The 141,896-nt window shown below is 36.7% G+C and overlaps 27 protein-coding genes across 27 annotated transcripts; 16 read left to right on the top strand and 11 right to left on the bottom strand.

Moving 5' to 3' along the window:
• Window positions 1–5,600: 5,600 nt before the first annotated feature.
• Window positions 5,601–6,472, bottom strand: GCK72_022566 (uncharacterized protein; the record flags this gene model as incomplete). Its single annotated transcript, XM_053734902.1, has 3 exons — window positions 5,601–5,735; window positions 5,816–5,993; window positions 6,048–6,472. 3 exons carry the CDS (start codon window positions 6,470–6,472, stop codon window positions 5,601–5,603), a joined length of 738 nt encoding a protein of 245 aa, XP_053578468.1.
• A 4,782-nt stretch (window positions 6,473–11,254) lies between these two features.
• GCK72_022565 (uncharacterized protein) lies at window positions 11,255–15,038 on the top strand (the record flags this gene model as incomplete). Its single annotated transcript, XM_053734901.1, has 6 exons — window positions 11,255–11,344; window positions 13,348–13,553; window positions 13,602–13,695; window positions 13,740–13,979; window positions 14,620–14,770; window positions 14,818–15,038. The coding sequence occupies 6 exons, from the start codon at window positions 11,255–11,257 to the stop codon at window positions 15,036–15,038; spliced, it is 1,002 nt and encodes a 333-aa protein (XP_053578467.1).
• A 4,079-nt stretch (window positions 15,039–19,117) lies between these two features.
• Window positions 19,118–19,708, top strand: GCK72_022564 (uncharacterized protein; the record flags this gene model as incomplete). Its single annotated transcript, XM_053734900.1, has 3 exons — window positions 19,118–19,216; window positions 19,264–19,611; window positions 19,655–19,708. The coding sequence occupies 3 exons, from the start codon at window positions 19,118–19,120 to the stop codon at window positions 19,706–19,708; spliced, it is 501 nt and encodes a 166-aa protein (XP_053578466.1).
• Window positions 19,709–20,518: 810 nt separating this feature from the next.
• Window positions 20,519–21,177, bottom strand: GCK72_022563 (uncharacterized protein; the record flags this gene model as incomplete). Its single annotated transcript, XM_003096620.2, has 4 exons — window positions 20,519–20,585; window positions 20,638–20,741; window positions 20,787–20,898; window positions 21,035–21,177. 4 exons carry the CDS (start codon window positions 21,175–21,177, stop codon window positions 20,519–20,521), a joined length of 426 nt encoding a protein of 141 aa, XP_003096668.1.
• Window positions 21,178–24,998: 3,821 nt separating this feature from the next.
• Window positions 24,999–25,247, bottom strand: GCK72_022562 (uncharacterized protein; the record flags this gene model as incomplete). Its single annotated transcript, XM_053734899.1, has 1 exon — window positions 24,999–25,247. One exon carries the CDS (start codon window positions 25,245–25,247, stop codon window positions 24,999–25,001), a length of 249 nt encoding a protein of 82 aa, XP_053578465.1.
• A 4,312-nt stretch (window positions 25,248–29,559) lies between these two features.
• GCK72_022561 (uncharacterized protein) lies at window positions 29,560–35,226 on the bottom strand (the record flags this gene model as incomplete). The annotated part of the gene is made up of 9 exons (XM_053734898.1): window positions 29,560–29,823; window positions 29,878–30,089; window positions 31,237–31,410; window positions 31,503–31,607; window positions 31,692–31,805; window positions 33,276–33,366; window positions 34,219–34,275; window positions 34,326–35,063; window positions 35,119–35,226. 9 exons carry the CDS (start codon window positions 35,224–35,226, stop codon window positions 29,560–29,562), a joined length of 1,863 nt encoding a protein of 620 aa, XP_053578464.1.
• A 2,553-nt stretch (window positions 35,227–37,779) lies between these two features.
• Window positions 37,780–40,485, bottom strand: GCK72_022560 (uncharacterized protein; the record flags this gene model as incomplete). Its single annotated transcript, XM_003096599.2, has 5 exons — window positions 37,780–38,055; window positions 38,753–38,815; window positions 38,866–39,717; window positions 40,079–40,301; window positions 40,424–40,485. The coding sequence occupies 5 exons, from the start codon at window positions 40,483–40,485 to the stop codon at window positions 37,780–37,782; spliced, it is 1,476 nt and encodes a 491-aa protein (XP_003096647.2).
• Window positions 40,486–62,971: 22,486 nt separating this feature from the next.
• Window positions 62,972–63,516, top strand: GCK72_022559 (uncharacterized protein; the record flags this gene model as incomplete). The annotated part of the gene is made up of 2 exons (XM_003092166.2): window positions 62,972–63,151; window positions 63,196–63,516. The coding sequence occupies 2 exons, from the start codon at window positions 62,972–62,974 to the stop codon at window positions 63,514–63,516; spliced, it is 501 nt and encodes a 166-aa protein (XP_003092214.2).
• A 3,636-nt stretch (window positions 63,517–67,152) lies between these two features.
• Window positions 67,153–67,555, bottom strand: GCK72_022558 (uncharacterized protein; the record flags this gene model as incomplete). Its single annotated transcript, XM_003096590.2, has 2 exons — window positions 67,153–67,350; window positions 67,400–67,555. The coding sequence occupies 2 exons, from the start codon at window positions 67,553–67,555 to the stop codon at window positions 67,153–67,155; spliced, it is 354 nt and encodes a 117-aa protein (XP_003096638.2).
• A 2,827-nt stretch (window positions 67,556–70,382) lies between these two features.
• Window positions 70,383–70,673, top strand: GCK72_022557 (uncharacterized protein; the record flags this gene model as incomplete). Its single annotated transcript, XM_003096605.2, has 1 exon — window positions 70,383–70,673. The coding sequence occupies one exon, from the start codon at window positions 70,383–70,385 to the stop codon at window positions 70,671–70,673; it is 291 nt and encodes a 96-aa protein (XP_003096653.2).
• Window positions 70,674–72,750: 2,077 nt separating this feature from the next.
• On the top strand, window positions 72,751–73,519 carry GCK72_022556 (uncharacterized protein; the record flags this gene model as incomplete). Its single annotated transcript, XM_053734897.1, has 2 exons — window positions 72,751–73,263; window positions 73,484–73,519. The coding sequence occupies 2 exons, from the start codon at window positions 72,751–72,753 to the stop codon at window positions 73,517–73,519; spliced, it is 549 nt and encodes a 182-aa protein (XP_053578463.1).
• Window positions 73,520–74,543: 1,024 nt separating this feature from the next.
• On the bottom strand, window positions 74,544–76,612 carry GCK72_022555 (uncharacterized protein; the record flags this gene model as incomplete). The annotated part of the gene is made up of 7 exons (XM_003096630.2): window positions 74,544–74,711; window positions 74,761–75,069; window positions 75,115–75,327; window positions 75,378–75,473; window positions 76,119–76,346; window positions 76,403–76,501; window positions 76,547–76,612. The coding sequence occupies 7 exons, from the start codon at window positions 76,610–76,612 to the stop codon at window positions 74,544–74,546; spliced, it is 1,179 nt and encodes a 392-aa protein (XP_003096678.2).
• A 1,997-nt stretch (window positions 76,613–78,609) lies between these two features.
• Window positions 78,610–79,720, bottom strand: GCK72_022554 (uncharacterized protein; the record flags this gene model as incomplete). Its single annotated transcript, XM_003096633.2, has 3 exons — window positions 78,610–78,777; window positions 78,830–79,132; window positions 79,694–79,720. The coding sequence occupies 3 exons, from the start codon at window positions 79,718–79,720 to the stop codon at window positions 78,610–78,612; spliced, it is 498 nt and encodes a 165-aa protein (XP_003096681.2).
• A 2,583-nt stretch (window positions 79,721–82,303) lies between these two features.
• GCK72_022553 (uncharacterized protein) lies at window positions 82,304–83,420 on the top strand (the record flags this gene model as incomplete). Its single annotated transcript, XM_003096609.2, has 3 exons — window positions 82,304–82,320; window positions 82,367–83,212; window positions 83,285–83,420. 3 exons carry the CDS (start codon window positions 82,304–82,306, stop codon window positions 83,418–83,420), a joined length of 999 nt encoding a protein of 332 aa, XP_003096657.2.
• A 1,123-nt stretch (window positions 83,421–84,543) lies between these two features.
• Window positions 84,544–85,151, bottom strand: GCK72_022552 (uncharacterized protein; the record flags this gene model as incomplete). Its single annotated transcript, XM_003096606.2, has 4 exons — window positions 84,544–84,664; window positions 84,714–84,817; window positions 84,866–84,977; window positions 85,027–85,151. The coding sequence occupies 4 exons, from the start codon at window positions 85,149–85,151 to the stop codon at window positions 84,544–84,546; spliced, it is 462 nt and encodes a 153-aa protein (XP_003096654.2).
• A 2,781-nt stretch (window positions 85,152–87,932) lies between these two features.
• GCK72_022551 (uncharacterized protein) lies at window positions 87,933–89,049 on the top strand (the record flags this gene model as incomplete). Its single annotated transcript, XM_003096641.2, has 4 exons — window positions 87,933–88,096; window positions 88,148–88,250; window positions 88,685–88,791; window positions 88,842–89,049. 4 exons carry the CDS (start codon window positions 87,933–87,935, stop codon window positions 89,047–89,049), a joined length of 582 nt encoding a protein of 193 aa, XP_003096689.2.
• Window positions 89,050–98,045: 8,996 nt separating this feature from the next.
• GCK72_022550 (uncharacterized protein) lies at window positions 98,046–99,641 on the top strand (the record flags this gene model as incomplete). Its single annotated transcript, XM_053734896.1, has 3 exons — window positions 98,046–98,210; window positions 99,341–99,413; window positions 99,466–99,641. The coding sequence occupies 3 exons, from the start codon at window positions 98,046–98,048 to the stop codon at window positions 99,639–99,641; spliced, it is 414 nt and encodes a 137-aa protein (XP_053578462.1).
• A 3,097-nt stretch (window positions 99,642–102,738) lies between these two features.
• On the bottom strand, window positions 102,739–103,437 carry GCK72_022549 (uncharacterized protein; the record flags this gene model as incomplete). The annotated part of the gene is made up of 2 exons (XM_003096637.2): window positions 102,739–102,994; window positions 103,247–103,437. 2 exons carry the CDS (start codon window positions 103,435–103,437, stop codon window positions 102,739–102,741), a joined length of 447 nt encoding a protein of 148 aa, XP_003096685.2.
• A 2,500-nt stretch (window positions 103,438–105,937) lies between these two features.
• GCK72_022548 (uncharacterized protein) lies at window positions 105,938–106,734 on the top strand (the record flags this gene model as incomplete). The annotated part of the gene is made up of 4 exons (XM_003096618.2): window positions 105,938–106,140; window positions 106,191–106,299; window positions 106,350–106,450; window positions 106,512–106,734. The coding sequence occupies 4 exons, from the start codon at window positions 105,938–105,940 to the stop codon at window positions 106,732–106,734; spliced, it is 636 nt and encodes a 211-aa protein (XP_003096666.2).
• Window positions 106,735–114,736: 8,002 nt separating this feature from the next.
• Window positions 114,737–114,946, top strand: GCK72_022547 (uncharacterized protein; the record flags this gene model as incomplete). The annotated part of the gene is made up of 1 exon (XM_053734895.1): window positions 114,737–114,946. One exon carries the CDS (start codon window positions 114,737–114,739, stop codon window positions 114,944–114,946), a length of 210 nt encoding a protein of 69 aa, XP_053578461.1.
• Window positions 114,947–115,162: 216 nt separating this feature from the next.
• GCK72_022546 (uncharacterized protein) lies at window positions 115,163–117,928 on the top strand (the record flags this gene model as incomplete). The annotated part of the gene is made up of 7 exons (XM_053734894.1): window positions 115,163–115,297; window positions 115,500–115,620; window positions 115,932–116,198; window positions 116,547–116,649; window positions 116,735–116,957; window positions 117,557–117,630; window positions 117,682–117,928. The coding sequence occupies 7 exons, from the start codon at window positions 115,163–115,165 to the stop codon at window positions 117,926–117,928; spliced, it is 1,170 nt and encodes a 389-aa protein (XP_053578460.1).
• Window positions 117,929–118,015: 87 nt separating this feature from the next.
• Window positions 118,016–118,397, top strand: GCK72_022545 (uncharacterized protein; the record flags this gene model as incomplete). The annotated part of the gene is made up of 2 exons (XM_053734893.1): window positions 118,016–118,234; window positions 118,290–118,397. 2 exons carry the CDS (start codon window positions 118,016–118,018, stop codon window positions 118,395–118,397), a joined length of 327 nt encoding a protein of 108 aa, XP_053578459.1.
• Window positions 118,398–120,759: 2,362 nt separating this feature from the next.
• GCK72_022544 (uncharacterized protein) lies at window positions 120,760–121,332 on the top strand (the record flags this gene model as incomplete). The annotated part of the gene is made up of 4 exons (XM_003096607.2): window positions 120,760–120,905; window positions 120,954–121,053; window positions 121,103–121,206; window positions 121,251–121,332. The coding sequence occupies 4 exons, from the start codon at window positions 120,760–120,762 to the stop codon at window positions 121,330–121,332; spliced, it is 432 nt and encodes a 143-aa protein (XP_003096655.2).
• A 1,063-nt stretch (window positions 121,333–122,395) lies between these two features.
• GCK72_022543 (uncharacterized protein) lies at window positions 122,396–122,953 on the top strand (the record flags this gene model as incomplete). The annotated part of the gene is made up of 1 exon (XM_003096586.2): window positions 122,396–122,953. One exon carries the CDS (start codon window positions 122,396–122,398, stop codon window positions 122,951–122,953), a length of 558 nt encoding a protein of 185 aa, XP_003096634.2.
• A 2,447-nt stretch (window positions 122,954–125,400) lies between these two features.
• Window positions 125,401–125,841, top strand: GCK72_022542 (uncharacterized protein; the record flags this gene model as incomplete). The annotated part of the gene is made up of 1 exon (XM_003096589.2): window positions 125,401–125,841. The coding sequence occupies one exon, from the start codon at window positions 125,401–125,403 to the stop codon at window positions 125,839–125,841; it is 441 nt and encodes a 146-aa protein (XP_003096637.2).
• A 2,310-nt stretch (window positions 125,842–128,151) lies between these two features.
• On the bottom strand, window positions 128,152–130,796 carry GCK72_022541 (uncharacterized protein; the record flags this gene model as incomplete). Its single annotated transcript, XM_053734892.1, has 8 exons — window positions 128,152–128,545; window positions 128,591–128,691; window positions 128,792–128,903; window positions 128,948–129,144; window positions 129,844–129,937; window positions 129,986–130,041; window positions 130,089–130,157; window positions 130,728–130,796. The coding sequence occupies 8 exons, from the start codon at window positions 130,794–130,796 to the stop codon at window positions 128,152–128,154; spliced, it is 1,092 nt and encodes a 363-aa protein (XP_053578458.1).
• A 5,248-nt stretch (window positions 130,797–136,044) lies between these two features.
• GCK72_022540 (uncharacterized protein) lies at window positions 136,045–137,133 on the top strand (the record flags this gene model as incomplete). The annotated part of the gene is made up of 2 exons (XM_053734891.1): window positions 136,045–136,101; window positions 136,984–137,133. The coding sequence occupies 2 exons, from the start codon at window positions 136,045–136,047 to the stop codon at window positions 137,131–137,133; spliced, it is 207 nt and encodes a 68-aa protein (XP_053578457.1).
• Window positions 137,134–141,896: the final 4,763 nt, after the last annotated feature.

The raw sequence follows: 141,896 nt of genomic DNA, 5'->3' as shown, positions 1-141,896 counted from the left end.
TGTGGTAAAAAAATGTCAGTCAGCAAGTCATAATATTTCACAACCGGGATATCACTCACATGTGTATTGTACAACAGGGAATAGCTATATTTGTGTAAAACAGTGCATCCAATAATCTACAGACACCCCCCTACAATAAAGATTCCGAGAAAATGCGTTATGATCTGAAAAAAACTGTGAATGCAGTTCGATTCAAAATCTTTGAAAACCCCTACAAACAAATTTCTAGAAAAAAAGACCTTTTTCTGAGCACGTGACCTCAAAAAACACTTTTTTGGCCGTCCAAAAATGATAAGACAACCCCCATTTTTTTCTTTTTTTCACGCAAATGTATGAAATGGCTCTAAAACATTATTTATTATTCAAAAAAAAAAACAACGCTCAATTCAATAACTGGTCTCTTCTCCATTGTTCTGAATAAATTCATTCATCCTATCTTTCATGCTTCCAACGATACTTGCGGTTTATAGTTGAAAATGATCAACTTTGTGACTGTGACACGACAGTCTCACAATATTGATTGTTCATGGACTATACAGATCACAAGTAGAGCTTTATTTTTGTAGTTGACAACTTTCTTGTACGGGCACATTCTAAAAAATTATCAATCGTCTAAGTGATTGTTCGCAATTGTTGCCCTATTTCAGTGCTAAAAGGAGAACTTTTTGAGCTGTTCACATAAACTGCCTGTAATTTCTTAGGATGTGCCCGTACAAAAAAGTTGTCAACTACAAAAATAAAGCTCTACTTGTGATCTGTACTTTTCAAATCACATCCCATTTTCTTGCAATCTGCATTTTAGGAAAGGGCGTCTTAAGATTATTGGACGCACTGTTCGCCAAGTCCAGAACTGAACAGAAGTCAAACTGAGAAGCGTAATTCATGCGTTTTTTGATGAAGTATTCCGTCTCACAATTATTTTCCTCCTAGCTTGTTTATTTACATTTGAAACCCACCCGGAGCTATACTATTTTGGGGTTGCTGCGACCTCTCGAGGTAACATTGAGGGCGAAACACCTGTCATCTTTCCCCTTTTTCCAGTTCATCTAGAAACACATGTGAACACACAGAGTGCACCGCAATGTTTGAATCAACCTTTTGCGGCACCACGGGTGTATTTAATTGGAGAAGAACGGAGAACGTTGTTACGTGTGCAAATCTCTTAATTGCTGGTAGCGCAGCATTTTTCACCAGCTGTTTGATATCATATCTGTTCAACACTGGGCAACCTAGCTTATTATCCGATTCAAATTCTGTTGAATATTTATTAACAGAGAAAAAGGAAAATGTAGTAAACGTAATGCTTTAAAACAAGTGAAGTCAATAATAAGCCTGAAACACTTTTAAAGTCGGCGCAAGACCGAACCACGTGAATAATCGCTGAAGGTTACAATGAACTATCGGTTATGTAGCACTTTTGAAGTCGAAAACAATTTTGAAGTCGAAAGCAATCAAAGTTTTGCAGCTCTTAAACACCGCGGACCTGAACAAGCTACTGAAAACCGGGATTCTACAATAATGCATTTATAATCAATAACTAAAAAGTTTTATCTAGAGTTACTGCTATCCAAAAGGTGCGCATTTGTTCGGTCATCCCTAGCAAGTTACATGTCGAAAAAGTAATCTCCCTAGAAGAAGAAATGAGGAAAGAGAGTATAACAAACGCATTCGTGACATTGCTAAGTGAATCGCGAGAACTTCGTCTTCTGACTTCTGAATCTCTTGTTTTTTCTGTTTGTCTCAATTTTCTAATCAACCATCTTATCTTTTACTCTCCTACACACCTCATATAATCCCTAATCTGCATATAATGTGTTGATCAATAAAATTCTTGTTGAACTTCAAACATAATTTTGTTGATTGATCGATATTTGTCGTTGGCTGGGGGTTGTGGGTCGGGGGTGGAAATTTATCAATCTTGAGCTCAAAACTGAGAAATTTAAAGTGATTCATAACTATTGTTCTGCAATTACATTTACGTATAACTGAATGTGACAATTTATTATTTATTTTTATAGCGGCGCAGACAAGTTTCAGTTTTTGTCTTTCTTAAACTTTTTTGGTGGATATTGAGTTAGTTAGGCGTCATCAGTTAAATAAAATGTTAGAAACAACCGATAAACATTGAGATTTTGAACATCAAAGTAATTAACACAAAAAAACCATCATTAGGAAGACAACATATGAACAATTCCTGGAATTCTTAAAGATTTCGGTGTTTTTTGTTAGTATTTTTCAAAACTTCACAAATCACAGCACCGCGACTCGGTTACTGTATTTTCCCATCATCCTGTGTCTCAATCAGATCAAGTTTCTGTTTCATCAAGTATTTTTTCATTTTTTCACTTAGGACACAATAATTTTATATAACGGATTATTGTTGTGCCTTTCCGTGTCATGTGAGCTGCTTTCCTGGCATTAAGATTAGATGATTATAGTTTAGTCAGCCTACGACCAAAAAGGAAAATAGGGCAGAGCATGTGAGCTTAGCACCTGACAAGAAAAAGGCGGAGTCTCAAAAAGAAAAAATAATTTTTCACGCGCGAAGTTATTCATTCTGGTTTTTTTGGTTTCTTCTGTGAAGAACCAAAATATAATTGCAATATCATGTAATATTACGCATCATATTTTAATCACTACTACTCATTTCATATTTATTAATCCTCATCTAATCATCCAACCCAGTTTTTCTTGACGCTTTGTGCTAGTGTCTTGAAAATCAGAAATGTATCGGTGTGATTATTTTTGAATTCTAATTTATATTATTTTTATTCATTCTTCTGTTTGATCGGGATAAGAAGGTTTGTGCATATTTTGTGATGCATTCCATTTTCATCATACTTTTTCCAGAGATTGGTGTTGTTTTTCAAATGGGTATAAAAGCCGCACTTGACATCGCGACATAATGTTGCTCTCAATTTTGATAATATTACTCTTATAAAGTAATTATAATTTTTTTAATCTCTCCAAATAATTAGTATTTAATTTTTTAATAAAATATTTTTATGTATTATAGTAGTAATAATAAATAAGTATATTTAGTTATCTTTGTGTTATGAAGTTGTTCACACACTAAAAACTGGAATAACATGGGCCGTGTGAAACATTTGTCAACTACAAAAATGCATACTTGTTAACCGGGTCGAAACGGGCCTCGCGTCAAAATGAATATTATGAGCTGAAAAATATACCAAAATGTAGATCTCTACGAGTTTTATGTCCGTGACCTACTACGGGCCGGATAGCTATTTGTTAAAATGCCGCGGGCCGGGAAAAAGTGCGAAAAAACGCGAAAATGGCCAAAAAAGCCATTCTAGCCCGGCCCGCGGCACATTGACAATAGCCATCCGGCCCGTAGTAGGTCACAGACATCGAACTCGTCGAGATCTACATTTTTGTATATTTTTCAGCACATAATATTCATTTTGACGCGAGTTACGACCCGTGTGGGCCCGTTTCGGCCCGGTTGACAAGTATGCAAAAATGAAGCCACTTATTCAATTGGTGTGATGGGAACGCTATCTTGGAAGATAAAATGACAGAAAACCAAAAAAATGACTATATTTTAAAATAATAACAACATCTTCAAAATTTCCTTAAAGTGCAGTAGGAACTCCAAAAAAATTTTAATATATTTTATCTAAAAATCAAATTTTGGTCAAGATAAATTTTACTTGTACATAAGCCATGTCTGTATTCAGAAAAAATTTCAAAATTTCCACAAAATAGTTCATGCCTCGGTTTTTCTCCCTGCAAAGAAATCGCTCACTTTCGCTCACTTTCGCTCACTTTACTTTTTTTTTCTCTCTCATCGTCTCAATCCTTCCACTATCGTTTCCAAGGAAGCGGAGACCCCTTTCTACGTCTCTCCGCCCTCCCACACTATTTCTCCACTCCTCTTATAAAAAGAGCTCTCCCTCATCATTGGAGTTGTTACGTATTCTCCTTTCGTTTCTTTCGTTCCTCTTGGCCTCTCGGCATGCGAGGGGCCGTAGGCATATTTCAGCGCACACACCGACCACACGAAATGGATAGGACCTCTTTCCCTCTTCGTTCTTGGCAAATGACGTTTCTCTCCTCTTCTTCGCTCTCCGACGGCCGCTCTTGACACCTGCACCTCTTTCTCGCCTACTATCTCTTCTGTTGCCAAGAGGCTTCGAGAAGTGAGGAGCAGTTGAATTAAGAGAGGGGCGACGCTCTCACCTGCAGCCCGGCACTGCCAGGCACGTCTCCTGCTTCTCTGTTTCTCACTGCTTTGATAAGGATGTGTTAGAACGAGAGAGTGGCATGCGAAATCTTTTTCGTCTTTTAGTAGGAGTAGAGAGACTGATCTTCGGTGGCTACTAGACTCTGTCATATGTGGTTTTTGTGAAAAGAAAAGAGAGAAAATGAAAAACGGAAAAATGTGATGCGATTCGGAAAAAACACGAGAGAGAAAGAAAATTTGAACGGAATGCATTGGCAGTGAGGTGGAAGTAACTGGAACATCACAAGGCAAAAAAACGGTACCATTTTGAAAACGGTACACAATTAAGTGATTCCGAGGAATAAATGGACATGTTTACCTATAAGAAATATTTCTAGGGACTTCAACTTTATCAAAAATTGAATTGTCTGGGTTGAAACGAAAACAACGAGGTGGACAATTAACAATTAATTGATTACAGAAAAAGAATTGGAATCATTCGAAAACTCTTAAAGTTCTTTTTGTCCATAATTGTCAAGGCACGATGTGACCATTTTCGACTATTTCTCAGAATTTCTTCCAATTGTGACTGATAGTCGAAAAATTGACTTTTTCGCGAAAAAAATCAAAAAAATTCAAAAAAATTCAAAAAAATTGAAAAATTTGACTTTAAAATATTTTTTTTGACAATTTGCCCGGGCCTTGCCAACTATGTTGTTTTTAGATTCAATTGGAGAGGATTCCAATTTTCCTGCAATCTGAATGCGTATGATCGTGTTTGAATAGTCAAGATGTTGAAAAATTACTTTTCAATAAAATTATCCTAGATTTCTTTGATCTTTCTGCTGCCTCACTATTAACATTATTACATCTGAAAATCACGATTTTGAAAAAAAAAATTTGAATTTTTTCACTCATAAAGTTTTAGTTTCCAACTGAAATTAACTCACTTAACGTTCAATTCAAACTTGCGATTTATCATTGTTTTATTATCAAAAGGCAGGAAAAAGTGGGTAAAGTATAGAAACTAAAGTTTTTTTAGTGAGAAATTAAGAAAAATGAAGAAAATTGTTTTCCAATGCCTGCAAAAAATTTTTCTCGCATTTTTGCCAACTCGACCGTTTTTAGGATGAGTTATAGCATTTTAGCCAAACATACCACTTTGGACTTCTGGAGCTGCAGCACGGTGGCTTGTTTCAGCCTGGGTTATTGTAGGTGAGCAAAGGTGCGAAGCTTGAATTTTTCTAGGAAATCATAGAAGCCCAATATGTTCTGTTTAGTTTAAAGAATTTTTATTATAGTTTTTCACATAGTTCCAAAAAAAACTTTATTTTTATAGTTAGTCCAATCGAGCCTTCTTTGTCGGTGTCCGAATGAGTTTTGGTTGGCGTTGACGTCGACTGGTTGGGCTTCTTCACATATCTCCTCGAAATGCTGAGCACTTGATCTTCTTTCCCTTGGTCAGCATCATTTTTTCCTCTGCACTGCTCCAGCCTTCATTCTTCCAGAGCATTTGGCGCTTTGATGAATTGGGTTGCTGCATTTCTTTCTGAAAGTATGAAAATTTCAAATCAGTATATGAAACAATTAACTTATCTTTAGTTTCCAAGTGATCGTTTTGTAAATAACAGGAAATTCTCCTCTCGATTTGAACTTCGCTACTGCATCTTCCCATAGTTTTTTTTCCTCTTCCTTCCTGGGCATTTTAAAGTATTTTGTGGTTAAATGAACCACTTTGTTCAATGGAACAATGGATTCTTTTTTGTTCGGGTAGTCGTCCCACTTTCTTGTGATTCCCAGCCAGAAACTGAAAAAGATAATGTATTTTCCTTTTTTTCTACGATTCAAGGCTATAACTTACTGGAAATTAACCTTGGCGAGAACTGGACTGTTCAATCGAATGACTCCGTTCTCACGGCATATATCACATTGGTTCTTGTCAGCCATTTCTTTGTCGATCCTCTTGACAAACACGCTATTCTGATGGTAGACGCTTGAGCACTTTTTGCATTTATTCAATTCGTCCTCTTCGTCTAACTCTCCACAATAGTGACAGTGTGTGATGTCACAGGCAAACTTCTTCATCTTTCTCGGAGCCTTCGGTTCGGTTTGCTCGAAATGCGTCGGGCACTCGATCATACTTCCCTTCATCGTCTCGCTCTTCCAGAGTACGTTCCACTCTTTCTTTGCCGTAATAAGCTGATTGTCTATTTCCACTTTTATTGCAACTATAGCACCAATGTAGTGGGCACAACAGCTTGTTTTGGCATTCTGGGAGTGCTGCATACTGGAAGAAGAACTCCCTGTCGTTGTAGTTCTAAAAAGAGAAAACGTTTTGCAATTTTGTTTTTTATACAGTGCCTGCCAAACAATTTTACATTTTAGCAGTTGGAAAAGTCAAATTTTGAGAAAATGACTCGGTGTGTTAAAACTGGCTGTGGGAATAATATTTATTGAAGATAAAATATAGGCGCTCGCCTCGGCTTTTATACTGACCAGAGGCGGAGCTTAAACATAAATGTGTGGGTGGAGGAATTTAATATCATTCTTATATATAAAAGACAATTGGGCGTTGTCTGTTTGTCTGAGGCGATGTCCGCAACGGTTTTGGAAAGAGAAGAGAAACTAAGCCTGCGGGCAAAACCTAACTAGAGTGCTTTGGACACGACCGCCGCTTTAGACCACTCGGCCAAGCGGGCACATTTGAAAAAGGGTTGCCACGTGAATGAGAAGAGGCCAGCCGGCTTAACCGCCGAAGGCGGAGAAGACAGGCTGGTTAATAATAAAAAAGATAGAATGATTCAAGGCTCAATCTTATGAATCATCTGATTGGGGGAGCGGGAAAGAGAAAGAGGAAAAGTGGGAGAGTGTAAAGTACAATCGAGCACACTCCCGGCTTTCAGAAAGAAAAAATTAGAGAAAGTTACAGTTAACAAAGTTTAAATTATGTTGTTACTGTAGCCGTCCATTCGACGAAGTTGGCGTGGTTGACTGACGTCCACATGTTTTCGTTTGTCCTGGCGGCATCCTTGAATTGGAAGTCTCTCTGTGTAGAGAGAGGCTCCCGGCGAGCAGAAGTGGTTGCTGTGCGTCTCCTTTATTTCTCTGACCTTGTTGGTTACAGAGCGTTATCCGAAGCGTTCTACTTTCTGCTTTGCAATGCGGTGGTAGTGTTGGGACGATATTGGTGTCCGCAACAGGTGTTTCCATCAATGGACGTCGTTGTCCTGTTGATGAGTGAATGATGTTCTTCTGGAAGAAGCGAACTGTGTGTTCCGTCTTCTTCGTTGGTCTTGATTGTCGTCCAATTCGTGGAGCGGGAGCGACAAAATCTTTCAAATGTCCCGTTTTCGATTGCGAGACTGGTGTCAAAATGCTCGAGGATCTGCGGATGTCCAAGCAGCGTAATGACGAAAGGTGAAGTTTGAAGATGCATCGGAGGTGCATCTTCCTTCTGGTTGTTTAGTTCCTCCTGGAACCACAACCCGCGTGATCTTCCTTAACTGAACCATCCTACGTCTTCTTCGGAATACTAGTACAGCTAAGCCCACAGCCAGTGCCTGCCACGCGGGACTTAGGCCGCACCGAGTCGAAACCCACGATGCACCATAAATTAAAACTGGCTGTGGGAATAATATTTATTGAAGATAAAATATAGGCGCTCGCCTCGGCTTTTATACTGACCAGAGGCGGAGCTTAAACATAAATGTGTGGGTGGAGGAATTTAATATCATTCTTATATATAAAATACAATTGGGCGTTGTCTGTCTGTCTGAGGCGATGTCCGCAACGGTTTTGGAAAGAGAAGAGAAACTAAGCCTGCGGGCAAAACCTAACTAGAGTGCTTTGGACACGACCGCCGCTTTAGACCACTCGGCCAAGCGGGCACATTTGAAAAAGGGTTGCCACGTGAATGAGAAGAGGCCAGCCGGCTTAACCGCCGAAGGCGGGGAAGACAGGCTGGTTAATAATAAAAAAGATAGAATGATTCAAGGCTCAATCTTATGAATCATCTGATTGGGGGAGCGGGAAAGAGAAAGAGGAAAAGTGGGAGAGTGTAAAGTACAATCGAGCACACTCGGTAGCCCTGATTGACCCACAAACACAAATTTTGAATGAACTATACAGAATAAAAGAAGAACTTTATTTTTGTAGCTGACCTTTTTTTGTACGACCATTCACTAGCAAGTTACAGGCCTCAGAACATATTAATTTCTCAAATCAACAATCTTCAGTGCAAAAAAATGCAGTTTTTGACCGGCTTTTTTGAATTGACCGCAAGTTTCTAGAGAGTGGCCGTACAAATATAATGACCACTCTTGCTCTGACTCAAACCAAAATGTTTACTTGAGAAAAAAGAACCTCGACCTAATGATAAGTACCGGTCCAAGAGATACGGACTTTGATTGTTTTCAGTTGAAAGTGTCCAATTTTGAGAGTGTCTCATCGTAATACTGATCGACGCACAATAAAATATTTGTATGAACTGTAGAGATCAAAAGTGAAACTGCATTTTGGTAGTTGACAACTTTTTTGTGCGAACACTCCCTAGAGAGTTATGGTCATTTTAAGATTACAGCTCCAAAACCGCACTAATTTGCACTTAAATTGGTCAATTTGAGAGAGAAATTACTTTGTCAATATGTAACTTACGAGGATGTCTTCGTAAAAAGAAGTTGACAACTATAACAATGCAGTAATACTTTTGAAATCTAAAGTCCATACAACATTTTCATTGTGGGACAATCAAGGATACGAGAGATACTCTCAAAGTTGTTAATTTTCAATTAAAAACAATTCAAATTTATATACTTTTGGACCAAAAGTTTTAACCGACACTGTATCTAAAGTACTGTAAATTTCAAGAAACTCACTTTGATACATTCCGAATAGAATCGACTCATACAAGCTGTCTTCTCCTTTCCATTTTGGAATCCTTCACAAGAAAGAAGCTTGGCTCCCCCTCTCTTGCAAATAATGCACATTTTGCACTGAGTTTTGTCGAAAGTCGCCTCTAGCTTCTGATCATCATCAGGCCCAACCACTTTGGTATGCAGGTTGAAGCGATATCGAGCGGAGGTGTATTCTGAAATAAAGTGGTGTTCTCAGAACGAATTACTTTCGGTTTTCACATTTTCTTAATTACCAGCCGACTCATACTACGAACACAGCACAAATAAACACATGAGTCAAATAGTAATAATAGTCATACTTGTCAAAAATCGGGCCGGCCAGGACCGTCGGCCAGGATTCAAAAATGTGTACTCATTTTGTAAAACAATTTCCTGAAATTTTTCGAAAACTTAGAGTAAAAATGCTTAAATTATCATACATATTTACCTTTTTATTGAATTTTGAATTTTTAATCGAAAAATTTTTTTTTCAAAAAATTTCCAAAAAAAACATCAAATTTTCAAAAATGTTTCAAACGGGCCGAGCGGGCCGGGCTACGGGCCGGGCCGATTTTTTTTCTGATTTTGGCCCGGCCCGTGACAAGTATGATAATAGTAAAGATTTTCACTAACAACAATACAAACATGTGATTTATGATGTGTGATAGAAGGCTTTCTGTGCAATTTTTAAAGGTTTGTCACTAGTACGGAAGACAGGGACTAATTTCTAGTTTTTACCACAGACTATGAAGGGCAAGAAGATATTACAAAATCTAATAAGTGGGTGTCACAAGTTGAATATGTGGAAAACTTATTATCCGTCTTGTTCCATGCCAGAATTAACATTTCAAAACTAAAAACAGGTTTCTCCTTTTGTGCAAACTAAAAGCAATTACAGTAAGAAACGTTTTTAGAACTACGAACTCTGCAAATAGCTTACCTCCACAACATTCAAAAAACTGGGTCATAAAATGTATTCAAATAAAATCAGGAAGAAATTTTTCGGCCATCATACAGTTGTTAGCCTTAGCGTAGTAACTGACTACATTCATATTCGAGATGTATCCTCTCTACAATGGGCGGACCGTTCCGCCCATCTAGTCTATTGACGCAATCAATTTTTTCTGTTGCTCTCATTTACGATCTCTCTCATCACGCAACAGTCACGCAACACAAAAATCTTTTGTTCAAAAAATTGCGCCATCCATGATTATGACGCAAATTAAAGAACGACCGTGGACTCAGCCACCTGCCTCTCCCTCCCTTCCCCTTCCCCACTCTGTGTGTTGGCGAACATTTGTGGTCATGTGCCTTTACTTCCCTTGATGTGTGAATATTCATGACACGTGAAAATATGATTAATGTATATTCTTAGTTTTAAACCCAACCGTCACAAATCACTGCAAAAAAATATGGACATTCAAATACCGACAGTAATGTGATTCGATTCCGGTCGAAACAAACAAAACCAATGTCATGTTTTTCTAAAAAATATGACAAAGCAGAATCGACAGAACTTGCGAATGCACAAAAACAGGAACAATACGGCCTATAATTCCTATTTTATATATTGCCAAACAAACCAAAACAAAAGTGTTGTCATGAAGAGTCTCCGCTAGATTCGTCATGCGAATCGTAACTTTTTCAGATTATTACATAGTTCACATATTGAGTTGCGTGAAACAAAACACTGCGTCTGTCTTTCTTCTAGAAGGCAAACAAAACGAACAGCAATAGAAACTTGACAGTGAAATGGAAAAAGGTAATTACTAACAAAGAAATCTTGATTGCCGTGTGATACGCTTGAAAAGAGTATAAGGAAATTTCTGAGTTTAAAGAAAAATGCATAAATCGATGAGCCTAAACATGTTTTCAAAGTTCACAGAGAAACTTTGGTAAACGGGGAAGTTAGAGAACCAAGGTCGTAGTTATTTAGAAATTCCAAAAACAATGAGCTTTTTTGAGTTATTGTTTGTATTTCGAACTGTATGTCTTAAGTCTCGTTAATCAGGAAAAGAAAGTGATCAACAGGAAAACGGAAAATTGTTTTTCAATAAGAAACCTCTTATACGTGGCAAAATGACATCTGTCTTTTACCCATGTCCTTCGCCACATTAACAGACCCTGTCCTCCAGAAAGTGTAATCGTCTTATTTTCACGTCACGTGGCAACACGGATGGCCTACTGGATAACAACCGGGGCTGGAGTTGAAGCGACTCGCGGCTCGATTCCCCAGCGTCGCGAGTTACCACAGGACCGTGTCGTCGTAGTTTGTTTTTTGTTTTTTCTTTCTTTTTATTAACATGGTTCTTTGGTTTTTATGCAGGACATCCGATAAAATTGGGAAATTGGAAACATTCAGTGAAATTAATTTTCAAATTAAGCTGTTATCTCCATCCTCATAGAACAGGTTTTTTTTCTAGAAATACAGCACTGGCCATAAAGAATGCGACACTTGCCATTTTAAAATTATCCTTGATTTCTCGAATCTCTCTGTTGTCCTGCCCACCGAATTGTTGTTGGGATCATCGCTCTCTCCTTTCATTATCAAAATTCAATATCAACAATTGAAAATCACGGTTTTGAGAAAACTTTTTTTGAACTTTTTTAACCCATAAAACTTTAGTTTCCAACTTTTACTCAGTTTTTCATGTTATTTGATTATGAAACAATTGTGATTATCTTTTAAAAAAACGGCATAAATTGTGTTTTTCACTTAAATTTCAACTCACACTTGCGATTTGCCATTGTTTTATTATCAAAAAACATGAAAAATTGGGTAACAGTCAAAAACTAAAGTTATATAAATGAAAAAAACTCAAAGCATTTTTGACCGTTTTACGATTAGTTATAACAATTTAGCCAAACATACTATTTTCGACTTCCGGAGCTGCAGCACGGTGGTCTAGATCCGCAGAAGCATTTTAATATTACAAAAAAAGTTTATTCAAAACGGACTTATTTCAGCTGACATTGAGATACACATGAAAGTATAGAAGTGTACTCACGTATGACCGCTACTGTAGTTATATAACGTATTCTCTGTCAGACTCAAGCAACGAGTGCCATAGGAACATATTCTTATATTATCATGTACCGGCCCCTGGGTTACTGTAGGTGAGCAAAGATGCAAAACTTAAATTTTTTTTTTGAAGTCGTAGAAGCACAATTTTTTAAATGTTTAAAAACATTTATTATAGTTGTCGTAGAAGCACAATTTTTTAAAGTTTAAAAACATTTATTATAGTTTTTTTGATGAAATTAGTTTACGTTAGGTCGCTTATGAATGATCCACCCGTGCTGGATCTGGTGGATTTGCCACATTTTCAAAGTCTCACAGCGGTTTTTCCATTCCAGCCTTTCTTCTTCACTCAGCTGTGCCCAAGCACCATCTAAAAAAAATTGTATTATTAATGACATTCTTATGACATGTTGAGTGTTAAAGGGTGTTAACTCTTCTTAAACACAAACGAACATTAAGAACCCAACTGATAACAAATTATTGAGAGGCATCACTTCCGTCACGTTTTATTCTAATGTTATCGCGTCGAAAAAAATGAAAACCTCTAAAAAAAGCCAAACCAAAAAACGATAATAAGAAGTTAGTAATTTTAACAGAACAAAATAACATTAAAACACAAAATTATTAATAATTTGGTAGTGAAAAGAAGTCGTGTTACCCGAAGACAACATGATACTTACCAATAGCTGTACTTTCTGCATGATTACTTTCTCTATGATTTGTGGAACACTGTATTAGTACTGTATTGACAGCCAATTGTCCATTTGTAATAAAGGAGTTCAGGACCATTTACTTCACGATTTTTCAGAAGTTGCCAAATTATTTTGCCTTTTATTTTAAATACCGCGGTGATCAGAACGTATTTCCTATTAATAGAATGTCTTAATTGAAAAGAACATAAAACCTTAAATTGTCTATTTAAAACTCTCAGGCAGTCAAATATTTTTTACAATACCTTTCTCGACTTCATTTCCAATTTTTACTTGTCGCTCCTTTTCATCAAGCGTTTTACGAGTGGAAAGAAAAATCATGAGGGCTCTTCGCTGATAACAATCAAGTGTTTTACGCAGACTTATTTCAGTCATTCATATTCAATTCTATCACCCTCCCTTCCCAACTAATATTTATTATAAAATCAATATATAGTTCAGAAAACATTAGTTTTGTTAGAAAATATTATTGTTTAAATTAGGATCTAGTCCTAGAAAAAAAATGTTTCAGATTACAGTTATACGTTCTCCTAACAGAATGAAACAAATTTAGGTTCTTCTGCCGCATGTATTCCTCATCAGAACAACACCGTTTTGTACGCCTATTCGACGGATATCGACTATGATACATATAAACTTGGTGCTTATATTATGGTTTATTATGCTTATGTGTATACAACAATGGCAAATGTTCGATTCGATACAAAACAGGAAGAGGAAATTGAGTATCACTCGGACACTGAGTAAGTTTGGTTTTTGTTTTTGCTGCTCTATTAGACATTTTGATTCAGAAGTTTCAATGCTTCTCTGCGGTCTCACGCGCCTGATCCATCACTTGGTTATGGAAACAAAACAAATGGGAGTAATTTGTACAATGTGTTGAAGGTTTGAACTGTTCTCCTTCACATCTTATTCAAAAAGTATTTCAGAAGTTTCTCAATAACGGAAAGGTTTCATTATGCGGAGCCCAAGTGTATATAGCGGTGAAACGGTATCCAGATGAATCTGCTGTATCTGACATTATTTTCCAACTACGAGTAAATAATGTGATGGTGCACATTGCTGTCGACAGTATCCCATCAGGTGGTTCCGATTCTACCTCACTATACGACATGTCATTTCAAACCAATGGAATATGTCTGTTCGCTAGCAAAAGTGATCTTTCGAATGTGAGTTTTAAAAAAAGTGCTAATTAGAATATAAATTTAATTATTCTGCAAAAGTTATTTACAGTACCAAACAAATAGCTATCAATGTTTGCCGTTTTCAGTTGATTTTGCCCAACTTTGAGAGTGTGTCATGGTAATTCTGATTGACCCATCAAAATAGATAGCTAATAAATCATAGAGATCAAAATTAGAGCTGCATTTTTGAAGTTGACAACTTTTTTGTACGAGCTCTCTCTAGAGAGTTATGGTCATTTTAAGACGGCAGCTCAAAAATCGCACTATTCGGCACTGAAATTGGTCGCTTTAAAGGAAAAACTACTTTGTCGATACGTAACTTGCTAGGGAGTGCTCGTACAAAAAAGTTGAAAACTACAAAAATGAAGCTCTACTTTTGATCTCCATGATTTATTAGTAATCTACTTGATGGGTCAATCAGAATTACCATGCCACACTCTCAAAGTTGGGCAGTTTCCACTGAAAACGGCAAAAATTGATAGCTTTTCGTCCGGTACTGTATAAGGAAAGTCTTTCTGCAGTTCCCAATAGTACCATCTTGATGATTACGTTCCTTTAAAACAGAGGACCAAAGCATTTTTGGTGGTGATCGCCACTGCATTCTCTTTTTATCTAACAATTTCAGGCTTTTTACTACGTGACCGGAATACTCTACACACCTTACCAATTTATTGCTCAAAACTTTGTGGTTTCTGAATCGGGTAGAATCGAACTACCATTCAAAACACCGGGTTATGCAGACTTGTGTTCAGTTGTAATAACTGTTCAAAACCATAGTAGGGCTAGTTTCCAAGGTAAACTACATCACTCACAATGTTTGCAGCACGTCACAATTTATTTGTTTCAATGAATTATACAATTGAAAGTACTGATGGCTTTGTTGTTCTGAAATTTCCAAGTAACCATTCGTACCCTCTTTATGGAACTGCACAAACAGATTATTTTTATTTCAACTCGTCCCTTTCATACAAATGGACAATCGACTACCATTATAACACCGATGAACCACAAATAATTGAATGCAGAATGTACCGACGATTGTGAGTTTTTTCAAAAACTTTTACTATTTCATAATTCTAATATTTCAGTTATCATGACTTCCTTTCACTCCCAGATTTCTGATGATCAGTTCATTGTTTTTTGCAGTTTATATCACTGGTTTCCAGATTAAATATTTTTGTATTCTTCATCATTTTTTCGAAAATCTTACTCATGAAAGTTTCCTCTTTATTAACTCATAACCATACTTGTCAAAAATCGGGCCGGGCCGAAATTTCTCTTGGCCCGGCCCGGCCCGGCGGCCCGGATTCAAAAATGGGTACACATTTTTACCAATTTTTTTTTTGAAATTTTTCGAAAAAAAACAGTAAAAATGCTTAAATTATCATTACATATTCACATTTTGATTCAATTTTAAATGTTCATTCGAAAACTATACTTTTTTCAAAAAATTTCAAAAAATTTCCAAAAAAAGTTCAAAAACTCAAAATGTTTTGAAAAAATGTTTCAAAACGGGCCGAGCGGGCCGGGCCGGGCCACGGGCCGGGCCGGGCCGGGCCGGGCCGAGATTTTTCCTGATTTCGGCCCGGCCCGGCCCGGCCCGGCCCGGCCCGTGACAAGTATGCTCATAACAAGTTATCTTTATTAACTCATAACAAGTTATCCATCCTTTAAAAAAACACTTCCATCAATCCAGCATGCCCTGGTCGTCCGGGAGGTCCCAGGACACCCGGTGGTCCATCATTCCATGAGCTGTAAAAAAAACATAAATTTGTTAATCTACAAACACAACCTACGTATGATTTGAATTTAATTAGGTTTTTCGAATCATCTGAAACTTACCATCACAAATGTATACTTATTCTACAGTGGAAAGTGCACTTTTCTTATTTGTCCACGTCAACATCCACGTTTAGAGCTCGTGATCCAAAAGTTTTTCCCAGATGATGTTTTTGACAGACGAATCCAATTCTTTAATCAGTTTCACAATAATGTTCCTCTGCGTCAACAAACTCAATTTCAGAGGTTATACTTGTGCATTGTAGTTATTTTATGTTAAAAACTACTAGATAAATCAACACAACTTCGCAATTATCAAATGAAACCAGGATTACCTACACAACTGCCCAGTTAGCAGTTCTTTCCACAACGCTCCAATATGCCCTATATGGTTGTTAATAACCGCGTTTAAAGCTTGAAAATGCACGAAATATCTATTTTTCAATGGAAAAAGTCAGGGAATTCGAGAAAACTGGACAATCAACTGCCCCCAATTAGAATTCCTAAAACAATCAGCAGTGCTCCAAGCTGTATCTTCTGACTAGCTTGAATCTCAACTCCTCAATTTGTTTGGTGATGCGCTTTCCCGGTGTTCGAATTTTCTTTTTCTCTTCATTACTGTAAAAAAAACCAATGACCAAAATGCCCCCGTCCTGAAAACACGACAGTCATGTGCCATTATTCAGAGGCCTTTTTTCTTGTTCATCTTTCCTCAGCTTTGATTATGTTCTTCTGGCGTAAATGTACAATACACAACACTTCTCTATGTGGCAAATGTTTAGCATAATGAATGGTAGACCACATACACAATAATGAAAATATATGTAACACATCCTTGATTTTTGCTGGTTTGTTGTTTTGTTGTTCTTTGTTCACGTTTTCTATAAATCTTCTGAACTAATGTAAGATTTTTGAATATTCATTTGTCATCACTAACGTTTTTTCGAACATCTACTATGAAATATCAGTTTGTTCATGTTCTAATTCTCTACATCTTTTTGTCTCTATCACCACAATGCCCCGCCTTGGGCAACACAACCTCTTTGTGTCATTCATTCAGTAGCCAATGGTTAGCGGATCTTTCCGATTTTCTCAGCTTTAATTTTATTTATTCTCATAAGCCTATGAATGCTGGAAATGCAAATAAGTCCTCATCGTTTTCTGTTAATTGATGCTTCTATTTTTCCTGTAATTATGGTACTTCTGCGTACTAAATTCAGAAATCTACCAAAAAGTAGGCAACTATTTCTAAATCAGAAAAATCGCGTTGTTAAGCAATTTCTAATAATTATGGCACTTGAAAAACTGTAATAATTGTCTTATTTCTTAACATCGACTTGTTATCGTTATCTTTTCTACTCTACTTCTCTTTTTCTCCATATTCTAATTTCTCATTGTGTTGCCACGTAGCCAAATAAATTATACATATACCTCATCAATATTCTTTGTTTGCACTTGTTCTCTTTTCCTTTTCGTTTTCCTCTTTTAGTTGGAACTATGGGTACTTTATGGTTTAACGGGTGTTTATTTAATTAACGGGTGTTTATATAATAGACGGGTGTTTTGAGAATTAACGGGTTCAATACCAAAATCTAAGAATAAACGGGTGTTTATAAATCATTTTTTCAGCAGTTTTCAAGTTTCCTGTTCATTCGCTGGTTTACCATTTTTTGCTATTTTCTACCGTTTTACATGCATACTTTCAATTATTTTGTACGCAATCACTGGTAATAACATCCTAGTATCGCACACTCAAAAAGGATGAAGGGTTGTTACTCAATACGCAGTACTGTAAGTGTGGAAACATTTTTAACACAGCATTTTTGATTAGAGGAGGATATCCGCAATTTTTTAAATGAAGAAGGGATACTTGTGATGCCTTAAGTTTTTGGGGATCCGGAGCATATGAGGAGTCTTCGTTGAAAACGATCAGTTGAGCCACGGTTGCAATCATGATTGGGCAGAGCGGCAGTTGAGTTATTGTCCGAGCGAGCAAGAGCGGTTGAACTGACGATTTTGTTTCCTTTATGCGGCAAACTGAGGACGATCGTTATCTTGAGGCCTGCACAATCAGAGGATAGAACCACGCAAGTAGTGGACAAAAGTTGTTGAGTATTTCCTCCGAATGGTAAAAGGTCATGTATCACGCATTGAACTTATTGCTAAACTTTTCAAAGCCACTTTCGTTATATATTTTCGAATTTATAGAACCCATAGAGTTGTGAGGCTGGTTAATCAAGGTCGTAAATCGATGGCTAATTAATTCCACGACAAATAGACTATTACCAGTGATTGCATACAAATTAATTGAAAGTATGCATGTAAAACGGTAGAAAATAGCAAAAAATGATAAACCAGTGAATTAACATAAAACTTGAAAACTGCTGAAAAAATGATTTATAAACACCCGTTTATTCTTAGATTTTGGTATTGCACCCGTTAATTCTCAAAACACCCGTCTATTATATAAACACCCGTTAATTAAATAAACACCCGTTAAACCATAAAGTACCGAAATATGTTCAGTTTCTGATTTTTTGCTTAATTCTCCTTTCTATTGATCAAGTGACTGTACTTATCTCAGAAATCGGTTCAAAACAATTATTTCACAACATCAATTTGTTATTTTCTCAATGATCATTCCAACAATCAAAATGTATTTCCTCTTTTAACACCATAATCATGTGTCATATATTCAGTATCAATCCCAACTATCTTCTGGTTTTTTCCAACGTTTTCATTCTGAATCCCATTCATTCTTTGCAAACATAGAATTGCTCCGAAAGCTTGAAATATGAAGGACTCAATTATATTTTTCCGTCATTAGAATTTCCTTATTCCCGTTATCAATAACTCTTGTTACAAAATTTTTTGAATCAGTCCTCCAACTTTGTTATAATATTGAAAGCTACGATTCCATGAACTGAAATAATTTCACAACACAATTGCATCATCTTTCCAGTGTTGTCATAGTTTCTACGCTTTGCTGAATCCCAATTTTTGAAAATCAAAAAAAAGTTAAGAATCTCTATTCATTCATGAAGCATACAATAAAATACTAGTATATTTCATCCGATATCTCATATTTTACTCCATTTCTATGAATTCACATCATTCTACCACAATCTTGTTCTTGACGGTAAGGAAAGAGATTAATGACGATGGTGGAACTCCGGGAAATCCGTTCAAAACAATTATTTCGCAACGTCTATTTGTTATTTTTTCAATGATCATTTTCAATGACCATTTCAATTATCATAATGCTTTGCCCCTGTACCAATTTTTGTCCGGAATCATTGCTCAAACCACAACAATTTATTTTTTCAGGAAACACCAATTTCAAAATGGTTTTGCTTAGAAACGCCAGCCGTCGCTCCCGTGCTCCAAGACCAATTTCCAATGTTTTCACGATGTTCACACAGGAACAGATTCAAGAGTTCAAGGTAATAATCTGAAAAATATATTTCTAAAACTATTTTCGCGATTTCAGGAGGCATTCAACATGATTGATCAGAATCGTGACGGACTAATCGACCAAAACGATTTGAAGGACATTTTCGCTTCCCTGGGCAAAGATGTTTCGGAGGAGATCATCAACTCCATGATCAACGAAGGTCACAACAACCAACCTATCAACTTTACAATGTTCTTGACTCTTTTCGGTGAGAAAATGATGGGAACCGACCCAGAAGACGTCATTCTCGACGCCTTCAAATGCTTCGACGAACATGGATCAGGCAAGCTGGATGTTCACCAATTCAAGGAGGTACTCATGACAATGGGAGACAAAATGTCTAAGGAGGAAGTGGAGGAACTCCTTAGAGATGTTCCTATTAAGGTTGGGGAAAAATCTTTTATTTAAGAATAGTGTTGTGTTACAGAAAGGAAAAATCGACTACGTCCAGTTTTCCCAGATGCTCAAACATGGAGAGTAGAAGGAGGAGAAGCCGTAGGCCAGATGTGAAATTTGAATTTAATTTTTTAATATAATTTCGTCACGTAAATCATATTTCGACTGTTCCCGAAAGGCAATGAATCATACCCTTAAAGTTTTTCGAACCCAGGAGCGCACTAAATGAACATTTTGCACAACCACATTCGGAAAAATTACAGTTGTTTCTTCTTTAGTTTTATCCTCCCGGAAGTGTCCGCCGGAAGTTTCTCTCAAAATAATTTCTTTCTTTCTGAACCGTACAACAGATGTTCAGTAGTATGACCACAAATATCCGAGCGTTTCAATTTTCCCAGCTCTCCAGCACCAGGTTACTATAGGATAATTACTGATTCTCTTATCTTTCGGATTGTTAGAAACTCCGCTTGAATTTTTGGTATAAAACCGAAAGGAGAGCGTTTTTTAATCTTTTTTTAATAAATGCAATGCTAACCTCAGCCGGTTTCTTTTATGGGAGTGGGAGCTGTGGCAACATTTTTTGCCTGATGTAGGGACAATCCCTTGTACGCGGAGGTCTTTTTTGCGGATTTACTTTTTTTCAGCATTGTTCAACATTTGAAATTTATTAGTTAGGCAAGAGAGACAGAGAGAAAACGAGAATAGATTTCGAGAGAACGACAAAGCTGGATCTGGGAAGTGAAAAAGGGGACAGAAGTGTTAAAAAAAAGCGAGGAGTGGAGCATTCGAAGCAGGAAAGCAGCATTAGAGGAGGGAAGAGAAAAAATGGGCAGAGCTGTCAAAATGAAGGGAGATTTGTGCAAATTGAAGCGAGCAAATGTGGTGTATCCAGTCGTTACCAGTATTCCGACACAACATCGCCATCTTGGGTCACGTTGAGGCTCCAGTCGTAGTGAATCCGGCTGGAAACAAAATATATGTTTTTCAGTGTTAGATTTTCTAAATTTAACTTACAATTGATAAACAGATTCCGATACGACCGGTCTCACAATCTTCCTCTTCTCGTTTTGGGTGCAAGAACAGTTGTGAGTTAGATTTAACTCTATCTCGTAGTATCTCTGTAATACAATATTCAATTTTACTTTTTTTTAAATCGAACTTACGTTTTCGATAACGTCGCCGTCGCTTAGCTGCCAGCCAGCCAGTTTATATTCCGCGTCTTTCCTTGAAACACAGTGAACTCCACTAGAGTCTATTTTGTCGTCGAATATACCGCTGAAATGATTTATTTTATGAGATGCTCTGAAAGTAATCTAGTTTTCCTTTTTCAGCAGGATTTGAAAAACTGAACAAGCTTCAATTGTTCACAAATGAAAATAATTGAAAGTTGTGTATAGAAATTTTCACTTACATGGTATCCTTTTCCACCATCGATATATAGTAGCACCAGGGTTGGTGCATGTCACAGGAAAGGGTGCCGGTGGCAGTAAAATAAGTCGCGGAGTCTACTCCGAGAAGAGTGAGGAGAAGGGGGAGGGATGAGAGAAATCTCATTTTTTCAACTGACCTCGGACTCCGGTGGTGAATGAGGGAATAGAGCTGCTTTTATAAGCTAGGGTCCTGCTGGGAAAAAAGTGGGCGGAGCAAAAAAAGCTAGAAAAAGAGGCGGAGCAAGAAAAAGGCGGAGTTTGAAATCTCGTCTATATGCTAATGAAGTATACGTCACTTGTGTGCTTGCGAAAAAGAGCAAATGTGATTGATGAGGTGGGGGGTGACGAGAGTTTCGTAAAATAAAAAATGACGTTTTCATCGGGTTTAACAAAAATGATGTAACCGACGTTACACGTTAGAACTTGTTTCAAAAACAGTGGAACATAACTTGGATAGGAAAAAAAATTGTACAGACAGAACACTAACGGTACTCATTAGCAACTTCTAATCCGAGAAATTATCTGGTTCTTATATTCATTCGCAGAAAATTTGAGAGACATGCGTTTTGACTAGAAAATTGGTCATTTCGAAGGCCGGTAGAACCCCGCTAATTTCCTTCTTACTGGCTGCTGGGTAGTGTGCGGCCAATGGGGTACCGCTCCTCAGATGGTCCAGAAATGATTTTCTAGATAAAACTGAATAACGGATGAAATTCAGTCTTGAAACTGTGTTCTATGTCATTCTGACTCCCGGATTAACCAACGTCTAACAATTTTTATCGTGTGAGCAGGTTCACTAATGTGAACATTTCAAAAATGTCATTAAGGTTTTGGAAAAACGTTTTTCCGCTGAAAATGCTGAAAATTGAACTTAACGTAGTTTTTTTTTGTTGATAATTTTCTGACGATTTTCTCATTTTTTGAAAACGGATGAACATTTTGATGCTGTCAAGGACATTTTCTAATTCAGCTCTTCAAGATGGTTCGAATGAATATAATCATGACGAAATTTCATGCTATTAGGGTCTCACCGCAAAAACTAATTTTGCTGGGTTACTGTAGATTTTGTGGTGAGACTTTAAAGGAGGACTGAAGTAATATTTTTTTATTTTAAATTATGATACTTCAGAAACTTCTGAAAAACTTTCATCATTGGAGCATATGCTAAAAATTGCTCTAAACGCCCTAAATTCACGTTTTCCCGGCTGAAATTGCATTTTAGTGAAAGATCTCTAATTTTCGATGGAAATACGTCGGACTCTCCGCCAAGCTGTCGACGATTTCGCCATCGTCTTCAACAAGGAGAACAGCGAAGTTAATCGTGCAAGTATGGATTGAAGAAATGCTGAATGAATGAAAGAAAACGATAATTGGAAAAATCTTTATTTAAAATGTCAATTATCTGCTTGGAATGTTAATAAAAACAATTCCTAGATGAATTCTGCAAAAGTATGCCATTGTGGGTGCTTTCTTGAAAGCTCATAACGAGCACTGTTCAAAAATGCTCGAGTTTTCGGAAAACGGTTTTCCGCTTCAAAATTGAACGCTATGGATCTCAAAATCAGTCGTGGAAATGTGTAAACCATTGTCAAAAGACACTTCGACTTTGAGTTCTACAAACTGTACCAAGGACAGTTCCTTTCGGTACCAAATCAACAAAAGTCATCATCTTTTGAATTTTCCTGCAAGATTTCAGGAAACTTCTACAATAAGGCGTTTTTCTCAAGACCACCCTTCACAAAATATACATAGGACGGAGTCGACGCCGATTACCGCGCACAGGCGATTCGACGTCCAACTTCGAATTCCTGTTGTATACTAAATCTAATCAGTACATTCTAACTATTGATAACGTTTCTCCGTTAATTGAATCGTTTTGCGCCGAATATCAAAGTAACAAGAGCGTTGTATACTGATTAGCCACCCTGTAAAAACACCTAGCCACCAAAAAAGTTTGAATGCGAAACGAGCGGTGGCCGAGTTTCTTGATAGTTTCAGCTGCTTTTTATGACTTTTTCTCGGGCTTGCTGCATTTGAATGTCTATCTTTTACAAAGTTTTCGTGATCTTTCTCCACTGCGTCAGTGATTATTTGCCATGGACTCTAGCTATTCATACTTATTTTGTTAGTTCAAATTGACACGGTTTTTTTTCATGTTCATCCCCTTTTAAAATAAATATGAATATTCTTGGTTCGAGATGGAAATTGGGAAAAAAAGAAGAAGGTTTCGTATATCCAACAGGCAGATGCCGTGATGGATGAGGTGGCTGGAGAGGATAGCTCTTTAAATTGGAAATGACGCTCACTTCTTCAAAAAAAATTCATCATTCTGGTCGCTATTTTGAAATACGAAGAAATACGGAGGAGGCCGGTTTCGTTTTCGATTTCGATTTCGAAAGAGGGCACTCGCCTGATTGATGAGGGGTGAGAGTAGGGATAGACTTTTTTAATTGAAAAATGAAAAATCACTTTTTTCAAAAAGTAGATTGGATTTATTCCAGCTTTTTTTGGGTAACAGATATTCAAAATTTCTAAGAAAGCAGTTGTTATGAAAAAAAAGAATTCAAATACAAAAGTAGAGATGTTGAGTGTGAGCAAGAAACAAGTAACAAGCAGTATAAATACAGTGCGTTTAATCTTAATACGACCACCCTAGATTTTGGGGTTCTAGACGGAACCAGTAAAGATATATAAAATTTGTGATAACCATTCGATACAGAATACAAAGAAACCCCCGGGGGCCATATTTTCATGATTCTGCCACTTTTATTTGAAACGAAAGTCCCTTTTTGAGCCGTCCAATAGGACCCACCCTCTTGAAAATCAAATTTTTTGTTAATCGACGTAGTTTTGGTACGAGTGACAACGTAAGTGATCTATTCAGTCCCAAAACTTCATCTCCTCAGCTTTTTTGAAAATCCCTGTGTCAATTTTCCGTGTTCCCACAGGTACAACTTCTAACAACTCCTCGAGTTCTTTTTTTTCTCATTAGATCGCATACGCATAGATTACCTCTCTGAAAAAAATATGTGTAATGTAGAGGATAGGTTCTCATTCTTAAGAACTATCTGGAATTCTTTTCAAAAATAAAAATAACGGGGAGAAAAAGAAAAAAAGAAACTTTATTCACGTTTAAGGATAAATCGATTAATTACTGATTATTCATAGCTTTGAAGTTCTTCTTCAGATGACTGAGGTTATCATTTTTCTTGAGAAAGAACATCTTTCCGTCATTTGGACATCTGATGTACTTCGTCTTGGCGAGTTTCTGAATACATCCCCAGCAAAAGGTATGGCCGCATTCTGGAAAAACTAGAAGTTTTGAAAAACACAAATCAACTTACTCAAGACTTTCGGAATTCTATCCCCATCATACTCGAATTCCAAGAAGCACATCTCACACTCTTTCCATGGCTTCTTATTCAATCCCTTTTCCAAAGCCTCAGTCAATTCCTTATTTCTCTGTTCCAGACGTTTTTTGTCACTTGATCTGCCTTCTTATTATCCGCTTTGATCTTTTCACTTGTTCTCAGTTTCAGTTCAAATTTTGTCTCTTTCAATTCAGCTCTTATATGATGAACGATGATGTCAGTGGGGACGTGCTCTTTCGATTTGTCACAGGACACCTCAAACTTGGGTAATTAAACCATTTAATTTAAAAGAATAATAAAAACAACATTATAAGATAACCATAATAACAATAAGAATAAAATCATAAATAAAGAATCAAATTCCTACATAAAATATGAAAACTGTAAGGAGGCTAAAAGAGCCTCCTTTATATACTGTGTGCTCTACCGGATGCGGCGGCGGGGGCGATGTAGGAGGGGAGGAAGGAATTCAATTAAATCTAACAAAGATACAAGATATGTTTTGATCAAATAAATTGAAAACTGTGAGACGAATGGTGATTCATCACAGTCTTCTTCAATTTTTCCTTTGCTTCTATGATTTTATGTTCATTGACATATTCAACGACAAGACGATCAAGTCTATACTTTCTTTTTCATCTTTCAAAACACGGACGGTTTCCTTATGTTCTTTTTTTGCTTTGCGTCCTTTACTCTTTTCAGTGGCTAATTTTGCCTTGACTTTCTTCAGTTCTGCCTTCATTTTCTTAATTTCTTTTATTTCTTTCTGGCGACATGACGGAATGTCAGCAGATGTTTTCTTCTGGGAAGTTGCACTAGGCATAGAAGCAGTTCTGTAAAAAGTTTTGATGGAAGCTTTTCTGTTAATGATATATAAATTTTTTAAGAGGCGACAATAAGAAAAAATGAACGTTGAGTTACAAATAGTACAAAAAAATATGGCTAGTTAATAGGAAGGGTGAGAGAACGGTTTGTTATAAACAGAGGTCTTTGGGAAGAGTTTTTGAGTCCAGTAGAAGAGGTATTACATATGAAAACGAAGTCTGATTGGGGGTGCGATCAATAGTAGAGAGCATAAAATTACGCGCGCAACTTCTCATTGGGGCGTACTTGCCCAAATTGTGGTTCCTTATGATACTTCGACATTATTATCTGTATAAGTACTAAGTATTTTCTCTAAATCTTCAATTATCCGTCAACCACCTTCTAACCAACAGTGAAGATTTCAGAGTACTAAAAAAGAAACCGAGACAAAAATTAGAACCTGTTACCTGTCTTTCAAAACAAAACGTTTTTTTAAACCAATTTTTATACTTTTCCACGTTAAATGACAATTTTCAGGTTGTTATTAAAAAAAGTAACGGTTGAAAATAGCGTTTTCTAATAATTTTGGTTCAAGCAGGTCAATTGAAGAAAAATGGGGTATAGAGACATGACCGTTTACAGTGCGCGTCATAAGTATAGCGCCCCCCTCGATTTTGGCGTTTCTGGAATTCCCGCAATCGGCATGAGAAAATTGTTGATGCCATTCGATCCGGCGTCTCAAAAAACCTATAATGAGAAGTTTTTTCAAAAATTTCAAAACATGTCCCCAGCTCAGTCACAGGTTTTCTGAAAATCAGCCGCGTCAAAAGTATAGCGCGTTTTTTGATTTTGTGGCTGGGAGCGCTGGAAACCAAATAAAAATATGGAATTGGATTATAATTAGTTGTCGCTGACTCATTTCTGTTATTTCCTATCAAAATTCATCCGAGAAACTGACTTTCTCCGGCTGAAACTGCTCAATTTACCAAACTATCCTTTTTCAGACATCTCCAGGATTGTTATCGATTGATAATTTTGTAAAACGTGGAATCTGATACTGAACACTTGTCAAAAATGTACTTCTGGGCTTTGTGGTTCATATTAGTGATCAATCAACCTTTTTGAAAGCCATTTTCTATCTACCCGGCTCGATCAGCGTGACTCCTTGAGATATGTTTTAGGCATCAGAGGTGAACATAGGCTCATAGCGGAACAGATAATGACTTTATGGAGCAGAAAGGAGTCTGGATCACTTGTGAGAGATATTTTTAAGACTATTGTGACAAAAAGTTATGCTACCTACAGTCAGCTCCGATGTTACAGCATCTCAACAGACCTGGGGCAATATCCTCACACTATCAGATAGTTGCTCATAACAAACCATGTCTCCACAGAAGATATGCGCTTCGAACAACTTCTGGATGATGTGAAAATATTAAAAATGAGATTATCAAACAAAATCAAATGTTTCCCGTCACTGGAAAAAATGTTTCTTGATTACTCTCGAAGCGCCTTCGTGTAGGCCAAAATCAAGCATGTTCATTATTATTGTGTGAGCTACACCGTCACAACTGGATACAGCTTGAACGTTTTTTGATAAAAAACAAGTTGACAATGTTCTTCCCAGTGTATCTAGATCATTACAAAGTTTGAGGAACTGATTTTCTCGATTCTGTGAAGCAAAGTTCACATCTGATGCCTAAAACATATCTCAAGGAGTCACGCTGATCGAGCCGGGTAGATAGAAAATGGCTTTCAAAAAGGTTGATTGATCATTAATATGAACCACAAAGCCCAGAAGTACATTTTTGACAAGTGTTCAGTATCAGATTCCACGTTTTACAAAATTATCAATCGATAACAATCCTGGAGATGTCTGAAATAGGATAGTTTGGTAAATTGAGCAGTTTCAGCCGGAGAAAGTCAGTTTCTCGGATGAATTTTGATAGGAAATAACAGAAATGAGTCAGCGACAACTAATTATAATCCAATTCCATATTTTTATTTGGTTTCCAGCGCTCCCAGCCACAAAATCAAAAAACGCGCTATACTTTTGACGCGGCTGATTTTCAGAAAACCTGTGACTGAGCTGGGGACATGTTTTGAAATTTTTGAAAAAACTTCTCATTATAAAAATCATAAAAATTATAAAAAATCATAAAAATTATAAAATTTAAAAACTTCTCAAAACAAAACGTTTTTTTAAACCAATTTTTATACTTTTCCACGTTAAATGACAATTTTCAGGTTGTTATTAAAAAAAGTAACGGTTGAAAATAGCGTTTTCTAATAATTTTGGTTCAAGCAGGTCAATTGAAGAAAAATGGGGTATAGAGTCATGGCCGTTTACAGTTGAAAATGTCCAACTTTGAGAAGGAGTTAAAGTAGCAATGATTGCCTCACCTGGTAAATGTTATGTTGACCGAACAGATCATGGGAAGAGCTTTATTTTTGTAATTGACAACTTTGTTGTGCAGACACTCCCTAAAAAGTTATAACCATTTCAAAATGACAGCTCGAAAATCGTACTTCTTTGTACTGAAATTGGTTTATTTGAGAAAGATATTATTTTGTTGATGCGTAACTTGCAAGGAAGGGATCGTGCAAAAAAGATTTCGACAACAAAATTAAAACTCTACTTTTTCTTCACACGACCAATTAAAAAGTTGCTTACTTAATGCTACAATCAGTGACAATGTGGCAGCCTCTCACAGTTGGATAACTGAAAAAAAGACCACATTTTTCAGAATTATGCCCATTACTGTAAACCTATTACGGTAAAATAGTACTCGGCTACAACTAGTACAAACGAGTATAAGAAAAGGTAATAGATCGGAAAAGAAGGACAGTGGGCCGTTTTGTATGAAACAGAGTACATCTGACAGTGTGATCAGCAGCTAACAGGAGAGGTATTGTGAATGAGAAAATAAGAAGGTCTGGTGGGGTCATCAAAACAGAGAAGAGGAATGTTATACTTATTGATTCTCAGATTGTGCCCTAGATCGTGACCGCTTACTTGTGGGAGAAGAAACTATTGATTTCTGTTTTGATTGGGGAGCAGACTATTGAAATTTCGATGGAACCATGTGAATTCATCTGATTTTTAGAAAATATTATGGGCATCCAGGTGTTCTAATAGATGCCTGGGACCAAAACTGTAGACAGGATTTGAGGGAGTGAGTCTTTGGTGGAGATTAAAGAGGACTAGGGTTGGGGGAAGAAAATATTTATTCCTGACCTGATTGGCGAGCAGATAATTAAAATTTCTATAAAACCATAAGAATTCATCTGATTTTCATATGAAAACAGAGACTACTCTGAGAAAAATGTGAATATATGGACATGCAGGCGTACTGATAGATATCTGCAAACAAAAGAGTAGATAGAAGTAGAGGGAGAATCCACATGTTTTCTGTTTGAAACATGAAAGGAGGAGCAACAAGAATAAGGGAGAGTAACGTATTTATTTTTAGAATAGTTCATACAAACAGTTTCTTGTAAATGTGTGTCAGTCGGGAAAACATATAAAAAAGTAATGTCAGTGAGTGATTTTCAAAAATGAATAGGAGAGTTGGTTTTGAAACTGATTTTTGGGAGCGATCACTTTTTGTAATATGAGATGGAAAAGTGATGGAGGGATAGAGGGAGTGCCAGCGTGGGGGACAGGGTTGGGAAATTCCGGGCCGGGCCGGGCCGGGCCGACTGAAAAATTTGCCTCATCCGGGCCCGGCTACTGTAGAAATTTAAAATTTTTTGAAAAAATTTTGAATTTTTTTTGCAAAAAAGTCGAATTCTCGACTATGTTTTGGAATATCGATAAAAACTGAAGTGTACGAGAATTTTTTAGAATTTTGATTAGTTTTCAATAAAAATTTCGAAAAAAATGTGTGAAAAAATTGTGCACATTTTTTGAATCCGGGCCGACCCGGCCGACCGGGCCGGGCCAGTCTGCGATTTCCCAACCCTACAGGGGAGGGAGGACAATAGAGGTAGAGTATTAGGCTAACATGCAGGGGAGTACTTGAGCGATGATCTTGAAATGGAACTTTTGGATGTTGGTTTTTATAATGAAACTTGGGAAGTTTTCAGGGGATTTCGGAATAAGTTTAGAGGGGAGAAAATATAGGAACACAAGAATTATACAGATCGTTTAACTATCAGTTACAATTTGCAAGAGAAATATTATGAATATACAATAAATAGAATGAGAGTGAGATAATTGATCAATGATGAACAGAACACAGATATGGTACGAATAGATATATTTTACAGAAAAAAAGAAAGAGGAAGACATGTTTTTATTTGAAAAAAGAGTAATTATTATGTCCTCATTAAGTCTCTTCATCATCAGACGCAATCTCTTTTTCGATATCAGAGTCCTCTTTTTCTTCCTCATTTTTTTTCTTCTCATAATTTTTCAACCCCTTGCCGAACTCATAATTAGTATAAGAAAAACGTGTGGGATCATTTTTTTCAACAATGAAACCGAGATCATCAAATTTGAAATCAGCGGGCAACTCAGGTAGATCCGAAAGATTGCCTGTTCTGAATTTCTCAAACTCGTCCATAAAACGAGGGTAATATTTTTTGAATTCCTGAAAATAATTATATACACAGTACTGTTTGAACGTCTGTATGTATCAACTCACTTTTTCAGTACAAGGCGTTCTTAACTTTTGAGCGCATTTCTTCAAATGGGGAACCAGGTTATATGAATACTTTATCGGAGCCCCACAGATATCACAATTCTTGTCAATCTGATCAGTGTGGGTCTTCATATGTCTTTGCATTTTGTTTTTGCTGACAAAGACTTTGAAGCATTGCTCGCATTGACGCTCAGCAATTTTTGGATCCTCGCTAACTGAAATGAAGCGAATTGGTTTTCACAACAAGAAATAGTTTTTTTTAATCTGCATTAAATTACTTGTGTTTCGTGAATAATAGGAATCAGTTATTTTTGTGGAACTAGAAAGAGAGATATTAGTCAGTTTTCATTTTCAAATAATTATTTGAGTTTTAAAAGGAACAAAAAGTTGTCAACAAGAAAATAATTTAATTTAAAATTTCCATACTTGTCAACGGGCCGAAACGGCCGACACGGGCCGGCTCGTAACTCGCGTCAAAATGAATATTATGAGCTGAAAAATATACCAAAATGTAGATCTCGACGAGTTCTATCTCCGTGGCCTACTAGGGGCCGGATGTCTATTCGTTAATATGCCGCGGGCCGGGCTAGAATGGCTTTTTTGGCCATTTTCGCGTTTTTTGGCACTTTTTCCCGGCCCGCGGCATATTAACGAATAGACATCCGGTCCGTAGTAGGCCACGGAGATAGAACTCGTCAAGATCTACATTTTGGTATATTTTTCAGGTCGTTTTATTCATTTTGACGCGAGTTACGAGCCGGCCCGTGTCGGCCCGTTGACAAGTATGAAAATATCCTATATTTGCTTACTAGGGAAGAATCCCGAGTCGAGATGGTGTTACAGGAACCGAAATTTTGCGCAGATTTCAAATCTGTATTCTGTTTTTGCAGAACGATTTCGTGAAAAAAATTATTCGCGTTTTTGTGGCTTCTTAGTGCAAAAATGCGAATTTTCAAGACTCCCGAAACTAACGTTTCTCACTTTTTTTCCATGTTTTTTTTGTATGTATAAATACGGATGTAAAGATAATTTCGGGATAGTTTGATTTCAAAACTTATTTTCAGAAATGAATTTGTGGAGTTTCTTAAATTTTCAAAAATGACGCAAAATTTTGTCAAAATTTTCTGACGATCCAACACAAACAATAAAATGAACAGCATTGGAAATACATGTACAACACAAAAATTTTTTTAAAAAATAAGAAAAATGATCATTTTGTAAGTCTTGAAAATGTTTTTTGATAGCGTTTTAATGAAGAAAGTTATAGTCGTTTGATATTTTACAATTCAAAGAACAAGGAGTAGCAGAGAAACAGAGACTCTCGTTTCTCTGTGACTCTCCTTGCATCTATCTCTAACTCACTTCGTTGTTGCTTCACTTTTGATCCGGATCGTCTTTCATTCGAATCTTCTTTTTCATATTCCTCCGCAAGTTTCCGTGCATTCTGATATCTTAACACGCATCGATCTCCGAAGTCCTGTACTTTTTCAGGTGAATTAATTTCTCTCTTCATTTTTCCACTAACATCCTCAACATCTGAAAAGAAAAGGATTGAAAGGATCTCCCATTTTTAAAGTTTCAAAAACAAAAACATGATAGTAAAGTACCCCAACCAAAATGTAACGCACCTGCATTGTAACCCATATCCGACAATTCACTCAATTCCGAACCATCCAAATCATCAACATCGGAGTCAACACTAATTGCTCTTTCAGAATCATTATCAGAATCCTCTTAAGAATCAACAAACGATTTTTTGGTGAGTATTTCTGAAAGTTTGAAACAGGTTTCTTAGAAAATTCATTTGGGGAACTCACTCATGATGTCAGTCTTTTTTTGTTGTCGTTTTCTTCCTCTTTCCTGTTTCTTCTGCTCAGTTACCAATGGTTTCTCCGTCCCCAGCACAACTTTTTCAGTTGCGTTATTAACTTCTGAAAAATAAAAATAAAATAAGTTTTCACGTTTTCGAGGTATGTCGCTGCACACTCGGTAGAGAATTCCTTTGATTTATCTCACAAAGACTTATCACTAATTTCCTATTGTTCTAAAAGATGCCAGGGAACAAAAATGTAGAGAAAAGTAAAGGCAAAGCGACGTCCTTTAACTTCAATCCGTTTATACTGGTTGTACTTACTTATGTGGATGTGCACGGAACTGCTGCCAACAACAAAAATATAGTTCCACTACAGAAATTAGTCTAGTACGAAAAAAATCCGTTTTGTTTTTTTCACTACATATATACAGTATTGAAGAACTCGACGCACTATGAAAATGAATATTTTTCCGTCTGAAAAACAGAAAAACTGATGAAAAATTCTGAAAATCCATATAAAAACTTGTCAACTACACTGAATAGATCTTCAACAAAAACATGAATTAAAAATTTTAAAAAAAAGAATTGCATCGACCGGGAATCGAACCCGGGCCGCCCGCGTGGCAGGCGAGCATTCTACCACTGAACCACCGATGCGGTGAGAGAAAACGAGCTATGGGGTGGTGAAGAAGCAGAGTGGAAAGAGGGAGGTGCGGCGGACAGAGAAAAAAAGAAATCGGGAGTAAACAAAATGTGATGAAACCAAATTGTTTTTTGAATTTGAGAGATATTTCATTTAAAGTGAAAAACTGGGAAAAAGCATGATTGAAGACTTTGAAGTTTTTCACGAAAAATCAAATTTTCGACCACGATTCAGGATTAGAAGAAATTTTGAAAAATCATTCAAAATTTGAAAAAATGTTTTTAAAAAAATTGTTTTTTTGTTATGACGAATACAAAAATTCTGCTAAAGCCATGAAACCTTTTCTGTTTTCTGTGTAGCGCTTTTTCTTTGGGAATATTTATCTGAAAATTAGTTTTTTGAATGCCTCTTGAGTTGTTATTAATGATTCCAATTTAATAGCAATTATTTATTGACTGACCGAAAAAAAGAAAAGAACACAAAACGAGCAGATATGGAGCAGTTTAAAAAGAAACAGAAAGAAAAGAAAATGATAGACATTTGAAAAATGGGAAGAACACAAAAATCAACGAGTGCTGTCATAGAATCAGAAAAAACAAACCAAAAAAGAGAAAGACATCACAAAGTATTAATTTGGAACAGTTTTTACAATTGCGCTCCACCGAATTCCCTTAAAAACTGTCTTTTTTCTTGAGTCATTCAATTTTTCTCGCATTTTTTTTTTCGATTTTGGTAGAGCGCGTTTGCGAGAAGCATGTTTCTGTTGCATTTTGTACATGTTCAATTTGCCGTTATACACAGCCATATTATGAGTATACTCAATTTCCTTGAAGTTGTTAACAACTCGGATTGCTGCTGCTTTCAATCGCAATGTGGGACCCACTTTGAGCCCAAGTTCTTGAAGAATAGGGGAGTCGTCCGTTGTCAATCGATTGATCGAATAACCTCTCAACTGTTTTATTTCAATTGTTTTGAGCAATGGATGGGTTGATGGCAGATCTAAGACCAATTGAGCCCATTTAGCGACATCTTGGTTCTGAAAAAAACAAAGTTTTATGATTTTGCTATTTGAAATAATTAATTTTTTGAATGTTTGTATTTCAGATGTGTCAGACAAAGACGGATTCTTCTCCTTTTTTTGAAATTCCTCAAAATTGAAAAACACGACTTGTTTCGAATATTGTATTAGAATTCAATGAAATTTTTTATTTTTTTCAAATTATTTTTAAAATCTCTTCAAACTAAGATAATCAAAAATGCCAAACTGTTTAAAGAAACCTTCTGCGAGGTCAGCATTTTCTTCAAAACGAAATTTTTTTGGCTTTTTTGAATTGAAAATGACCAACTCGGAAAAAGTGTTACGGTATCACTGATTGTCCCACAAAGTTAATTATGTATAAACCAAGGTAGGGAATCATTTTTGTAGTTGCCATCTTTTTTGAACGGACATTCCCTAGCAAGTTGTGGTCATTTCATGTAAACAGCTCAAAAATCGCACTATTTCGTACTGAAATGTGTCAATTTGGGATAGAAATTACTTTGTGCTAGCGAGTGACCGTTCAACTATGTTTTTTCAGAGAGTTATGGTAATTTCAAGCAAAGAGCTCAACAATCATCATATTTTGCACTGAAATGGGACGACTTGAGGGAGAAATGAGAAATTATTTGTCTAGCGCTTGCAGACAACAGTTATCAACTACAAAAGTAAATATCTACTATTTTTCTGTATTGTTTATTTAGAATTTAGTTTGTGGGACAATTAGTGATACCGTAACATCTTCTCAAAATTGGCCATTTTTAACAAAAAATCCAAATATCCGGTTGCAATTTTACAACATTTTTCCCGATTTCCAAATGTTTTTTTCAAACAATAAACTAAGAATCTCACCGTCCACTCATGGTAGTTTGGTGGCTTGTATGGAGGGAGACACAACTTGGGTTTAATCTGAAAAGATAATTTTAGTAAAATTGCCTTTACGATTTCCATGTTTTTACCCTGTACTCTTTCAAATACACTGGTTCTGCTGGTCTGATTGGCTCTGGTAGAAGAGGTAGGACATTTTCTCTTCTTGGGATTGCATTACTCCTTCTTTGTTGAGCTTTTCGTGGAGTGGGTCGTTGATATTGGTGCATGATCATTTGTGACTGGTGTGGCTGGAACGGACCCAACCGAGGAGCAATCGGAACAAGAGTTCGACCTTGATGATTTGAAATCGTTGGAAGACGGCGAGGTGGCACAATAACCGGTTGGTTTCTTCTCAACTTTTTGTGATCGATAGGTTTTGGTGGTGGGATTTCTTGAACATCATCAGAATAATTACTGAGAACAGTAACATCAATTGGAGATGGAGCATGTGGAATAGCAAGTGGCCTTCTCTGGTATTCAGAAACTGGAGCAAGTTCAGCACTTCCGTATCGAACTGGCTCCTCCGCTTGTTGATATGGAAAAAATTGCAGATACTTCGGAGGCTCTATTCCAACATCAGCGTTTCCAAAACAATATCTTTTATGAGTTTCAGCTGGTCGTTTATCAGTGTGATCCATATCATCTTCACCGTCCTCACATTTGTCTTCCGTATCCTTTTTTTCCGCTCCACGACTTGTAAGTGCATCAACAGCAGATTGAACAGCTTGAAGACGCTCTTTGCTCCAAAAGGCATCCAACTTTTCACTATTGTCTCTTTCTTTGTCTCCGAAATCCATTCTCATAAAGTAATCAGCGGCATCAGATCTCTGGAATAAAAATATACAAATTATAAATTTATGGAAGCTTTATCCTGTATCATACCTTCTCAATCAGCTGAACATCTGAGCTTTTCGTTACGGTACCAGTTCCTCCGATGGTTTCAGATTTATGTCTAGTTATCGGCGCGTCCATAAAAGTTTTTGTTGGCATTGGTTCGGCAACGCAATCAAATCTTTTTGACACCGGCTCTATGCTTGATTCGCTGTTGGACACTTATTTTGCGCGGATGTTTTAGGAGGAACACTGACTAGCTTGATAGCAACAGTTTCCTTAACGTTCAAAATGAGAGTGCTGTTTTCTGCTCCAGCGAAAACAATCTGACATCAATTTGTTTGAGTATCGTGAGGGTTATCTGGAAAACATCAAAACGTTGATGAACGATTATGAAGGATTAAAATAGAATCACAAAATTGTAAGTTTATGGATTATGGACAAATCAATCAGGGCTGGATAATAACTGAAAAGAAGTTATATTTTGCCTGCACGTCGCTCGAATATAGCCAGATCTACACTTTGATTTTCAAAAAGTTACAAATTGAGAACATCAGAATACCAGGAAGCAAATTCGCACTAGCTCAAAGAACTCTGATCTCCGAAAGAAAAGAAGTGACCAAACATTATCAAAATTCTCTCGAATTTTCTATATAAGATATCACGAGATTCCTCCCAAAAGGTTTGATAATCACCAGCTTCCAACATAATAATTAGATTAAAAATTCTTTCCTCCTTTGGAAATGTTTTTCTTTATTCGAAAACTTTCGTATAGTTGGAAAACATTTGGGAATTCATAAGAATGATAATGGCAAGAAATTTTTTGAAAAGTGGGAAAATGGGAAAAGGTGTAAGGTAGAAAGAGTAATTCGCATAAAATAAATACTGAAAAGGCGATCGAGACAGTAAGCCAGTTCAAGTTCAGTGGTGGACAACAGTACACAAATTCGTGTAATAACATGACAACCTGCTTCAAAACGTTGGATTAGTCTGATTTTTATACAAAAATTATCATTTCTTTTGTTAATCTCTTTCTGAATTTTCAAAAACTCCGATTTTTTAAAATAAAACCACGAAATGTAATCCCGTTAATTGAAATCCCGTTAATTGAATATGTTTTTGATGAACAACTACAAAAATTTAGCCCAAAAAACCGCCATTCGAAGAAGCTAGCCTCGAAAAAGAAAAAAGAGCGAGCGGAAAAGAAAGAAATAAGGAGTTCAAATGTGTTCGGCCTAAATCATTGTTAATTAGGCCCCCCCTCGACGAAAAACCTGCAAAACGATTTACGAACGTACTGTCGAGAGACACTGCGAAAAAGAGAGAAACGAGAGAAAACGAGAACAAAAAGAGGGACGAAGAATTCAAATGCGGTCGACCAGCAAGAAGAAGGGTGGAACAGGGGGGGGAGGTGTTTCGTAATGGACCTATTCTGGGGTAGCAACAAAAATAGTTTTTTTGCTTATTTTTTGCTATTCAGAAAGTAGCAAAAAAAGCAAAAAACTCCAGGTTTGGAGGTATTTTTTTCTTGACCTTTTCTAGGCCATCCCGCGGATTTCTAGGTTATGTGTAGATTTACGGGAGAAGTTTTCGTGATTTTTTCAGCATGCACGTACTTTATCGCTACTTTTGAACTGAATTCGTAATTTTATTGATTTATTTCATGCTTTGTAATCGTAGAATCATTTTTTTCCGAACTTTGCTGAAAAAATCACAAAATCTCCCGTAAACCTACACCAAACACAGGTCTTGCAGCGAATAGCCTAGAAATCCGCGGGCTGACCTAGAAAAGGTCAAGCAAAAAATACCTCGAAACCAGGAGTTTTTTGCTTTTTTGCTACTTTTTGAATAGCAAAAAATCCGCAAAAAACTATTTTTTGCTACCCCAGCAAAGGTCAATGAGGGGAAGGGCATCAAAAGAAACAGGGTATTGAAAGTTTAGCGCATGTACCGTATTGCTGGATAAACCGATAAATCCAATTTTAACTGAGAATATAGAACTAATCTAGATGAATATTTTTGTAGTTGAACACCTTTTTGTTCAAAATCATTAAAAGGAGATATGGACGTTCAATCACACGGAATGAGAGTGGGTTATTAACTTTGAGCGCTTGTACCGTAGTGCCGGATGAACCGATAAATCCTTGCCCCAAATATCACGACACCTGAACATCCCTCTCGGCCAGCAATCCGTGGTCGAGTGGTGAGTGCGACTGTCTATGAAGCACGCTATGCAGGTTTGATCCCCGTTTTTTCAAACTTTTTTGTTTTTTTCTATTCTTCCTTATTTTTTACTTTTTGAGCCGTTTTTTCATTACATCTAACCAAAACTGCGCCGTTAGTATTTTATATCCGTCTTGTCCGCCTTTTTCGCCTGGTCAGTATAAAAACTGAAGCGCAGAAAATAGATACTCATTTTTGAACAGGCAGTGTCGGGCCCAGAAAAAATTTTTAACCGGTTTCAATTATTATTTTGTGATCTACCATTTCGAAAACAAGTTTTGATTTTCAAGCCTTTTAATCAACTAATCACGCATTAATTTAGTGACAATTGTGACCAACATTTATATATTCAAATAACTGAGATAATTAAGAAAGAACAATCATGGAATCAGAAAATACACGAAAAATATACAAGAAAAGGAGTTTCCAATAGTAACAGAAAAAAGTTTAGAAATACATATGAAGCAAAAATTAAAGTTATTGACAAGATTATTGATTTCGGTACAACCGCATTTTTCTCTCAAACTCCGCCATATCTTGGTTAAAATAAATTCTTTTCAAATTATTCTGCAACATAGTGGCTGCATTCTTCAGGGCAATGATATTGCCCCATTTCAAATTGAGGCTGGTGAAGACAATTGATTTGTTCTTCAGAAACTCATCGACGCAAAGTCCATTGATGTTTTCGTCTTTTATTTTTTGAAGCATTTCGGGAGTCGTGCGTTCTTTGAGAACAAGTTGAAACCAACTTTGCATCTGTTCTTCCTGGAAAACAAATATCAATTATTTTATCATTCAGAAATAATTTTTTCAAAATCAACTAGGACGAATTTCATATGAAAAGATTTAATGATTTTTCATTAATATTATAAAAATCTAATGATATAGTAATGCTCATAATTCTAACAACTTCGGCCGTTTTCAGTTGAAAATATTCCACTTTGAGAGTATGTAACGGTATCACGGATTGTCCCAAAAAACAATTTTTTGAAGATCATACAGTTCAAAAACAGAGCTTCGTTTTTGTAGTTGCCAACTTTTTTGTACGGACACTCCATAGCAAGTTAGATTTCGAAAAACTAACTTCTCATTCAAATCCTCCCATTCAGAGCAGAATAGAGTAAGTTTGGAGCTGTCCGCTTAAAATGACTATACCTCTCTTGAGGGAGTGTCCGTATAAAAATGTTGTCAACTAGAAAAATGGAGCTCTACCTTTGGTCTGTACGATTCATCAAAAATTTACTAGGTGGGACCATCCGTGATACCATGACGCAGTTTCAAAATTGAACATTTTATACTGAAAACGGTCCAAAATGTGATGCTAGAATTACGGCTATCACTGTATGTCTCAGCTAAACATAACGTGTCTAAAAACTCAACAACTTTTTTATGAGGACAATTTCGTACAAACTTTGCGTTCTCCTATAATAATAAAAAACACATTTTCAAAAACGAAACTAACCGTCCATTGATAAAAGTCCGGGTTGGAGTTTGGTGGCATGAAGGCGGGACAAACATTCTTGTTCTGGAATTAATATTTTGATTATGTTATTTTCCTATTTTTCAAAATCTCACCATTGGCTCAGGGAGATACACCGGCTCCGTGGGCCTTACTGGCTCTGGGATGTGGACCCGAGGAGGCGGAGCGTATTGAACCGATTGACGGGCTCGCCTTCTTGACATGTTCTGCACTTGAAGTCTTATTAATTCCTGTTCTCTATCTCTTTGGATCATCTCTCGAATCTCGGGTGGGATGAGATCAGTTTCTGGTTGTACCGGATCTTGCTGGGCAACCGGAGGAATTGGATGTGGAGCTTGTTGAGGGGGTGCTTGTTGTAGAAATGCATGAGCCGCTTGTCCGATTCGTGGCCGAGTTCCATGAGGAGCTCGTGGCATATGCGCATTGAATGGAGACGGAGGATGCGACAATGGGCCTCGGGAAGTTGATGGATTCTGGAGACGTGGAGCTTGATGATGAACTGCTTGTTGTGGAGTTGCAGGAGAAGCGTGTTCAGTTCGTGGATGGGTCACATTGGGAGCTTGGTGAATTTGATTGAATGGTGAGGGAGGATGAGACAACGACATTTGTGATGTTGATGGAACACACCCAGACGGTCCAGCGAGATTTCTCGGCAAAACTACATTGACGGTGGGGGGCATTGAAGCTCTTTGAGCCGGTGTCGAAGCTGGAGCAGATGGCTTCTTCTTCATTGGTTGGCTAGCCGACTCAGTGTATTCTTCGTCGTCTTCATCATCGGTTTCCTCCTCATCCACTTGGTGCCCATAGCGTTGATGATCTCCTCGATTTGACACAACAGAAGCAGCCCTAGGGCGCTTTCCAGCCAACCCCAATTCGACATTCGCCAATGTTCCTCCTTCTTTCGGACCGAAGTCCATTGACTTGAGCAAATCGGCTTCAGAGACTCTCTGAAACATTTTATTCAGACAGACGTAAATTTAGAGTTATGTGATTGAAAGTTGTACGTGGTTAGAGAAAATAAATAGGGCTACATTTTTGTAGTTGACAACTTTTCGATAGTTCCGCCCACTTTTGAGATATGCGCCTTTAAATATAAGAAGGCGTTTCGCTTCTATGCGTCTCACTTCTCAGTAGCCTATCTTAGAAGACTCATATTTCGAAAGTGGGCGGAGTTATCCAAAAGTGATAAACTACAAAAATGTAGCCCTATTCTTTATCTACAAACTTATATAACTTTCAAAGCGCTCCATTTATTCTTAACTGCATGGAAAGAACTCAAAGATTATTTCCGACAAAAACTATTCATACCTTCCGAGACTTTTTAGCATCAACGGCTCCTTTTTGAGCTGACGCAGAGGATCCTCCTTGGAAAGACGCTGCGGATCCTCTTAGCGCAGACGATGTGGATCCTCCTTGCGATCGTTGTCTCGCATTTGGTGCGGCAACTGGGACTTTGAAAGTTGGGGCATCCGGCACGTTGTTGGTCTTCTTTGCAGCATCATTTTGACGACTGACGTCGCTGGTCTCGGATCTGGAAATATAATTTTTTATGATTAGAGTCTAAGGATTTTGTTCAAAAACAGCTGAAAATGATTCGAAATACATGACAGGGGCTCTAATAGTGGGATGTTTATTTAAAAAATAATTATTTACCTGTCCGATAAGTCGTCTTGTTGAGCAGACGGACGGAGTCCTTGGTGATTGTTATTCGACATTGTTGTTGACAGAGGGGTTGGTTGGTAAATACAACTGAAAAAATACAAAGTTTCAAAAGTTATTATTTCAAAAAATTAAGTTAAGGGTTCTTATTGATGGTAATTTGAATAATTAAATAATAAAAAGATAAATAAATGGGAAATTGCAAATCTATCACAAGACTAAATCTGAGAATAAAAACCGGGTATTAATGAAATGGAAGAGTATCATAAGAAGAGGTATTGGGAAGAGGGAGAGTAGAATATATAGTTATTAACATCGCGTAGTGATATTTACAAGGAGGGCCTTGGATTCGAAGGGACAAAGATAATAAGGTGCATGAATAGTTAAGGCGAATAGAAGAGATGTCAAGCTGGGAGACGCAATCAGGGTAGGAGCAATAAGGCATGTTAACATCTGAGAATAAATTATAAGTACTGCCAGAATCTTAGGAAAAAAGGTAAATTTGTCTGAAAAAATAAACCTGAGTCCAAAATTTAATACATCCCAATCCATAGTAACCACTACATCCCGGGCATAACAGCCTTGAGGGATTCAAAATTACACTCCTTATATTTAAGGCGATGTTCAATTAATATGTAGTAGAAAAGAAAGCTGTGAAGAGGCACTGCCGGTAGTCAGAATTCAAAAACTAAAATCATAAGTTGTTCAAAATGTAAGAATATATGGCAGAAGTACAAATGGGGAAGATTCTGGTTAAGACCAGCGATGTCGGGAAGTGAAAATTATCTTATCCGGAAGTTGGAAATTGGAAGTGATTTTTCTTATCAGGAAGTTGGAAGTCGGAAGTCGAAATACCCGACAGCACTGGTTAAGACCTCTTGACTGAAGGTATAAGAAAATAATGATTAAATGAGGGAGGGTTTCAGGTGAAAGATGGATCGTTGAAATCGCTTCCCAGGAGGCAAAGCTTAAAATGAAGATTAGAGATCGGGATTGAACCAGGAAATGTTTGGTGATTGAGAAGAGACCAGCTTGATAACCGCGTGCTACAAAATTGTAGAAAGCCAAGTTATTATATGGCGAGCCTGCTACAGCGGCGGGAGTCTACCTCACGGTAGGTCCGCTAGCTGTGATGTAAGAAATCATTAAACTCTTCATCAGTTTGGTTCATTTGTACAAAGTGGGTTTGTGCAGATGGGTCGAGTTCAGGGAACCCCAGGGTCTATGTGTTCATCACTACTATGCTGGTCAGTAGCTGCTTTGATGGTTTCGGACCCTGGGTATTTACCATCCCCCTCCCTTATATGAACAATGATTATTATCAGATCAGGATTCCTCCAACTATGTCATAGTCGTCGGGTGTTGGCACACCACTGACTATGACGGAGTTTCCCGCCAGGAGCCTCACGGCCTTCAACTTTCCCTTTCAGGTTTGCACCCTCCAGATCAAGTCGGCATCCAACCGGTCCGCGCGTGTGTTCTTCAGGCCAGAGCTCTATTTCAGATCTAGAGACAGGGACCATCCGAAACACATTGCCAGATCAGATTGCGGTGGTTGGGCATCCATACTTCCGGGTCGCTACCCAACTCCTCCCTACCGCCCAAACGGAGAGCACCGGAATGATACTCTCCCCCAATGAGGAGCCGGTTTAGTGTTTAGCTAACACCGACTTTTATTTTGATGTTGGGGGCTTATCTGACGGTATTCACCGTGATCCGCCTTGTCCAACGCTTCTTTGGAAGCCCTGATTCTGATAGCTTTTGCCGGATTGCCGTGAATCAGTTTGCTTTTTGGATCCTCGCCAAGTTTTGCCTTTTTTGGACTTTGATCTTCTCTTTTTCTCTTCCTCGGATTTTTTCTCACGCTCTCTTGTTTTAAAAGGCTGGAATCGATCTGAGACTTGAACATTCTCCATGGGTTCATCTCCGAATCTGGCTTCCTGCTTGTTTTTTGTGCAGTATAGCTCAGTTACAATTCTGTAACTATCTCCAAAGATGTGCCTCCAGTAGATTTGTTTGGAAGACTCTAGAGCAATCATGGAAATGTCCGGGATCAAGTTTCTGATTTGCCCATCAGAGAGACCCAGCATTCTCAGAGAGTTTGAGGTGTCTGGCCAGTAGGTCCCAAGACTTCCAACCACTAGTGGAAGGATTACTGCTCTCTTTCCCAGTCTTGCGAAGTATTCAATAAAGTGACTGTACTTTTCGATCTTCCACTCCCACGCGGCTTCGATCGCAACAACTCCATTCTCGTATGGTACCGTAACGTCAGCCAGGAGTACCTCCGGACCATCTTTCTGTATCATGATGATATCTGGACGCTCTCTGGTTGGTCCGGGCTCTGTATCCACCATTATATCATAGTAGTCGTTGTTTTTTCTACCTTTTATCACCTCATGCAAGATCCTGTTCAGAACACGGTCATGCCTTTGGGTGATTCCAGTGGAGAAGTTGTATGTACAGTGCTGGAGGATATGAGCCTGAGACTCGCATTCGTAGCCGCATCTTCTGCAGTCTTTCGGATGGTCTTTACCGTAACTATTCCCGTTGCAGACCAGCAGCCTTAGTCGTGCTGGATGTACAAACTTTTGGGAGGATATGCTGATGTTCTTTCCATCATTGACGAATTTATTTGATTGTGGGTGGTGCTGAAGCACCTGCACAACCTGGCTTTTGACCTTCTTGTTCTCCAAGAAGTTCTTGAGCATCGCCGATTTCACCAGATCTTTGAGCTTTGTCACCAGTTTCATACTGTCAGCTTTCGAGAATACTTTGATCTGTGAGTTTTCGGATGCTTGCACTTCTAGAGCAATTTCGCCATTTTCCGGAATGAACTGCATTGATTTGAGCGGTGCTCCAAGATTGACACTGAGCGTTCGACTAGCTTCGTTCATTCGCGAAAAGAGGTTGTATCCTCCTTTCGTGATTGCTTTCTTGGTGTTCAAGTAATCACACTGTTCCTGAAGCGTGGCTGTTTGGGTCTTCAGTCCCATCACCTTTGCCGTGATTCTACTCAACGCCTTTTTGTGGATGGACGAGATGTATTCGTCGTCTGACCACAGTTTGAACAGTGTGGACGCCAGGAACGATATGAGACACGTGAATCGGGGAGACAAAACTCCGAGTCCTCCATTCTTTTACTGGAATTTGGACATATTCGAGTGGTGATCCTTTAATTGGGATGTTGTGATACATCTTCACACTTTTCATGACTGTGTTCTCAAACTCCTTCAACTCCGTCAGCTTTGGAGTGGCGTTTCTGTACATATGTTGCAGTCTCGGCAAGATGAATGCCTTCAGCACATCAAGTTTCTGGTTCGGCGCCAGGTCTGTGTCGTGGACCATTTGGAGTTCCGCGGCAATCTGAGTCAGGGATTCTGATTCCGAGGCTCTACCACCGTTTCCGGTTTGGACTCCGAGATACTTGTAAGTATCCCCATCCGACATAGTCCGAATGGGCATTCCATGAATCTTGATTCTTGCATACTGATCAACACTTCCTTTTTTGATCGTCAGTGAAGCACACTTCTTTGGCTTAAATATCAGGGCAACACTACGACAGTCCTTGTCCAGCTGATTGAGCACATCTTGCATCTCATCCTGGTTGTTGGTAAGGATAGCAAGATCGTCAGCAAATGCCAGGCAACGTACTTTGTTTCCAACGCAGTTGTAACCTGTCTTCCTCGTCTGATGTCTTCGGATTATGCCTTCAAGACAGATGTTGAAGAGAGTTGGCGAGATGGGATCACCTTGCTTAACTCCAGCTTCAATCATGATGTTCTGAGTTTTCTGCTCCGCTGTCTTGACTCTCATTGACGATCCATTATACATGTCACTGATTATATTGATGACTGATTCAGGATACCCGAATGCGGCTAGTGATCTTCTGATCAACTCGTGGGGCACGCTTCCAAAAGCGTTCGTCAAGTCTAACCATGAACACGACAGGTTTCGGTTGAGGACTGTGGCTGTGTCTATGCACATCCGCAGAATTCCGATTGACTCATTGCATCCATCGATCGCCTGGAAGCCTCTTTGGCAATCACTGATGACTCCTTTAACTGAGGAGATTCTCCTGTTCCAGACTGAGGAGTAGAGTTTGTATACAGTAGCCATCAGAGAGATGGGTCTCCAGTTCTCTGGCTTCTTTCTTTCCTCTTCAGTACAATCTTTTGGTAACAGAACAGTTTCTGCTTCTTTCCAGTGGCTCGGAATCTTCCCGTGCTGTCGACATTCATCGAACAACAACGCCAAACGTTCACCTTCTGGATCGAACCATTTCAGATCACTGTACTTCACTCCATCAGTTCCGGGAGAGGTATCTTTGATCTTTGCAAGAATCGCTTTCACTTCTCCTGACGAGATCGGACCTTCAATGCTTGGATCAACTTCCGCCTTTTTGATTCCACTGCACACAGTATTCAATGCATCTTCTGTTACTGGTTGTGCTTTCAGGGTTTGCCTGAAGTGGTTTTCCACGACGTTAATATCAATTTCACATCGTGCGGAGTGTTTCCCAATTATCACATTGAAGGTCTTTGCTCGGTTCTTTGCATACTGGATTCTGAGCGGCTCGTTAGATTCTTTTACAAATCGATCTTTAGGTTTCACCGCTTCTGTCCTTCTGCTCGTCTGCGTCGCCATCTCGCCTTCATTCAGCAATGGTGGTGGGCATCTTGCAGTTATCTTGTCTACCAGATACTTGTTTCCATTGTTTGCCTTGAAGATGGCGGCAGTGAGTGAGTCGGCAATCCAGGTCAGTGTCTGGATGTTAGAACCTTGCTCTTGGTACGATTTCATCTGTCTATCGAACCAAGTTCTCACTTGCTCAATGAGCTTTGCCGGTTCTCCTTTTGGCTGAGCTTTCTTTGTTGGCTCCCCTTTCGGCGGCTGAGCTTTCTTTGGCTGCTGATTCTTCTTGCCATACTTTCCCTTCTTTTTTGACGTTTGCTTTTTCGTCACTTCTGGGCTAGCAATTTTCATTGCTGGTAGGCTTGGAGTCACTTTCGGTTCCGTGATGGGCTCCTTCACTGGTGAACTATCACTCGTCACCTCCATCTCTTCAGTTTCGCCCGCAAGTGGAAGAAACTTCCCGGGTGAGACTGTGATCTCTGGACCAATGAATGGTCTCTTGGCTTCTGGAGAGATGTTTGGTGATCGTTCAGTTACTACTCCTCTCTTTCTGTTCTTTCCCACCAGTTTCCAGCCTTCTTCTCCTTTTTCAGGCTCGCGACTCTTCGGTGTCTCTTGTTGCTCTGGAATTGGATCCACTTCCATGTTTCCTACATCCATAATTGGTGTAGCTGAACGAGAGCACGTCGGACAGACAACACACTGGTTGCTTCGACTTGTGGGTCGACTTTGGGTGAAACTTTTTCCCGGAGAGTTATAATATTTGATTTTTTCAGCGAATATCTCGTAGTTGGGTTTCAGTTCTTCAAGGAGATTTCGTCGGAAGTTTTTCACGTCTTCTTCTACTTCCTCCATTTCCCATTCAGTATCATGGATGAAGGCTTCCGCCATTTTCATCACAAATACCCCACAGTTGTAGCTGTCTCTTTGTCTTGGCTGTTCATCCTTTTCCTTTGGGATAATCAGTCCAAGTTCATTCACCAGCTCTTCAATATAACTACTCATTCTTGAACCTGTCGGATCATAGAATTCAGCAATTCCATTCGAGATGGTCAAGAGAGTCCAGTGTTCATCTGCACAGATCGGAAACACGACTCTGTTCTTTCCGTCTTCCAGATTCCTTTGAATGAGTGGGACTAGGTCCACTCTCGCGGGGAACTGGTAATTGAGTGGATCAATTATGTTCACGGAGTCACAGTTTTCCACTCTCATCTTCAAGAACGCCATCATGATATCTGTATCAATGTATGCATCCTTTCCTGTTTCATTTATCAAGCTCCACACGTTGATTCCTGGTTTTGGACGAGCCCCTTTTGGGTCTTCATCCTCACTCAACGTGATGATTTCCTGGATTTCTTGACAAATGGAGGAAGCTGAGGACTGGCTCAATTTTATTGAGCTTTTTGATGGTGAGTTGTTCCCTTTCGGATAGATAGTGAGCGCCTGAGTTTCTTTTTCAGGGCTTTCCGTATCTGGAATATCTTCCGATGGAGATTTTACCTGATCGTCCTTCTTGGACGTGGTCAGGAATTTTAACAGAGCACCATTTTCAGTCTTCTTCTCCTCAACAGCAGCAGCTTTCGTTTTTCTGATGTCAACGAATGGGGCAGCATTGTTCAACTCATTAGCTATTTGCTGTCTTGTGTTGTGTGGTACTGGGACAACTATTGCAGACTCGTCATACTTGTAGTTGTGCACTTTTTGAAGGTGGGTCTGGATCCACTTCGTACCGCATTTTTTTTCCGGTTCGTACTCGTTGCACATACTACACTTGTAGATGAACGTGGCATCAAGTTGGTGCTTCTCTTTCACGTGGAGTTTCATGTGCTTGGTAAAACTGAACCCTCTCCCACGGGTTTGGGTGCACTCCCGACACAGCGGGCACAAGATGTTATTCTTGTTTGGAAGGTCTATCGCGAATGTGATCTTACCTTCTTCTCTGTGCGTAATCTCCAGCTCATCAGTCAGAGTATACACACTGCTGATTCGAGCTCCTCCTCTCGATGGTTTTGGAGGCGACCTTTTCGACGTCTGAGGAGTATTTCCCAGTTTTAGCAGATTGTATTTGCACCCAAGGACAGTCACCGTTTTGTCGTCAGCGGGGTTAGTACTGGCTGCCTGAGCATATGTTCTGGCTACAGGTTTCCACGTCATTTCACATTGGCTATTTGACATAGTATTTCTAGAATTATCACCGGTTTTGTTAGTCTGGTTATCATTTACAGGCTTAAGATATACATTTGTCATGATGTTGTTAATCAATATTTTTTTGTCTCTCTTTTTGACAGTTTGTTCTGATTTATTTTCAACAGTAATTTGTTTTATCTTGTGTCAATGCGAAAATTTCGCCCAAGATTCAGGTCACCCGAGGTTGTTCGATGAGTTCTCCTTTGAGAGTTATTGATTCAGTGGGAGTTTCCTCCGCCACAAAAATCAATACCCTTTTCCACCAAATCCTTCTCTCCCGCGTGAACTCAATCAAATTTTGCCAGAAAATAAATTTTCCGACAAAAATTGATAATTTGAAAATCGCGAAAAATTCGCGCGAAATTCCGCTCACTTTCTCGAAGATTCTCCGCTCGAATCTTCTGGAAAATTTCGAGAAAACGCGCGAAGAATTCGAAAATTCTCGCGCACTCCTCGCAAATTCCAGGAGGTCAAACAGAAAAATCTGTCGAGGGGGGGGAGGGGGGATTGGGGGCGGGGCTATCAAGAAATACAGTAGCCTCAGCTGACTGTTTTCAACTCTCCACGAGAGATCTCACGAACTGGTCCTAGACAGCCGAAGTGTTTCTAGACCTCCTCTCTTCACACCTTTTCTCTCCACTTCTGGAAGTCCGCCAACAACTGTCCACTTCGTGGTCCAGAGTGACTATTCCTTTATACGAAAGTACACCGAACTGTCCACGTAGTGGTCCAGCCGATTGTTTCGCTTCCGCCTTCACAAGGCAGGAGAAAAGACGTATAACCAGTATTACACTCACTAGGAGGAATACCGTAGGTTAATACGATGAGGACGGGTTTACCTCAAACTTGGGTAATTAAACCATTCTTATTTTAATTACTAGAGTAGAACACTAGTAATTAAAATAAGAATGAAATGAATAGAGTTAAATTTTGGAAAATTAGAAGTGTCTAGGAGGAATGATCAGAAATTAATCTGAGCAGAAAGCAATTTCACAAAGGAACTCAAGTTTCTGTGAAAAAAATTCGCTCGGCTAGGAATTTTCGCTGGTTTCGGTGTCGACGAGATTGGTTATACAAATGGAAGATATGTAGTGTGAAATGCGGGGGAGACTGCGTTGACCGATGAATCGATACATCGCTCCACCACGAGGGAGACTGGGGATGACTGGGTATATACACACACACACATTGGATGACTTATTTCTTGTCTGCAATTGTGCGTGGATAGATGTGATTGCGCATCCTGCGTTTTCACGTGCAGAAATATTAGTGTGCGCAACAGATGTGTGAATGACCAGCGCATACTACGATCTTGTCATCTACTCTACCAAACCGACCACAACAGGAAAAATGACATTCTGTTTGAGAGCTTTGGACTGAAACAATAAAAAAAAGGATGATTAAAAGAGGGAGGAAGAGATGGATAGTTTAAATTGCTTACTAGTAGGCAAGACTTAAGAGGACTGAAGGTCAATATGAGATTGGGATTTGGCGGAGGAAGAGTCTGGTGGACGGTAAACTAGGCTCAGACGTGAGGAGTGGATACACCATGAAAAGATGATAGAGAAGAGGGAAGAACGTAGACATTATAAGAAATATTATAAGTAATAAGAAAAAGGAGACGGCCGTGACAAGCGTTGACAATTTATAAGTACCGGACTTGCCAGTTAGACCTGCGGACCCGTATGTGACAAAGAATAAGGGATTGAATAATGAGAGACCACGGAAAATATAGTGAAATGGAGGACAGTGCGGTGACGGAGGAATCGATAAACCGTCTCACCACGAAAAGAGTGGGGATGACTGGCGTTTGCACACAGAGACTCTCTTATGCATGTCATGTCATCTGCAATTGTGCGTGAACAGAGGTAACTGCGTATCCTGTGTTTTGCGTACAAAAGTAATTGTTTACGCAACAGATGTGTGAATGACTAGCTCTTTCTATTATGCGTAAAGAACTACAACAACTAGCAGTAATAAGTATTAGATAAAAGGAATCACATTTAGCTGGAACGTGTCTAACCGACAGAATCTTTAGCTGGTAGTTAGTTTTTTCACGTAAAAACCATACACGTAGAGACTGAAACTAGAGGGATATGGGGAGTAAAGGTTGAATGAGGACTGAGTATGGGAGAAAAGAATGCAGAAAACTGATGGGTCTTGTCGGGACGCATTTCCTATATAGTACTTTTCGAAGAAACAATTTTTGGGCCGGAGAAATTCTGATTTTGACCCCTCCCGGCCCGTTGCAACTCTGATATTCCGTCTTTTTCACTTGAGAATGTCTACCTTTGAAAGTGTGTCATGGTATCATCGATTGTCACATAAAGTAAGTTATGTATAAACCAAACAGAACAAAGGTAGAGAATTATTTCTGTAGTTGATATCTTTTTTGTACGGACATTCCATAGCAAGTTATGGTCATTTTATGTGGACAGTTCAAAAATCGCATTATTTCGTACTAAAATGGGTCAATTTGGGGGAAAAATTACTGTGTGTGACCGTTCAACTATGTTGCCAACTAAAAAACTGGAGTTCTACTTCTGGTATGTTTGATCTCATGAAAATTATTTTGTGGGTTTTACTATGAAACACTCTCAAAGTTGCGCATTTTCAACTGACAAAAGCAAATTATGATATCTTTTTGGCTGCTACTGTATACTGAGAACTGTAGGGCGAGAGCTAGAAAGACAATACAAAGATTCAGATGACTTAGAAAAGGCCGAAAAGGTTCTAGAAAAAACGGTGTGGTGATTGGTCTCTTATTCCGAGTTGGAACGGTCAAAACAGTTACGAAATATGAAAAATATAAACAAGCGAACACGAAATTATTGTGAGTCATTGAACTTTCTAGTGAATGTTTTAACACTCCCGGTGGACAAAAAGGAAGGAGCATGGAAAAGGGACATTCAATAAAAATAGAGCTGATTAAATTTCAGGACGTGTACCAAGGTGAGAAATAAGGCGATATTTGGAAATTTAGCCGAGAACATAGAACAAATCTAGATGAACATTTTTGTAGTTGAAAGTATTTTTGGGCGAAGTCATTGAAAGGATTGAAATATGCGCATTTAATCAAAAGGAAAGAAAACAGGGGAGAATGCATAAAAAGGAACGGAAGGGATAAAATTTGAGCGCCTGTACCGGTGTGAGGGATGAACCGAAAATTTTGAAATTAGCAGAGAATATAGAACTAAGCTAGATAAATATTTTTGTAGTTGAAAACTTTCTCCTATAAGGCGATTAGAAAAAGATATGCACAACTGATTTTTATCAAACTAGAACTTCTCAGAGCAGTTTCTACAAAAAATGTAGTTAACTACAAAAATGTATGATTGGATTTCAGATTCTTATTTTTCAACAACATTTTTAACAGGTTAATTTTACTAAACTGTCTTTCGGCCCGGGATCAAGAATGGGTGCTTATTTTTCAACAAAGTTTTTAGAAATTTCTAGAAATTTCAGAGTAAAAGTGCTTCATTTTCCTTACACTGAAGTTTTCCAGTGAAAAAATTTCAAATGTTTCCAAAGATTTAAAATTATGGCTTTAAACGGGCGAAAAAAAGCAAAAAAACATGACAAACTCTCATGAAAGCTCAAATAACAGTCTCATATTCATCAAAACTAACGAGAAACCAATGGAACCAAAATAAGCCACCCGAGAACATAGGTGATCGGAGAGAATTAGACAGCAAACAAAAAGCAAACAAAGCAAACAAAAGAAGAAAAGAGAAGGAGAAGGAGTTCACAAGCGTTCGGCATGAATTACTGGCTGAATTAAGCGTAAAAGTTGTAAGAAACTACTAAATATGTGTTAAAATTCATAAATAGTAGTTAATTATTCAAAAAATTGACAAAAAACTAAGAAAAAAGCGTTGAAATCGATGAAAAACCAGCAAAACGATTGGCGAGACGTAGTGACAAAAGACACCGAAAAAATGAGAGAATCCGACAGTCGGCCGGCTGCCGGCGGGAAAGAGGCAGCGGAGAAGAGAGAGACGAGGAATTCAAATGTGGTCGACCCGCTAGGAGAAGGGCGAAAAATGGGGGGGGGGAGAGGGGGACGGCTGTTTCGTAATAGAGGGGTAGACAGATGGAAAGAGATAGGGAGGAGGAGAAGGGGGCATCAAAAGAAACGGGGGGTAATTAATATTAAGCTCGTGCACCGGTGTAACGGATTAACCAAAAATTTTGAATCAAGCTCATTATTTATAATTAGTCTAGACATTCATTTTTGTAATTGAAAATGTTCTCGTACAAAACCATAAAAAGGGGATACCGTCAAACATGTGTAATAGAGGTGCCTGTTCGCAGCGGTGTATCTCGGTTCCCGAAGGAAATATCAAAAAGTTACCAACAGACAAAATATAGCTTTATATTCATTGAACATTTATTCACTTGAAACTTTTTAAATTTCTTTGATGACAGCCAGAGATGCTGCAAAGTTTTGCTAGGAGGGGGCGCCTCTATTACTGGTTTTACTGTAGACTAATATGACCAGACTTGTCACGGCCCGGCCAAAATTAAAATTATTGTTGGCCTGGCTTGCACGGCTCGTTCTGAAATATCTTTTGTGTAAATTTTAAAATTTGAGTTAAAAAAATATATATTAAAAAAATTTAGTTGATGTGTAAAAATTTAAAATTCAATAAAAAAAGGGAATGGGTACGATAATTTGAGCACTTTCACTCCAAATTTTCGAAAATTTTCGAAAAACTGTCAGAAATAGGCAATCATCATTGAATCCGAGCCGGCACTATTGCGTTCTACAGAGTACCGGCCAAAAATATGTCATACATACATATTTTGCTTTTTTAATTGAAAATGACCGACTTTGAGAGAGTATCATGAAAAAACTGACTGTCCCACATAAACATTGTTTCTATCGAACAGACGAGGACTAGAACTCCATTTTTGTACTTGGTCACTTTTTTGTACTAACGCTCCCTAACAAGTTACATATCAACATAGTAATTTTATCCTCGAATCTACCCATTTAAATGCCAAATAATGTGACTAAAAATTACTATAACTCTTTAGCAAGTGTCCGTACAAGGCAAAGATAGTGCGAAATTGCGAGTCGCAAGCCCCCCTTTTCAATGAAAAAGAAAGAAAACTCACCGGCTTTGGTCGAATTCAAAATTGGGAATAAAAATATTCCAGAAATGAAGAGAAAATGACGTTGGATAAAATCGTAGTGCTGTCACGTGTTTATTCATGATTTGTTTCACTTAAAAAAGAAAAACTCAAAAGGGATAGCTTTTTCAAGTTATTAAAAGAGCAATACACACGACTTCAAAAATAATGTGGACACGCCTTATATGGGTCAAACCTGAAGAATTGAAAAATTGAAATTTTTCTCAATTTTTTGATTTTTTGAGATTAAAAACTCAGGTTTAGAGATATGGGTTTCAAATTTGTTTCTCTTTTTAGAGCATTTCAAGGGCTATCATCAGAACTTGAATTTGAGTCGATACCTCTGAAACAAACGGAGATCAAAACGAGATAAGGTCAGAACTTGAAAAATGATGAAATTTGAAACTGACATTATTGGAGTTTTTTCAGCGATATAAAAAAGAACAATTTTTGGGTCGGAAATATATTTTTTTTTAATTTTTGAAAAATTGAAATTTTATATCGACTCAAATTCAAGTTCTGATGATAGCCCTTGAAATGTTCTAGAAAGAGAAACTAATTTGAAACCCATATCTCTAAACCTGAATTTTTAATCTCAAAAAATCGAAAAATTGAGAAAATTTCAATTTTTCAAAAATTCAAAAAAATATATTTCCGACCCAAAAATTGTTCTTTTTTATATTTTTTTTTACTAAACAAAACACGATCATCAATGAGGCGCTGAAAAAACTCCAATAATGTCAGTTTCAAATATAATCATTTTTCAAGTTCTGACCTTATCTCGTTTTGATCTCCGTTTGTTTCAGAGGTATCGACTCAAATTCGAGTTTTGATGATAGCCCTTGAAATGCTCTAAAAAGAGAAACTAATTTGAAACCCATATCTCTAAACCTGAATTTTTAATCTCAAAAAATCGAAAAATTGAGAAAATTTCAATTTTTCAAAAATTCAAAAAAATATATTTCCGACCCAAAAATTGTTCTTTTTATATTTTTTTTACTGAACAAAACACGATCATCAATGAGGCGCTGAAAAAACTCCAATAATGTCAGTTTCAAATTTCATCATTTTTCAAGTTCTGACCTTATCTCGTTTTGATCTCCGTTTGTTTCAGAGGTATTGACTCAAATTCAAGTTTTGATGATAGCCCTTGAAATGCTCTAAAAAGAGAAACTAATTTGAAACCCATATCTCTAAACCTGAATTTTTAATCTCAAAAAATCGAAAAATTGAGAAAAATTTCAATTTTTCAAAAATTCAAAAAAATATATTTCCGACCCAAAAATTGTTCTTTTTTATATTTTTTTTACTGAACAAAACACGATCATCAATGAGGCGCTGAAAAAACTCCAATAATGTCAGTTTCAAATATAATCATTTTTCAAGTTCTGACCTTATCTCGTTTTGATCTCCGTTTGTTTCAGAGGTATTGACTCAAATTCAAGTTTTGATGATAGCCCTTGAAATGCTCTAAAAAGAGAAACTAATTTGAAACCCATATCTCTAAACCTGAATTTTTAATCTCAAAAAATCGAAAAAGTGAGAAAATTTCAATTTTTCAAAAATTCAAAAAAATATATTTCCGACCCAAAAATTGTTCTTTTTTATATTTTCTAAACTAAACAAAACATGATCATCAATGAGGCGCTGAAAAAACTCCAATAATGTCAGTTTCAAATATAATCATTTTTCAAGTTCTGACCTTATCTCGTTTTGATCTCCGTTTGTTTCAGAGGTATCGACTCAAATTCGAGTTTTGATGATAGCCCTTGAAATGCTCTAAAAAGAGAAACTAATTTGAAACCCATATCTCTAAACCTGAATTTTTAATCTCAAAAAATCGAAAAATTGAGAAAATTTCAATTTTTCAAAAATTCAAAAAAATATATTTCCGACCCAAAAATTGTTCTTTTTTATATTTTTTTTACTGAACAAAACACGATCATCAATGAGGCGCTGAAAAAACTCCAATAATGTCAGTTTCAAATTTCATCATTTTTCAAGTTCTGACCTTATCTCGTTTTGATCTCCGTTTGTTTCAGAGGTATTGACTCAAATTCAAGTTTTGATGATAGCCCTTGAAATGCTCTAAAAAGAGAAACTAATTTGAAACCCATATCTCTAAACCTGAATTTTTAATCTCAAAAAATCGAAAAATTGAGAAAAATTTCAATTTTTCAAAAATTCAAAAAAATATATTTCCGACCCAAAAATTGTTCTTTTTTATATTTTTTTTACTGAACAAAACACGATCATCAATGAGGCGCTGAAAAAACTCCAATAATGTCAGTTTCAAATTTCATCATTTTTCAAGTTCTGACCTTATCTCGTTTTGATCTCCGTTTGTTTCAGAGGTATCGACTCAAATTCAAGTTCTGATGATAGCCCTTGAAACTCTCTAAAAAGAGAAACTAATTTGAAACCCATATCTCTAAACCTGAATTTTTAATCTCAAAAAATCGAAAAAGTGAGAAAAATTTCAATTTTTCAAAAATTCAAAAAAATATATTTCCGACCCAAAAATTGTTCTTTTTTATATTTTTTTTACTAAACAAAACCCGATCATCAATGTGGCGCTGAAAAAACTCCAATAATGTCAGTTTCAAATTTCATCATTTTTCAAGTACTGACCTTATCTCGTTTTGATCTCCGTTTGTTTCAGAGGTATTGACTCAAATTCAAGTTCTGATGATAGCCCTTGAAACTCTCTAAAAAGAGAAACTAATTTAAAACCCATATATCTAAACCTGAATTTTTAATCCCAAAAAATCGAAAAAGTGAGAAAATTTTCAATTTTTCAAAATTTCAAAAAATATATTTCCGACCCAAAAACTGTTCTTTTTTATATTTTATAAATTAAACAAAACATGATCATCAATGTGGCGCTGAAAAAACTCCAAAAATATCAGTTTCAAATTTCATCATTTTTCAAGTACTGACCTTATCTCGTTTTGATCTCCGTTTGTTTCAGAGGTATCGACTCAAATTCAAGTTCTGATGATAGCCCTTGAAATGCTCTAAAAAGAGAAACTAATTTAAAACCCATATCTCTAAACCTGAATTTTTAATCTCAAAAAATCGAAAAAGTGAGAAAATTTTCAATTTTTCAAAAATTCAAAAAAATATATTTCCGACCCAAAAATTGTTCTTTTATATATTTTTGAAATCAAACAAAACCCGATCATCAATGTGGCGCTGAAAAAACTCCAATAATGTCAGTTTCAAATTTCATCATTTTTCAAGTACTGACCTTATCTCGTTTTGATCTCCGTTTGTTTCAGAGGTATCGACTCAAATTCAAGTTCTGATGATAGCCCTTGAAACTCTCGAAAAAGAGTAACTTATTTGAAACCCATATCTCTAAACCTGAATTTTTAATCCCAAAAAAATCGAAAAATTGAGAAAATTTTCAATTTTTCAATAATTCAAAAAAATATATTTCCGACCCAAAAATTGTTCTTTTTTATATTTTCTAAACTAAACAAAACATGATCATCAATGTGGCGCTGAAAAAACTCCAATAATATCAGTTTCAAATTTCATCATTTTTCAAGTTCTGACCTTATCTCGTTTTGATCTCCGTTTGTTTCAGAGGTATTGACTCAAATTCAAGTTCTGATGATAGCCCTTGAAACTCTCTAAAAAGAGTAACTAATTTAAAACCCATATATCTAAACCTGAATTTTTAATCCCAAAAAATCGAAAAAGTGAGAAAATTTTCAATTTTTCAAAATTTCAAAAAAATATATTTCCGACCCAAAAACTGTTCTTTTTTATATTTTATAAATTAAACAAAACATGATCATCAATGTGGCGCTGAAAAAACTCCAAAAATATCAGTTTCAAATTTCATCATTTTTCAAGTACTGACCTTATCTCGTTTTGATCTCCGTTTGTTTCAGAGGTATCGACTCAAATTCAAGTTCTGATGATAGCCCTTGAAATGCTCTAAAAAGAGAAACTAATTTAAAACCCATATCTCTAAACCTGAATTTTTAATCTCAAAAAATCGAAAAAGTGAGAAAATTTTCAATTTTTCAAAAATTCAAAAAAATATATTTCCGACCCAAAAATTGTTCTTTTATATATTTTTGAAATCAAACAAAACCCGATCATCAATGTGGCGCTGAAAAAACTCCAATAATGTCAGTTTCAAATTTCATCATTTTTCAAGTACTGACCTTATCTCGTTTTGATCTCCGTTTGTTTCAGAGGTATCGACTCAAATTCAAGTTCTGATGATAGCCCTTGAAACTCTCGAAAAAGAGTAACTTATTTGAAACCCATATCTCTAAACCTGAATTTTTAATCCCAAAAAAATCGAAAAATTGAGAAAATTTTCAATTTTTCAATAATTCAAAAAAATATATTTCCGACCCAAAAATTGTTCTTTTTTATATTTTCTAAACTAAACAAAACATGATCATCAATGTGGCGCTGAAAAAACTCCAATAATATCAGTTTCAAATTTCATCATTTTTCAAGTTCTGACCTTATCTCGTTTTGATCTCCGTTTGTTTCAGAGGTATTGACTCAAATTCAAGTTCTGATGATAGCCCTTGAAACTCTCTAAAAAGAGTAACTTATTTGAAACCCATATCTCTAAACCTGAATTTTTAATCCCAAAAAAATCGAAAAATTGAGAAAATTTTCAATTTTTCAAAAATTCAAAAAAATATATTTCCGACCCAAAAATTGTTCTTTTTTATATGTTTTTTACTAAACAAAACACGATCATCAATGAGGCGCTGAAAAAACTCCAATAATGTCAGTTTCAAATTTCATCATTTTTCAAGTTCTGACCTTATCTCGTTTTGATCTCCGTTTGTTTCAGAGGTATCGACTCAAATTCAAGTTCTGATGATAGCCCTTGAAACTCTCGAAAAAGAGTAACTTATTTGAAACCCATATCTCTAAACCTGAATTTTTAATCCCAAAAAAATCGAAAAATTGAGAAAATTTTCAATTTTTCAATAATTCAAAAAAATATATTTCCGACCCAAAAATTGTTCTTTTTTATATTTTCTAAACTAAACAAAACATGATCATCAATGTGGCGCTGAAAAAACTCCAATAATATCAGTTTCAAATTTCATCATTTTTCAAGTTCTGACCTTATCTCGTTTTGATCTCCGTTTGTTTCAGAGGTATTGACTCAAATTCAAGTTCTGATGATAGCCCTTGAAACTCTCTAAAAAGAGTAACTAATTTAAAACCCATATATCTAAACCTGAATTTTTAATCCCAAAAAATCGAAAAAGTGAGAAAATTTTCAATTTTTCAAAATTTCAAAAAAATATATTTCCGACCCAAAAACTGTTCTTTTTTATATTTTATAAATTAAACAAAACATGATCATCAATGTGGCGCTGAAAAAACTCCAAAAATATCAGTTTCAAATTTCATCATTTTTCAAGTACTGACCTTATCTCGTTTTGATCTCCGTTTGTTTCAGAGGTATCGACTCAAATTCAAGTTCTGATGATAGCCCTTGAAATGCTCTAAAAAGAGAAACTAATTTAAAACCCATATCTCTAAACCTGAATTTTTAATCTCAAAAAATCGAAAAAGTGAGAAAATTTTCAATTTTTCAAAAATTCAAAAAAATATATTTCCGACCCAAAAATTGTTCTTTTATATATTTTTGAAATCAAACAAAACCCGATCATCAATGTGGCGCTGAAAAAACTCCAATAATGTCAGTTTCAAATTTCATCATTTTTCAAGTACTGACCTTATCTCGTTTTGATCTCCGTTTGTTTCAGAGGTATCGACTCAAATTCAAGTTCTGATGATAGCCCTTGAAACTCTCGAAAAAGAGTAACTTATTTGAAACCCATATCTCTAAACCTGAATTTTTAATCCCAAAAAAATCGAAAAATTGAGAAAATTTTCAATTTTTCAATAATTCAAAAAAATATATTTCCGACCCAAAAATTGTTCTTTTTTATATTTTCTAAACTAAACAAAACATGATCATCAATGTGGCGCTGAAAAAACTCCAATAATATCAGTTTCAAATTTCATCATTTTTCAAGTTCTGACCTTATCTCGTTTTGATCTCCGTTTGTTTCAGAGGTATTGACTCAAATTCAAGTTCTGATGATAGCCCTTGAAACTCTCTAAAAAGAGTAACTTATTTGAAACCCATATCTCTAAACCTGAATTTTTAATCCCAAAAAAATCGAAAAATTGAGAAAATTTTCAATTTTTCAAAAATTCAAAAAAATATATTTCCGACCCAAAAATTGTTCTTTTTTATATGTTTTTTACTAAACAAAACACGATCATCAATGAGGCGCTGAAAAAACTCCAATAATGTCAGTTTCAAATTTCATCATTTTTCAAGTTCTGACCTTATCTCGTTTTGATCTCCGTTTGTTTCAGAGGTATCGACTCAAATTCAAGTTCTGATGATAGCCCTTGAAATGCTCTAAAAAGAGAAACTAATTTGAAACCCATATCTTTAAACCTGAATTTTTAATCTCAAAAAATCGAAAAAGTGAGAAAATTTTCAATTTTTCAAAAATTCAAAAAAATATATTTCCGACCCAAAAATTGTTCTTTTTTATATTTTTGAAATCAAACAAAACCCGATCATCAATGTGGCGCTGAAAAAACTCCAATAATGTCAGTTTCAAATTTCATCATTTTTCAAGTACTGACCTTATCTCGTTTTGATCTCCGTTTGTTTCAGAGGTATCGACTCAAATTCAAGTTCTGATGATAGCCCTTGAAATGCTCTAAAAAGAGAAACTAATTTAAAACCCATATCTCTAAACCTGAATTTTTAATCTCAAAAAATCGAAAAATTGAGAAAATTTTCAATTTTTCAAAAATTCAAAAAAATATATTTCCGACCCAAAAATTGTTCTTTTTTATATTTTTGAAATAAAACAAAACCCGATCATCAATGTGGCGCTGAAAAAACTCCAATAATGTCAGTTTCAAATTTCATCATTTTTCAAGTACTGACCTTATCTCGTTTTGATCTCCGTTTGTTTCAGAGGTATCGACTCAAATTCAAGTTCTGATGATAGCCCTTGAAACTCTCTAAAAAGAGTAACTTATTTGAAACCCATATCTCTAAACCTGAATTTTTAATCCCAAAAAAATCGAAAAATTGAGAAAATTTTCAATTTTTCAAAAATTCAAAAAAATATATTTCCGACCCAAAAATTGTTCTTTTTTATATTTTTGAAATAAAACAAAACCCGATCATCAATGTGGCGCTGAAAAAACTCCAATAATGTCAGTTTCAAATTTCATCATTTTTCAAGTACTGACCTTATCTCGTTTTGATCTCCGTTTGTTTCAGAGGTATCGACTCAAATTCAAGTTCTGATGATAGCCCTTGAAACTCTCTAAAAAGAGTAACTTATTTGAAACCCATATCTCTAAACCTGAATTTTTAATCCCAAAAAAATCGAAAAATTGAGAAAATTTTCAATTTTTCAAAAATTCAAAAAAATATATTTCCGACCCAAAAATTGTTCTTTTTTATATTTTTTTTACTAAACGAAACACGATCATCAATGAGGCGCTGAAAAAACTCCAATAATGTCAGTTTCAAATTTCATCATTTTTCAAGTACTGACCTTATCTCGTTTTGATCTCCGTTTGTTTCAGAGGTATTGACTCAAATTCAAGTTCTGATGATAGCCCTTGAAACTCTCTAAAAAGAGTAACTTATTTGAAACCCATATCTCTAAACCTGAATTTTTAATCTCAAAAAATCGAAAAATTGAGAAAAATTTCAATTTTTCAAAAATTCAAAAAAATATATTTCCGACCCAAAAATTGTTCTTTTATATATTTTTTTTACTAAACAAAACACGATCATCAATGAGGCGCTGAAAAAACTCCAATAATGTCAGTTTCAAATTTCATCATTTTTCAAGTTCTGACCTTATCTCGTTTTGATCTCCGTTTGTTTCAGAGGTATTGACTCAAATTCAAGTTCTGATGATAGCCCTTGAAACTCTCTAAAAAGAGTAACTTATTTGAAACCCATATCTCTAAACCTGAATTTTTAATCCCAAAAAAATCGAAAAATTGAGAAAATTTTCATTTTTTCAAAAATTCAAAAAAATATATTTCCGACCCAAAAATTGTCCTTTTTTATATTTTTTTTACTAAACAAAACAAGATCATCAATGTGGCGCTGAAAAAACTCCAATAATGTCAGTTTCAAATTTCATCATTTTTCAAGTACTGACCTTATCTCGTTTTGATCTCCGTTTGTTTCAGAGGTATCGACTCAAATTCAAGTTCTGATGATAGCCCTTGAAATGCTCTAAAAAGAGAAACTAATTTGAAACCCATATCTCTAAACCTGAATTTTTAATCTCAAAAAATCGAAAAATTGAGAAAAATTTCAATTTTTCAAAAATTCAAAAAAATATATTTCCGACCCAAAAATTGTTCTTTTTTATATTTTTTTACTAAACAAAACACGATCATCAATGAGGCGCTGAAAAAACTCCAATAATGTCAGTTTCAAATTTCATCATTTTTCAAGTACTGACCTTATCTCGTTTTGATCTCCGTTTGTTTCAGAGGTATCGTCAACAACTCAAGTTTTGATCATAGCCCTTGAAACTCTCTAAAAAAAGAAAGTAATTTGAAACCCATATCTCTAAACCTGAATTTTTAATCTCAAAAAAATCGAAAAATTGAGAAAATTTTCAATTTTTCAAAAATTCAAAAAAATATATTTCCGACTCAAAAATTGTTCTTTTTTATATTTTTTTTACTAAACAAAACAAGATCATCAATGTGGCGCTGAAAAAACTCCAATAATGTCAGTTTCAAATTTCATCATTTTTCAAGTTCTGACCTTATCTCGTTTTGATCTCCGTTTGTTTCAGAGGTATCGACTCAAATTCAAGTTCTGATGATAGCCCTTGAAATGCTCTAAAAAGAGAAAGTAATTTGAAACCCATATCTCTAAACCTGAATTTTTAATCTCAAAAAATCGAAAAATTGAGAAAAATTTCAATTTTTCAAAAATTCAAAAAAATATATTTCCGACTCAAAAATTGTTCTTTTTTATATTTTTTTTACTAAACAAAACAAGATCATCAATGTGGCGCTGAAAAAACTCCAATAATGTCAGTTTCAAATTTCATCATTTTTCAAGTACTGACCTTATCTCGTTTTGATCTCCGTTTGTTTCAGAGGTATCGACTCAAATTCAAGTTCTGATGATAGCCCTTGAAATGCTCTAAAAAGAGAAACTAATTTGAAACCCATATCTCTAAACCTGAATTTTTAATCTCAAAAAATCGAAAAAGTGAGAAAATTTTCAATTTTTCAAAAATTCAAAAAAATATATTTCCGACCCAAAAATTGTTCTTTTTTATATTTTTTTTACTAAACAAAACCCGATCATCACTGTGGCGCTGAAAAAACTCTAATAATGTCAGTTTCAAATTTCATCATTTTTCAAGTTCTGACCTTATCTCGTTTTGATCTCCGTTTGTTTCAGAGGTATCGTCAACAACTCAAGTTCTGATGATAGCCCTTGAAACTCTCTAAAAAAAGAAAGTAATTTGAAAGCCATATCTCTAAACCTGAATTTTTAATCTCAAAAAATCGAAAAATTGAGAAAAATTTCAATTTTTCAAAAATTCAAAAAAATATATTTCCGACCCAAAAATTGTTCTTTTTTATATTTTTTTTACTAAACAAAACCCGATCATCAATGTGGCGCTGAAAAAACTCCAATAATGTCAGTTTCAAATTTCATCATTTTTCAAGTTCTGACCTTATCTCGTTTTGATCTCCGTTTGTTTCAGAGGTATCGTCAACAACTCAAGTTCTGATGATAGCCCTTGAAACTCTCTAAAAAAAGAAAGTAATTTGAAACCCATATCTCTAAACCTGAATTTTTAATCTCAAAAAATCGAAAAATTGAGAAAAATTTCAATTTTTCAAAAATTCAAAAAAATATATTTCCGACCCAAAAATTGTTCTTTTTTATATTTTTTTTACTAAACAAAACCCGATCATCAATGTGGCGCTGAAAAAACTCCAAAAATATCAGTTTCAAATTTCATCATTTTTCAAGTTCTGACCTTATCTCGTTTTGATCTCCGTTTGTTTCAGAGGTATTGACTCAAATTCAAGTTCTGATGATAGCCCTTGAAATGCTCTAAAAAGAGAAACTAATTTGAAACCCATATCTCTAAACCTGAGTTTTTAATCTCAAAAAATCAAAAAATTGAGAAAAATTTCAATTTTTCAATTCTTCAGGTTTGACCCATATAAGGCGTGTCCACATTATTTTTGAAGTCGTGTGTATTGCTCTTTTAATAACTTGAAAAAGCTATCCCTTTTGAGTTTTTCTTTTTTAAGTGAAACAAATCATGAATAAACACGTGACAGCACTACGATTTTATCCAACGTCATTTTCTCTTCATTTCTGGAATATTTTTATTCCCAATTTTGAATTCGACCAAAGTCGGTGAGTTTTTTTCTTTTTCATAGGAAAAGGGGGCTTGCGACTCGTAATTTCGCACTATCTTTGCCTGCTTTTCCATCTAAAAATTATTGTGAACTTCTCAAATGTTTTTCAGTGTGAATATGTCATCCTACTCGTCCTTGTCCTCAGACGACTCATTTTTAGATGAAAAACCGAAAGATATTGTATTTTTCTCGCCGATTGAGACTTCAACTCCTACAAAATCGATGAAAAAAACTGTAGAGATTAAGGATTTGTCGCCGATACTCCGTGGAGCACCCACTCGTATCGAGAGATGTTTCGTGAGCTTTACTTCCTCAGTTTTTGAGATTTTCTTTTTTTTCAGCAGAGATTCGTTCAAGTGTCGGTCGGAACCAAAATGTTCGTCGACGATGCGTACAAGTTTTTTAGCAACTTGGTTTTGCCTCAAAAGACTTCGGATCTTCTTTCCGATTCCAGTCTTGAGAGTGAAGAAGAGACATGCTCGGAGTCTGAAAGTTATTCGGAGTCAGAAGGGAGTCGTTCGTCCTCAAACAGTGATGGATATGATGCGAATGACGAAGATAGTCATTATTTGAAAGTGGAAATGGAAGAAGAATCGACATTGTACGTCTCGATCTCTTCTGAAGAGGAAGAAGGATACGATGCCGATGAAGAAGACGAGTAAAGAGTACTGAATTGAATTATTTTATGAATAAATAAACTATCGAATATACAATTGTTTTTCCTTATCTTAAGCATGAAAACTATGTAAAAATTAGAAATTTTGGGACGGAAAAATTTTCAAATTTCAAATTTTTTGAGATTGAAAATTCAGTTTTTGAAATATTACTTCTGAAATAGTTTCTCTTACTAGAGAATTTCAAGGGCTATCTTTAGTACTTGAGTTGTGGACGATACCTCTGAAACAAACGGAGATCAAAACGAGATAAGGTCAGAACTTGAAAAATGATGATTGGAGTTTTTTCAGCGCCACATTGATGATCTTGTTTTGTTTTGTAAAAAAAATATAAAAAAGAACAATTTTTGGGTCGGAAACATAGTTGTACGGAATGCCATTTTCCGAAAAACCGGAATCCGGAATCCGGAACCGGAATGAACATTTTAATTTTCCGGAATCCGGAACCGGAACCGGAATGTCAAAAAAAACCCGGAATTCCGGAATCCGGAATTTCCGGAATCCGGATTCCGGACAACTATGGTGCCAACCTACCGAAACATTAAGCAATGGCAAACTGGAATACTGGATAAGCGGAACACTATATAAGAGAACACCAGATGCTTCTACTTCACTCTTCTTGGGAAGGAGACCTACCATCTCCTCCGTCGACCACATTCCCCTGCTGCCACTAGCGAGATGAACATGTTCTATAAATTTTTTCCACGTTTTTTAATAACTTCGAAAACTACGATACTTATACAGTACTGGCCATAAAGAATGCGACACTAGCAGTTTTTTGTTGAAAATGATCAACTTTGTGACTTTGTAAGGCAGTTAATGTAAACAGCTCAAAAATGTCTCCTTTTAGCACTGAAAAAGGGCAAAATTTTCGAAAAAATTCTTTGACGATTGATAACTTCTTAGGATACGCCCGTATGAAAAAGTTGTCAACTACAAGAATGGAGCTCTATTTGTGATCTGTACATATCATATACAAACAATATTATGAGACTATGAGGGAGACCTTCCCACAGTCACAAAATTGACCATTTTCAACTAAAAACTGCAAGTGTCGCATTCTTTATGGCCAGTACTGTAGTTTGATTCTCTTCGATGCGCTGGCTCCGCCGCGAAGAGCTAATCGAAAGAGACATCGATTCGGAATCATTCGCATTTATTCGGAGGGTTCTTGTGGTTTTTCAAAACTGATAATTTGTATAATTGAAAAAAAGTTATGATATTGCATGAATTCATTGATTAAAAAAGACAAGTACATATTATACAAAGGAGAAGGCGTAGAAGTGAAGAGGTGTTCTATCTCCTTCCCATTCGGGCTTCAGCTCACGATGCTTTGAATCTCTAGATGTTTGAAGGTTAGTAACTTACACCAAAGTATCAGTTGTTTAATGAATTAACGTTTGTCTAAATCTGAAAAATAAAAAGTTTGACACTTTCATATGAAAGAGAGTTTCGTTTCACCTTGATTTTACACTCCTCTGTCAATAACCATTTCTCTGTTAGGAACTGCTGACATGGGATTCAAGATTATTTTCTCGTTCAATAAAAAATTGGATACATGAGTTATTTTGCCGAAACCTAGTAGCTTTCAAGTATTCAGAGATTCCAAATATCGTGAGCTGAAGCACCAAGGGGACGGAAATGGAACACCGCTCTAATTTGACGTCGTCTACTTTGTTTAATTTCTTGTTGTGGCTAGGAAACGAGGAATTAAGCAAAAATCGTGTCCGATACTACTCCACGGAAAAACTCTTCCACCAAAGATCTTTTTCTGAAATCTGACTCACTGCTCTTTTGATCTCATCTCTTTTCTCAAAATCTTTCTTTTCTTAATGAATGAGTAATCAGTGAGATTCTGTTTCTGAGCTGAGCACTAACAAAAGTACAAATGCTATCTGATGATTTCCACTAATCTCAATGTACTTTTAAAGTCGAAACGACTCGAGATGTTCCCAAGAGCCAACTAGGTTCATTAAAACTGATCATTCACTTTACTTTGTTTTCCACTTCTCAGAACACATCACAAGCCAGACGCTCCCTTAGGGACCCAAAAACCTGCTTTAGTGAGAATTAAAAAAACAATTTTTTGAATATTAAAGCTTTTATTGTAGAAATAATTATGAATAATCAAATATAATTGTTCGTCACAACCTTTCATATTCTTTACCAACACAAAATGACCATTCCATACAGTCAACAGATCAAAAGTTGCTAACAAAACGAATAGGATAGACATTCCAATCATATCTTCTAGTGATATGCATCTGGTGACACCTTAGGGACTTCCATCTTCTATAATAGCGTGTACTTTGAATTCAGTTAATGACGAATGCACAGTATCATAGAGGCAGACCAGGGAGTCTGCCTAAGAAGAGTGGGTTAAACGTTACCTTATGAGAATACTTAGAATTAGTACTATATTACATATAAAGTGTTCCATCATAGACATTAAGAGTATTCAATATAGATATGACCTGCTCAGAATAAATAGCAATTCAGAAAATATAGAAGACTTTTAATTATTATGAAGGGACCGCTTAAGGCTGCCTGATGTAATGATGGGTTTACTCTTACTTCACTGGAATAACTAGATTTTTATGTAGCTTTGTAGATAGACTGATATAGTCAGGAACAATCTGAAAATTAAACATTTGTGTGAGATCCTGTTTCTTCAAACTTACCTGGTATAAGAAAAAAGGGAATCAACTCCTTCCCGCCCAAAAAAATAAATAAAAGTTAGCTGACTTTTCACCCTTGTCTACATCTATAAAAAAGTCACTCGGAGAAAACATAATTCGAGACACATTTCAGATAGCTCTTGTGGAGAAGAGACAAGTAGAGGAGAATGAAAGAGACAAATACACATTGTCAGAACTGCCATTTTCAGCTCGGTTCTTACTAGGGATAGGCTCCGAGTGACCATGGAGTTAAATGAGAGGGACTGAATATAATGAATTTTTATGAAGGCTATTGAATCCCCTTACTCACCTCAAGTCTCTTTCCTTACACAATAAAAGTGCAACGAATATTATAATTCAATAAAAATCATTATATATATATATATATTGGTCGACATCTTGTTCCGGGAAGACATCTCTGTTTAGTATGTATTTCACGCTCTCTTATGGGCGGCTTAAATAGTTGATGAAAAAAGGGCGGAGCCTGAAGAAGGGGAAGGGATTAATTGAAAGTTGTTTATGATATAAGTTTGCATACTTTGTAAAATCGTATAGTGAGATAATTGTTAGGTTAGCAAACATTTTGAGAATTTTGTAAATAGGAAATTCGTATAGTGAGGGGAATTTATAATTAGGTTATGATAAGAAATAAACATTTGAGGCCAAACTAGATTTAAACCGGTTTTCAACTTGTGAACTCGAGCGAATTGAACTTTTGACAAGATATTTTATACAGAGCTTCTCAGAATTCATAAATTACTGTACATAAAAAAGAGGAGGAATATTAAAAACTGGTAAGATTAATGTTATAAAAAATGTGTGATCAAATAATATGATATGCTCCAAAATTGGAAAATATGATCATATTCACAAATCACAAAGACGAAAAATACCTATACACATACAACAAAAAATCAATACCTACTTAACAGAAATTGACATTAAATTAGTCTATATACAAAAGGTCGTTGACAACTGAATATTCAATGTAACTCTCTGGTTCAGTTCCTGGCACTGTTTCATGGAAAAATTTGGAGATTTGGGTGTAGTTATAGCCTTGCTCACTCTGCTCTTCAAAAAGTGTAATGAGAGAATCTGTCCATTGAGGTTTTTCCTCGGTAACATAATCCAATTTATTCGCGTCCTGAAATAAAACAAATGCAATAAACCTGATTAATAAGCGTCGAACTTACTAAATCATATTTTGACTGACCGGCTGTATCTTCCTCGCTGGAAACAGGGCTTATTCTGACACTTAGCCGTAGCAGATATCTCATAGCCTTGTAATCATCAAACCTTGAGTACGCACGTTCTGGAATGTTGGGGCCGAATTCTGGACTGGAGCGCATCAATCAATGAATGTGATGACGACGTCCTGAAAATAAATAAAGTTGAGAGAAAGATACAATAATTATTGTAAACTTACTCCAGCCCAGTCACGCTTTACCAAAATATTCTTATAGTGCAAATCCTTGTGAACAAAACCGTTTTGGTGCAAAATTGTGAGTGCGCGGAAGATCATCCAACCAATCCGCAAGACGTTGGAAAAAAACAGCGAAAAGTTCTTGCGTCGGAGAGCACTAATATACGTTTCCCCCTCGGGAATCATCAAAATCCCCCAAATGCCCGAGCTGAAGCCGTTATTCAATCAATTTATGACCTAAAAGTAATCAAGATTCGATTTGAGGTTGCCATTCTTTTAATTTTCAAATAAAAAGTGCCAAAGTCCTAGTTAACGGGTAGATCTTCCTTTCAAAAGGTGATCAAGACCAGATCTCAACTCCCTACCTATGAGACTCCTTTTTGAGATTTCTCGACGGTGTGGGAAATTTTTGATTCGACGCAGATTTTCGAAAATTTTGTATTTTCTATTTCGGAACCAGTAGAGTTCAATCAATTTTTCTGAAACTTGCTATCCAATAATCTTTACTAACATTTTCTACAATTTCGCAATATTTCTTTGAAAAATATCAAGTGTTCAACAACAGAAAAATCATAAAATATTGAGAAAAATCACAATGGAACACATAAAATTGAAGATAAAAAATAGGAAAAAATCGGTAAAATAAAACTTTTGACACTGATGTTTGAGTATAAAAGAGGGATCCACACCACCTTTCTTCACACTTCTCTGTCTTCATATTTTTCTCTGTCCAACACTTCATCCATGGGCTTCAAATATAATTTTTCTTTGGAGAAAAAACTTGATAAGTGAGTTATTTTGGTGTAACCTAGTAAACTTCAATTTTTCAGAACTCCAAAGTTTCGTGAAATGAAGGATCAGGGGGGAGGTGATGGAACCCCCCTGCACTTCGACAATTTCTTCTTTGCTTAAGTTCATGTCGTTTTTTCAATTAATAAATTTATGCAGCATCAACATATTTTTTCAATTATACAAAACACAATTGTGAAAAACCATAACAGTCTTCCAAACAATTTCGAATGATTGCCAATTGATTCCTCTGTAATGAGATGAGCATTCCACAGTGGAGCCAGTGCATCGAGAAGTATCAAACTTCAATTTCCTTTTTGCGAGGCGTGGCGGCAGGAAATGTAACACTGATTTTTCATAATTCAACTAACAGATTTCTTTCCATTCATTTCTCTCCTATTATTGTCATTCTTATTTTCCGCTCTCCGGATTGCAAATCCTCCAAACTCTCGGCTCTTATTTCTTATTTTGACTTTCTCATTTCCCCTATCTTCCGCACTAAAACATGTCTTTTTCAGCAGTAACTTTTCAAAATGAAGTTTTAGGTGCATTTTGAGCTATAATTCAAGTAAATTGACGAATTTATCTAGTTCTACAATAAACTTAGTGATATATAATAAATAAGATTCCAACTAGCCCCCACCCCCTCCCGGCGGGGTCCGCAGTTCTCGGCTACGCGGTGCTTAGCACGTTTAAAATCCAAAAATTGATTGCTGGTCTGAAACAAAATAAAAGAATGTCCAGCTTTTCAGTTCAAAACAAAGGCAACGAATGGCCCTATTTTTCCCGTGTTCGATCTTAAAATTCGAAACGTCTATAATCTCTCCTTTCACAATCTTTTAGAAAATTTATACAAAAAAAAAAAAGAAAATATACGGATTTGAATTCGAACCACCACCCCACCGATTCTTATTTTCGCCTTCTACCACTGCGCCACTGACCTACAAAAAATCGCGGTCGTGGAGAGCATAGAAATTCACGATTCAATGAATTCACGATTCAATGAATCGAGTTTCCAGGACAGCACATGGAAAAAATCCACGGATAACCATGAAAAACGGAAATCCACAAAAACCACAAAAATCCGGTTTGCTGAAAGTTTTAGCATCTAAAAAAATCTCCAAAAGGAAACGAGGTACACCGCTGCAAACAGGCACCGGCGAGCCTCTATTGCACATGTTTGACTGTATCCCCTTTTTATGGTTTTGTACGAGAAAATTTGGAATTACAAAAATGAATGTCTAGACTAATTATAAATAATGAGCTTGATTCAAAATTTTTGGTTAATACGTTACACCGGTGCACGAGCTTAATATTAATTACCCCTCGTTTCTTTTGATGCCCCCTCTCCTCCTCCCTATCTCTTTCCATCTGTCTACCTCTCTATTACGAAACAGCCGTCATCATGGGCCGTATTTAATATTTGATTTTGTTTCCGAAAAAGTCTACTTCTTGACTAAAAATTTGAAATTGAATAAGGATTCGAATATGCATGGTATTTTGAGCACTATTATTCTGAAATTTCAAAGAATTTTGTTAAAATGAGTCGGATCATCCGGCACACCGGTACATGCATGGAAGTAGCAAAAACTGAGATTGCTTTTCCCATTTGGAAACTACCGTATCCCCCTCTCAAAAAAGTGATTGGGTTCTTGATGGCGCTCGAGTTGTGAGTTGAAAAAAGCTACTTGTGATATTTGACCTCATTATTTTCAGATTCCATCTGTCTTTGACGTCTTCTGCCTCTCAAAATAAGATAAAACAATTTAGATTCCAGTGTCTAAACAAAGGCCGTATAAAGATGAATAATACTAGACCGTTTGCCAAAAGATTCGTTTTCATCGATCCAGAGGAACGACTTTACCGTGATTTTGGATCTCTAAGAATTCACGCATCAGAAGCTCCAAAACATGAAAGAGGAAAAAGGAACATTGTAGTAGATGACGTAGTAGAACGGGGTAAAGATGACGTTGATAAGCGATCCTAGAGAAGAATCTGTTGGTGATTTGTATGCAGAAGGTGGAACGGAGAATTACATATCAGCGATGAAATACTTTGTGGAAACTTTCGGATGCATCTTCGGACTATTTTTTATTGATTTAGGAGACCGTGATTTGCAACTGTACGAGCCGGAGTTAGCGATAGTTGATGAATGGCAGGATGTGAAGCTTTGCGATCATGGTCCTGAATGGTCTTCTGTTTCTAATGAAGAAATTTATAAATTCTGCGAAAAGTTACGAAATGTTTGGATTTAGTTTTGAACTTTCGACCCAATTTCGAGCTCCCACCACTTCTCACAACTTATATTAAAACTATCGACTGGTGGAATGGAAAGAAACTTTGTTTACTGAATTGTCAAAACATAAGATTAACTCATACCACGCTCAATACCAAGGAATTATTGAAATTTGTGACAAACTGGTAGAACTCGGACAACAACGTTTTGAGAAACTTGTCGATTATTTGGAATAAAGGCGAAATTGCTCCATTGGACCTCAGTGCTTTCAGTCCAACAAAATTCAAGTTCGAAAACAGAGAATCGGAAAGTGAAAAGTGAGTCAGGGTGATTGAAAGAAATTATTTGATCATATACGATAAATAACACAAAAAACGGGCTCTATAGGCAAAAAATGGTCCTAACCGCTAAGAACGGTCCCAACCGCAAAGAATGGTCCCAAAATGTTGGGTGACACGAGTTTCAGAATTGAATGGTCCCTACCGCAAAGAATGGTCCCTCGAAATTGATACGAAAAACTTTTCACCATTCTCTTAGGCTTAGGTTTCTCAGAAATTGGTGAAAAAATTGACAAAATCGGTTATTAATCGTATTTGTCAATTTTTTCCCAATTTCTAAGAAACCTAAGCCTAAGAGATTGGTGAAAAGTTTTTCGTATCAATTTCGAGGGACCTTTCTTTGCGGTAGGGACCATTCTTTGCGGTAGGGACCATTCAATTCTGAAACTTGTGTCACCCAAAATTTTGGGACCATTCTTTGCGGTTGGGACCATTCTTTGCGGTAGGGACCATGTCATTCCTTGGGACCATTCTTTTATTTTTTGGGACCGTTCTTTGCGGTTGGGACCATTCTTTGCCTATAGAGCCAAAAACGTATGTTTTTTTTGTTTTCAGATATTGGAATTTCATTGATTTCGGCTTTGGGTACGACATCGAAAGAAAAGATGGAATGATAGGATCCATCTGTCAGGAAAGCAATCGTTTTCATTTTGTGGTTTGGCACTGCAAATTCACCGACAACAAAAGCGATACAGTAGATGCCAGCTCTTCCTAAAAACTTTCGAACAAATTTTAGTATTTGAACATTTTTTTTTTAAATTTTTTTATTTTTTCTTTTTGGTTGGATACTTTGGTGTATTAACATATTTGAGGCTCTTTGGTGTATTAGCATATTTGGGAAAATAATAAAGTTGCTGTGTTTCCTCTAATTTCTTGTGCGAAAACTTCTGAAATTCTGTTTCCGTCAGAGAATATTTTATAATCTTTTCCTACATTAAAAACAATTATTTTTCAAGTCTGTGTGGGTCAGTTGTCTCGATGCATCTGGGTGTATGATAAGTTAGTACTCTCTTTGTACCCTAATATCGCGACCAGGAATTACTCGCGATTACTGATCACCAGAACACGATTACGTCACCGTCATCTCCCACAAAGGAACAAGCCGTGTTTCCCTTTCTATGGCGAATACCTGTGCTTAATTGATCGACAATCTACTACAATGCCTCTTACCCAACCTACCGAAGCCCTTAACGACCGGCAAAACTGGAATACTGGATAAGCGGAACACTATATAAGAACACCTGCCGCCTCATCTACACCCTCTTCTGGAGAAGGAGAATCACCGTCTCCTCCGTCAATCACCTTCACCTGCTGCCCATCGTCTGCTGCCCCCGTCTGCCGTCCCATCTACCGTACTCTCATCTATATTCCCCACTATCTTTACCTGTAACCCCGTTAGCTGTATCTGACTTATATTACTTATATTTTGCATCCGAATAAATATCTACCACTGAACCGTCTAGCCATACCGATTACTATAGTCCACCCGGATTGTAGTCTCTTTATGGTGCATCGACCGAACGGTGCAAATTGTAAGGTAAGTCCTAAACAAGCGAACCTACTAGTGACTTGTCACTTAGTACTGCTTACAAAGCGAACCTACTAGTGACTTGTCACTTAGTACTGCTTACAAAGCGAACCTGCTGGTGATCCGTCACTCAGCACTGCTTACATTTCCAAGACATCTCTAACCAGCTCCAGCAGCTAAATTGAGATTAATAACCAGGAAATTTATTTCCTAGTTATAAAACGTTCACAATGAGTATCACTCATGATGATATTAAAAACTGGGAGGAGATTATATCGACTCACCAGGAAGATTATGAAAAATTTTTGAAAGCATCTCTCCAAGCTTTGAAAGCCGTACCAAACCCAGCCACAGAGCCACAAACCCCAGTTCAAGATTTTCTTGCAGGCTATGCCGTATTCATGGCCTCGGAAGTAGAGACCATTAAGCCAAAGGACGAGCTGTACAAGACACAACTTGCGACAGTCCTAGAAAACATCCACATGACTCCTGTAGGAACTCTCCTAACAGAGACCGCAAAACAAGCTTCGATCAAAATTAACAAAAAGGATCGAGAGATTACAAAGTTGGTAAGTGATATTGAAGCTAGAATGGACAAAAGGCATGAACATTTAAACACACTTGCAGCAACCCACAAGGTGAAAGGACTAGCGGATACTTCGTACAGTATCCGCCCAAGAAGGTCACAAACCAACGTCGAACTGAAGACTGACTTCATTCGGCCACCAGGAAACAATATTCAAGTAAGTAGTTTTACAACCGAAACAAGACCAACCATGCTTCAGTATAAGCATGTAAAGCTACCAACTTTTAACGGCAACATATCAGAATGGTCAGCATTTTATATGATATTTAAGCCAACCGTTTTAGAAAACGACGAATATACAGATGTTGAAAAACATAACATCTTAAGAAACCATCTAGTGAATGAACCCGCTGACTTAATTAGAGCGTACGATCCAGATGGCACGCAACTTGCCACAGCAGTTAAGCGACTAGAAGCCATGTACGGCTCAAAAGAAAAACAATATGACTATCTTTGGAATAGGCTAAATGAAGTCCCAATGGCACGGGATAGCCCTAGAAGTTTGAGAATCTTAATTGATTGCAAATGTAGTCGCACGCAGACCCTTTCTTTTTTTCCTCTTTTTTTGTATGATATCTATCGTGGGGATCATATACATACTTTCTCACCGTTTCGATATAAATTTTAAAATTTTTGAGCCTTAAAATACATAAACTACTGAAAAACAGTCCGAATTTTGAAGTTAAAACCATGAAATTATCATTCCATGTAAAGAAATTACAGTTATATGTTTAATTTATTGATTTCCTACAAATCCGGGTGGCAGAAAAGGGTTTTCAACGGTTTTAGATAGAAAAATGATAGGAAGCCAACATATTTTTACTGTTTACTCTCTTTTTTTTCTATTTCTTATAAATTTCACCCTACTCACTCCTGTTTTCTATCAAATTTTATTATTGTGGTGCTTTCGATGCTTGTGTGCGTCCCCTTGCCCTCTGTACATCCACGATAATTCTAAATGAACCTATGCAAACGCGCTCTTTTGAGAAAAATTGCTTACCCAAATTCTTTTGTTTGAACTGAAAAACTTTGTTTTAAGGAGATATATAATCGAGAAAGACCAATTTTTTGGAAAAAAAAATATCAAAAAATTGCAATTTAGACGTCAAATAATATTACCGAAATGTAGTCTCAACAAAGCGCGTTTGCATAGGTTACGATTGAATTATCGTGTACATTTATTTCTCTCACTCTCTCAGCGCAGGCCTATTTTTCTTTTTAATAAGGGAAGACTCGGCGGAGATAAAGTTACTGATAGAGATATACATCACTAGTATGGACTCTTATTACTCATGACAGAAACCTTAGGAAATACGGTACAAGTTTTTAGTCAAGAGATTCATTTTTGAAAGTTCTCTTAACAGCAAATTAACAAAAAATAGTGCAAATATTCGAAAATTTCAAAAAAAAAAACAGTTAGAGCCAATGCAAATCCCTTCACTCCAAATACTCCACGTCTACTACCGATGTAACCACATAGAGTTCGTTGCCCGGGTTCTTGTTGTTTCGTTTTAAATAGTTATCAAATAGGCGAACCTTGACAATTACAGTAATTGGGTCCGTTTTCAATCTCTCGTAACAATCCCTTTGGAGGCTTTCAACGAGCTGAAGATAATCTCATTTAAGTAAATCAAAAAATATTATATTAGCTCACCTTAATTACTTGAATAGCCAAATGTTTGGGGATTCTAACCTTTCCCAAGTAAACATTGTAGAATATCACCTTGGGTTGGATTCCTGTCTTTCTCTCCTCCCAGTCGGTGATCTCATGACTCCATTCTTCCTCAAAATGATTGTGGTCAAAAATAAACGTTGCGGTGACCTCCACATCATTCCCACAATCCACCACTTCAGTGGGAAGCGGTGGTTCGATTTGCTGTAGATTGTATGCGTTTGATCTCATATAAAGATTGTGCTTGCTCTCTTTTTGATCATTCACGGAGTGCTGATACCAGTTGCCGATCTGAACACTAATATAACTATTTTCAATTCCCTAATCAAAACAAACTTCTGCTTCATAGCAACTTCGAATGACACCAAGACTGGAGCTCACCAATCGGGCGCATGCCTCTGTGGAACCGTGATGATTCTTATTTTGAGCGTAGTTGACAGCTCCGTCACAGACGCAAAGTGCGAATCGGGCACATGAGCGAGCGCAAACCTTATCCAGCCGACTTGGAAACGCATCGTAGTAATTTGAGAGCGCGGGTTGGTTCCATGGCTGAAAATTATTATGTGGATAACAAGGGCTTGGTTCTGTATTACTATTACCGCTGGTCGGTTGGGCGCTTGGAAATTGTATTGACGGTCGTCGACTTGCTCGAGCTCAAATACTTCATTTGAGCGATTGACATAGCGGACGACGATCTGAAAAAGGTTTGACATAGAAGATTCTTGCGACACTTGCAAACCGGGCCAAAACGAGAAGTCACGGACCGGCGCGTCCCTGCTCAGAACGCAATTTTATGAATTGAAAAAAAATTCAAAAATGTACAGTACCACTCAAAAGGTTAACATGTTTGGCAGTTTACATTGAAAATTATCCAATTTTGAAAAAGTATTTCGATGAAACCTTATTTTCCGATACGTTTTATTTCGCATGGGCCGCACAGAGCAAAAATAGAACGTCATTTTTGTAGTTGACCATTTTTTTGTTGGGGCAATACCTTATAAGTTACAGGTCATCAAAGTAATTTTTCCCTGTAATCGACTAGTTTGAGAGCAATTAGCGTAGTTTGCTTGCAAATTAGTGTTGGTGCTTTTCACTTTGATATTCTGTAATTTTCAAGATAATGGCCCTACAAAAAAATGGTTTTAAAAAAACAGAAAAATTGCCGAATTAGCAGTTCTAGCCTGGCCCGCGGTACATTGACGAATAGTAGTAGGTCACGGGCAAAGAACACGCCGAGATCTACATGTTTTATATATTTTTCAATTCATTATATTAAATTTGAAATGAATTACGCGCCGGCCCGATTGCAAGTATGATTCTCACTATAATTAACAACTCACCGAGCCTATTCCACCTTTTCCGAATTTCCTCTCGAACATTCCATTTGTGTCGTTAAGCAATCCAAAGTAAGGAGCCCACACTTTGCCCTTGTACTTCTCCCGGACTTCCATTGGAAGCTCCTCTCCCGGACTAACAGCCCAAGACCTGGCGTACACTTCTGTGTTCTGGCGCCCGACGAAAAACTCGAAATTTTCCAGTCGCGATTGTTCTCCATTCTGTCTGGGCTGCTAAAATATGAAAACATTCATTAAAACAAATTAAAAAGTAAACATTGTAAACAAACCTTCAAATGACGGAAATCATACCAAGTTGCAAGTTGCAACGGAATTGGTTCATGAGTAAGAAGACCGCGTTTTAAAATCAATTCTTTTGTATTGAAGACCTGAAACAGGTTTTATTATTCTGGAATTACAAAAAGAATGCTCACTATGGCATGAGAAGCATTATACTCCATCAAATAACCAGCAAGCATATTTGGGGCGTCGATGTTCATCTGGAAAACGAGCGGCTTCAAAAATAAGGAAAAATGAGGATGAAAAGAATAAAAAAAGAGCGATCGATTACTTTTTGTTGGCTACGAGTTTTGTTTAGACAATCTAGTGGGTATAAAGAGAGCTTTGTTCTGAAAACTTCACTTTTTTTATAAAGTGACAAAAATGGGCGGTGTCTACGGGTTAAGTAAAAATTAAGTGAAGTTTTTTAAATTTTTAGGTCAAACAGCTAATTTTAGCTTGTTTTGCTAGGTTATGTGTGAAATTCTAAATTAATATGTTCGAAATGACGCCGTTAAACACCATTTATTTATAAATATTTTTTAGGCCAGGTTTAATTTTCCATGTTGTTCATGGAGTTTTATAAGTTTTCTAGGGGAAAAATAGATAAGTGACATTTAAAAAATGTTTGAAAGAAAGGAGGAACGTATTGAAAAAGAAAATATATACAAAAAAAACTTAAGTAAAAAGTGTAAAAAACGGTTTAAACTAGAGAAATGACATATTCGAAACGTTATGCTCAAGAAATTTGTCATTTTTGAATAAGAATTTGGTCTGGGATCGACATATAATGAGCATTCTCACCCCCAGCAATTATAGGCATATTAGTGGACAGGTGTGCCGTTCGAATAATCTCATAATTGGCTGACCACTCACATCTTCCCGTCTCAGAAATCGTTTTGATCTGCCAAAAAAAAATTTGATCTACCGAATAATTATGTAGACGTTTTATTATATTTTTCCACATTTTAGAGTTTCTGATTCTAATCTAAGACCGTTCCACCCTCAGAGGGTCGATTTCAAAGTCCTTCGTCAATTCTACCACATTGCCTTCCGGGATTATGGGTTGAGATGAATGAATTTTCAAAATGTTCACGGAAAACAACAGAACAGAATAGTATGGAGATTCAGTTTTTAATTTCAATAATTGATTAAAACAATTTTTAGATGTTTTTGATCTTCTCCGGTACATTCGGTTAACTCCAAATCACATTGATGGCGAATCAACATCGAGACTGTTCAAAAATAATTTTATTTATCTGACTATGAGAATCACAAGCAATTATTAATTCAAACAAAAAATTTATTCATGTCTGCGCAAGTATATAATTCTTGAATTTTGATTCTCAAGTTTGGTGGAAAACGAATAATAGTTTGTTCAAAACTCATTTTGTTAAGAGTGACAGGGTGGATTCGATTCCCGAAAAATTTGGAGCTCAAATACTTGTAAGCTTCTTGAACTCCTTTACGACAATACGCGGAAATGTTCACCCAATACTTATTTTACAGTTTTTATCATCTGAAAGCAAAAAAACACAACTGACTTCATAAACAGTGAAAATGAGCATTTTTCCTAAAAAAAAACCATACTCTCTTAACATAGGAATAGTTTATTCAAACAAAACGATCATTTTAAAATTGATAATCATTACCAATAGAGAGTTCTTCATTCTGAATGCTCTACGTCGATGACAGATTTAACAACATATAGCTCATTATCAGGGTGGCGGTTGTTTCTCCTCAAGAAGTTTTTGAGGAGTCGAACTTTCACAGTTACAGCGATTTTGTCTGTCATCATCCTTTTATAGCAAATTTGTTGAAGGTTCTCGATCAGTTGAAAATAATAGTCACTCTGATCAGAGAACCGTTTTCATCAATGATGTAGAGGCTACATGTGCACTTCTGAACACCTTCAGGCTATGTGTCTGCCCAAATTGAAGACACTCAGATGGGAGGAGATGGAGAAGTGTACAAAACTGGAAATGTTATCTGTAATTGGTATTTCCGCCACTCGCAAGTCTGTCTCTGGCGTCGATTCCTTTTATACCCTTTTGACTTACTAGGACTTGGCAGCCATCAACAATACCTAGAGCTCTATCTTATTAACCCCACCATGTGTATCCGAAAATCAGAAAATTGACGGGATTTAATAAGAATAGTTTATTTGTGGAATAATAATAACATTATCAAAAAATCATTAGAGCCAATTAAAATATTTTCACTCTACATACTCTACGTCCACTATCGTTTTAACCACATACATCTCGTTGTCTGGATGCATTATGCACATCTCCACGAAGTCTTTGAGTAGTCTAACTTTCACAATCACATTGATGGGGTCCGTTTTCAATCGCTCGTAGCAATCTTTCTGGAGGTTTTCAACGAGCTGAAAATAAGCAGTTTGAGTTACGGAAGTAGATTTTAAAAATTGGTCTCACCTTAATGATGTGAATAGCCAAGTCACTTGGAATTCGGACTTTCCCCAGGTAAGCATTATAAAAGAAAACATTGGTTTGAACTCCTTCCATCCTTTCCTCCCAATTGCTGAGTCCACGACTCCATTCTTTTTCGAAGTGGTCATGCTCGAAGACAAACTTCGTGGTGACCTCCACATCCATCCCATTATCCACCACTTCAGTGGGCAGCGGTCGTTCGATTGGCACAACGTCCGACGATGTGAACTTCGTGTAAAGAGTAGAACCCGGAATGTTGTGGTATGTTTCGAGACCGGAATTCCAAACCTAAATTGCTGTTTATCGTTCCAAGCGCTACTTTATGATACTAGATTAAACTTTGATCTTTTTTCCCATTCGCACATTTCTTCCGTCATTTTTTTACGATTCCCTCGAAAATGGTAAGCAAGTGAGACAGAAAAGTAGAAGACTTGTTAAAAAGCTACTATATTTAAAACACATATCTCATAAGCTCGGCTCACGAGATTTCTTTTGACTAGGTCTCAAAATAAATAGAATATTGTATGAACTGATAGTTAATTTTTCCCTCTTCAAACTGTATTAAAAATTACGCGGTTACCCAGCATTCCAAATTGCTGAATTGCAAAAACATAGTTAATCGAAATCGGTTAAATAGGGATCTAACAAGTCTAACAATCACATTCTGTGAATTATAATAAGTAACTATTGCCATACGTTGCAGAACGCATAATTTTGATCTAAAAACAAACTTTTTTCTACAATTCAAAAGTAACGAAATCTGTGGAATTTAGATTTAAAAATGATCAGTTTGTTTCTAGAATGATCAGTGCAAAAGCTGCACATTTTTTGAATATAATAAGTTCTTACCTTCAAAATGATGAAAAGCAGAAACATTTAGTTTAATTCAATGAAAATAAGAATATTTTTTCGACGACCATCCAGTAGGCCATCACGTGTTATACTGATTGTACCAAAAAGAATGAGCCTATGAGAGATGGGCGGGATTTTGTGAACGACAGAACATATTTGAATGCGAAACGTCCTTTTTGGAGTAATTAGAGCACATAATTACAGGATTAAGAAACCGTTTGAAGTATAAATGTACCCATCTTTCTGTCCTACCATATGCCTTTCCTCCTCCCCCACAAAAGGTGTAATTATTGGTCGCAGATATGAAATTGTGCAAAACAAAGGTCAATTTTCTAATTAATACGTTTTTTTCAGACTAGATCAGACGACCAAATGGTGCCCATCGCATCTCGTGCTCACCGCATCTTCAGTCTCTTCGAAATTATCTCCTAATCAATAATATGCCAGACAATTATCTTAAATCATTTTATTGTGCTTTAATGTAATCGCCCCTCCGTTCCTCTTTCCAACCTCTTCCAACTCTTTCCAACCTCTTCCAAAATACTTTGTGACAAATCAGCCAGAGTGTAAAAACTTCTCATTTTTGCAGTGTTTTATGTGATCTTCAATCAAAAATGAGTTGTGCATATCTTTTTTTGAAAACTTAGTACAAGAAAGTTTTCAATTTCGAAAATAATAATTTAGATTAGTTATTTGTGTTCTATTAAATTTCAAACAATCTGCTCATCCCTCACCTCGGTACACGCGCTCACGTTCTATTGGTTCCTTCTTCTTCTTCACCCATAAGGTTCATTGACTCATGATTTCGTGTTGATTTGTTTATATTTTTATGATTAGTAATTGTTTTGCCCGTTCCAACCCGAAATGAGAGTTTTTCTTGAACCTCTCTGGACTCTAAGTCACCACAATCTTCCCACTGTCTTTCTACCTCGATTCACAGTACATAAGAGACTCGTCTCGACAGGAATCATTAGTTTTCTCGATTGTTTTCTCCCACACCCATTTCGTTGTTTTACATTGTGGTGGCAGTCCTTATTTAATTCTTCGTTTTCGATAATTCCTTATTTTCCTCCAGTTTCAGTCTCCAAATTCATCGTTTTCCATGTGTACCATTTACTTGCTCATTGATAAACTAACTACCGTTTTTAGCAGTTAGACACGTTTCAGCTAACAAGGGGAGTCTTTGGAGACGCCACTTTCAAACGACCTGTAAATTTGGTTATAGGTATGTTCGAGTACGGGGAGTCAATTTCTGCAGTCAAAACCTGCTAAATATCTCTGCTAGCCGAGTTATGAGCTCTCAAACGTTTCATATAATCAAGCTGTTTCGAATTAAATTTCAAACCATCCGCGCGGTTTCATTTGTGTTCCCCAGCGGTTTACCTGTGCTCGTACGTTGCAAAAATGAGAAAATCTTGTGTATTCTACTTGCCTATTTGGATTTCCATATGAAAAAGCTTGATCATATAAAAAGTTTGAGGGCTCATAAATCGGCTCGTAGAGACATTTAGCAAATTTTGACTGCAAAAATGGACTCCCCGTGGTCGAACATACCTAACCAAATTTACAGGTCGTTTGAAAGTGACGTCTCCAAAGACTCCCCTTGTAGATACACGAACAAAATGTCATATTCTCACTACTGTTAGTTAATGTGGTTATTAAGGTAGAGTAGATGACAAGATCGCAGTGTGCACCGACCGTTTACACACCCGTTGCGTACACAAATGCGCAGTCACCACTCACACAGAGTTGCAGACAAAGAAATATGGAAGACAGTCTATACGCGCAAACGCCAAGTCACCCCCAGTCCTTCTGCGGTGAAACGGTGTACCGATTCATCAGTCAGCGCATTGTCCTCCATTTCACACAATTTTCCAGTTGTATAACCAACCTCATTGAAACCGAAACCAGTGAAAATTCAAGCTGAGCGAACAGTTTTCACAGAAACTGGTACCTTCTCATTTATATTCCTTATCGCACGATTCTGCATGTCTAATTCTTTCATTTTTTTTGTACGTGGTTCATTTTTTCTCAGTTTCGACCGCTCACCGTGAAAATTTAGATGTCCTTCAATTTCTTCCTAGTTTACCTACCACCAGACTTTTCCTCGCTCGATCCCGATCTCTAATCTTAGTCCGAAGTCTTGCCCCCGGGATAGCGATTTTCACAAACCATCGCTGACCTGAAACCCTCCCTCATTTACTAATCCCTTTAAAAAAAAGTTTTTTTATGCCTTCAGTCAAGAGCCTAACATCGTGCCACTCAAAAAACCACATTCTCACTTAACTCATCTTGTGTCACGAAGACCATCATGTACTCAGCAATCAAAATCCACAATTATCTCATCAATTCTCACCTCACATATAAGTGTAGTGTGCGACTTCCTAATATCCAATTTTTTCTGTTGATGTTTTCATTAATTTGGCGACGTAAAAATTGTCTACATAACTCGTTTCATTTTTCTCCTTACTTATTCGTTTTACTCTTTTCAACGTTTACAAAATTATTTTTAGAATTCACTCTCTCAAAATGGAAGGAGCGAAAACTGATGGTGTTTTTCCCATTCGGAAACTACCATTTCTCCCTCTTAAAAAAGTGATCCAGTTCATGAAGACGTTCGAGTTGTAAGTTGAAAAAGTCACTTTTGATTTTTGATCTCATAATTTTCAGATTCCAGATGTCCTTGACATCTTCTGCTTTTCGAAATATGATAAAGCAAGTTAGATTTCACTGTCTAAACAAAAGCCGTATTATAATTCAAGATAATTCGTTTGACAATAGACGCTTTTTGATCATTCCAGAGGAAGGGCCGTACCGTTGCTTTGGAGCCATAACAATTCGAGCATCAAAAGCTCCAGAACCAAAAGAAGCTCCTAAACGACAGAAAGGAAAAAGGAGCATTGCAGTTATAAACAGAGTAAAGATGACGTTGATAAGCGATTTTCAAGATGATTCTTTTGGTTATTTGTACACGGAAGGTGGAACGGAGAATTATATGTCTGCGATGAAATTCTGTGTTGACACTTTTGACTGTATCTTTGAACGACTATTCATCGACTTTAGCAAACAGGATTTTGAACAATACAAGCCGGAAATAGCGATAGCTGATGAATGGCAGCATGTAACGTTTTATTATGAACGTGTTTCAAATGAAGAAATATATAGATTTTGCGAAAATTTGAAAGTTACAAAATCTTTCGATTTCCACTTGAGCTTTCAACCGAATTTTGAGCTCCCACCATTGTTCCGATCTTATATTGAAAATATCCAACTTAGAGGCGACTGGTTAAATGGAGAGGTTCTTTGTTCATTGAATTGCCAAAACGTAACGTTGTATGACACCGAGCTCAATGCCAGGGAATTATTGAAATTTGTGACAAATTGGTATAACTCGGACAACAAAGTTTTGAGAAACGTTGAAATTTATCGGAATGAAAAGAAATTTGCACGATTGGACCTGAAAGCTTTCAATCCCACGAAATTCAAGGTGGATGACAGAAAATCAGAAGAAGAAGAGTGAGTCAGGGCGATTGAAAAAAATTGATTGATCATATACAAAAAATGAGACACAAAAAATAATATTTTCAGAGATTGGGAAGCCATTCATTCTGAGTATGGGTACGATATCAAAAGAAAGGATGGAATGATAGCATCTATCTGTCAGAACGACCATAATTTTCATTTCTTTGTTTGGCATCACACCTTCACCGACATGAAAAGCTGAACATAAGTAGCTTGATCTCCTGTTACCTAAAATGTTTGAACGAATTTTAACTTCACAAATTTTTTATACACTTTTATCATTTCATCATTTTATGTTATCACGATTGACCGATTCCGAGAAGAACAAAGTTGTTATATGTTCTCTAATTCTTTGTGCAAAAACGTCTGAAAAAGAAAAAAATCATTAGGAAAGCCCGAAGTTTAGAAGCCTATTGCGTTTTCATTGAGCTTTTTAAAATTCAACATTAACAGAGTGAGTGAATCAAACCAATCATTTTTATAGTTGACCATTTTTTGGTGAAAAAAATGTACTCAGTTAACGCAGTGTATCAAATCATCTTTCTCACCGAATTTGGTTCACCTAGATAAGCTGAAACATTCTAAAATACTTTTATACCGGAAAACTGTAAACTAAATAGCGGTGTGCTCTGCGTGACTTATAAATATTGACATTAGGCATTTAAACAAGGACTGAAGTCATATTTTTTATTTCCGATTCTGATACTTCAGAAAATTCTGAGCAACTTTCATCATTGGAGCATGTGCTGAAAATCGCTCTAAACGCCCTAAATTTACGTTTTCCCGGCTCAAATTGAGGTTTCGTTGAAGAGTTTTCCCACGCGAATTTTTGCCCCCGTGTAGTCCTCTCGGACAAAATTATTTCTTTTTATTTCTCAATTTTTCGTTTTCTTGTTTATTTCAACAAAATTTCGTGTTTTTTTCAATTTATATCGTAAAAAAAGAAGAATGAAAGCTGTTCAAAATTTTCTGAAGTATCAGAATCTGAAAAAAAAAACTTCAGTCGTCTTTTAACAGTCTGCGGCCTTGTGACACAGTATCATTAATTTTTGCTTCCAAATAGACATTTCAAAAACAGAAGGCCAATTGGAGATCCGATTTCTCAAACAAATTCAGCGTTTTTAGCACGATGATTATACGTCGGTTGTTTGATTTTGTACAGTTTATCAGATCTCATCAGAACTTATGTATTTTCTTATGCATATTACTGCGCCATATCCGCATTATATTTTGCAAATCAATCATTTTTATTTATTTATTTGATATTCCCAAAAAATAAGAGTCAAATAGTAAAACGCTTCTATTTGTTTTTATCAAAAAATGAATTATTCGAATGAGAAAATTTGTTTCCAATATTCAATTTTTGATTTCCAAGAAGTGGGATCATCGCAACGCTCGACATTGGTTCCCGTATTGAACAAGTCAGCAGCGAAATCCACATATCCTCTGAATAAGGACACATGTGAATGTTAAATAGCAGTTTTTATCAACTCACACTTCATATACGCTGATATCCTTGGCTTTCTTTGGTTTGAAGCACAAATATTGTTCCTGGCCAGAGGTACAGTTGTGTTTAATTTGATAGGTGAACTCGTACTTCTGAAATTTAGTTTTCTGCATTTTTTTGCGCTTTTTCCTATTTTTTACCGGCGATAAATCTCCACTCGAACGAAATAGTCCAGTGGAGTTTACTTCATACCGGAACTCCTGACCACCATCCCCACAGAAACTTTCATTTTTCATTATGTCGTGCTCAATGCTGTAACACATAAATACTGATAATTGAAAGGTTCAGAACATGAACTCACTAGTCTTCTTCGTAGACTACCAAGTTACCACACCAGGCGCCAATATCAGAGGGGCAGTCGAATTTGAGGTGCATATGCACTGGATCAGATTGAACCATCGGAGAGAGCAAGAAGAGCAAGAACATGGTGAAGAGGAAATTCATTTCAGCAACTGAAGAAAATAAGAAATATATTCGAAAAAGAAAAGAGAAAGAAATGCTAGAAGTAGAATGGAAATGTTGGGAAATAACGATAAATCGATGGGATTTTTACTGAATGAATGACTCATGTTTTGTTGAAAAGAATTTCATTAAGATAATTGAAAATGATGATTGAGAAACTAAAAAATTGATTATTGTTAAGGAGTTCTGTGCAAAGAATCAGCAACGAAACAAATTTCTACATCCATTGAAAAATGGAATGATTAAAAGCACTCCCTTGTTAACTAACATGGGAATTTCTATTTTTCCATGTATCGTTCTGTTGTTCGTTTTGTGGTCAAAAATTGAGCCTTGTTTATATTGAAGTTACAGCACCAAAAACATCATTCATGACTAGTTGTTGCAAAATTTTGTGCTATAGCCTCTTTTTCGTCACTTCGCGATTGCTCTTAGTATTTGATAAAAACTGAACGTATAGGGATACGTGGAAAAGTTGAAATTTTTCAAAAAAACTGAAATAACTCTAGCAACTCAAAGGCTCGACCTATATCTGAACACGTATACAGACATAACTCGAACTGAGGAGTACGCAGGTGGTATTTTTCACACTGCAGCTCAGCAGGTTAAGTTTTTCGGTAAGTGCTCAAAAAGGAGTTTTTGAAGTCGGGGTTATTACCTATCGAATGAGCCTAAAACCTTTACGGTAGCTCAAAAACTCAAAAAGTTACGAGTTCTCAAATCGAAATGTTTGAAATTTTTCAAAAAAGTTGTGTAACTCTACGAAACCTCCCAGAGCGCAGCTATAATTTTGGATTTTTCTTAGTTACGTCAGACACTACTTATGTACAGAATATGGGGAAATTTCAGGGTCATTCCCATGTAAGACAGAAAAACGACCAGGAAAATAGAACAAGTGCAAATAAAGAATATTAATAAGATATATAATTTATTGTACTCCGTGGCGTCACTAGACATATTGAGAATTGTAATTATAGAGATAGATAAATGTAGTTTTAAAAAAAGAGAACAAGTCAATTTAAAAACTTTGAAAAAAGAGAAAAACGTTTATTTTGTTAGGCTTAAAAATGCTCAAAGAAAATGCAGAAGAATCGTTTTATTCCGGAAGTATTACATCAGAAATTCTCGGAAACAACGAAAATAAGAGGGCTGAGCTCGCGGAGCCGCCCATCGTTTATAAAAAAAGGAAGAGCCTTTTGGAACGGAAAAAAGAGCAGCCGTCCTTTACGCCGACTAACTTCGTTGTGTAAACGCCTTCAGACTCTTTCCTCAAAACAGAACGGCCAAAAAACTGGAGTAGAGAAAGAAATTGAGGGAAGAAGCTAAATAAAGAGAGTTTTTTTTTCACATTCTCCTACTTTAAAACATTGGAATATCAACGAAGATAATATTTGTACTTGTATTACAAATTGGGAAAAAAACTTAAAGAAAAAACATTAGCTGAACAGATCAAGCACAGAGAATCTAATAACTTCCTCGACGGAATAATTAAGTAATATTTTTACTGATTGCAACAATGTTCAGTTTGAGAGAGGTTTCAAGGGTATCTGCAAGAATAGTAAAATACGGATCAATAGAGAAATTTCTGAGGAAGGTTTCATAAAAAGTGTATGAGCTCTGAAAATAGTTCGGAAAATGTCTTACAAAATAATATTCACATACATAACCGTTCAAAGAACAACTTTAAAATAAAGTGGAGGGAGAAAAAATGGGAAGTGGGTAGCTTACACAACGGAACTTTAAAAAAAAAGGGACGGCTGCTCTTTTTCTATCTTTTTCAATTGGTTTTTTGAACGACGGATTTCGCGAGCATAGCCCATGCACTAGATGGAGAAGTCCAGAAAAATTTAAAAAATTGAGATTAGTATTAGGGAAAGAAGGAGCTAAATACACATTTAATATAAAAACGGTACATAGCAAGATTCAACATTACAGTACCACTCGAAAGGTTATTAACTTTGGCTCTTTTCAGTGGAAAACAGATAGTGCATTTCGGTGTCACAAAATTGTCGGACGAATATTGTTTTGTATGGTTTGGGGAGAACATGAAAATCACACAATTTTTGTAATTGACCACTTTTTGTTGGGGCGTTACCTTGAAAGTTGTTGGTCATCGAAGTAATATAACATTGAAAGCGACTAAATTCAGTGACAAAATTTTGGAGCTTTTCACTTTGGCAACCTGTAACTCTGAAGATAGTGCTCTTACAAAAAACGGTCAACTACAAAAATAAAGTGCTATTTTTGTTCTGATCCGCCTAAACAAAATTTAGTTCACCGGACATTCAGGCGACACCAAAATCACCTATTGAAGTTGGCCATTTTCAACTGAAAACAACCAAAGTTGATAACCTTTTGAGTGGTACTGTAATATTGAATTTTGTAATACAATGCACAGTTTTCAAATTGAATTTGTACCTAGTTCTTCTTTCCCAAATACCAAATTCATATTACATCTTATTCTTCTGGACTCTCTAGTGCGTCAGCTGTGCTCGCGAAACCCGTCGTTCAAAAAAACCAATTGAAAACGAGAGAAAAAGAGCAGCCGTCCTTTTTTTTTCCAAAGTTTTGTTGTGTAAGCTCCGTCCATCCTCTCTTCCACCACTTTATTTTAAAGTTGTTTCATACTTCCAGATGCACCTCTCACATTCAGAATTTTATTTTGAAGTTTTTTTTCTCTTTTTTCTTGTTTTTAGAATTTCAGTTTCAATCTTCTTATTATTAAAGCATTACATGTTACCCCAACCAATGAAGATGCTACTCATCATACCCCTGCTCTCTCTTTGTGTATTTACTGCTCAAGGAGCCGTCATGCCAAAATCTCAAACAGCAGTCGACTACACGATCTATATTGAGTGCCTGTTTGCAAAGCCATATTGTTTTCTCATCAGCTTCTATGACCGAAGTGTTTCGTAAGTTTTACCAAAGACATTTCGAGAGTTCTAGTCTTCGAGTGATTTCAGAACCACCAATGAAATGTTCAAACTGCCACTTCACTGCACGTTCACTCATGATGTCAATTACAACACGACCGTGACTTTCACTGAACTCGATGGACATCTTGATGTGAGTGAGAGTATCTAATTTTAAGCGTGGGTGTGGGGTAGACAATCGGAATCAAAAGAGCCCGACCCGACCCGGCCCGGCCCGGTTGAATCAAAAATTGAATAATTTTGAAATGTTGTGTTGAAAAAGTCTAGTTTTTGACTGAAAATAAAAAATGAATCCGGGCCGACAACGCCAGGCTGGACCGCGAGAAAGTTCATTCCTAACCAATTTTTGACAAGTGATAATAACCACTCATCCCGTTGCACTTTATTGTTGTTTGAAAATAATAATCAGCTGACATAAAACTTTCGACCTGCTATGTAGTATTGGCTTTCTAACTCAAATAACATTGATTTTCAAAACAGCGCGTTTCGAACTGTTGAACTAGATTGGGGAAACTATTTTAAAAAATCGAGACTAAAAACTTTGGAAAACATTATTACAATTTTCAGACCCTATTCGAGCCGGAATTACATTTCTATCACAATTGTACAAATAAAAAAAATGATGTCGTCGGAAAAACTATCGCCCATCTGGAAAAAGTTGATCCCAAGAATAAGTGAGTTTTATGTTTTGTGCATAATCAATTTTAAACATTGGATTTTTCAGAAAAATCACCGTGGAGCGTGTAGTCAGTTTGATTGAAATCAATTATCTTGATCATATAGTTGCTCCAGCCAACCTTACAGCAGATGAGAAGAATTTTATAGATGGGAAGATCGTCTCCTTCGATTACTCAAAGAAGTCGAAATACTTTACGAACTTTGACGCTGACGAAGAAAACGATGGTGACAACGACAGTGACAACGATGATTAACCAACTACTTCAATTTCTTTGTTTATTTTTCTTTTTTTCAGCGTCTCAAACTGCTTACAAATACTTGTCTCAATTTTAAATTCATTTTTTGGCAAAAACTTTTCTAGTTTATAATTTTTTTCCAAAAACAATGAAATCAAGAAATAAAATTTATGTATACCTTTGTAAATTTTGGTGTTTGGATAGTATGAACATTCGATAGCTTGTAGTTATGGAGTTTACAAGTCTAGCGGTTTCCAGACAGAAATCATAATTCAGGATTTTTAATAAAACTTATTAACTTTAAGAGGCCGCCAGATCAAATCATATTATGTCAAGTTCTGTAGAGAATGTTGATCAAACCTAGAGTTTCATTTTTGTAGTTGACAACGTTTTTGAACGAGACCATTCTGAAAAGTTGTAGTCCTGCATTATCCGAAGTCTTACTTATTTTGCGGTGAAATAGAGCGATTTTTTTTAAATCTTAAAAGTGAAACCCTATGTTTGCTCTATGTCCTCTATAAAAATTGACATTATAAGACTAAAAGTGACCAAGACTCTTTTGTTTGAGAACATTTTCAAGTAGAACAATTGAATATGTCACCGTGGAGTTTTGGAACGTGACCGTTAGAAAATCACGCTGATTTCAAACAGATACTTAGTTTTTTTTCCCTCGAGGCCGTCATTCGTTAGTAAAAGGTAATTCGCAAGTTTGCTATCACTATTCTGCCTGTTACATTGCTTTTTTTACATTGACTCGTGAAACAACATATTGTTACGGCAAACCCAATTCATGTTTCCCTTATCATATTAGTAGCATTATGTTTACACGATAAGAGCAGAGCAACCAATTTTTGCCCGTCTTCCCCTTTTATTACTTTTCGACAACTCATTCTTTCGTCTCCCTATCTTCTTTTCCCCCTTTCTCATCTCTTTTTTGCCTGAAGAAAAGGAGTAGAGACGAGGCACCGAAGAGGACATCTGCCCGTCCTCTCCGTGTTCTTCTCTATACGAAGAGAACCCCCCTCTCCTCCATTCGAGTAGATATCCATCTTTTGCAACAGATGTCAATCGTTGTTGGATCATGGTAAATTAAGAGACGCAGAGAGAATCGCCCCCTTTTCCGAGAAGAGAAGAAGGGAGAGAGAGGCTGCACCGATGTCCACAACCCACTCTTTTCTCTCTTCTACGCGTCGATTTAATGCAAGGAAGAAATAAGAAGGGAGGGTGGTTATATTTTTCTTCGCTGGAGTTCACCCATTAATACTTGCAGAATAGAGAGATTGTGATTTCATTTTTTAAATATTTTGTGTTTCAGACTATACTTTCAATTTTTATTTCATCACAACGCCGTAAAAAAACTATTTTCGACTTTGTTTGAGCCTTGGAATTCATTTGATGCCTATAAAATGAAAAAAAGTAAGTTATTTGAAAAAACTATCATCTAAACGCTTTAAAAAACGTTGAAACGCTCTTTAACATTAAAAAATAAGAAAATGTAAAGAGTGTGCGACATTTTTGCAAAAATCGCGTGCGCTGGTTGCATCGTCTTGCCCCGCCCTTTTCTGTGTAACCTAGCTGCCTAAAACCCGTTAAAATCGAAATAATTACGTTGATTTATTATTTTTTTGGTGCTGAAACATGAACAAAAAATAAATTATGGTATGAATACTACGAAGCACCGGTTTTGGTGTGGAAAAATGAACATTTTTTGAAGAAAGATTTTTTTAAATAAAAATATAATCCATAAATTTCAATAAAAACATTTTCAATTATTACAGGTTCGATATGTCAAAATACAAGATTTTGTATGGTTCAGCCAAGAAATAATAAAATAGGAATACATCTATTTACTGCCTGCAATACCGATTGAGTTTGAATTTATGTTTGGAACAAGCCAGCAAATCTGGAATCATGCAAAGTGAGTTTTTTACATTTCAAAAATTACAGAGCGCCTTTGGAAACCGTATGCTAGACATATATCTAATTATATGTTAGTGATGACCTTTAGTCTGGTCGTTACCTTCCCCTTAGCCTGAATTTCTCTTTTCAATTGAAATCAGACTCAAAAACTGTATGTTGCTATCATCAGAAGAAAATTTCCAAATCATAAAGAGACACCAAAAGACTTTTCACCAATTCTCTTGGAATTTTTGTTGATTTTTGAACAGTTTCGATGGTTTCGTCCAATTTTTAAGCACTACTGTTCGAAAGAGCGACGAAACCGACGAGCAAAATAAGTTCGTGAATTTTAATAGCAGGAAATTGTGCAAAAATGAGTTTTAACAATGCCCGATGTATTCAATTTCTTTTAAATGAGTTGAGAGTGTTTCCCACACCACTTTATTTCGGAAAAAGTGTAGATGGCCCTCCAGATAGATCTGAACTTACTGCAAAAACGAAAGATTTTATGAAACTTTCTGATTGTCGGAAAGGCGTTAGGAATACGTCTGATCGATATTAAGCTTCAAAACCGCGTCCACGTCATCTCAGCTATTTCCAAACTTTAAAAATTGGAAACGCGTCGAAAGTGCGCCAGATATTTTCAAAGTTTATCAGAAATTGTGCCCCAGGGACCCCGGATAGCACGAGAATTTCTTAAAATACTTCAGAAATTCCACGGAATGCTCTCCAAACGCAAATAAGTATCATAGGTGCGCTAGTAGCTCTAAACCTCGCTATGAAATGCGTCGCAGGCACGCCAGATTTGTTTGAATTTCACAAAGCGCGCTAAAGCTCCCAAGAGAATCAGACGATAGTACAATATCGACGAAAATTTGATAAAAATCACCAAAATTCTTATAGTTTCCACCAATTATTAGCGATTTTCAATCAATATTTCTGGTTTTAAAAATTTAAAATTCCGATTAAAATTTCAATTCCCACCACCTGGAAAAATACTTCATGATTGGGGAAAATCTTTTTTTTAATGAAAAAACTAAACGAAAAATTCTGAAAGTCTCTTTGTCACCCTGAAAAACTTTTAATAAAAACCTCTATTCAAACTCCCTCGACTTTATTGCGGTCGTGGCCTCCTGGCCGAAAAAACTCTTGGCGTGTACTTCTCTCGGACAAATAAGAAATTTTTGTTTTTCATGTTTTTTCGGTCAAAAAAGACGGTATTGAAAAGAATTTTAGAGTTCTTCAAGTAGAACCAATGTCAAAAGTTTGAAAATTGAGTGGAACATTAAAAAATTCAAGAAAAAAGTTTTCTAGCAAACAAATAAGCTAAACATCGATGTTTTCTTTCGATTTTCCTATTCCATGATCGATTTTCTCGCTCCACTCTCAATATCAGGTATTTTAGGCGGTTTTTGCGCTAAAAAATTTGCTTTTCTCAATAAGCTATGAAAAAACCTCAATAACATGATTTTGAGGGTAAAAACTTGATTTTTTCGATTCTCAGCTCTAAAATCTCATTTTTGAGGAAAAACTTATAAATTGTCTGAAAAGAAACGTAATTTTTCATTTTTCAGTCCTTGCTTCCCACATCGCTACCATCGACATGAATTCCGGCGCGGCGGGCAAAGATCGGATGACGAAAGCAATGGCGACAGCAGAATCGAAGCATCTGGAGGAGACAAGATAAAATCAATAAGGCAAACTCACAGAGGGAGATATTGAAGATCAGATTGCCCGCGAATACCTCATGTCGTATTTGAAGGATTTGGAGAGAAGCCGACCGGATTTTTGAGCGAATTTAGCATCAAAACCGGCCGAAAATTAGGATTTTTCACTGAGGTTAGGAATATAATGAATATGGAGCAGAAATTAGCAAAATTTGTGATTTTGGAGTGATTGTTCCAGCTTACTTATCGAAATTGAGACTTTTGGGTCGTTTTTCATACTAAAATGTCGTTTTCAGCTCATCCTACCCAAACCGTCAACTAACTGGACTATCATCGAGTGGACCATCGTCATCACCGTTAAAAAAAAAATAAGAAGAAGGACCTGTCAACAAGAGATTTACATGTTTTCAAAAGAATTTGAGAAATATTCTCGAAAAATCAATAATTTTTGGATGTTTTCGAGCAAACATTGGTCAGGATAGATCTGAAATTCCTTGTAGGCCGTATTTGACGATTTTCAATCATTTTGAGCTGTTTTAGACAATTTTTTTAAATCTATAATAATCCATTTTTCTCTGCTTTTACTAATAATTCTTTCAGATACAGGGATGATATCACCATCGCGAGGATTAGCACCACTACTTCCACCACCGATCAGTCCACTTGCCTCTCCTCGTCTGAATCTGTAGTCAACGTCATCTGAAATAATGGAGGAAATCACGTCGACTACAGCTCGAATGACAAGTATCGAGAGGAGTATGTGCATAACAATGCGGTAGGTGTGGAAATTTATAGAAAATTAAGGATTTTGACTCAAAAATCGCTGAAAACAAAATTTTTGAGGTGAAAATAAAGCTACTGCTTAAAATGCTCAGGAATAAGTTTCTCGGTCAAAAACGCGTCAAAGGCACCCCATCCACTCATTTTTCAGTTCAAAAGCGCGCCGCAAGAACACCAGACACCAGACTTGCAAAATATAGGCCCGGCCCGGTCATATAAGCTTGTGTTTTATCAATATGTAAAAACATAGTCGAAAAATCGACTTTTTTGCAAAAAAAAAATCGAAAAACATATTAAAAAATGTCAAATTTTAAATTTTGCAGACACCCATTTTTAGCAGCCGAAAACACGTCAAAGGCACTCCAGATAATCATGTTAATGGGAAAAACGCGCCGAAGGTACACCAGTTTCTCAACTTTCCGCTACAAACACGCCAAAAAAACCCCATCCATTCTAGGCCACCTTAGGCGTGTTCAAAATCTAGCTGGGGCACCTTCGACGCGTTTTCTTTGTCGAAAAGTTTGATTTGGGGCAAAAATGACTGAAATTAGATTTTAGATCGTTTTTTCTGCATTTTTGCTATAAAATAATCGATTTTCTTGCAGTTGGAATTTGAACTCGCGGATAGTCTGGCGCGCCAAAGAAATGGTCGGCGATGGAGCCTGTATGTCGCCGAACAAATCTACAAAGATTAGGAGATGCATCTACGGACACAGCTTGTCGAAGTCTTTCAGTATAGGTAAGGATTTGGAAATTGAAGAAAATTGAGCAAAATTGACCCAAAAACCTTGAAAAATCGTTGAAATTAACGGTGTTTGACCAGAAAGTCAAGCTTTAGCTATAAAACACTTGAAAAATAAGATTTTTAGGATTGAAAACCGATAAAACCTTAATTTTCAATCTTAAAAACGAGCTTCGACCACAAACTCGAAAACTATCTTCCCATGGCCTAACTTTTCCATTTGGTGGCCTACAAATTCAGTTCTTTCAAAAAACTAGTCCTTGAACTCGATTTTGACAATTTTCTTCCATTTTGAACTAAAAAAATGAAAAAAACCTCCGCGGACTCACTTTCCACCTGGTGGCCTAGGTAGTCGAATTTTTGGAAAACTAGTTCCCAAAGGGGTTTTTATTGGTTTCGGTGGTTTTTTGACTTTTTGTTAATTCTGAACTAATTTGAGCCGCTTTTTAATGAAAAATGTTGAAATGTCAGTCAAAAATCACCAATAATTTCAAAATTTGGACAAAACTAACCCATAGCCTCAGTTTGGTGGCATAGGAATCCAATTTTTCAAGAAAACTAGTCCCCGATTTGATTGAGAAAGTTTTGGCCGATTCTTTGAGCAAAAATCGCCAAAAATGACTTTGTGGCCTAACTTTCTACATGGTGGCCTAGAATCCCAAACTTCTGAAAAACTAGTCCCCTAGTGGTTTTTCATTGTTTTAATGATTTTTAGCAATGAAACAATGATTTTTAGTAATACTTGTTATGTGAACAAGCTCTAGTTGCTACAGGGTGTTTGAAATAACGATGTCTTCATTCTCCAGTCTCTCTCGGGAGACATTCAATGATGCAAATAGTGTTCAAATATCAGTATGAAAACGGTTTTTGAGAAGAACCTGATTGATTGAGATAAGATAAGCATTTTTTGAATTTCAAAGTCTTGATTTTTAAAAATTCATCTTTGAAGCCTTCATTTGTATAAATTTCGATACAATTTTTATTGCATTTGTAGTGGAAACAATCTATGTGTAGCAGCTTTTCATTGATGATTTCCCGGATGGTGGTACACGTCTTACGGAGGCGAAGTCTAAAATTTTCGTGTTGTTTCAAGAACTGTAACAAAATATCTTCGAATGTTTCTCCATTTTCCTCACATTGTATCAATATCCAAGTATTTTCCAACAAAGTCTAGTACATTAAGAACCTGTGCCTTTGTCACTTCTGGCTTCTGCTCCTTGACAAACACCTCCTCGATTTCATCGAAATTCTCCGTTATCGACTTTTTTTAAACAATCGGCGACTTGATCCTGATCCATCACTTCCACTCCGGTCATTTCGATAAGTTTTTGATGGGCAACGATTTGAAGTTCTACAATAGGAAAATAGAATTAGATGTGGGTTTTTGAGGAGTCGGACAGGCCATCGAGTTGTCTGAAAACGGAATTAGAGATAATTACATGGTTGACAATATAGTGATTATTCAAAAATAATATTCATTCGCTCTCTAACCAGCAATAGCCGTGTTTTTGTATAACAAGTGCTAATCGTGAGGTTTTGACACTTTTTTTTGTTGAAAAATCGGTTAAAATCAACTCACTCGAATATCACAATCCCGTTCATTCAGTGATCTATTTCATTAGCAGATGGTTGTAGTTGTGGAGCTGTCACTGATATTTGCAACAATTATCAAAACTCTGAAACGGAAATGAATTGATTTTCTACGGTTTTAAATGGAAAACGTCGGAAATGATTATTAAAAAAAACCGCGGAAACTGTTATAAACCAAGGAAGTAGCTAAGAAAAAAAAACGAAGAGTAGAGAATTGTGCATTCACCATCGCAACGCACAGAACACCACATCTGACGACATCTTTTTCGACGTGCTCACATTTCTTGGCAGCGTGCCAATTGTGTCTGCTTGTCTCAGACTCTCCTAAGCAAAAAGGCGGACATCTGCCAGTCCTCTCCGTGTTCTTCTCTATACGAAGAGTGTCCCCTTTCTTCCATTCGTCTAAATATCCATCTTTTGCATCAGATATCGGTTGTTGTTGGAGCATGGTGAATTAAGAGACACAGACAAAGCCTTCCCCTCTTCCCAATTTTCAACACCCTTTTAGCATAGTCCGCCTAAAAGATAGACTGAATAAAGAGACGCAGACATTAAAGAGAGAAGATAAAAACGGGGGGGAAGCGACAGCACCTGTCTTCTCAACCGCCTTTTTTCTTCCTTTTACGTCAATTTATTGCAAGAAGCAAAAGAGAAAGAAGGGGTGGTTATGTTTTCTCGTTGCAATTCACCGATAAATATTTGAACATCATGAAGAAACAATGAAAAAATATCCAAAAATCATCTGGAACAACATGATTTTCGACATTTAGAATCATTTTGATGACAGCAATATACACGAGTGAGTGAGTTATTTCAGAAAACTATTATCTAAACGCTTTAAAAAACGTTTAAAAAATTCTTTTTGACTATAAAAATAGAATTTGCCAAGAGTGTGCGGCATGTTTGCAAAAATAGAACTCTTCTGTATCATCTTAGTTACCAAAATGCCATCAAAATCAAAATAATTATACCAATATTAGATCTTTTTGGTACTAAACCACCAAAACCGATGAAAACCACTCGAGGAGTAGTTTTCCGAAAATACGATTTTATAGGCCACCTGGTGGAAAGTTAGGCCACGGCCATTTTTTGCACTTTTTCACTTCATAATGTAAGAGAATTGTCAAAATCAGGTTCAAGAGCTAGATTTCGAAAAGAATTGAGTTTCTAGGCAACCCATTGGAAAAGTTAGTCCTTGGGAATATTTAGACGGTTTTTGATCATTTTTGAGGTAAAAAACTTGTTTTCAAGCTCAAAAAGTGTAATTTCCTGAAATAGAGGTTTTAATGTATTTTAATGTACGAAAAACATTTAAGACAGCTTTCCCCATCAAAATCTAACATTTGTACCCCTAAAACTTTATTCCAGCCACCGGAACAAAGGCAATTGTGGATGCAGCAAACCTCTATCTTCCGACAGAAGATCAAGGTAAAAACTACGAATTTGAAAATGCAAAATCAACGGCCGCACCTCAACACGAAGAGAAGGAAGTCAAGCGGAAATGGAGAGGCATAGACAGAAGCCACTCAAAAACAACAGAAGCAGAAGAATTTCGCGAGAATACAATGGTCAATGCAAAAAGGTTGAAAAGATTGAAGAAAGTGAATATTACGGATAGAGTCAGAACGGATCGCCGACCGGCGACAAGCGGAGTACTGTAGTCTCGTTTATGGGCACTGATGGTGAGAAGGACCCATTTACATTATGGATCTCTTTTCGCGATAGACAACACAAAGACTACTCTGAAGACTCCCAGGCTTCGCTCAAAATGCGTCAAAACTGAAAACCAGCCTTTTTGAATACGGAGAAAACGGCGAGCAAGATGCTTTGGTGTGTTTTAAAAGTCTAAATGGAGAGGAATTGTGAAAAATCGCACTAAGGAAGAACCACATACATCTAAAACACAAAATATGCTTCGAAGGCGTTTCCCATAGGGAAAACAGGCTAAAAAATCTTAAACTGCTTTAATAACAAGAAAAGTGTCTCAAAAATCTTTCAATATCCCGGTAATGCGGTAAAACTACGCTTATTTGCTTCAGAATTGTCAAATCACGTCCAAAGCGCTTCAGATAGTTCTACAGTGCGAAAAAATCATCAAAGGCGCGCTTGATGAATTGAAATTCATTTAGAAATGCGTCATCGGCTTACCAAATAATACTACAACTACTCTAAACGCCTTAAATGACTGCCCAAGTCCCTCAAAATACCTAAACGCGTTAAAAGCGCTCCAGATTGCTCTAGAATTTACCAAAAATTGCCAGATATCACAGAAACTGCTCTAAATGCATTAGAGATTTTCCAGACCGCTCTCCAAATGTCAAACTTTTTCAGCAACAATGCACGCACAATACGCTACTTCTACAGCAACCAAATTCAACCGCTCAAGTCTTCATCTCAGCGCCACTTCTAACAATGGCAGACCCCTTATGGAATTTTCAAACGAACAGTCAGTCACCTGGCTCACAGCTATCACGACAAAGTGGAATGAACCGAATGATATCGTAAGTTTTTGTAGTCTAATTGTCTAAAAAATCGTTCATTAAACGCGTCAAAACAGAGCATAAAGGATTAATTCACGAATACCGCGTCGAAATCGTGTTATATAGCTTTTGAAGTCAAAAAGTGCGTCAAAACATCTAAAACAGAGTTACAAAAACAGAAAAATGTCTTTGAAAGCTTTGAAATTGTTGGAAGCGCTTCAACCACTTGACTGATCGCTTCAGAACTGTCAGTACGCGCCAGATACCAAAAAATTTACTCTACGAGCGCCAAAGACTTTTCAAACCGTTTTCCACACAAAAACGCGACAAAGGTGCACCAGTTAGCTTTGAGTTTCACTAGAAAACGCGCGGAACGTGCACTAGTTAGAAAGAAGTTCACCAAAATGAGTCAAAAATGCGCCAGAAAGCGATTCCTTGGAATAATTAGGCAGTTTGGGTTTTTTTCTAGTTTCCATCAATTACCCTCCAGTGGCCAATGCTCCAGGGGGTACAATGCTCAAGGGGACAAAGGGGACATTTACTCTTGGGGGTACATAGTTGATGCTCAAAGGGACAAAGTCTCAGAGGGACACATGCTCAAAGGGACACTAAGTTGTTGGATTGGAGGGGGCCCCAAGTTATACTCAAGGGGACAATGAAAAATTCTCAAGGGGACAACAGTTTATACTCAAGGGGACAACAGTTTATACTCAAGGGGACAACAGTTTATACTCAATGGGACAACAGTTTATACTCAAGGGGACAACAGTTTATACTCAAGGGGACAACAGTTTGTAGTCAAATAGATAATGAGAATGCTGGAAGAGAGAGAAAAGAACTTACTAGAATAGTTATTATTTATCGATGAGGGAACACTAGCATCTCTTTTCAATCATTGAGAGATGTATCATTACGTCTTTTGTTTGACATGAGAGTGGAGAATGAAATGACTTTAGTGTCACAATTATTTGTCGAAATAATCGATTTCGAACTATTCATTATTGTTTTTACGTTTTTCTTTTTTTGTTTCGTTCCGAATCTTCGCAGAAATGGTTCGATGATTCAAGTAGAAGATTTCACTCGTGGAACCGGAACCGGAGGAGAGTCGATCTACTAAGGGAGGTTCTCAGATGATCGGAAAATCTATCCAGGTAAGAATTGTGACGACCTCCGAAACTAAGAAAAGTAAAAGTCGTCGTTTCAATCAGGAACGAGTTGTTACTGGTGTCTTTCTTTAGCTTTGGCTGGTTAATATTGAAAATTTCTCATTTTTCAGCCTTGGCTCATACAAGATGGCTGATACTGTCCGTGGAATCTGGCAATCCACACCCAGAGAGTCTCGTTGACCTTCATGAGCAATTCGGAAGAGCCAACATCTGCCGTGCCGCCCTTGCTAGCTACGATGGAATGTACTTCTTTTTCAACTGGAACCGGAAAGAACAGAAAGGCTGAAATCGCTCGTCTGAGAGAAACGCAGTTAAGGTCATCGCTGCACCAATTCACCACTAATTCAATCGTTCTCCTAGATTTGTTTTAATTTTTTCGGGCAATAGTTTTTGTCCAAAACTGTCGGTTTATGTAATTCTGAATAAACTATCTAGTAAATTTTAAATCTATTGTTAATCTCATACTTTTATAATAATCTTTATTGCTTCTCATAATTTTACAGATCACTTCAGGAAACGTTTTGTTTTTCTTTACCAACCCAAAAACTCTCGATTGTGTGATAGTCACTTTCTGGAGTTTTCAGCATTGAAATTCAAGTTTTTGTAAAAAAAATGTAACGTTTGTGTGCCAGTACGTTGAAAGTCTTCATGATAGACGGCGACAGTTGCGATTTCTGTTCGTTTTCAGTTGAATTGAAATTTCATCTAGATAAACCAAAACTTCAGAAAACCATCAGACAGTTTACTCCATTGCTTTATTTCGATACTTCCGTAGCTCACAATAGTGGACAAATCATACAGTATTGTTCAACAAATGAGCAAAATCTCATTATAATGTACTGTAATTAGATAAGAATTGGAAAAGGAAAACGTTAAAATAATAATGAATAGTTCAAAATCGATTATTTCGACGAATAATTGTGACACTAAAGTCATCACGTTCTCCACTCTCCGATAGCAGACGTAATGATACACCTTTCAATGATTGAAAAAAAGATGCTAGTGTTGATAAATAATAACTATTCTAGTAAGTTCTTTTCTCTCTCTTCCAGCATTCTCATTATCTATTTGACTACAAACTGTTGTCCCCTTGAGTATAAACTGTTGTCCCATTGAGTATAAACTGTTGTCCCCTTGAGTATAAACTGTTGTCCCATTGAGTATAAACTGTTGTCCCATTGAGTATAAACTGTTGTCCCCTTGAGTATAAACTGTTGTCCCCTTGAGTATAAACTGTTGTCCCCTTGAGTATAAACTGTTGTCCCCTTGAGAATTTTTCATTGTCCCCTTGAGTATAACTTGGGGCCCCCTCCAATCCAACAACTTAGTGTCCCTTTGAGCATGTGTCCCTCTGAGACTTTGTCCCTTTGAGCATCAACTATGTACCCCCAAGAGTAAATGTCCCCTTTGTCCCCTTGAGCATTGTACCCCCTGGAGCATAGACCCCCTCCGGTAAACTTTCTCATTCTCAGACATCCAACTTCATGGTATCATCCGGTAGTGGATAAGAAGAAAACATTAAAAGGACATAAAATGATTCATGAAACTAACAATGTTGGCGTGAAGAAGCAGTTCGGGATGGTTGCTTATACTCACAACAGCTCATTTAAAATACTGAAAATTATCACATTCGGCACAGCGAAGAAATGAGCAATGTGATACCTTCATGATATTTGGCGTCCATCGTTCCCAAAACCTTGCCGTGCATTCTGGATCATGATGATTCGTCTGAAGCAATTATTCTTCTTTGATCGAACGGGTAAGTTTCTCTTAATGACTGTTAGCTAAGTGTTCAGTCAAATCGCTTTTCTGTGTACCGTAGTTACACCGATTAACTGACCATTCAGCTTGATGTCTGGAGATATTTTATTATTTTTCACATCGATTTTTAGATATTTTAAATAAATCCTGTCAGCTACAAAAATAAAGCACTACTTTTAATCTGTATGATCCATCGAAAATTTACTTGCTGAGGCGATTTGTGATACCGTGAACCCCTCTCTAAGTGGGACACCAACTGGAACGACCAAAGTTGTTAGAATTACAGTAATTACTGTAAATTTTGCCAGAGAAGGAGTTTTGTTCCGAGATCAAGAAAAGTTGTGATCTGATCACCATGCATTTGAAAATTTTCGTCCCGTCTTTGTTATTTTTTTCTTAGCTTTTTCCAGATAAATTTGTCTTTATGTGACAAGAAGGCTGGGTGGCATCATTTTTCTATTTTTTTTCCAAAACATCGGATACTGAATGTGGCTATCCGTTTTGTTGGAATCGTTAGTTTCAGCTAAACTTTCATTGAATCTTTTTATACTCTTCGATTGCTATCTATTTCGCCTATGTGATTGATCTATTCGATTGATATCTATTTCGTCGTGATTTTTTAACTTTCCATTTTGATTTTCGAATATAGTCATATCTGATATTCTTTGTTTCCTCAAATCTCGCTCCCTGTAAAATTTTTTCTTTCATTTCGTTTCAAAAAAATTATGTTCTATCTTTTTCTCGTCTCAAAAACGTTCAAAGCATTTGTGTCTTCTAATCTTTTATTTTAGCCTCACTTGAAAAAAAAGGAATACATATTTTTGAGAAAGCGATTTTTTTTCTTCAGTTTCGTTTCGCTATTGAAAAAAGAGAAAAAAAGAACGATTTTGAGAAAGCGAATTTTTGAGAAAGCGAATCCAAAACCCCCAAAACTACTGTAGTGTATTAAAAGAAGAAGAGAAATCAAATAACCAACAAATTGAATAAAAGGGCACAAGGAATCGAATTTCCGTTCAAAAAAAAAATAAATAGAAGAAAATAAAGTTTCTTCAAAAACGAATGCGTCCCCTTTCTTCAAAAAATAGTGTTGTGTATTCGGAGTGCAAAAGATAAACTGAACTAGGGAGAAAATGTAATGTGAAAAGCCGAAGGACGGCGAGGCCAAGTTTGAACATTGCTCACAGGGAAAAATAAGAAAAAACTTTTTGAAATTTAATTACTCGGAAAGGAAACAATGTTCTTCAAAGTTTCGTTCTCTTTTTCGAAAAGTCTCAACTTCAGAGTTTTTCAAGTAATAAAGCTAAAGTTTATGTTCAGTATGGTACATCTCAGAAATCACGTCTGATTTTCTTCAACATTCAGTAACTGACAACATTCTTTTCTGTTTCGCATTGTTTGATTGCGAAGGACCATGGGACTGATGAAAATATTTTTTTTTTGATAATAAGCAACAAAAGTATTTATTTCCAACTTGAAAAATGAAGAATGCAATAGAAAAAAAAATCAAAATTGATCGAGTAAAATCAAGTCATCTAAATTGTTTGAAAAAAGCACATGAATAGAAGCCATCTAGAATATTTGTATATCAATGAGCGGGTACAGAAAAGTGATCGGAACCATTTCTAATCCGAAGTATCAGCTGGGCGGAATTGATTGCCGAATTTCTTGATCTGGTAGGCAGTTCGCTCCTTCCAGGCTTCCTCATCAGTCTTCTTTACGAAAAGGTAATTTTTCAACGATTTGGTTCCATTTTTTCCATTAAGCCAATCATTGGTGTCTACATCAACGAAGTGACTATGATAGCCATTTACCCATTGGGTTGTGTTTGTCGCAGCGGCAGATCCGGAGAGCTCGAACTGGAAGTCGACGAACGTGAGTCTGTAAAAACATAGTCAACTGGTAAATTTATCAGAAGAATTGCGTTGATTTGTATTGCCTTCAATAGATGAATTTGACAATAAAAACAGCTATGCTTTGAAAAAACTTAGATTTTATGAAAAGACCACAAGACACGCTATCAGTTCCAGTACAACTCATTTTGAGGGGATCTTCAGATTAGCCCTTAATCTCTCATTCGTATTTTTCCAATTGTGAAATTCATTCTATGAATATCAACAAAAAAAAACTTACACAAGATTAGTGTTCCATTTTGATAGTTGACAATATTCTCGTGGCTTTTCCCATTTCAGATATACGGGCGCCCAAAAGATGGCGACTCCAACACACACTGAAGGATTTAGGAGATGATATATCAATTCATTGCTTGTCACTGTTCTTTTGTTTCTTCTTTCATTCTTTGAGAACGTGGTTTTGGATGCCATATGTTTTTTTTATTAGTTTCCTAAACCTATTTTCTCGGAAGTACTTAGAACAGCACAAACAAATGACGTTCTTCTAGCCATAGTTTTTATTGGTTTCTTGGAATATTTTAAAAATGTGCTGCGTCGTGTCCGTTTGTTTTAAGTTTTATTACACGCATACACTCTAAATACACAACACTATTTTTGAAGGAAGGACGCATCCGTTTTCAACGAAACGTCTTTTAAAAGTTTTTGAAAAAGCGTATGCGTCTGAATCCCCAAAAAACTGCAGTGAAAAAAGGAGAGAAACCAAATAACCAAAAAATTGGAGAGAAGTGCTTGAGGAAGCAAGCTTCCGTAAAAAAATGAGAGATGAAGAAAACCTTTTTCGAAAACGAATGCGTCCGATTCTTTCAAAAAATAGTATTGTTTATTTGGAGTGCAAAAAGATGAAGAAAGTATAATGTGAGGAGGAGAAGAGCCAAGGCCAGTTTTAAACACTTTTAGCAGGGAAAAAATGAGAAAGCCGACTAATTTTTGGGAAATCTCGTCACTCGGAAAAAAAACAAGGTTATAAAAAACTTCGGTGTATCTTCTTCTGCAAAAAGACTCAACTTAATTTGGTTTTGAATTTCTCATCAGTTTTTTCATTAGTTCTTTTTTATTTTTCTTTTTGGAGTAGTGAACCTTCCCAAAGTAAAAATTTGAGCATTTTTTTCCTATCCGTTCTTTAGATTTCATTCGGAAGTTCAATTTCGTACTGCGTCCATGTTTTATGCATAGAGATCCTATTTCCACGAAGTTTTTATTCGTTTTTTTCCATTCGTTCGCAATAGCTGTCCATGTTTTTTCATATCCTTTCTAAATAGCTCTCCATCACCAAAATTCGTTTTAGAAACTCCATTCAAAAAAGGGGTGAATTCCTGGTTCAAAAAGTTTCCAATTCATCTTTTTGAAAGAATAGAAAGGAATATGTAACGGTTAACATCAGATAACAAAATTTAAAACAAGAACAACAACCTTCTGAATAGCTGTACTCAAAGAGCCTTTCGAAATTATAAAAGAAAAAACTTTCTGAAAGCGTTCCCCTTTGCAGAAAAAGTATTCGACTCTCACATATTTTTTCCTATCTCTTCAAAAAGCTGAATGAGAATCTTTTTGAATAAGAAATGCATCCACCTTTTCGAATGGAGTCTCTCAAAAAAGACTGGTGATGGACAGCTACTCCAAAGGAATCGAAAAAATGCGGCCTCGTTAAAAATGGAGCACTTGTCCATGCATTAAACATGAGTGCTCTGCGAAAAAGGAATTTCTTTTTTTAATGGTTATGTTTCTGGGCAGCTATTCCGAAGGGAAATTAAAAAAGTCGTCGATAACTTCTGCGAACGAATGAAAAACGGATAGAAAAAAACCTCATAGGAGTACATGTATATGCATAAAACATGAGCGCTATACGAATTGGAGTGTCCGAACGAGATCAAATAGACGGATAGGGAAAAGAATGATTTTTCGTAGAGTTCGTTTCTACAAAAAGAAAAATAGCAGAGTACTGATGAGAAAACTGAAAAATAATGAAAGTTTTGATAAGGGAAAAAGTTTCAAATGTGAGAAGCAAATACCAGGTGAAACAGTGAAAACTAATAAACAAATTTAAAACCTTTTTTACACAGAATTCTGAAAACAAAAAGGTGAAATAAATCATTTTTTCGTAATTCATAGTTTTTATCGTTTAACGCAAAAACAGAAAAAAACAGAAGTAATTTACTAATTACCATATCTGCTGGCTTAAAAATTGTGATATTTCAAAAAGTGTCCCGTTTTCAATGATTACCACCAAACATAAACTATTTGTGAAATCAATAGAGCTTAACAAAACTTCATAAAAACTAATTCAAAAACGGCTTTGTTTTCAAACCGAAACAATCCACAGGTGGTTTGAGTGATTTCCTTGTATTCAAGTTGCTAGAACACGCAATCCAAAAAAATGTCAACTACAAAAAATTCTTAGAGTCAGTCAAGAGCTATTGCCATGGTATTAAACAATTTTGCTGCACTCGGTTGAAAAGACAAACTTTGAAAGTGTGTCTCGGTGTCAATAATTATTCTCCTATTTAATTTTCATTTGGTCTATACAGATCAAGAGTAGCACTTCATTTTCGAAGTAGACCATTTTTCCATACGAGGACTCTCTGAAAAGTTACAATCTCAGGTTGCCTTCGTTTCTCTTTTTTCTTCATAAAATTTTCGCATTTTTGTCAGCCTTCACAAAGATTTCGCGTGTTCCACCATGTTTTGATGCTCTGAGCGACATCAAAGCCTTCCTACGGTAGCTCCGCCCAGTTTTGTAGGATTGGAAGACTCCGCCTCTGTGGAGCAAGCAGGTTTCATGCTTCATTCAGTCCTCTCTGATGCTTCTGGCTGCTAGGCCGGACAAGTCAAGGAATATCATTTTCTTTTTTTCAAACGTGTTATCCTCCAATACTTTAGTTTCAATACCATAATCAATGAGAAACTTTATAGGATGAAGCTTCAACTTCTTCTTCTTCTTGCTCTTGCTCTTCTGATTGAGCCGGTGCACCCGTACCGTGCCAGAGCCATTGAATCCAACAACCGTGTATTAAAAAAACCAGACGGAGCGCAGAAAGCCGAGTTTTTGGGAAGTCTTAGTTGCCCTCTCAATGTTGTTTGGTGTGTTCAACTTATGTACATAGAAGAAGACATCCAGTAAGACCTACCCTCTGTATTTCACACAAAAAAGGTTACAAATCTTTCAGCATCCACAACGTAGTTAAACATCTTCCATTCGTTTGCTCGAATGGGTCACGTACGCTGACAAACTACGCCTTCTTGGACTACCATGGAACGGATTCTCTTACATTTGATGTGAGTGCCTAATTTAAACACTAATCTTTTGAATTTCTCTCAAATTTTAGGATGCATTTGAGCCAGCAGTTATACTTTGGCATGACTGCTCGAGAAACAATAACACATATCGCTACCACCACAAACATTGGAGACAAGGTCATCATATCAAGTAAGGCAATATAACACATTTAATTCATTTAATTTAATTAAAGCATATAATTCCTTTATAGTTGTTCTTCCTACACCTACAATCTCGATCTCTTCGAGTTGGGAGAAGCCATTGACCTCGACGACGTGTACAACAAGCCGTGGAACGAAAGAAGCAGAAGAAGGACGATTTACGGCAAGACAGTATGGGCCCCACCTGGATTTTACGACATGCCTGCACCATGGGCAGTATCGCCAGCTAAGTTCCCAACGGAAAAATGCCTCAACATGGATTCAAACCAATGACGATAAAAAACCTCTCATTTCTGATGGTTCCCCCTATTTATAATGCTTTCGAAAATGACTGTTCTCTTGAAAACTGTTCCACTCCTGACATTTTTGCTTTACAGAAACTCTGACCCCCCCCCCCCGACTTGACACTTGCTTTCCCTTGACATTTTGCTTTTTTTGCTTCTTTCTTCTGGCTTTACTGCTCCCATTCATGTTGCTGATTTAGCTTGCTGCAAGCTTTTTCATTCTTGCGTATTTTTATTCTGTCTTTGAATAAATTTCGCTTTGTTGATAATTTAGTGATATCTTAATTTACATCGTTTTATATTAAACAGGTGAGTGTACTGAAAATCACTTTACAGAGCATTTGAAGGTTATTTTAGTGAACGACCGTAAGGACTTTCACATATCTTTCCAGTTATCGTAGAAAACAGTAGTTACACAGTCGACTGCATATTTAGAAAAGCAGATGGAACTCCAGATGTGCAACCTCTTTTTGTCTATCGGATAGCTGGAACTACAAAAAATCAACCGCGTTCCTCTGTCTCTCGCACTCTTCACCCATGGGACACCACATAAAACGTGCCACAGTAGTGATGGACACTCAGCTGAGACAAAAAAGGGATCAAGGCCTATGGAGGCCGGGGAACTAAACTCGTTTTGTTCGTTTGAAAACTGCAGTAGTTTTTCTCCATATCTCATAATTGTCCAACTTTTTTTTCGACATGCTCAGAAATGCAATAGCGTCTGCACGTTCTCTTCTATTTCTTATGAATAATTGAAGTGTCGTTCTGAGGCAGCCCTTTTTGTTTATTTTCTTCTACTTCTATCTTATTCGACTGGAGCGGAACTTTTGTTTCTAAATTAGAGTTTCCGTCTTTTCCTTTTGAAAAAAAATCGTTTTGTTTTTGTCAGAAGACGAATGAAAAGACCTACCACAAATCGAAACTTCAATTATTCGAAAGTCCATTTTCTTGGTTGTTTGGTTTTTCTTCTCTTCTCTTACAATTACACTGCAGTTTTTTGATGATTGAGAAGCATTCCATTTCTCAAAAACGTTTTCTTTTTTGAATGTGAGACGGAAATGAAAAAAAGAGGGTCCAAAGGAGGCTACTGTAGTGCATTTAAAGGAGAAGAGAAACCTAATAACCAAGAAATTGAAGAACAGCGCTGGAGGAAGCAAGCTTCCGTTTCAAAAAAAAAGAAAGAAGAAGACTTTTTGAAAACGAATGCGTCCCCTTCCTTCAAAATTGGTTTGTGTGTTTGGAGTGAAAAAAACTGAACTAGTGAGCAAATGTAATGTGATGAGAAGAGCCAAAGAACAGCAAAGCCTGTTTCGAGCATTGTTCGAAGGGAATAAATAAGAACACCGACGTTTTTTTTTAAATTACGTCTGATTTTTTCAACATTTTCAAGCAAAAGTTGCTTATTACTGTTTGAAATCATGTTCACAAAACAATGAATGAAGTAACCAGAGAAAAGTTGAAAACATTGAATTGATACAGAAAGCAAAAAAAGTCAATTATTTAGAAAAACGAGAATAACCATCAGTTATGCTAGAGATACAGTACCGCTCTAAAGGTTTTTAACTTGGGAACTGAAGTTTCTGCATCAAAAACATCATTCATGACTAGTTGATGCAATATTACGAGCGATAGCCTCTTTTTCGTTACTTTGCCATTATGCTTATTATTTGATCAAAATTGAACGTAAGGATACGTGGAAAAGCTGAAATTTTTGAAAAAACTGAAATAACTCCCGTAACTTAAAGGCTCGACCTATATTTGAACACCAAGAACGCGATATCTATTGTGAGCTCACGGATAAGCTCTCGGGACTCGCCTGCAACTACAAGGAGTGCTTCGAATGCTGGAAATCTCACTTGACGGAGAAAATCGTCGGAGGAATACAATGCGAAATCGAATGAATGAATTCAAAGTGCAAATTTCTGATTGAGGACGAAAACGTGATGTGTTACATCACGAATTCGACAGTAGTGGCGATGAATGAGAGGTTGACGATCAACAGCTATGTAGCCGTGAACCAATATTTGATAAATTGTATAATATTCATTTATCTTCACTTGTATAATTTGATATTTCTAAATAAACATTTTCGAATTGTCTGATTGATGTGTGAATCTACCTCAGAGCAAGTATGGAATTGGTAAGTCTTGAGCAATATAAATCTGAAACGAACTTTGTTAATTTTTTGAAAGTGGAAGATTACGAACTCACCAAGTACCTGCTCATTCAACACATTTAGAGCGAACTCCGCCCGGTGATTGTTTTGACAGGGAACACGTTTACATTTTTGTTTCATTTTCAGCCAATGAGAGCGATTCGGAATACATCGGAGATTTCAATAAGCAAAGATGAAGTGGTAAACAAAAAGATGATTCCAGAAACAGAGAAGATGATGAAGTTGTGGCATTTCGAGAAATTTTAAATTGTAGTTGTATTCTTCTAATAAATAAATAAAATTTAACATAATATTATAAAAAGTATTTTAGAAGATGGAAAAAGTAATTTTGAAGATAATGCAAAGCAAATTCAATTGTAACAGCTTCGAAACAAGTTTATTCAAAGTCATGGAAAAAAGAGCGGGGTGAGAGAGTTTAATGAGGGGTGAGAGTAAGTTTTGCCACGACCTGAGCGCTGAGATAATGTTATTTGCTTGTTTATCAGCTCTTCCGTTTTGACTAGACTAATCTTACAGATGTACTTTTTCTCATCTGAATGAGAATGCATGTGAGTCTTCCGATCTGGGCAACTTCTGAACTTCTTATCGAATCTTAAATGAGTGCAAGCGTATGACTTCTCACCTGAAGATATGAGCTGAAGAAGAATCCGTTTAATAAAAAAATATTTTATTTTAGAAAAGTATAATAAAATTGACATGTATGAGTTCTCTGATGAATTTTCAGATTTTCTTCAGTCCGAATGCTTTTTCACAGGTATCGCACCAAAACGCTTTCTCGCCAGTGTGAGCAGGTAAGTGGTAAATCAGTTTACATTTCTGCTGAAAACAAGATTATAAATGTTTGATTATTATCAGTCCAATTCACCTTAAACTCTTTGCAACATCTACCTCATTGACATTTTTGTCTTCCTTTATCGTGTTTTTCTCTGACATGGAAGTCAATTCTTTTGGATTCGAGAAGATTTTCTGAAATTCATGTCAGTCTGTGTTCCACAAACATTTCAACGATTGATGCGTAATAGTAGCTAATTTATTGAATTGTTCTCACATTTAATTAGCTACTATCGGTGTTGCTAGGAGAGCTTTTAGTTTCTGTGAAGCCAGATATTGAGGAGTGCTGAAAAATTGTGTTAGAGAATTAGAGAATCAGATATTCTCCTCACTTTGAAGACAAATTATTTGGAATAGCTGGTGGAGCACAGGTGGTGGTGAGCATATGAGTGTAGAAGCTGCTTGGGTGGATAAAAACATGGGGCTGAAATAGAGAATTAATAAAAAAAAACTTGAAGACCAAAATAAAAAACCGAACCTGGACCTCAACTCGAATGAAAGGAATACGGTGCATCCAAGTATTTGACGCGGAAGAAAGTGTCGTGTTGGTTATATATATCCGAATACGCTGAAAATTAGAATTAAAGAATTGAGACTGAAGATGAAATTAGTCGAAAAAAATAGAGTGTTTAATTAACTTATCTTACACAATCCGCAGAAACTCAGAATAATATAACAAGGATTTAGAAAAAATCAAAAGGCAAAGTGGTCGACATCCATACCGGTAGGATATCTCAGAGGCTTTGGCTTCCGTATGGGATCAAACCATTTCTGAAGGAAAGACGTGCGGTATGCAAATACGCTCTAAGTTCCTCTCTTCTTTCTTTTCACTCGTGACCCCTCCACCTCTTCTTAAATAAGTTATACTATGAAGCGTAGAGCATTATAAAAAGAGGGGACTCGATGCACACTCGCCAACGTTTACATCAAAAGCTACACCGCGCTGTCGGAAATCACCAGATGGGTCTTTCTGTGTCGCGCAAGGGATCACTAGTCAAAAAAAAATTATTAAAAACACACGGATTTCAATATTGTCAATTGGAAAGATGGGAAACGTTTCAAACGGAAACATAGAACTATTTATTCTTCCGGAAAAGTGAAAACACGTAGTTTTTATGATCGTTTTTGCTGAGAAAATGATAATAAACCGATGATTTCAAGAACTATAATAGTGTACCCTGCAAAGTTTTCAAATTGAATCCAAATCTGAAAAAAAATTGAAAACCAAAAATTCTAAAAGTTCGAGAAAAACAGAAGTAATAACACACTAGGAGGTCACTCAAAGATTTTAAAAAACCGGATGAAATTGATAATGATAGTGAAAAACTTTTCTAGCAAATGCATAAAAAAGAGCAAAAATAGCCTCTTGTGGATTTACGACGTCCTGTGACTATTTACAATAGTTAGTGCTGATTTACAAAAAACTTGCAGATCAAATTGATGAAAAGGAACCAACAGAATGCTCCTCCTCAAATGTTTTCGTACACAAATCCCAAGTGGTATTCTCAGGAAACGATGGTCCATTTGATGTAAGTGAAGCTTACAAGAGAGCTCCTTTTAGAAAATGTTTGAGATTTTGCTCATTTTCCATTTTTTTCGTATTCGAGCTCCGGAACTAGAAGGGGAAAATTATTTTGTTAACTTTGAAGTCTGATCGGAACTACTTGTGAGCCAATTACAGTACCACTCAAAAGTATTCATTAAGTTTAGCCTTTTCAGTTGAAAACATCCAATTTTGAGAGTGTGTCATATTAAAACTAACTGTCCCACAAAGTAAATTATGTATAAGCCATACAGAACAAAGGTAAAACTCCATTTTTGCAGTTGACAACTTTTTTGTACGGACACTCTCTAGCAAGTTACATATCGACAAAGTAATTTCTCCATCAAATTGACCCATTTCAGTGCAAAATGGTGAGATTTTTGAGGTGTCGTCTTTAAATGACCATAACTCCCTAGGGAGTGTCCGTACAAAAAAGTTGTTACCTACGAAAATTGAGTTTTACTTTTGTTTTATATGATCCATTAAAAGTCTAGTTGATGTGACATATAGTATTACATGACACACTCTCAAAGTTGGACATTTACAACTGAAAAAACCAAAACTTAATATACTTTTGAGTGGTACTGTATCAGCAAATTCTCAATCTTTTCCTAGAAAGAGTTCTTTTGTTAGTCAAACTTGTCTTTCATAACCCTTTTATTTACAGACTAATTATGAACCGGTTCTCAAAATCGGTCATAACTGCTCCATGGAAAACAGCAAGATGACCACCAAGATTTATCTTCCGCAAATAAAAATAAAAAACGGGTATTTTGAACATTTGGAAAACGAAGAACATCACAAAGATTTTAAATTTTTTCAGGGAAGAGAAACAATTTCTGAGAGTCGATCTCATGGAGAACCACCCGGAAATGACTGGAACAACATCGGATTCAAACCTGAAAAAATAATTTTCAAAAACTGACTTGAATGAAATACTTTTTATTCATTAGTTTTTTTTTTCTGAAAATGTTTCCCCTCTTCCCAAAATTGAACATCCACCCTTTTTCTCGTTTTTCACTGTATTTCTGCTAATATTCTCGTTTCTGATCTATTTTTGCTTCACGTTTTTATTTTCGATTTGTAAAACCTTCAATATAAATTTTCACCGAGAAGCTTGTGAATTACGGACCAATATCAGATCCCCACGCCAAATTGTTTTTGTATTCATATTCTTCGCCGCGTCGAGTGTTTTTTTAACAAAGTCATCTATCTTCTTCAACCTCCCCACGTCCATATGCTCCGAGTGACACATAAAAAAGAGAAACTTAGCAGCAGTCACTCGGTCAACTGCCTACACGTCCCTTTCTTTTCTAAAATTTTGCATTTGTTGCCTAAATGATTCTGAGAAGCAACGTTTACAATCTTTCCCCTAATTACATCTGTTTATAAAATTTTATCTTTGGCTTAAGACACTGAGAGTCAACTTCTGTACTTTCGAGCGAAACACTGAATGTAAGAAAACAAAAAAAGTATCTGTTTTATTTTCTTGATTCTATCTTTCTTTCTCCGCATGAGAAACACAATTTCCCCCAATTTTAGGTATATTCCCTATTTCTTCTCCATCATAAACTGAGAGCAAACAATTTTCTAAATCAGTACCCACGTTCGTTCCTCTTTTTTGTATTTCTCAACTTTTGCATATCCCATACTCTCTGTGTCTTCATTCACTCGTACCCTGTCACTGATAGAAAAAAACCTGAAATAGTAAAAACTTCTCTTTTGCCAACTGTTATTTTCAGAGTCATTTATACCTCAGATCAGAATTATCACGAGCTGGGTCATAGTATTTTTCTCGGTCCGACCAGCCTGACCTGCTTGCCCCAATTTCATACAAAAAAACATATTTCGAACCAAAACTTGAATTTTTTTGGAAAAAAGTCTAGAACTGGGCGTTTGGAATTTAAAAAAAAACTGAATTTGTATGGTAATTTATTCTTCTGCTCAAAAATTTCCAAAAAAAGTACTCATTTTTAAAACCGGCCGAACCAAGAGAAAGTTCAGCCCGCTCCGCCACGCCCCGATTTTCACAACCACGTTTCTGATAATAATGGGAAACAATCTCCTCACAGGGACATTTACTCCTTGAGTATCACCTATGGATTTACGCTATTTTGACATTTTCCAACTCTTGTTTCGTTTCCTCTCCGACTTTCCTCCATGTTTCATCTAACGCTTCATTTTTTCACAAAGTACCAGCTGAGCCCTTCTGAATCAAAAACTTGACCCCTCCTTCACATTTTCTGTCATCTATCTTCTTCTACACCAAAACACCACATGTTTTATAAGAAACATCAAATAACAAGGAAACAAGCAAGGTGTTTCTCCGTCGATGGCTGCCAATCCTCCTTGCTCTCCTCTCAACGCCGAGAGGTGTCATCGTTCTTCTATATGATTTCCCTTTGCTATTTGCGGAACGTAATCGTCAAAGAAATAGAATAGACCATAGCGGAGACGCAGACACTTTTGGGACCATCGCACAGCGGGAGGCCTCTCTTCTTTCTCCCTTCTGCTCTCCTTTCAACTATTGGCCGGAATCAATAAAATCCACATTGGTGAATACTTTCTCACTTTTTCAATGAATTATTTCATATTTGCTCCGAATAATAGAATTATAAAACTTGCTATCAATTTTATATTTTACTTTTTCCAGAACTGCCGCTAAAAGTATTTGGAAATTTTCCCGCCAAATCGAAAACGAATTCCCGAAATGACGGACTATATCAATCACAACGAATCCTAATGTTCCCGGAAAATTCTAATGTGTAAGTTTTTTCCCAAACAGTTTATCGTTAATTTTCTAAAAACCTCCATTCGAAAAAGCGCGCATTGGGGAAAAGTGTGCGGCACTTGCAAAAAAACCACGTGCCTGCGTTGCGTTTCCTCTGCCACGCCTCTTTTGAACCTCGTGAGGCGCCATCTTGTTAATATCAAGTGAAAACTATTTAATTATGATGTTTTTGAAAGAAAATAACTGTAAATTCAAAGGTAAGCTGATTTTTCTTGCTAAACACCACGTAAAATCCGCGAAAAAATGATTAAAAACATTATAAGATTTCATAAACCTAATAATCAATACATCAAATTTCAGAAGACGCCAAAACTCCAGGAATCCGGATTTTCATAATCCAGATGTCGATGTACACTTAGTTTCAAATAAGAAAACTGAGCAACATTCGAATTAGCGACGAACTGCAATTTTCAAAAGGTAAATCGATTTTTCTGACCAAAACAATTGTAGATATCACAAAAATAACAAAATTGAACCATTTCTTTTGAACTTTGCTTGGAAGGGCCTGCTTTAACCACAAACTGCGAAAAATTATAGAATTTTAATTTTTTCAACAAAAATTACTATTACAAAACTCAAACTTCGTTGGTTTGCTGTTGAAGTTATTATTTTTCAGAGCATTGGATATCGTTCACCAGGAACGATGATTTATGTCAACATTGGGCAAGGAAAGGCTCAGATATGTCATCAATGCACTGGCATTATTTAGCTCTGAAGCTGGAATCCCAGGTTTACCAGGCAAGTACCAAGATTGCGAGGAAACCCAGGGAATGAAGAATAATGGTGGTCTGTCAGGATTGTCTGGACGTGACACACTCAAAGGAGGATCAGGAATCAACGAAAACCGCGAATTCGATTGACTCCCAGGAGAGAAGGAAGAAGCCAATCTTTCAGGACAGCTAGGTCTCCGTCGGCAAGCCGAACGATCCAGACTTTCAAGAGTGTCAGTATTCATAGGAACTGAATACCCGGGAAGAGCCAAAGGTAGTTCTGAAACACCAAGATCACCAGGAGTGAGCACAACCACAAAAATTATTTAATATATCTACTATCATATTTTCAGGGAGGTACTTTTAATGATGGAGCTCCAGGACCATCAGGATTGCAAGGAAATCCGTAAACACAAAGAACTAATGGCTTTCCAGGGCCAGAACAGCCGGATCAATCGAAGGCCCAGGAGGACCAGGTCTCCCAGGATACCAGGATTGCCAGTAAGAAACCACTCTACTTTTATCAAAAATGAGATTTGCTATTATATTTCAGGGAACCAAGAGTAAACAGGCTACCCATGAAGACCAGGAGTAGTCTTCCAAACAAATATTGCCAGAGATGAAAGGAGGTTTCGGACTTAAGGACATGCTGCAGTGCAAGGCAAGAAAGGATTTTTAGTACCAGGACATTTAAGAGGCACAGGACGAAAACAATGAGCTTCCAGTACTCCCAGGAGTGACTGAATTGAATGGAGTCTCTGGAATATCAGGACTTTCTGGACCTCCAACACTGCCGGGATCACCAGTATACCGAGGAATGAAAGGTAACACCGAAAATCCAAAAGTGTCAGGTGTCAGGAGGAAATTGAATCTGAGAAGTCAAACTGGGCTTGATAATCATTATTTCAAATATCAGGAGACGCCGGAATCCCAGGATGGCCAAGACTCAACGGATCAATAGGAGTGCCAAATGGATAAGTAGGACACGCTGAAGAGAAGAGACTTCGTCCACTTTGACGAGCACAAACATTACCAGGACAATCCGAAAGCATCGGGATCCAAGGGAGACATTGGAGGAGCGTGGTCAGCCTGCGCTCCAGGAACTATGGGATATAAAAATTGTCCGAATACTCAGAACAGCCAGGACCAGTAGGCGATCGTGGACTCACAGAAAAGCCCGGGCCAGTAAGAGACGCTGGAGATGATGGTCTTTCATTCAGAATCTCTAGGACCTCAAAACAGAAAGAAGAACCAATTCAACTCGTTCTTTCCCAAGGATACCCAGAATTGAAGAAAGAGCGCGGATATCCTAGACAACCAAAACATGACAGGCTCCCAGTGGCATCAAGACAAGTCGAACAACCTGGATATCTAGAAGAAAAGGAAGAAGCGGATGTTCCAGGTCTTTCTGCAAAGACAGGCCAAGATGTACTCCCAGAATTGCCAAAAAACAAAGGAGAAGCCGGATAAGGACATACAGCTCTGATTAATTTGTTTTCAAGAGCCAGGATTCCCAGCAGAGAGACCCAAGAAGCAACGAAATTCCAGAAAAAAACGTGGAGTGGACGATCTTCCAGGCGTATCAGGACTCAAGAGAGAACTGGGAAAAGCCTGATCTCTGGGACAAGCGGGTGACTTTCAGGAATCAAGAAAAAAAGTGGTTTTCCATGAACAAAATGAGAACCAGGGATTGCGAGGTCGCCAGGAGTTCTACGATACGTTGGAAATAAAGGAGACTGAGGTTTTCCAGGTCCTCCAGGAAGAGACATGCTCCCAAGAGGTGACGGACTAATTCTTGTCGAGCTAGGAGAGAAGGGACTTCCAGTTCTTCTAGAAGCTCCGGGACTCCGCCGGTATCTCTAAACCATCAGGACCAGGTTTCACCAAGACTACCAGGACCATAAAACCTTGCCGAATCAAGAAAGAAGGGGCTTACAGGTTTGCGGAAGCTCGAGAATTCCACGGAGAAAAGGGAATGTCGATCGATCACCAAGACTTCCCGTACAGTGCGCAAACGACGAATACCCAGGAGCGCCAGGACTATTTGGAGCGAAAGGAATGTGAGATCTCCGAGGGTTCTCAGGACGGACAACTAGGTGAACCTAGAGCCACAGTACTCGCCGGACCAGCCTACAGAAAGAGAGAGAGAGATTCGTTAATAGTGAGCTCTTTCAAGACATCCTTTTTCAAAAAAGTGTGCTTTCGGAGTAAATGTGCGGCGAATTTGCAAAAATCAAGTTCTCGGGTTGCGTTTCCTTGGCCACGCCTCTTTTAAACTTTTGAAGCGTTTTTTTCTTGTTGAAATGGTTTTAATTTGATAAAAAACAGTTTTTTGATGTTGCAAAAGTTATTTTCAGATCAGGAACAACTTCTTCGGCTTCCCTCTACCACACTCAATCTGAGCAGGATTTTCTAAAACCAGCTTATGTTTTACTCTGTGCTTCGATCCAGAAGACTGATCAATGTTCAATTTGGTGACGAACTCCAATTTTGAGAAGGTAAATTAATTTTTTGAAAAAAAAACAATTGTAAATTCCAAAAAAAAGAACTACAGTAATCCATTTCTAGTTATAAGGCCGGAAATAAAACGTCTCTAACTCTTCTCTTTCCTGATCTAGGGAAAAATTGTCAACTACAAAAACAATGAGAGAGAGACACGCCCAACGTTTTGCATTCATTCCCAACAGAACAACAGTAGCCCATTTCTAGTTAAAAAGGCCGGATATGAAACGTCTCTAACAGTTTTTTTTCCTGATCTAGGAAATAGTTGTCAACTACAAAAATAATGAGAAAGACACTCCAAATGTTTTTAATTCATTCCCAACAAAACTACAGTAATCCATACAACAGAACTCCAGGAAAACTTGGAAAGTGCGGTTTTCCAGGCGTTTAAGAAAGGAACGGACAACCAGGAATTCCAGGACGAGAACAACTCTGATGAGGTTTGCCATGACAGCCAGGATCTTCAGAATCTCCAGGTATCACGATAGAAAGAGGCCTTTCAGGCCAGAAGCAAAGGGAGAATCAGAAGAGACAGGATACACTAGAGAGAAGGGAGGCGGAGGTCTTCCAGGAAAAGACGTACTTGGACTACAACCACCACGACCACCAAGACCACAAAACCTTGTCTAGCCAGGAGAGAAGGAAATTCCAGGTTTTCCAGGAGCTTCAGCACTCCACGGAAAAAAAAAATGCTAGTACTCGATGAACCACCAGAAAATGACGGACCACCGGGACTTTCATGACAGCGGGCCAACGGAACAACCAAAAGGACCGAGAGCCCCCGATCTTCCAAAAGCACTAGAGACAGATTCGTTCTTGTCAAGCTCTCTCCAACCACCGCGGTGCCAAGATGTCCGGGGAGTCAAACGAAACGTTCGGACTGATATTCCATGTTGTAAATTAAAGGAAACGAGTAATCCCATAACCGAGACCTCGGTAAGTTTACTAACTGTTATCTGTTGTGAATTTCTTTCTTACTTTTGAATTCCAGAACACGATGAATCTTGCTTCCAAAGATTTTCCACCATGTCATGTTTGTGATGTGACTTCAATAACGTCTACGCCTCGAAATATGACAAATCGTACCGGCTCCCAATGATACCTGTCAACGAGCAAAAAAACGAGCCATACCATTCTCGGTGCGCCGACTGCCTATCCCCAGCTAACGTCATCCCCATCCACTCTCAACCATTCAACTTCCAAACTGTCCATCAGGACGGAGCCGCTTATGGATCGGACTAGTTTGCCATTTACACTGGAGCCGGATCAGAAGAACGTGGCCAATCTCTCTCTTCTCTAGGATTCTGCTTAAAAGACTTTTGTGCAACTCCATTTATCGATTTGTAATGGTGCCAACAGTGTCACTATTCAACAAGTTCTCATTCTAGCTTTCTACCATAGACAATGACTCTAAGTTCAAGGTTATTTACTATTCGTTTTGAGCCAGCATAAAAATTCTAATCATTTCGCTTACAGGTATCGGAGAGTCAACCAATCATGTCAGGAAACCTCCGAACCTGTGTCTCAAGATGCCACGTTTGCGCCAAATTGACCGACGGACATCGTCAATCGCCTATCATTTCAAATAAATATCAAAACGTTCTAATTTAATATAATAACCACGATCACTGTTCATGTGTTGGGCATACTGTACCTAGTTTATTTCTTCTAAATTTTTGAATTACTTTTATTTGTTCCAAGATTGACAAAATTCGTGCGACCGGGGGTTCAAAAACGGCAAGACAATCAGAATGCAACGCGGGCATACAATTTACCAAAATGTTGTTGCACACTCTATCAGAAAGCGCAATTTTTTGAATTAATATTGTTATGACCTCAGAAAAAAAACTATTTCCATGAAACTTTTTCTTGGTTTGAGATATAGGCGTAATGGAAAAAGGTTCATGAGCACATTTTCGTTGCAAGTAGTCTCTGTGAACACGCTTCTGTCGTATTTTTGAATTCTTTACTTCATAAATACCCCAATATACAAAAAATCGTTGATCTAAACATGCCTCTCCCATATGGTTGCAGTAAGTCGATTAAACCGCTATGAAAGAACATATTTCTACAAATATCCTTTATCATCCCGGCATCCTTTCTCTGACTACTGTTGTAAATAGAATCAATTAAACCTTTTCAATGGGTGAGAAGCTCAATTTAAATATCATTTCAACAAAAATTTCGTGACGCCGGGAATCACAGATACTATGAAACCTTTAACAGAGATGCCCCCCCCCCCCCCCCGCAAAGCCTTTTTAACGCGGTATATCTTTTTTCTTAAATGAGATATCAAAAAGTTGCCAACAGACAAAATGTAGCTGATTATGTATAAAACATTACCTCAGTTAGAAAAAATTTGATAGCTTTCAAGGTAGTTGAGATATTCTACTCTGAACACTTTCTACTAGGGGCTTCTCTATTAGAGGTTTTGTTGCATTAAAAAGAATCCCGCCGTACCAAAAGCATTTTAAAAGATGGGGAGTTACCCCTAACTTTTTTGAATTTTTTGAAACTTAATCATTGAAGAAACTGAGAAAAGTGAGCCTCATTTTTTTCAAAGGCACGCTTTGACTGTACTTCTATTATATGTAAGTGTACTTCTATTACGTTTCCCAAAACCGCACTGTTACCTAATAAGCATATTCAAACCATATCGTTTTATAAATTTCGACAGAAAGAAGGTTGAAACTAAATTGTGCTTCTCACCAATTGAAAAAGTTTTAATTGATTCTATTTAGAACAGTAGCAATCTTTACTTATGGGCCTATTCTTGGCAAGCAAAAAACGTTTTTTGCTGCTTTTTTTTCGATTCACGGAACCAGAAAATCAGCGAAACACTCTTAGTTTTTCGCTGATTTTTAAACGTTTTTCGCTGGTGTTTTTACCGCTCGCTTCGAGACCTGCGGTGTCGAAAAAGGCATGTGCCAGCGAAAAATAGTTTTTCGCTGATTTCCTTCTCTCGTGAATTGGAAAGAAGCAGCGAAAAACTATTTTCTCGATGGTCTCGAAACGAACGGTAAAAACACCAGCGAAAAACGTTTAAAAATCAGCGAAAAACTAAGAGTTTTTCGCTGATTTTCTGGTTCCGTGAATCGAAAAAAAAGCAGCGAAAAACGTTTTTTGCTTGCCAAGAATAGGCCCATTATTGATCTTGATGATTTTTCTAACTTGAATAGTGTTTTATTTTATAATGTAGTCCAGATCTCAATCTCTGATAGTCTCTGATTTTTGAATATTCCGGATGTCAATCAAATAAACACCTTTTGTTCAATTTCCCATTGTAGGCATCAAAAAACATAAAAAGATATTTTTCCCACCGCCCACACCCATAAACCATTATTATTGCACCCCCGCCCCTGTGGTCTTAATCGAATCAGAAAAGACTATATAAACCCCTCTCCCCCGTCAGTTTCTATCACTTTCTCCTCAAGTAGAATTTCTTTCTTTGTACCTGGAGAATGTTGACATTCCGTATTCTTCTTCTCTCCATTCTTTTCATGTCGATGATCCAATCGGATCCGATTCATATGGATATGCAAATTCGTTGTGATCCGTCAATCAAGAACTGGTGTGCTGAATTCCTTGTCTATGAAGTGGACACTATGTGAGTTTAATTTTTTTTATTTTGCATGATTTTGTGAAACGTTTTCAGTCCATACTCCCACGACCATCTCCTATCACAGAAATTCTGCTCTAATCAGCCTGGAGTGCACTTCAAATGGACTCAGCAATTAGGTGGTGACACAAGTGCTGTATGTGAGACTTTTAATATACAAAAAGATAAAAGTTATATATTTTCAGCACTATGAAATCAACTACATGCTTCAGCACAACTGCACGATTATGGGTTCCTTCCGTTGCGTGAATGAAAACGAGAACGAAGTTCGCGTGAGCGTCGATGGAGAGTGAGTACACTTCGTTTTTGAAAATCTTTATTAAATATTTTCAGGCAACATGTGAAATTCGAGGTGGCAGCATTCAATCGTGGAACTTATGAGAGGTGTCCCTTCCATGTGGTGGCTGATAAATGATAATTGTTTTGCCAAGGATGAATGAGTGTTACAAAGCAATTACTTGTTTTTATGAATGTTTTTTTCATTTCAGGTGTAATGTTAGTCAATTTTTTGCATAATTACACTATATTTCGGTTTATTCAAAAATTGTTTGTAGAAAGTGAGCTATAAGAACACGCCCTGCTCCAGCGGTTCACAAACCCTTGCGCGTCAGATAGAATGTGTGCACGCAATAAGTTTTCTTTTCCAGAATGTTTTTACGGAGTCACTTGATTTTGTTTCATGACCGGACTGCCACAAGAAAACGCGCTCCGATATGCCCTTGAAATTGAAACCCTTAAATTTGGATTCACATTTCAAAATAACACAAAGTGATTTTATGAAAACCGGACATAATTTCTCTCAAAACAAATAGAGAAAATTAAAAAGTTAACTTTCATGCTACAAATTTCACTTTCAATGTTACTTCTGTTGGCCTGACATTCTCTACCGTGAGAAAATGTTTGTGTTGAATGTAAAATATTGGATTTTGGACAATTTTTTGACCAAGACACAGTTCAAGTTAGAGAAATCACCAACATCAATAAGCAACGGTCACTACTGTTCTGAATTGAAATAATTGAAATCTTTTCTTAAATTTTATCCGCCGGTCATCAATTTAGCAAGTTTTATCAATATCACATTGTCTTGTTGACGACCAGATAACATTGAAAGCGTGTCCCGAACAATTTTCCACTCGGAAGAGAAACAAAAAGAAAGGTGGTGGATGGAAAACAATGTGGATTTCAGTTACGTTCAAGTCACAAGTCAGAAAGTCAAGCAGGGAGTACCTGATAGAGCAAGTTTTTTTAATTTGTGTTTAGCTCTTAGAAACTGTTTATCTAATATCATAATACAAATTGGGAAACGTTTAAATTCAACTATAGTCCTGCTAAACGACCAAGATGAAATTGAGGAGAAAGAAGAAGAAGTACCTGAACTCCAAAAGCGACTTGATTACGTCGAGAGTCTAGGACCAATCAATTCTCATTTTGATTTGTCATATAAGGCCTCGAATACTGGAAACATCTCAGAATATTTCATGGAAGGCAAAACGACTACAGATAAAACTTCACACTTCAAAATTAGAAAGGAGTTCGAGCATGCGAGAGCTCGGGCTTATAAAAAACTGAAGGACAAAGTATTGGAGACAAAAGCAATACTTCAACAGTGGAATGCTCGGAGAGACGGTCTTCCGGTCCCATTCGAGAGTTATATTATGTTAACCATTCATCATGTTGTCACGGAAGAGAAGAAGAAAATTGAGTTTGTCAAGTACGAGAAGAAACTTTTCGAAGCTCTCAACTACCTGATGCACAGGATCTTCGAGAACAGACGTCATCCAGTTGCATTCAAATTGTTGATTACAATCGTAGAAATTCTTCGTCTGACACCAGGACTTTGGATGCAAATTGAGGAAATGAACATTTTCGCAGAAGCAGATCGTGCATTTGCCGAGATGGCGCCATACATCGAGGAGTCCAGTTACCCACTTAAAAAGCTTCACGTTTTTGTGTACGACTCTGTGATTTTCAAACATCCGAAGCTAACAAGCGCCAAGCACATAGTATTTGACAGACTCGATGATGATTTCGAGTAGATCCCTTTTCTTCTGAATCTGGAAAACCTCAAAGTCCATATAAATTGTGATGTAGTGAAGTTGACGGAATTTTATCTGTTGATGATTTCATGATACTTATCAAACGATGGATATCTAGTGAAAAGCAAGAAGGAGCTAGCTTCAGTTTCGCACTTTTCTCACCTGAGACGTATGATGAGATCGAAATGGATGAATTTCATAAGAACGTGTTCAAAAAAATCAAGAAAACATTCAAAAAGTCTATCTCGGGACCAGGGTGCTCCACCGATACTTCAAAACCGATTTAAATTGGTAAGAAAATCGGTTAAAATATTCGTCGGTTTTTAGAAAAATAAATCGATTTTTCTCCGGGGAAAAATCGGAAAAAATCGATTTTCTTCGATTGTGTTTTGAAAAAAAACCGTTCGATTTCGGTTTTCATCGGTTTAGAAACCGGTTAAAAAACCGATTATTCTTCGATTTTTACCGATTTTTTCCGATTTTCATCGGTTTTTTTTTTAAAGTTCAAGTTCTACAGTAGTTTGTCACGTTTCTATCATATTTTGCACTGTTCTCAATTTAGATTTTATGTTAAAATTAATAATTTCTCATTTTTGTTAAAATTTTCTATAAAAATAGAAAAAACGTGTGACGTTATTGAAACGTGACAAACTACTGTAGAACTTGAACTTTAAAAAAAACCCGATGAAAATCGGAAAAAATCGGTAAAAATCGAAGAATAATCGGTTTTTTAACCGGTTTCTAAACCGATGAAAACCGAAACCGAACAGTTTTTTTTTTCAAAACAAAATCGAAGAAAATCGATTTCTTCCGATTTTTGTTCGGTTTTAAATCGGTTTTTGTTTTTGAAAAACCGGTTGAAATTAACCGATTGAAGAAACGATTTTCACCGGTTGAAAAAAACCGGTTTTTCTTCGATTTTACCGCCGGTGGAGCACCCTGCTCGGGACACAGGTAAACAGATTGAATAGATTTATGAGTCGAAATAATGATTTTCAGATATGCCCAGATTCCTACCAACCACGGCACAATGTTGAAAGTGTCAGTGGAGCTGAGTGGTAAGGAAGAGAATCCATCGAACATCGTAATGCAGATTCTTCAATAAGAAGATATGTGAGACTGTCATCTGTTCTAAATCTGTAATTGAATTTTTCATTTGCCACTTTTTCATCAAAAATTCTACTTTTTTATCGACTCTCTTTTTTAATAATGATTCTTTTTGAATAAATAGCATTATACAAGTTACGGAGCGTTGAATTTTTTTCCAGTCTCGTTGCGTGTGCGTTGCTGTTTATATTGAGTTTATATTGACTTCGCCTCAAATTAACGGCTCCTTGACGTTTCGGCACCAGACATCTCGACACCATTGAATATCGAGTAAAATTTTTCTGAAAAAGGAGGTCGGTTTACGGTTTCAACGGTTCGAGGTTCAACACCGGGTGCTCGGAAAAGTGTTTTATTTTTATTTTTGCCTTTCTGGTACCAATCTGACAACCAGGGTTTGATTCCCACGGGTGTCAATTTTGTTTTTTTTTGTTTTTGACATTGTGGTACTAATCTGACGTCCGGGGTTCAAATCTTGGTGCTGACAAATCTTTTTTGATTTTGATTTCTGCTATTTTTTTTCTTTAAAACTAGTTAAAAGCATTATTGCGATAAAAGTGGGAGTAACTGTGGACACGTTTTTGAAAATTCATTCCCTATTTCAAAGGTTTCTGAAAAATTTCTCCGTATTTCGAGAGCGGTTTTCTGATGGATTCGAATTATCATCACTTCAGTTGATGCACGTACTCGTTTTGTCACAGTCTACGACAGTGTAGTGGTGAAGCCGAGGGGCGCTTGGACCATACTCAATTGTGTTTTATGTGTAAAGATGAGGACACCGATAAGATTAGATAAGGAAATGAATCTTAAAAAGAAACTACTGCTAACAGTTGTCATGCTTCTCTGTTTTTCAATAAATTTGTCGTATCTCGTGAGAATTTCGTACAGCAATACCTAAAATTTAGTTTTGAATGTAACAAGTTCTTCTCCCCGCACTGTCAGTTCCAAGAATCAATATACACTAATTGCATACAGATATTGTTGACCCAACCACTATTTTTTCCATTGTTATATGACATTGACACTTGTATTCCCAGGAACCGTGTGTTTGTAGCGTAATGCGTGGAACGTCTTCCTCCCGAACAAAACAATGCAAACACTAATTTGTTTGCAATGTCCTTTTTCTTCGAAAATCAATTTTTGATAGTTATTGACTCTCGACTGTAGTAGTTACACTAAATTATAGCAGTTTTCACCTTGAATTGAGTAAATAGCTTGACCAACGCACTTATTGATTTGTTTTCTGTTCTTCAGTTACGTTTTTTTAATTCCATTGACTATTGATTTTCAAACACTTTGTGTTTTATAGAGATACAGTTTCAGATACACTCAAAAAACCAACGATGGCAAAACAAAACAATAATGGAAATAGACAGAGACGTCTCGATGAGGATTCGGACGATGAAATAGTGTTTTTGAAGGAAGTTCGAGTCGTGTATCGCTCGGATAGTGAGGATGATGACGGTGATAAAAGAATAGAAAACGAAAATGTCCACGATGGGAATGAGGAGCCGGTGGAAGAGGAGGAGGAGCAGATGGGAGAAGAGGTGCCAGAAGAGCCGGAGGTAGAAGAAGAGCCAATAGAAAATGAAAATGTGGTGGAGGAACCGGAACTTCCGGTAGAGCAAAACCGTGCGGCTCCCGAACGTGAGGCACCTGTCCTGTTAGAGAATAGAATTATCGAGGTGGAGGTTATTTTTGGAGAAGAACCTGAAGAAGAACAAGAAGTACTAGTGGAAGAAGAAGAAGAGGCAGAGGTAGTTGAAATGGTGGAAATTATGTAATCCTGAGAATCCGATTTTTGTAATAACCTGATGTCATTTCTTCCAAATTGTACTCGATGTACTCTGTGTCTATTCCACTTTAATTCATAGTGAAATAGTCTTGAATCATTCTTCCTATCTGTTTTAATTAAATTCTTTTACTCAAAAATTTCCTGTCTCGCTCCGCCTCTGCCCAGTACAAAACCAGAAGCACGAGCTAATCTTTTATTTGTTATATTTTTCAATAAAGGTGCAATTACCCAAATTGGAGGTCTCGTTTGTTTTGGTTGGTCTGGGATCGACTCAAAAAGAGCATTCTCATCCTTAACAATTTTACAAATCAAAAGGTCAGATTCAAAAACTGGAGCAAGATTGTTGTACTCAAATGATGATAACTGTGATGATAACAAAGTTCTTTTTTCTTACTTTATATCTCTAATCTCTGATCTTCATTTTCTGCTATGGCAAGCGGATGTTCCCAAATTCAGCTATAAACATACAATTGTGTTAATTTTGAAGTGAAGGTTTTTTTTCTTTACATGCATTTGTTCTATTTACATAAATTCCATTCTCCATCCTCCCAGTACCCCCTCTCCACTCTCTCTCTCTTTCTCTACCATGTTTTCACTCTCCCCTGACGCGTTTTTTCCTTGCGGCCTTGTGGCCTAATGGATAAGGCGTCTGACTTCTAATCAGAAGATTGCAGGTTCGAGTCCTGCCTGGGTCAGAACTGTTTTGCTCCTTACAAAACTCGTACTGAAATGTTTTTCTTGTTTTACACTTACAAAATTAAGCAAAGCTATAAATTTACATTTTTGCGTTGCTTCTTTCTTAAATTAAAAGTTTTTTAAAAGGCGTGTGACAATGTGTCTTATTTTCTATGTATTCCAAATTTAAATTGTATGTATAATAGAAATAGATATTTCTTTTTGTAGCTGAAAATTTCATTCTATTGGTTTTCTAATAAAAAAAGTTATAGGTCTAGAAATATAAAGGTGTTGATAGCTTTTGTGAATTTTGTTTCAAAAATAATCAAATTCGAAACGCGTGTCAAAATGTTTCTTTTCGTTCCATATTTTTATAATTTGCATGGTATTTAGATTGAAAATAGAGCTCTGTTTTTGTAGTTGTAAGTTTTTCCCTACTGGTTCTTCATGAAGCATGATAGTTTTTGAAAGCCCATAAAAATTGGTGGAACCGGTTCAGTTTTTTCATACAACTTTTTTCATTTTTTTCTTGTTCTTTTTATCAATAATGTGAACAGAAACGGTTGAATGTTAACTGATGCACTACTTTTTTGCAAAAGTTAGCATACGATCAAAATAAAACAAGTTAAAAACCATTGGACCATAACGAGATGAGCATGATCAAGTGGCAGATGACGTAATTTATGTATCTAAACAACCATTATTCCAACAGACAATTGTTTATTGTCAGGGTGTCAAGTTGAAAAAAAAAAAGATTAACGTTGTATTCCATCCAACATTGATAAGTCCAGGCGATACGTTCGATGGGATATTCAGCAGGTATACAGTAATTTAGAACTCGATCAGCAAAATTAAAACCATAAAAGTGTTCAACTTCTTATAAGCTTTCAAATGAGTGTAAACATGGCCTATTTAGTTGTTATTACTTTAGCTACAGTAATCTAAACTCTGAAAACCACATTTTTGGCTGTTACTTTGCGGAGTTTGCTCAAAACTCGACAAAAAGGAAACATACAGACTTAGCAAGTTCTAAGCTTTCAGAAAAGAACCCACAAGCAGGTTTAGTGCAAATTGAGTCCTGCCACGAAAACTACAGTAACCCAATAATCGTGTCGAAAACTGATTTGCACCAAACCTAGACTTGCTGGTACTTTTCGGAAAGCTCTTGACTAGCTGAATTCAAAAATGTGAGTTTTATTCATATTCGAATAAAACTACATATTTCATCCAATTGAAAAAGGTGTGAAATTTGAGACAGTACTTTTCATCGAGAGAATTGCATTGATGCATTGATCTTGAGGGAGATTGGGTGCATCTGTTTTCTAATAGCGCTATGACAAACTCACACCTACAAAAAGTGATCTAAAAATTGATTTTTTTAAAGTTGCGTGCCCACAGAAATTTATTTAAGTGTCAAGTCTAAACGAAAGAGAAACATTGAGTGTATAGAGAAGTTTGCAGTTTGACAGACAAATGTTGAAGGGTGATGAAAATTGAAAAGCATGAATCTCTAGAGAAATAAAAAAGGAAGCAGGGAGTTGGTTCAAAAATTTTCAAGAAAAAATGACTACAATGACTAACAGAGTTAGAGTGAACTGATTTCTTTCAAATAAAAGAAAGACATTCAAGTCATGGTCGAGTTTGAGACAACAATCGAAGATTCACCAGATGATGAAGACATCTCAGGAGACATGATGGTGGAAGAAGACAAGTTCAAGGAAGTCGTGGTATCATCGGTTGTGTAATTAAAATAAAGAGCCTCATAATACTGTAGAGTTTCAGAATATGGAGTCTCATCATCCATTTCACCGAGACACAAAGAAGTTGGGAACTTTGGAGGCAATGAATTCCATGGTGGTCTCACGGCGTTCTCAAGTCCTGGCAGTGGTACCTTGGTCACGTGCTGCATAATCCATTCTCTCACAATTTTTTGATAATCACCAGCGTGATAGTACAGCATTTCCTCTCTTTGTTTCCCCATCTCAACCAAATCGAGTGAATATTTGTAGTTCGAACAACTGAAAAACGCGGGTTTTAATATGAAGATGTGAATATTTTCTTACTTGTATTTGAACATTTGTCCCGGAAATTCGTGAACATACTGATAGACTCTGCCGTTCTCGGTGCAGTCATGCAGAACCACCATGCCAGGATCGTAACTTCGCTGTAACAAATGATCTAGACGCATGATTATCCAACTACAATCTTAACCTTGATACACTTCAAGGTATGATTTGAATGTTGCCACTAATAGGCTAACTCACGTCTAAAATGTGCCATTTTTCGGTTCCGCTCAGATTGGCGAAATGGTAGTTCTGAAGAACTGTCGATCCGTTCACACAAACGAAAGGAAGCTCTCCGAGGCCATCGTCAAAGCTTAAAATATTATTTCTCTATCTGTATATATTCTAAGAACTCACGTGAAATCAAGTTCCACATACTCCACATGAATGCACCAGACTTTGTTCAATGAACAAGTGAAGTTTCCCAAGAACTCAGTGTTCCCTTTTCCATATTCTAGGTCGCCCGGCTGACCAATTTGAGTAGGAAAAAACGAAGACCAAGACATGCATAGCGGTATTATTGTGATTACAGCAAGTAGATGAATGAAATTCATCTGAAATAAAAATTTAATGAATAAACTGGCCAACGGATTCTAAAGAGAAATATATGATTAAAGTAAAATGTCATTTGATCCGAGAGCTTGAGGAAGTATGACTGACTGAAGCCTGATGAGCCTCCTGGTTTCAAAGGGGCGGAGCTAATTTTCAATGTGAACTATCTGGACGGAGAATCACACGTCACGATAAGTGTGAAGAAGAATTGGGTTTAAGAAAATTCAATTTATTTTTTGAAAAAAATCATTTTTCATTTTTTAATTAAAACGGATATCCCTACTCTCACCCCTCATCAATCAAGGAGGACTCTCTACTGAAATCGGAGACAAAATCTGCCTCCTCTACATTTTCTTATTTTGAAGAAGCAACCAGGATGATGAATATTTTTGGGAAGAAGTGAGGTGTCATTTTCGAGTTTAAAAAGCTATTCTCTCCAGCCACCTCATCCATCACATCATCTGCCTTGTGGGATAAACGGTACTTCCTCTCTTTTTTCCAATTTCTAACGTTAAACGAAGAATATACATGTTTATTTTGAAAGGGAATGACCAAGAACCATGTTAAAGGAAAACTCCGTAAAGAGGTGAACTACTCGGCAGCCACCGGCTGCTTTAGCGCGGAAGTTGGTCGGCTTCAGCTCGGAGGTTGGTCGTATTCTGGACAAGACCGTTACTAAAGCCGACCAAGATACGACCAACTTCCGACCAACTTCTGACTCTGACCGCATGGATATTTTTCGAAATATTCCTGGAATGCTCGATTTGTTGTCCACACGACTTCGTCAGAAAATTTCTGTAAAACACATTATTTAATTATGTTTTTTTCACTTTCATATGTTACCTTCTGTCGATATATTCAAGGTGGGAAGTTCGTATTGTTTGATGTTTAGTGAGAACCTGAAAAAACTTGGAGATGTTCGGTTATGAGATAAAGAATTACTTACAATAACTTTTCCACTGAACTTGAGCACCTCCACCAACGAAAGGCATTTATCTCTATGAAATTTCGAAATCTGAATGAACAATAATTTAAGATTTGATAAAAATAAGCTAAATTGAATCAAAAAACGCTCATCAGTAAGACGAAGTTATAAATAAAACTTCGAAAAATTATTGAAAAAACAAAAAGCACGCGTTGCGAGACACGCGACGCACTTAAAATCCGACCAAGGTCCGATCAACTTCCGGGCAGGAAACAGTCATTTTGAAACTTGTGATCAGAAGCCGACCAATGCCCGAGCTTAATGTTAAGCCGACATTCTCTTAACTTCTGACCAGAAGGTGAACAAGATTCGATCTAAAGCCGCCGTTCCTTTAACTTGCGGGTAAAAGTATCGAGGCTGCTTCAACTTCCGGTCAAAAGGTGACCTAGATCCGACTCAAAGTCTGAAATCGTTAAACTTCCGGCCAGAAGGTGAGCAAGATCTAAAGCCGAATCGACCTCAACTTCCGCCCTAAAGTTGCCACACGACTGCCGAGTAACAAAAAAACTATGAAGAATTAGAAAACGTTTACTATGAAGGCTAAATTGGAAGACATTTATTCCTGTTGAGAAGCATGAAAGCTTTCCAGAAGCAAAATACTTCTATATCCACATCCAGGTGACTTTTTTCATCGTTCCCGAAAATTGTGAACATTGTAACATCCGCCATATGTCAGTTGAGTCAAGGAGTCAAACGGATGTTTTTAATGCTCCAGGAAGAGCGAGAGATGTTGAGAGCAAAAAACACAAACAATTCGTATTGCATACACAGTACTTGTCACGAAAAATGCGACATTTGCATTTTTAGTTGAAAATGGTCAACTCTGTGAATGTGACAAGACCTCACAGGTTGTCTAACAATATCAATTGTTTGTGGAGTGTATAGAAGGCAAAAAGAGCTTTATTTTTATAGTTGACAACTTTTTTGTACGGGCTTTTTGACAATCAAAATCTTCCCTATATGGACCCGTACAAACACGTAGTCAACTGCAAAAATGAAACTCTACTTTTGAGAAATCCACTCCATAAGCAATCAGTATTGCAATACAATTAGGGAGGCCGTCTCACATTCACAAAATTGACAATTTCAACTAAAAACTGCAAGTGTCACATTCTTCAGCCGGAAAAAGCAAGAGTAAATCCAATTTACTTTTTGGAAAAAGTCATTTTTCATTTTTTAATTAAAAAGTGTATCACTACTCTCACCCCTCATCAATCAGAGTAGGCCCTTTTTCGAAATCGAAAACGAAACGTGCCTCCTCCGCACTTTCATGTTTCGACCAGAATGATGAATATTTCTTTTGAAAGGAGTGAGGTGCCTTTTTCCAATTTAAAAAGCTATATTTTCCAACCCCAACCACCTCATCCATCACACCATCTGCTTGTTGGATATACGACCTTCTTTTTTCCAATTTTCAACTCGAACCAAAAATATTCATATTTATTTCGAAAGGGGATGACCAAGAAAAAAAATTGAATGAATGAAAAGCTTCAGCAAAAAGATGAACAAACAAAAAAACTAAGAATAGTTAGAAAACGTTTCCTATTACGGTTGAAATTGACAACTCGTATTTTTTTACCACAAAAAACAACACCGGCCAAAAACCGTAGTTTTTTGTTTTCGGTGGGAAGTGTCTAACTTTGAAAAGTGTCGCCATGTTTCTTCTCGTCGCATAATGTAAATTTTGCAGAGAAATCGGTTCAAAATGTTATGAACATTGGTAAAGTATTAAGGAGGGTTTGCACACCTTCCATTGAAATGTACACAAGTCTCCGTTGACTTGAAAATTAACGTAGAAGCGACGGACAACTTGAATTTCAATCAAAAAGAGACTGTGAAAAAAATGCGATGAATAATTTATTCTTATTGAGGGGAGAAGTTGAATTTTTATAACTCCAACGCTCCGCAAGTTTTATTCCAATTCCTCAAACATTTCTGAGCCATCAACAAACCGTATCGAGGCTATTTTTAAATAACTTGGTTGCTTTACAATAGGGTAAAACATGTCTCAATTCACGTCAAAATCCATATCTCAATGAAATTGTTATGGTTCAGAATCATCACAGAAATGGATACTGACTAGCGAAGAGACTTTTTGTCAACGTACCTCACTTTACCTCTCCTGAAGAGAAATAGTTCAGAAAAAAGAATAATCGGTTAGGAACCATAATAATTGGAAGGAATATGAAGATCATGAAATATTCTCTGTCCAGTAGCCGCGTTGAATTGGCATAATTGTATCTGAATGAAATAATTTTTCGTCATTTTTACAGGTATTTTTCAAATTTTTAGCTTGAACTCTTCTATTAGACAAAAGAAATGACTCGGGATGAACAGGTTTGAACGACTTCCAAAAAATTCGGATGGAATATTTAGAAAAAACGAGTATACTCTTTTTTCAGCTTTTCTGAATATTGAATTTGATCTGTTTTTGTTAGATAGGAATTCACATCTTTCAACTGCCGGATGTCGCTCAATGTGGGAAAGGCACAGACTTCACTGGGACGTTTTCAATTCCGACCAATGCCTCATAGTTTTCAAAAATTTTGCCGGTTTTAAACCGATGATAGTGTAATATCGTCAGAAATTTGATTAAAACCACCAAAATTAGACTAAATTATTCCAATTTTTCAAAATTTCTGGTAATTTCTTTTTTTCACTAGTTTTCAGAGATTTTCAATCAAGACTACTGGTTTTTAAAATTTAAATTTCCGAATCTTACCAAACTGAACATTGCGATGAGAGATATAGTTGTCGGTGCCAGGTTTGTTGATTCCGATTTGAATGATGAACTCGTGAAATTTTCGCCACCTGGAAAAATATTCAATAGTTATGGAAAATTATTATTAAATGAAAAAAAAAATTATACGAAAAACTATTGAAGTCTATTTTATTGTCACCCCAAAAACTTTTTTTAAAACCTCAATTTAAACTCCCTCTACTTAATAACGGCCGTGGCCTCCCGGCCGAGAAAACTCTTGGCGTGTATTTCTCTCGGAGAAGTGAGAAATATTTGATTTTTGATTCTTTGGTCAAAAGAGACGGCTTTGAATACAGTTTCACAGTTCTTCAAGTGGAAGCAATGTCAGAAGTCTGAAAATTGAGTGGAACGTCAAAAAGTTTGAGAAAAAAGTTTCTGAGCAGTAGCTAGACCACTACGCAGACAGAGCACGCAATTTTCACAAACATGCCGCACACACTTTACAAATTCCCACTCTATTACAAAGAAAGTTGATAGTTTTTTGTCATAACTCACTCTTCCGCGTTTTTGAAGTCAACAAATGGATTGAAAATCAAGTTGTTCCATATCATGCTTTGGATATTTCTTCGTTTTTTTTCTTCATGATTTAACAATGAGATAAAGGTTTCCGCATTAAGAGTATAGGCTGAAACAAAACAATGTTAAAATAAAATCACAATTATTATACTCCGCGAATATTCATTTGTTAACTCCAACAATGAAAAACATAAACACCCCTCCCGTCTCATTTTTTTCTTGCAATAAATTGACGCGTAAAAGAAAGAGAAGAGACGGCGGTGGAGACGGGAGTGGCATTTCTTCCCGGCCGGTTGCTCTCTTCTCTCTGTGATGTCTGCGTTTCATTAGTCAGACTATTGTTTAGGTGGACTATGCTATGAGAATCGGAAAGAGAGGAAAACTTTCTTTGCTTTTAACAACAGATATCACTTGTTGTTAGTTCCCCATGATCTAACAACAAGTGATATCTGTTGTAAACAATGGTTATCTAGTCGAATGAAAGAAAGGGGCACGCTTCGTATAGAGAAGAACACGGAGAGGACGGGCAGATGACCTCCTTTCTGCCTCGTCTCTTTTTCTGTTCTTCACGTAAAAAAGAGATGGGCAAGGGAGAAAAGAAGATAGCGAGACAAAAGAATGAATTGTGGAAAAGTAATAAAAGGGGAAGAGAGGTAAAATTAGGTTATTCTGCTCTTATCATGTAAATATAGTACTACTACCATGATAAGGGAAACAAGAATTGAATTATGCTGTTTCACGAGTCAATGTAAAAAGTTGATGTTACACACACCTCAATAAGCTATGGAAAACAGTAAGCTACAGAAATTTGTTCGGAATAGTACTAAACTTCATCCAAACTAATGGCTGTTTGGGAGGATCACGTTTATTTTGGGAGGTTCACGTTTCTACATTCGACCAGAAATGTTAAAAAAACGAATTTAGAGAGAAAATAAGGTTTTTTTTTGCGAAAAATGTGAGGAAACACGATATATATTTCTCAGGGAATTTCCAACGAAAACTGACGATTTTGATGTCAAAATGATCGTGAAGACCTGGAAATTACTATTTAATTCCTAAACCAAAAGTTAAGATAATTCCACAAAAAACGGTCAAAAACGGAAGGTGTTCCAATGTTCTAGCACATTTTTTGGCGCGTATGGTCTGGTGCATTGTGCGGTTGCGCGTCGCGGTGTTTGGCGGACTGCCCGTTTTCTGTTGATTTTAGTGATTTTTCAGCGGGTAAAACCGATTTACAGTTACTTTTAGCGATAAAAACTAGAAAAAAACTGGAAAAAATAAGACAAGTAATGAGAAAACTTATTTTTAAAGCTATTTCCGTGCTTTCAACGCTTCGGGAATTCCCGTTTCTGCCCGGTCTTAGATTATTAACGATTTTTTGTGTTTCTTCACATTTTTCGCATTAAAACCTCATTTCCTCTATAATTTTTCTTTGTTTTTACAGAACATGCCGATTGACTACTCAAAATAAAAGAATATCAAGGTGTCCGATGACGAGGACGACACGGATCCAAACATTGGCACACCGTCACTTCATAGATGGCGTTGTCCGGCTCGTCTTTAGTGAATAGACGATAAGAAAATAGAAAAAGGCGCTGTACAGGGAAAAGAAGACAACGGCCAAGAAAATGCAGGTAAAATGATGAAATAGATCAGAAATTGTTCCAGATAGGATAAAAACCTCGAAGTGGAAGCTAGCAGACCAAGTTTTTCAGTTTTCTCGAGTTTCAGACGTAAAATTGACGAAATATAAATTTTCCTAATAATTTTAAACGTTGTTCTGCTAGCCATGCACTCTGTATTTTATAATCCAGGAGATCAACAACTGCGTTGGTCTGCTAGCTCGTTTTTTGTAGTTTCAGTCATTTTTCGTGGTACGAGTTAGAAAAATCTGGAAAAAATGAAACAATTAATCTGAAAGCTTATTTTCAAAGCTATTTCCGAGCTTCCAACGCTTCGAGAATGCCCGTTCTCCACCCTCTTTACCCGCTTCCGGATTATTTACGTTTTTTCTCGTGTTTCCTCGCATATTCCGCATGAAAACCTCATTCTCTCTCTAATTTCTCTCTCTCTCTCTAATGTTTTCTCTCATAGCTAGCTGACTAAAGTTGAACTTTTCTTTATATCGCTCGGAAATTTCATTACCGATTCATATTTTCATTTCCAGGACCTTGAAAAGTAGCTCACCGACGCTTCCGCCGACTCGAAATCGTCAATTCAACAACAAATCGATGGAGTGAAGACCTAAGAAGAGGCGTGGCTTATGAAGGAGGCCGCATTGGAAGAATAGGAACATCTCAAACCATGAAATGTGGATACAATTAGGCATGAGGCGTTCAGTACCTCGAGAATTGATGAGGTACGCTGAAAATAAAGTTTTTAAGTCATTTTTAATGAAGTTTCAGATTTAGATCAATGAAAAGAAACAGGAAGTGAGGAAGACCGACGAGGAGGAGAGCCACGACATGACCTCGTTTTTCTAGAAGAATGAGAGTCTTCTGAAAAGAATTGGAACACTGAAAGAAGTGCGAAAGCGACGGAAGTCATTATGGCTGAGCATCGGCATCTCGCGTGTGACTACACTGCCAACTGGCTCACAATTAAGGCTTCAAACGCTACAATTTTCGAAAAAAGGTAAAAATGAAAGCGATGGCCAAGCAATGCATTATTGACTACTCGAAATGGAAGAATATCGAGGTATTCGATGACAAACATTGATACGCCGCCACTCTACAGATGGCGTCAGCAGGATCGTCTCGAGCGAATGGTCAAAAAGAAAATGGAAAAAGAGAGGTTGGAGAAGAAAAAATAGACACTGATCAAAAAAATGCAGGTGAAAATGATGAAGTTGATCAAAAACTGTGTCATATAGAATAAAAACTACGAAATGCGAGCTAGCAGACCAAGTTTTTTAGTTTTCTCGAGTTTCAGCTGTAAAATCGACAGAATATGAGTTATTCTAACAAGTTTGAAAGTTGGTCTGCTAGCTTTGCTTTCTGTATTTTGTAATTTGGCAGACCAACATCTGCGTTGGTCTGCTAGCTCGCTTTTTGTTGTTTGTAGTGTTTCTTATCATCGCTAGCAGACCAAAGCCAATTTTCCCTTTATATCAATAAGAAATGTTATTAAAAATCCAAACTTTCTCTTCCAGGAGCACGGAAAATAGCTCGCCGACGCTTTCGAGGCGTGGCGTAAGAAGGAGAATGTGGATACTATCCGACGTGAGGCATTCAGTACCTCAAGAATTAATAAGGTAGGCTAAAAACACTGTTTTTAGTCCAGTTTTGATGAAATTTCGATCTTAGATCACTGAAAAGATACCGGAAGTGAAGAAGACCGACGAGGAGGATAAGCACGACATGGTCTCGGTTTTCGAAAAGAAATGAGTCTTCTGGAGAGAATCGGTACTCTGAAAGGAGGTGCCAAAACAATGAAAATCTTTTTGGCTGAGCATCCGCATCTAGCGTGTGACTACACTGCCAACTGGCTCACAATGGAAGCTCAAAATCTTTGAAAGTGAGAAAAAATGCTGTCGCCACGAACACTACCGTCCCGCAGCAATTCTTCAAGAAATTTGAGTGCGCTGAGCCGGTTTATGTGAAATACTGTCATGACGAGGTGAAGGCGTTCGAGGATTGCCTTAGAATTCGTGCTCAATCGAAGCGAGAAGTTACCATGGAGGAGGCAGAGGCTGTGGATAAGAATGAGAGAATCAAGGCGGATCGCTGAAAGGAGGTGCAAATGCGGCGGAAATCTTCATGGTTGAGCATCCGCATCTTGCATGTGACTACACTGCCAACTGGTTCACAATTGAGGCTGTGAACAAAAAAAAATCTTTGAAAATGAAGAGAAAATGAAGACGATGGCCGATCAATGCATCGTTATTTAATTTTTTTTTATTTAACCTTCTGGAAGTGTCGAAATCGCTCAAAGCTGTCGCCACAAACACCACCGTCCGGAATTCATTTAAAGCGAGAAATCACTACGGAGGAAGCGGAAAGAATCAAGACGTCGCTGGAAGGAGTTGGCCAGCAAAATGTGTGTGAAGAGTTTACGGAAAGATGAGAAAGTGCTTTGAGTCACACGATATTGAGAGGGGTGTCACGCAGAAGATGGATGAAAAGGTGTTTGAGTGGGAAAATTGGAGTTATTCAAGGAAAAAACACTTTTGATAAGTGATTTTGGCTAAAAATACATGAAAAAGCAGCCAAATTGGTATTTCAGACTACAAACTACATTCACATAAAGCTAGCAGACCATGACGGTTTCAAGAATCTCTTTCTAGTAGAATTTTTCACGTTTTTCCAATAAATTGAATGGGAAGAGCCAAAATTTCGGTCGATTAAAACATTTTAGTACCGGAAATCTGAGTTTTTTGAAAAATTTTGTTGACTTTCTGTCCTTTAAATAAGAGATAGGAGACTAACTCTCGTTTTATTGGACAGCTAGCTCTTGTACTACAAAGAGCAGTTTCAGAGCTAGCACACCGACATCTTTTTTCGCTTGTTTCCGAGTAAAAAATTTCAATTTTCCAGGTCTTCAAATATCAGTTTAATCGCTGCATCGCCTCTGGACTCTGATATCCAGAAAAATGCGACGACGGGGAATAAGAGGAAGTCGTCGCGTCGATTTCATCCGAAGACATCACTGATACCGAAGCATAAACGCGGAATATCATTTTGTTCCGTATTCCATATTCCCTTAACTTTCCAATTATTTTTTATTATCCGTAATTCTCCTTCTGAATGCCCTGTTTATGAATTTCGTTTTTTGTGTTGTGAACAACCCCCATTCTTAGCTGAAAATGCACTATTTTCGTTGTTTTTAAGCTATTATCCCTTATTTCCTGCTATATTTTTTGTTCAAGTATCCCCGCAATTGAATAAAGCAAAACGGATCATGCCGCGAAAACTACAGTAGTCCATTCAAGTAACCCCGCCAGTTTTGCTCAAATATGAATGAAACTGACATTTTTGAATTCGGTTAGTCAAGTGCATTCAGAAAAATACACGGGGGTCTGAATTTGGAGCAAATAAGGTCTTGACGCGATTTTTGAGTTACTGTAGTTTTTTTGGCGGGTCTCAATTTGTACTAAACCCGCGCTTGTGAGTATTTCTCTGGAAGCTGAGAACTCGCTGATTTTGAATTTCTAATTTTGGTCGAGTTTGCAGAAAATTTTGCAAAGTTACAGCCAAAAATGAGGTTTTTAGAGATCAGATTACTGTAGCTAGAGTAATAACAACTAAATGGGCCATTTTTATACTTATTTGAAAGCTTTTAAAATGCTGATCATTTTTATGGTTTTAATTTCACTGATCGATCTCAAAGTTACAGTATACCCGCTGAAAATCGAAATGGAAAAGGATGTAACGCCATAACTTTGTGAATTTTAGAGCGAACTTTAATTTTTTTAATATTTAAACGTGTTCAGTTTACACATTGTTTTAACACATTTCTTCTGTAAAAAAGCTCATCTCGGGAGAATTGGAGACTGACGAAAAAGGAATTTGAGAATCAAAAACAAAATTGCTGTAAAATTTGAAAAACTAGGGCATTTGGGTTGAAAAATTTGAAAATTTTCAACCATAAATAGAATTGAATCGGAAAAAAAAACTGAGAAGAATTTTAGGTTTTGTAGAAACGTTTATTTATCTGCTTAAATTCAAAAAAAAAACTACGAAAAAGGTCAGGAACAAGAAATCGATACACATGAATCACGATAATTATAAAATTTTGCAGAATGTCAGCAATATTTGGTTTTCTTCTAACCATCTTATGATATTCGACCATCTTGATTATATTTGACACATCTTCAGCATGCTGATCCACATACTGTAAAAAATAAGTTTTCAAAAACTATTCAAGTTTACATTAATTCTCACCTAGTCACCAATTGGTTCTTCCATCAATTCATCAAATGATGTTTATTATTTTTGCTGATCCTTTATAAACCAATCTCAACATCCCAAGTTTCTGATGATCGTCGACACATCCTCCTACAAATCAAAAGTAATGCATAATGAACAGATCAAACGAATCAACTTACAGTATTCTCATCCGACTCCCAGAAGTCCGGCTTTAAAGGCAGAGTGACCATATCGTCTTTCTTGATTTTCTCATTGCTGGTGACAAAGATATGGAGCTCCTCACCGAAGAAATAAGTGTACACAGTACTTGTCACGAAAAATGCGACATTTGCATTTTTAGTGAAAAATGGTCAACTCTGTGAATGTGACAAGACCTCACAGGTTGTCTAACAATATCAATTGTTTGTGGAGTGTATAGAAGGCAAAAAGAGCTTTATTTTTATAGTTGACAACTTTTTTGTACGGGCTTTTTGACAATCAAAATCTTCCCTATATGGACCCGTACAAACACGTAGTCAACTGCAAAAATGAAACTCTACTTTTGAGAAATCCACTCCATAAGCAATCAGTATTGCAATACAATTAGGGAGGCCGTCTCACATTCACAAAATTGACAATTTCAACTAAAAACTGCAAGTGTCACATTCTTCAGCCGGAAAAAGCAAGAGTAAATCCAATTTACTTTTTGGAAAAAGTCATTTTTCATTTTTTAATTAAAAAGTGTATCACTACTCTCACCCCTCATCAATCAGAGTAGGCCCTTTTTCGAAATCGAAAACGAAACGTGCCTCCTCCGCACTTTCATGTTTCGACCAGAATGATGAATATTTCTTTTGAAAGGAGTGAGGTGCCTTTTTCCAATTTAAAAAGCTATATTTTCCAACCCCAACCACCTCATCCATCACACCATCTGCTTGTTGGATATACGACCTTCTTTTTTCCAATTTTCAACTCGAACCAAAAATATTCATATTTATTTCGAAAGGGGATGACCAAGAAAAAAAATTGAATGAATGAAAAGCTTCAGCAAAAAGATGAACAAACAAAAAACTAAGAATAGTTAGAAAACGTTTCCTATTACGGTTGAAATTGACAACTCGTATTTTTTTACCACAAAAAACAACACCGGCCAAAAACCGTAGTTTTTTGTTTTCGGTGGGAAGTGTCTAACTTTGAAAAGTGTCGCCATGTTTCTTCTCGTCGCATAATGTAAATTTTGCAGAGAAATCGGTTCAAAATGTTATGAACATTGGTAAAGTATTAAGGAGGGTTTGCACACCTTCCATTGAAATGTACACAAGTCTCCGTTGACTTGAAAATTAACGTAGAAGCGACGGACAACTTGAATTTCAATCAAAAAGAGACTGTGAAAAAAATGCGATGAATAATTTATTCTTATTGAGGGGAGAAGTTGAATTTTTATAACTCCAACGCTCCGCAAGTTTTATTCCAATTCCTCAAACATTTCTGAGCCATCAACAAACCGTATCGAGGCTATTTTTAAATAACTTGGTTGCTTTACAATAGGGTAAAACATGTCTCAATTCACGTCAAAATCCATATCTCAATGAAATTGTTATGGTTCAGAATCATCACAGAAATGGATACTGACTAGCGAAGAGACTTTTTGTCAACCTACCTCACTTTACGTCTCCTGAAGAGAAATAGTTCAGAAAAAAGAATAATCGGTTAGGAACCATAATAATTGGAAGGAATATGAAGATCATGAAATATTCTCTGTCCAGTAGCCGCGTTGAATTGGCATAATTGTATCTGAATGAAATAATTTTTCGTCATTTTTACAGGTATTTTGCAAATTTTTAGCTTGAACTCTTCTATTAGACAAAAGAAATGACTCGGGATGAACAGGTTTGAACGACTTCCAAAAAATTCGGATGGAATATTTAGAAAAAACGAGTATACTCTTTTTTCAGCTTTTCTGAATATTGAATTTGATCTGTTTTTGTTAGATAGGAATTCACATCTTTCAACTGCCGGATGTCGCTCAATGTGGGAAAGGCACAGACTTCACTGGGACGTTTTCAATTCCGACCAATGCCTAATAGTTTTCAAAAATTTTGCCGGTTTTAGACCGATGATAGTGTAATATCGTCAGAAATTTGATTAAAACCACCAAAATTAGACTAAATTATTCCAATTTTTCAAAATTTCTGGTAATTTCTTTTTTTCACTAGTTTTCAGAGATTTTCAATCAAGACTACTGGTTTTTAAAATTTAAATTTCCGAATCTTACCAAACTGAACATTGCGATGAGAGATATAGTTGTCGGTGCCAGGTTTGTTGATTCCGATTTGAATGATGAACTCGTGAAATTTTCGCCACCTGGAAAAATATTCAATAGTTATGGAAAATTATTATTAAATGAAAAAAAAAATTATACGAAAAACTATTGAAGTCTATTTTATTGTCACCCCAAAAACTTTTTTAAAAACCTCAATTTAAACTCCCTCTACTTAATAACGGCCGTGGCCTCCCGGCCGAGAAAACTCTTGGCGTGTATTTCTCTCGGAGAAGTGAGAAATATTTGATTTTTTGATTCTTTGGTCAAAAGAGACGGCTTTGAATACAGTTTCACAGTTCTTCAAGTGGAACCAATGTCAGAAG

The sequence above is a fragment of the Caenorhabditis remanei genome, chromosome X (genome assembly GCF_010183535.1).
Source record: "Caenorhabditis remanei strain PX506 chromosome X, whole genome shotgun sequence".
In the NCBI taxonomy this organism is placed as follows: domain Eukaryota; kingdom Metazoa; phylum Nematoda; class Chromadorea; order Rhabditida; family Rhabditidae; genus Caenorhabditis; species Caenorhabditis remanei.
Note: the sequence above shows the minus strand (reverse complement) of the source record. Positions and strands in the feature narration are given on the sequence as shown.